At 57.9% G+C, this 123,532-nt stretch overlaps 2 protein-coding genes and 1 long non-coding RNA gene across 6 annotated transcripts in view; 2 read left to right on the forward strand and 1 right to left on the reverse strand.

The window, feature by feature from the left end:
- Nucleotides 1-1,507, forward strand: part of LOC309867685 — a 1,887-nt gene extending 380 nt beyond the window's left edge. Inside the window, exons 1-2 of the long non-coding RNA XR_014313308.1 lie at nucleotides 1-37; nucleotides 281-1,507. The exon at nucleotides 1-37 is cut by the window's left edge and continues 380 nt beyond it. This is a non-coding gene — a long non-coding RNA (uncharacterized lncRNA). The remainder of the gene's footprint in view (nucleotides 38-280) is intronic.
- A 46,741-nt stretch (nucleotides 1,508-48,248) lies between these two features.
- On the forward strand, nucleotides 48,249-94,751 carry CTXND1 (cortexin domain containing 1). 4 transcript variants are annotated; one of them, XM_082734391.1, is made up of 4 exons: nucleotides 48,249-48,450; nucleotides 85,506-85,653; nucleotides 86,777-87,013; nucleotides 91,807-94,751. In XM_082734391.1, the coding sequence occupies exon 3, from the start codon at nucleotides 86,833-86,835 to the stop codon at nucleotides 87,010-87,012; it is 180 nt and encodes a 59-aa protein (XP_082590517.1). In that variant the 5' UTR covers nucleotides 48,249-48,450; nucleotides 85,506-85,653; nucleotides 86,777-86,832; the 3' UTR covers nucleotide 87,013; nucleotides 91,807-94,751. The 4 variants fall into 4 exon arrangements, 3 of the variants coding, with proteins under 3 accessions (XP_082590517.1, XP_082590516.1, XP_082590518.1); XR_014312738.1 differs by lacking the exon at nucleotides 86,777-87,013; XM_082734390.1 differs by having other exon boundaries at nucleotides 86,777-94,751.
- Nucleotides 94,752-98,022: 3,271 nt separating this feature from the next.
- On the reverse strand, nucleotides 98,023-121,500 carry FAH (fumarylacetoacetate hydrolase). Its single transcript, XM_082734342.1, has 14 exons — nucleotides 121,321-121,500; nucleotides 117,048-117,158; nucleotides 116,304-116,425; nucleotides 115,792-115,841; nucleotides 113,435-113,525; nucleotides 111,558-111,655; nucleotides 111,395-111,447; nucleotides 109,301-109,400; nucleotides 108,504-108,634; nucleotides 107,235-107,310; nucleotides 105,848-105,894; nucleotides 104,000-104,101; nucleotides 103,189-103,306; nucleotides 98,023-98,229 (listed from the first exon to the last, which is right to left on the reverse strand). Exons 1-14 carry the CDS (start codon nucleotides 121,399-121,401, stop codon nucleotides 98,150-98,152), a joined length of 1,260 nt encoding a protein of 419 aa, XP_082590468.1. The 5' UTR covers nucleotides 121,402-121,500; the 3' UTR covers nucleotides 98,023-98,149.
- Nucleotides 121,501-123,532: the final 2,032 nt, after the last annotated feature.

Consider the following 123,532-nt stretch of genomic DNA (forward strand, 5'->3'; position numbering starts at 1 on the left):
ACCGGCCGCGGACAACTTTCCTACTCCCACCTGCTCCGTGGGGAGTCACCTCCCCTTGTCCTGAGAGGTGCCCGGCTCAGAGCTCCTGCTCACATGGCCTCTCCCTGCCTGTTTCCCCATCTGTAAAACGGGTATAGAGTCCGCTCTGTGGGGTGTCATCAGGGCTAACCGTTAATACGTTGATATTAACCCGAGACCTCCAGCGCCATGTGACGTCTTCACTATAATCCAAAAGCCTTCGTCACCGGCGACCCCTCCTCCCAAATCCGCCCCGTCCCAGCAGGTCCTCCTGTGGCCCAGTGGCGGCCGGGCTCCCCCCAGCCGGCGCGGAGACCCTGCCTCCTGTCTCGTGCTCACACCCCACCTCCGGCCCCTCAGTCACGACTCCTGTCGTGACCGCCGTCCGTGCTCCAGGCCACCAGCACGCGTCACCTGCACCGCCACAAGTCCCCTTCCCGCCTCCCGGCCTTCATCACAGCCTCTTCGTGACAAGCAGAGGGACACTTCCAAGTTAAAAGTAGTCTCATGGGCCCAGTCTGTCACCTTCCCAGGGGCAGGAGCCGTCATCCTCACACCACCCCAAATCCTGCCTGTCTGGCCCCAGACCGCCGCGCCGCCCCTGTGCTCCCTCTCTTGCTTGCTCTGCCTCCCCCATCCGGGCCCCAAATGCCCCCTGACCCCCGCCCAGCACAGAAGGCCCCTGGCACCCCACAGTGCCACAGGGTCCCAGCCCCTCGCGGCTCTGGCCCCCAGCACGCCCTCCTGCAAAGCGGCCCCCCGCCTCGCCACCCCGTGTTGTTTTCCTCTTCTCTCTGGACCCAGCGTTTGCTGCTCGTCTTGCGCACGAGGCCGGCAGGGCGTGAGGGCAGCGCTCGCGTCCTGTTCTCTGGTCTGCCTGTAACTCCCAACTAAAGCCCTAACACACGGCAGGGGCGGAGGGACCCCGACTCCCGCGCGGGGAGCGCTAGCTGCCATCACCAGTAGGAGTCGCAGGTGCATCTTGGGTTTCCCGGGGAGCGGGGAATGCCCTTGCTCCTGACTCACAGACTGTCCCTCACTGAGTGGGCAGCGCATCGGCAGCCTGAACCTCCACTCCCCGGCCTTGTGAGGAAGTTTGGGGGTCCCGCTTCGCAGGTGCAGGAATGCTAGGCAGACGTCCAATTCCCGCCCGGCCCAGGGCTCCGGTGATGGGACGGGAGGCACACCTTGCAGCCCCAGATCCGTGCTCCACCCCCCCACGCCCTGGAGGCGGCTCGGGGCTCTCCCTTCTCAGGATGCCTGGGCTCCCTGCAGCACACGTTTGAGGGAAGGCTCGATGCATCCCCCAGGCTGGCAGCCCGAGTCCCAGAAAGTCGGGGGTGGGGGTGGGGGTACAGTGGAAAGTTTCCTAAGGGGGAACCAAGATGAAGAGCTTATACCATGAGCAAGGGCCGTCCTCTGGTTTATGACGTCTCTGGGTCTGGAATATCAGTAGAAATTAGGATCCAATTAAAGATTTCCACTATGATCGCTCAGCATTAAGTGATTTTTGTATTGAAGCCCACCAGCTTCTCTCCGATATTAACACGGGGTTAAAAACGTGCCGTGTTTTCCATCTGGGGATGTCACTGTGGCCTCACGGCCCCTCCACTACTTGCTTCTGGTATTAGAATAGGTCATTGTATTAATTATTTTATTTATTTATATCCATATGATATTGCGTTAATTAAAGATATTTAATTAAATATAATTTTGCTTCTGACCATGATAGTTGTATCACTCAGTTTCACAAAACCTGAAACTCGTTGTCGGTGGGATCGCCGTTTTGCTGTACGTGGACTGGAGCTACTCACAGAGCGGTCAGAAGTGAAGCCCGTTCAGAGAAAGAGAAAGGTGATTTTCAGGTATATTTGCTCGTCAGCTCTCAAACAGCACCTGCACGTTGTCTGAGAGTTTTAGTTTTATGAATTAGTTGGGTAACGATATCAGTTTGATATTTTAATATTTCTGCCTGTTTTCCTTCGATAAGGGACCATTTCAGCATTACAAAATTCTCTGCATTTTTTTAAGGTTTACCTTGTCCACCTAACCGTGTCGGAATCTCTCCTGTCCGCTTGGAATCTTACTAGAAGTATCTTTGTTTCCTTCACGCTATCAAATGCAGGCTAGGACGGCGCGACTTCTCAACTCTGTCGTGAGCAGCGTCTGCTCCCTGTTTGCTATGTGTGCTACCGTGTACGGCAACCACAGTTTGTTGTTTTTTAAAAAATTACATCACAGAGTACAAAGGATGATGTGGTATAGGTAGGTTTAAATGCTTTCAACATGATGTCACAGTTTACTGTGCAGAATGATATACAGTTTAGGGGCGCCTGGGTGGCTCAGTGGGTTAAGCCTCTGCCTTCGACTTAGGTCATGATCTCAGGGTCCTGGGATCGAGCCCCGCATCGAGCTCTCTGCTCAGCGGGGAGCCTGCTTCCTCCTCTCTCTCTGCCTGCTTCTCTGCTTACTTGTGATCTCTGTCCAATAATTTTTTTAAAAAATCTTAAAAAAAGAATGATATACAGTTTATGTGGGTATGTTTAATTTTAACAGAAGGAAATGTTAATTTCAATGTGGGTTAGCATCCAGTGCACATAGATCTACGGAGAACGACTAAAGCACACTCTGGAGAATCCCCGCACACTGCCTCAGAGTCAGACGCCCCCGGCAGGAATAGCTATAAAGGCTGCAGAGAGGTTGGGTACAATCGACAAATTCATTTTCACTAATAAATGCGGATTCTCACGCCCTTTGAAGAAGGGCTGGTTTTACCATCAACACACATATCCCCACAGGAAAGGATGGTTTCCTGTTTTCTTTCCATTTTGTTTTTTAAGTAAATTGTTTCATGTACTGCAGCTCACGTTTGCCCTTCACTTTTGGACTTGAACTGGTTCGCCATCGGACGTCTATTAATGGCAATGAAGAATGCTCTGTTCACTGTTGCTCTATGACAAATCACCCCAACTTAGTCGCATCCAAGAAAAAAGAAACTCTGTTACGCTTACAGACTCTGCGGGTCAGACGTTTGGAAAAGGCACAGCAAGCCTTGCTGCTCTCTGGCCCCTGCTAACCGCTGGCTGGAAGAGCTGGCTGGGGGGACCCTCTCTGCTTCACTCGCTCTGGGGTGGGCTGGGCTGGCCATGGGTGGGATGCCTGGGGGGAGGCTTCTCGTGAGGTTTGGGGGGTGTTGGGTTATGAGACAGAACATCCGGGGAGCACAGCTTCAGAAAATGAGCTTTCCAAGGAAACCAGGAGGAAGCTGCTGGCCTTTTCTGACTTGGCCATGGAAGTCACACCTGTCACTTCTGCCCTAATGGACTGGCTACAAGCAAATTCTAAAGCTGTCCCAGAGTCAAGGGGAGCGAGCCGCCCCCTCACAGCCAGAGGCGTGGGGAGGAATTCGTGCCACAAAGAATAAATATCACTTTTTTTTTTTAAAGTAGGCTCCATGTCCAGTGGGGAGCCCAGCACAGGACTTGAACTCACGACCCTGAGATCAAGACGTGAGCTGAGATCAAGAGTCAGACACGTAATTGACTGAGCCACCCAGGAACCCCAACAAATAGACCTTGGAAGAAAGTTTGACTCACAATGGCAAACTCACTAAAGATGTTTGAGATCTTCTAGAAAAGGACTGAAATCTTTCTTGGAAAATATAAGGTCACCCTTGGTAAACGGAGAATTAGATCATGTTCCTGAATGGAAAAATTTCAGTTACTTAAAGATGACAGTTTTTCCAAAATTAATCTACAAACTCAATGCTGTGCCGATCTGAAGCCCAGAAGAACTCCTTGGGGACCTAAGAAGCTGACTCCTGTGTATAAGTGAGAAAAACAAAAGACCAAAAGACGCTAGGAAAATGTTACCAAAAAACAAAAACAACAACAACAAAAAAAACGTTTGAGGGGCGCCTGGGTGGCTCAGTGGGTTAAGCCTCTGCCTTTGGCTTGGGTCATGATCTCAGGGTCCTGGGATTGAGCCCCGCATCGGGCTCTCTGCTCGGCGGGGAACCTGCTTCCTCCTCTCTCTCTGCCTGCTTCTCTGACTACTTGTGATCTCTCTGTCAAATAAATAAATAAAATCTTTAAAAAAACAAACAAACAAACAAACAAACAAACCCCTTTGATTTGCCCAACTAGAAGTCAACGTTTTTTAAAGCTGTAATAACTAAGAAGTAAGATTGGCAGAGGAATAGACAAAGGAAACAGAAGAGAAAGCTGACGCACGCAGGACGGACAGTCTACTCTATGGTATGGGGGTCGGTACCCGGCGGGGGTGGGGAGCAGACAGGGATTGATGTATTGATGGTGGGATTACTGGCTATCCCGTTATCTTCTCCATCTCACTCCATACTCAAAGATCACCTCCAGTTGGGTTGAAAACGAATAACATGAAAAGCAAACAAACAACAAAAAAAAAGGACACAAATACAGAAGAATATGCTCGCATCCCTGGAATGACCAAGGCTTTTTTGCTTTGTTTTGTTTTGGTTTTTGAGAAGACCAGAAAGTGTAAACCTTTAAGGAAGATTCTGATAAATTTGATTGTATTAAAACTTTAGCCCCATCACAGCCCTCCAGGAGCAAAAAAAAAAAAAAAAAAGAAAGAAAGAAAGAAAAAGAAAATCCTGAAATCTATGAGTAAATATTCCTATCTGTGTAACTAACCAAGGGTAAGTATCGAGACTCTATGAGAGCATTCTTACTCATCAATCAGATTAAAAACATCAACCCAATAAAAATAATGGATAAATAGTGTAAGAAGCATTTTATGGAAGAAAAAGGAGTTCCATCAACATGAAAATATTCTGAACATCTCTAATTATCAGTGACACATATGTTTTTGAAATATTGTGTTACTGTTTTATACCTATCATATTAAAAAAGATTTTGAAGTTTGACAATCCCAGGTCTTAGGTGGAAGTATGATTTAGTAAGACCACTTGAAGACCGTCTGATGATATCTGTACCAGGGTAACATCTGGAATAAGTGATGGGTAAGCCTGTTCCTCCCTTCCTTTCTTCCTTCCTTCCTAAGATTTCATCCATTTATTTGACAGAGAGGGAGAATGAGAGAACACAAGCAGGGAGAGCAGCAGAGGGAGAGGGAGAAACAGGGAGTCCGATGCGGGGCTCCATCTCAGGACCCAGGATCATGACCTGAGCCAAAGGCAGATGCTTAACTGATTGAGCCACCCGGGTGCCCCAAACCTGTCTTTTCCAAAACGGGAAAGAGCCATGGGGAATGCAGGCGCTCTCTTGGGCAGAGGAGTCTTAGGTGAGAAAGGGAACGGGAAGCAGGGAAGTGTAGCACCTTTAGAAGATCCACACCCGCACGCTGGCCCGAAGGACTTTCCTCCCCAACAAACAGTTAGAAGCGCAGTGCTCCGCGATTGTTTATCGGGTCAGAATGTGTCGTTCAGGACAACATGAGCATCTTGTCTGCCCAGATCTATTTGCCACGTAAGTCCCTAATCAGACTCTGGTCGGTCCCTGTGTGTCCCCGGTGACCTCTGTTCCATGTTAGTCCGTCTGTCTGTCTGTCTGTGTCTGAGCCAGCAGGACAGGAGTCAGACTAGGAACATGAGCGTGTCGCCGAAACAGTATTGTTATTTTGTCACTCGTGGTCATTCCGTCTCTCATGGGGAGCCTCGGAGCTGACAGGACGCGGAGAAGGGCTGTCCACAGAAGGACAAGAACTGTCGGGCTTGGGGACCCGGAGATGAACGCAATTCCCAGAGGCTCAGCCTGTGGAAAGAAATGTGTGTTTCTGTTCGTAAACAGAATTATTTTGTTCATACACTTATTCTCATCATTTAAGGTAAACCCATTTATTTGAATGCACAGCCCATGGACACGATTCAGACTCAAACAGCGTAAATTCGAGGTCGAATGCCCTCCTCCGCTCTTTGTCCGGGTTCTCCAGAGGAGCGGGAACTAGTGGGACACAAACTAGACACTGGACACTACTGGGAGGAGCCTGCTCACGTGGTCATGGAGCTGAGAAGTCCCAGTCCGCAAGCCGCAGCCGGGGTCCCGGGAAGGCCAGTGGTTGGCTCCGGTCCAAGTCCGAGGAGAAGCAAGAGATTGAGTCGGGATCGGAGGCAGGAGCCGACCGGGATCCCAGCTGGACGACAGGTGGGCAGGGAAAGGGGGGGGGGTCTCTCTTACTCAGCCTTTTGTTAGTTAGTGCATGAGGGCCACCCAGGGTGGGGGAGGCCAACCTGCTCTCCCCGGGCAACCCCCTCACGGGTCACTGTCATCCGGAAACGGCCTCCCAGCCGCACCGAGAGAGTGTGGAACCCCACATCTGGGTGCCCCACGTCCCAGTCAAGGGGGCACATAAGGTTAATCACTGCAGCTCCCAGTCCACTCCCCGGAGGACATCCAGGAGAGACGCTCCTATGCGCGCCACCCAAGGACGCACGCCGGTTCCTCCTTATTCCTCTTCCTTCCAGAACGGAATCGCACCGCGCACGCGTCTACACCGAGCCTCCCTCACTTAGCGAAATAGCAAGGAGACCTTCCCATGCAAACACGTGAAGACGCCCTCGACCCGTCTCGCGGCTGCCTTGTACTCTACTCGCCGTCGACACCGTGTGTCACCAACCTCTTTGACCGCTGTCAGCCTGCCGGGAGCCGCGCTCTGCATTTCTGGGGTTATGGGGGAGGCTGAGCTCCTGCCCAGCCAATCACCCTCTTTTTTTTTTTTGTAAATTGTTTCTATCTTTTGCCCATTTACTAAAACCTACGTTTTGCTTTGTCAAAGCGACATACGCACTCAGTTGGAAGGTAAATCGGCTGAGTCCGCAGGGCTTGCTGAGGAAAACAGAAGTTCCGTCCCCACGTGATTTTTCCCGCTTCTAGATGCCGGCTACTCCCAACGCCTTTGTGGGCTTCTCTCCTCAACCACCTCCATCTCCAAGTACTAGAGCAGTGCGCTGGCGAAAGAGAGTCCTTCAACACACGGGGCTGGGAAGGTGAGACCTCCACACGCAGAAGAGTGTATGTGCTGCCGAAGCGAGCACATCACACGCAGAAGAGTGAACCCAACACAGACCCCAGGCCCTTCGCAGAAGCTAGAATTTGGATTCCACACCCAAATGTAAAATACAAACAGTGAAATTCTCAGAAGACAATATAAGAAAAATGTATAAGAAAAAATCATTAAGAATATAAGTAACTTTCAGATACAACACCAAAGACACAGTCTATGAAAAAAAATACTCGGTATGCTGGACTTCACTAAAATAAAAATGTATTTTTAAAAAAACCTCTCTGTAAAAGACAATGTCAAGAGAATGAGAAGAAAAAGCCACAGACTGGGAGAAAGTATTTGCAAAAGACACATCTGATAAAGAACTGTTACCAAAATATACAAAGAGCTCTGAAGATTCAACAATAAGAGAACAAACGGCCCAATTAAAATGGGACGAAGACCTTAGCAGATCACCTCGTCGAAGAAGAAATCACAGATCCCAAATAACCCCATGACAAGATGTCAAGGATACTTTGAGATGTGGACGGAACTCGAGGGTGTTGTGCTAAGAGAAATAAGTCAGAGAAAGACAAATACCACATGATTTCACTCGTATGTGGAACTTAAGAAAACAGATGAACATAGGGGAAGGGAAGGAAAAATTTCGTCCGATGAAAACAGAAGGAGACAAACCAGAAGAGACTCTGAATCACAGGAAACACACTGAGGGTCGCTGGAGGGCGGTGGGGGATGGGGCCGTCGGGGGATGGGCACCAAGGAAGGCACGTGAGGTGATGAGCACTGGGCGTTGTCTACGACTGATGAACCGCAGACCTCCACCTCTGAAGCTGATAATAGAGTAAATGTTCATTAAATGGAATTAAATAAGAATTTAAAAAGCAGCAACAACACAGAGACACGACTACAGCCGTGTTAGTGCGGCTAAAATCCAGAGCACGGAAAACACCAAGCGCTGGTGAGGTGGTGGGACATTAGCTCGTTGGCTGCTGCGGGGAGTGCCCCGTGGTGTGGCCACGTCAGAGCACAGCCTGGCAGTCCTCGCAGACCTGAAATACCCTTACCAGCGACGTCGTCCCCACGGAAACCAGCACGTCTGGCGCACTCATCCTCCCCCAAACGTGGGAGCCGGCGACACGTCCTTCGGCAGGGAGATGGGTCATTCAGTTGTGGTGTGCGCCCAGACAATGGGATATTTCCAACACGGAAAGTATGAAGGAGCTATTGCGCCATGAAAAGACATGAAGGAGTCTTAAAAAGCTGTTGCTGAGGGGAGGGACACACACTGAAAAGGCCACATGATGTGTGGTTGCAGCTACAGGACGTTCTGGGAACCCTCGCAGATGGAGCGCCGGCCTCTGCAGCCGAGCCGCCGTGCCGAGAGCGCGTCCCGCTCTCTCCCCCTGCTGAGCCGAGTCTTGAGCCCGGGGAGTCCTGCAGACCCAGCCTCTCTCTGCAGACACAGGAGCCCGTGCAGCGGAGGGCCGCTGGCCCTGGCCCGGACCAGGAGAACCCAAACTGCCACGCGCGAAGCCCTGAGCTCAGCAAACGGTGGTGGTTTGACACATTCCATTTCGTCGCTGCTTGTGATGCAGCAGGTACGTGTGTCCACAGGCAGACCGCGAGGAACCTTTCAATCTTTTCTAAATTCAAGCGGTTCTGGAGTGTCGGACACACAGCCACAATGTAGGGCATCCAGGCGGCCGAACGGTGACTGGAGCCAGGCTATGCACAGACGAACCCACAGGGCGTGAGCTCCCCACGAAGGCGCACACATGAGTGTGTCTCTCCGCGGGGTCAGCTGTCTTTGCTCGTCTGGCAAAGTTCACTGCAATTGTACAGCAGGTTCAGGATTCCAAACGCAATGACGGTTCCCCACGGGGTGAAATGTGGCTTCTCACACAGCCCACGGAGCAGGACAGAAGACAAGCCGCACAGCAGACGAGGCAACGGAAGGGGGCAGGAGGCACCGAACCAAATGTCAAATCAGTCTCCGGCACGTGGCTGAGATGCTCTCGGCCCTGACGGCTTCTGGAGTCCACACAGGGAAGGATCCCGGTCCTGTTCGGAGACCCATCGGGCAGAGCCTGGGGGGCAGTTACCTCTCTGAAGGGGTCAGACAGAGAGGGGTCTGGTCTGCAGACTCTGACAGTTTGCTGCCCCAATCCCCCCCTTTTTAAAGGGATTTAATTGGTCCCGGGGCCCCAAAGACCTGCTCTGGTTCTGCGGGTTACCGGTTCTTGGGTGTCCGCTGACGTTGGTCCCAGCCATGACTCCCAGCCGTGGTACCCCTGCTTGCGTCACGGCTTGGCCTGGGCTCCTGCTTGACCCGAGAAGCTCCTTCTGGCTGTCGACACTGCGTGGACATGTTAGAAAGGCATTATTTCAGGTATTTCTTTATATAAACTCAATCTTCCTCAGACACTGCGCCTCCCAAGTTGATGACGATGACCCCCACGCTGTGTCAGGTGCCCCTCTCTGAGTTGGGCAGTGGTCTGTAGGGTCCAATGAGGAGCCCCGGGGCATGGGAGAGGGGCCTCAGTACACCCGAGGTCCAGCCCGCGTGGTGTCTCGAGACGGGCTGGGTGGCCTCCGCCCCCCACCGGGGTGTGGCTCCCGGCACCCTGAGCTGGGAGCCCCTCGACGGGCTTTGTTCCCAGCTACAACACACTCCATTTGCAGTGCTGGCTTAAGAGAAAACTTTCAAAGTGAAACAAGTTCCCTTGAGCCTCATGGAATGAAAAATCATGGGGACTGTGTGTATTTGACAACATTCGCTGGTAAGAGTGTATACGCCCCAAGAAATCTATACTCACGAAAGTCATTTCATGGCAAGCATGCGGGGGAACCAGGGACCCCATCCAGTGCTGGTGTGAACGGAAAATGGCAAAACCACCTCGGCAAATGGTTTGGCCCTTTATAAAATTGTTAAGCCGGCATCTGCCGTAAAACCCACCAATCGCACGGCTAAGTATTTACCCAAAATAAGTAAAAGCATAATTCTACGAAGCCCATTCATGCAGACGTTTACAGCAGCTCCATTTAGAGCCAAAAGCTGAAACGAGCCCCACACTCAGCAACAGGGGAACGGCCGCACGAATCTGCCGCATTCGTACTGTGGCCCGGTACCAGCGGTGGGAAGGCGTAAGCCCTCGGTCAGAGTCCAGACAACGAAGAGTTCGTGTTGGATAAATCCGTTTGTGAAAAATCCGGAAAATGCAAACCAATTTGTGGTGCGCGGAAAGCAAGTCAGAGGTCGCCCGGACGGTGGGAGGGAGGGGCTGAGGGTCAGGAGGAAGGAGGAATCCAAAGGCGCAAAGAAGAGCCCTTGGCGGGGGCCGTCCGTTCATGATCTTGATGGTGCGACGGTTTCACGCGTGGGCGCGTGTCAGACTCCTCTGACTCTGTGCTTGAAAACGTGCCGCTTGGTGTTAGTCAGTTGTGCGTCGCCAAAGCGGCCACAGTTTAAGTCCAATAACAAACAGTGACCCTATGCCTTTGGTGGCGCTCATGGGTCCGGCACTGTGAGTCCCAAGAAAACACACATTTGTGAAAATCACGACCGTGCCTTCTCAGCCTCTGACTGCTCTTGTTCTAGTAAATCGCCCTCGACCTCCCCCCCACCCCCGCACAGCGGTGCTTATCTGATGCGTAAACCACTAGCCTGAGCACACAGGTGGATACGCTCCGGAAGTGACTTAAAATAGCGTGGTTGGTTTCCGTAAACGAAGGCTACTTCTGATGATTAAAAATTTCTCACCATGTGTTTTACACATCTTTTAGTTTGCCGCCAAAGACAGCACAGGCCACCCCAAATATGGACATTTTCCTACTGTTTGGTTCTCCGGGCGGCTTCCCAATAGCAAATTATCTATTTATTATACCTCCAGCAAGTAAACAGAGACAAGTACGCACGGCTAAACAAAATCATAAAAACAGAGTAATTCCCTTCTGTTTTAGTTTTGTGGTTCCAGGGAACTAATTTCCAAGAAAACACTGGTGTGAGTCTGATCTCAGGTTCACCGGTGCCCGCTGAAATCCCAGGTCTCCGCGCCGATTGCTAAGCTGGGTTTTCATTTAATGTTGTTTGCACACGGCTAAAGCCTTTCTTCCTGAAATCAAAATGTAAAAGTCAGTGTATCGGTTTCAAAAGGCACATCAAGCCACATCTGCGTAATGAAAGGAGAGAGAAAGTGCACTTACGGGTTCTCCATTCACTAAATCCTAAGCAGCTTAATTAGACAATAAAGAGGCATTTGTAACGGGTGAGATGGGCTTTGCTGAGCACGGCCGCATTGGAAAGGTAATTTCTGGCTGGAACAGCACCGAGAGGTTTGAAAACCAGAGGAAACTTCCAGTCCAGTGGCTCCCCAACTCAGCCTTTGCCCTGGTATGTGCCTTTGGAGATACGGATATTAGTCCCTAAAGAGAGAGTGAAAAGACAATGCAGTACTATTTCATAAAAGTAAATGATTCAGTTTAAAGTCAAAGGTCAAACCAATACATAACACAAAATTGGGCATAAGGCACTCCTTTAGGACGTGTGCTGATGATCTCTGTCACTGGCACAGACAGATTGCCAAGACGGTCCCCAGGACCCCTACTCCTGGAGTCACACAGTGATGGGATCCCTTCCCCAGAGTGGGGGATGCACTTAGTGACCTGTTTCTGGTGAATAGAGTAGAAGAGGCAGTGACGTGTGGCTCCTCGCAGATTCAAGCGTGAACGGCCATGACGTCCCCCTTGGCCAGCACTCCTTCTCACCTCATGGAGAGGCCCGTGAGGCAAGGACCTGAGGCAGCCCTGCGAGCGTGTAGCAGACCCTGTCCCGTCCACCAGGCGGTCACGGGAGCGCAGCCAACAGCAGGATCACAGCCTTGGGAGAGACCCAGAACCCAGACACCCAGCAAAGCCCCACCGAGAGCCCCGTCCCACACAAAACAGGGTCACTGTTACTTAAGCCACAGAAAATCCTTCCTGCTGCTCTGAGCACAGCTCATCGCTTCTGTGCGTGTCGTTGTGCCAAGACAATAAATCAGAAGTGAGAAGAGGCAGGATAAACACTTTCGTTTTCAAGATAATTCTGTTTTAATTTTACACGGCGCACGATACAGAATTCAAAACAACCCGCTTGTATTTCACAGAGGAAACTGTATATTATAAATTCAGCAGACAAACGGTAGACTGGGAAAAAATTCAACTCCTAGGGAAGAGAAAAGAATCAGTTATCTGTAACGTCCAAATTAATTTCAAAAGGATAAGAATCGGCAATTAACAGAGAAGAGCCTGGTGTCCAAGAAGCCCGTGAACAGACACTCGACGTCCTCTGAAGTCTGCAAACTGCCAAATAAATAATGCATCGAGTCGGGCCCATCAGACTGACAGAATGAAAATAAACGGTAAACTCTCCCTCCGGTAAGCTTTCAGGAAGAAGAAGCTGCTGACATCTAGGATGGAAATGGGAAAGTTTTCAGACCATTGGGAGACAGTCTGGCAGGGAGTTCTTCAGTGAAAATCAAAATCACAGTCCTTGATGCTCTGATCTCTCTCCTGGGACCGGAGGGGAGAAAGGACCAAACACCCAAGACGTCATGTGCAAGGGTGTTTACTACCACAAAGAGTGACCCGACCCAGGAACCAGGGGCGTGCGTGTCTGGAAAGGAGACGGTGACAAGGCAGGACACCCTGCCCTCCTGGCAGGTGTGCGCCTAACAGGGAGCTGTGCGCCCGAGCCTGCGGACCCAGGACAGGGGGGCACGGAGGCGTGCGTGAGGCGGTCTCATCACCCAAATCAAGGCCCCCCAGTCCAAGTCTGCTTGCAGATAGGCAGCGGGACGGTAGGTCGATAGATGGACGGATGGACGGATGGATAGCAGACAGACAGATGGTAGGGGCCGGGCGTAGGAATGGAGAGAGAGGAATGGAAAACACCCATTAGGTTCTTCCCATATGCGGGGACAGGGTTAGACAGGGAGGCAGAGCAGACGGGAGAAGAGGAGGAGCAGGCGGAACAAACGGAGAACTTCAGAAAGCACTTGAAAGGGCGTCTTCGGTAAATGCAGCGTAATTGAGTGTGTGAGAGAGAGAGAGTGTGTGTGTGTGTGTGTGTGTGTAGGTGAGGAGCTGGACACAAGGATGATGACAGAGAAGGCGACGGTGGCTCTCAGGCCTGATTTCAGGGACTTGCATCCTCTGCACCTGAGGCTGTGGCAGAAGGGGGGTTCTCCCATCTGGTTGGAAGAAGGAACACGGCCTCTTTGGGGCTCCGTTCTTCCTGGGAGAAGCCCTGTGAATACTCAGGCTTCCTCTCTCCTCCAGTTGCTTCCTAGTGTTGCCTTAAAAAACACCCGGAGGCGGTGGGGTGGATAGCAGGTGCATTCCTGCCGGTTCCCAGGGTCCAAGCCACCACCTCCAGGCAGTCCTAAGCAATCCTGCGACGCGGGGTGAGGTCGGTCATACCTGTACCGCGGGGCAAAGCGAACAACAAAGGCACTGAGGACGCCTCTCTGGACTCTCTGACCGTCTAGAACGGGGCGAGCCGTGGGGCTCTCCCAGGGCTGGGCGAGCAGTTCACAGAGTTCCCAGGAAAAGGCCTTCCGGGGCTGGGCGGGCGGATTCACCGGGGGCATTCGGATCCGAAACGGTGTCAGACCGAGAGGCGGGAGCCCGCGGGGCTGAAGACTACGGAGAGACTCGTCCAAAGACCGGAAATGCGGGCCCACCTCGAGGGCCAAGAGCACAAGGAAAGATGCTCCCCCACCGCATGGCGGGGACAGACCAGGGACCCGCCGGTGCATGAGTAATGGATCCTTGTGCCACGGGCCAGGCTGAAGATGATTTCGCTTAGCTCACAATTTTTCAATCAACTCAGAGAACCGGCGGCGGAATAATTCCTGATGGCACCGCGCCTGGCAGACTGTAATATCCTCCTTGTCCTTCGAGCCTCCCAGGAGCTATTTGTTTTAGGGTAAAGATATTAAATCCATGCTTGAGGGCATCCAAGGAAGACAAACGGTCTCGGGGGAACAAACGACGCTGAAAGGAAAATTCATCTTGAATCGCCGTAACGTCGCATCTTCCAACCGTCTCCGGGGTGGGGTGACAGCCCCGTTCCGGGGAGATGCTTGTCGCTTCTGTTGGAGCGTCTGTCCTGCGTCTCCTGTTCGCGCCGGCCCTGGAGAGCGGGTTCGCGTGCGCGTCTCCCCCGGGCCCCATCCTTTGTCGCCGCGTGACGTGTCTCAGCCGCGCGTTTGCAGATCATTGATCCGGAATTGGCGAGGAAGGCGCGAGTGTGCCCTGCCCCGCCCGACGCCGAGCCCGGCCGGCTTATTTAAAGAAGGAGACGCTTTAGCTCAAGAGAATGCATCTAAGCTCTCCCTTCACGTGATTAAAAGATAAATGTCACCGTCTGAGTTCTCTTAAATTCGGTTTATTAAGCTGCAGACCACGCGCCGGGTGCATACTAATGTGTCCCCTTCGGTTTTGTTTAATATCATGAGGAATGAATGTCCTATCAGTTCACGGCCCGGGAATGAGATTAGGCGAGCTCGCTGGAAATTAAAAACGAAACAGCAGCCCGTGAATCCCTCCTATGTGGACACAAATCGTTGCTCCTGCATTTCCCATTTTCCTGCTCAACCACTTTGCGTGTATCACTCTGATTCGGAAGTCGCTGCTCTAGAAGACTGCGGCTTCTTAGCCCACAGCCTCTGGCCTGCCGTCATCTGTCACTCTGTGCCTATAGTAGCTGCCTTCCCCGGCCGTGGAAGTAGGGAGCTCCGTGGGGAGGTGCACCGTCTGGGGACATAGCTGGGCCTGTCCTTGTCGGGAGGACTTGTCTCTGGAAGGGCACGTGGTTGAGACCCACAGCGGGACACGGGTCCAACTTGCGTAACTGCCGGGTTTTTTGTGTTACTCACGCAGGGATTCATTGATGATACAGAAGACCCGCTCCCCCTGGGCTCCGTGAACTCCTAAAATGAGGACGGGTCCCTGCCTTCGAGGGCCAGAGGCCAGTGGAACTCCGTCCTGCAGGGAAGATGTCCTTTCCCGTTGCTCGGGTCCCCGTGGTTCTCTGTTCCTGCGGCGACAGAACTTCGAGAACCTTTAGTTTCCCCCTCTGCCTTCCCCTTGGGTGATGCCACCTGCCAGCCTGCCCCCGGGTGCCCTCAAGCTAGGGTACCCGCTCAAGGTCCCCCACTCCCGAGATAGTGCTGCACCCGTCGAAGGCCTCGCTACGTATCTGTTGGTTATTTCTGGGCTAGACGACGTGACTGCATGACTGCCAAGGTTCTACTCGCAGCCGGGGCATCGCACAGAGTCAGGTGACCCTGTGGTTGGAGGCGCAGCGTTCAGGTCACAGAGACCCTTGATGACAGGTGCCCGGTGCGGGTCCGGGGAGACGCTATTTAATCCGGTGGGTCAAACCCACAGCCGCAGGTGTAACAGTCGGGAAATGAGACACAGAACAGCGACACACAGCACTGGAACGCAACATTTGGGGATACGAAGAGGCTCGAAAATCTCGCACGTTGCCTAAATCAGAGTGGGTGCTTGAAACATGTATCCCGAGGGCCTTCTCAGCAGATTTCCGGAATCCCGGCTGGGCTTGCAGTGACCCACTTGGCATGGCTGTAGCTGCAGCTCTCGGTGGGAGAACGGGCCCAGGACACTGGTTTTGAGAGCACAGGCACGCAGCCAGGTGGGTTTTTACGTCGCGGGTGCGTGTCTCTGGAAGGTGCTGGGAGCTGCTGGCTGATCTCGGTCTCGGTGCAGAAACGGACGCCTCTTCCACGTTCGCCTGCGCTGCCCTTGGGACTGAGAGACTGAACCCAGCGCTCTCTTGCACAGCCGGTAAACAAGTAACCTGGAAACCTTGTTTGAATAAAGACTGAACCAGTAGAATCGTGGGTGTATTATGACTCTGTGCATGCGTGTGTGTGTGTGTGTGTGTGTACACACTAATACATACGAAACCCTGGGCCCCGCAGGAAACTGTACCATATGTTCAAGTCATCAGATCATCATTTAGAAACACAGATCTTCAACTTGATCTGAAAGTAGGGATCTGAGGAGCCACTGCCCACGCTCGGGAGTCCCTGAACAACGAGCGGCAAAGCCAAAGCAGGGACCAGGACGGCGGCAAGGCGCCTCCTCCGAAGCTGCCAGACGTGTCCCCAGAGCTGCGTCCTCTCCGACATGGGGCCAGGTAGAGCAGGGAGACCCAGCCGCGTCACAGCTCCGCAGGACGCCTCAGCTGTCCTCACAGCCGCAAGGTCTCACGGGCGGGAAACACACAGCCGTGCGCGACGGAACAACACGTGCACAATTTGAGATGTTCTAGCAGCCGGGTACCACTGGGGGAAACAATGCGACGTAGCCCAGCGTGTCAAAAGTACTAATTCAACAGGTAATCGATACGATGACTATTAAGGAGATTTTTGCATTTTACGTTTTCCATGCTGAGTCTTCAAACTCCCGGGTGAGTTTATACCGGGGACACGTCTCCGTCCGGACAAGTGCACATCCAAGAGCTCAGTTCCCCGGGGCAGGGAGCTACTCTGTTTTAGCACAGATACATTTCGTAAAGACGACCCTAAGATGTTGTGTCTTCTCGGGAAGGAGAATCTCATTTTTTCTTTCATGATTTCCTTTATCTTCTAAATTTTCCAGGATGAGCATATATTTCTTCCTAAATAATGATAAAACAGCAAGAAGCGTGTCACGGCGGCTCCTCCAGGAGCGTGTTCCGTACGTGATAATGGAGGGGGATGGGAGACCCCGCCTTGTCCGCCACAGAGATCTGGCTTTGACATTCGCTGCTCCATGATGTGGGATTTGGGGATGTGTGTGTGTGTGTGTGTGACCAGAATCGGGACCTGTGGTTCTGACTGTTCACATCTGCCATCACGGTGATACCGAAAGCCTTGAGAGCTGCGCAGGTGCCAACGGCAGAAGCCAAAATAATGTCCACAGCCTGGAATGATGGCCCGAATCTAACAGAACGAAACGTGCCCTTGAAACAAGGTACTGTGTCCTCGCGTGGAGAATTGCGGGTGTGGTAGATCAGTGAGGTCGTTCCTCAAAGGAACGGAAGGTTAGACTGACCCCAAACATAACAGCGTCAGTAGTTGGGGAGGCGTTCAAAAGTGGACGGGGTCGGGCACAGGGGGCTCAGCCCTTCGGCGTCTGCCTTCGGCTCAGGTCACGATCTCAGGGTCCCGGGATCCAGCCCCGCGTCGGACTCTGCTCAGGGGACGTCTGCGTCTCCCTGTGCCCCTCGTCCCACGTGTTCTCTCTCTCTCTCAAATACATAAATAACATCTTTTTTTCAAACAAATGGATGCTGAGGTGGTGTTCACGGAAGCAGAGGGTCCAGACCAGGGAGAAGCTGGTCTTGGGCTTCGCTCTTGGCTCGGCCGTGGGAGCGCATCACCGGGGGGAGAGATGTATCGGGGGAGGCTCCCCTGGAACGAAGCCAGCAGCGGGGACGACTAGAAGAACTGAGGGGCCGGGCCGGGGCCGGAGAGCGAGCAGAAGCGTGAGGGGCTCTTCTGCACAGAAATGCTCAGCCTCACGGGGGACGAGACGGGCGCGATGTAAGCCCGCACTGAGGCACCACGGCCAGGAGCTGGCGAGGCCGCGGGCTACGGTGTGGTGACAGAGCCCACCGTGAGCTTTCCGGGGTCCCCGTACACGGGGGGACGGAGAAAACAGCAGAGGCGCACAGACACCCAGAGCAGACCGTACTCCACAGCCCTCCCCTCGCGAGGAGTTATTCTCAGGGAATGAGAACAAACACGGAGTTATCATGTCCAGAAAGAAACGCAGTCATTTTTTCTTTTCTTGGACTTCCCACACATAATAAATCACCAGCAAAACAAAACAAAAAAAACAGAAAAAACAGCAAAAAGACCAAAAGGCACATAAAATAACATGACCATTGCAGTTTTTAAAAAATGACCTAATGCTTCTTTATGTTATTAACTTTTTTTTTTTAATCTACATATTGGTCTCTACCAGTAACAAATAATAATACGCAGTTACTTTTTTTTTTTTAAAGATTTTGTTTATTTATTTAACAGACAGAGATCACAAGTAGGCAGAGAGGCAGGCAGAGAGAGAGGAGGAAGCAGGCTCCCTGCTGAGCAGAGAGCCCGATGCGGGGCTCAGTCCCAGGACCCTGGTATCATGACCTGAGCTGAAGGCAGAGGCTTTAACCCACTGAGCCACCCAGGTGCCCCAGTAATATGCAGTTACTTTTGAGTTTTAAGACTAAATTCTGGGGGCGCCTGGGTGGCTCAGTGGGTTAAGCTGCTGCCTTCAGCTCAGGTCATGATCTCAGGGTCCTGGGATCGAGTCCCACATCGGGCTCTCTGCTCGGTAGGGAGCCTGCTTCCCTCTCTCTCTCTCTCTCTCTCTCTGCCTGCCTCTCCATCTACTTGTGATTTCTCTCTGTCAAATAAATAAATAAAATCTTTTAAAAAAAAAAAAGACTAAATTCTGCAAATTTGTAAGGTTTCAATGCAAATAGAAGATTTAAGGGATCACACCGAAAGATCGATTTGAAGTAACTCCAGTCCAAAGGCAGGCGTGTGCAGGGCGGGGGCTGTGGGCAGGGCTGTACTGGTAGTGAGCCTCCAGACACCCTCCCGCTGCCTCCAGGAACATTCTCTCTCAATCCATGTAGACAGGAGGCCAGGATCACATGTAGGGGCGCCTGTGGGGCTCAGTCAGTGAAGCCTCTGCCTTCAGCTCGGGTCGTGATCCCAGGGTCCTGGGATGGAGTCCCGCGTCGGGCTCCCTGCACTGCGGGGAGCCTGCTTCTCCCTCTGCTGCTCCCCCTGCTTGTGTTCTCTTGCTCTCTCTGTCAAGTGAATAAATATCTTAAAAAAAAAAAAAAAAACTCTTGTGGATGTTGAATACCCAGCAGTCACTGCAATGATCCTGAAGAAGTTAGAGCAACCGAAGATCTTTGCAGGGAGGATTTTATCACTGACTGTAGACCTTCCAAGTCATGGTGTCAAAACATAGCACACCAATTCTTATTTGGTTTTATGATCGGTTTTTAAGTTTTGTACAGACAATGCATCCCTTGCTGCCTTCATGGGGGGGAGGGAAGACGCTGCCCCCTCCCTGCCTCAGTGTGGCACTGGGGGGGGGGCAGAGATTGGCCAATGCCCCCCCGGCCCCCCCGGTGGGGGAGGAGGTGCGGCTCTCTACCCCGATTACGCTGCCTTTGCTCCGTCATCCGCCAATTCCACTCTTCTGCGAGAGGTCCCCGTAGCACACCTACACAACAACGTACGCGCCACATTAGTCATTGTGGCCTTAAGTTTAAAAGATTAAAAAATGACCCAAATATCCATCAGAGGAAAACTGGTGAATGGACTCGTCTCTCCTGATGAGGTCGGGGGAGGGGACTCTGTTTTCTCGCAAAATCAGAGCGTCATGAAGCTAACAACGGTGTGCAGAACAGTGCGACTGTGTGCCGCCTTCTACTTCGAGCAGAGAGGACGTGAGCTTAAATTCGTGTTTGGAGAGACAGGTCGGGAATGGATGACTGTGGGTGTGGGGGTGAGGGGACCGGGGGCTGGAGGGACGGACAGGAAAGGGAGGAGGAGGATCGAAGAAAGGGCGTCTCAGAGGGGACAGGAGGGCCCCTCACATCGGTGCAAGGCTATTCATGTCCCAGCTGCCCTCGGTGTCTCCAGGGCCTGGAGGGGGCCCCTGGAGTTAGAAGAGCCATGGCAATGGCCCTTGGCTCCCTGTCTGGAAGGAGCGCCGGGGGAAGGTGAGAGTCAATCTGAGTAGGAGTTTGGACGCTCAAGGGATGGAGCTCCAAGCTGGAGCTTTCTAGAGGGGGTGCACTAGGCTTCCCCCGCACACCGGCACCCCCAGCTCCCCGTGCCGGAAGTCAGCCCATCTGGGCTTCCTCCGTGCAAAACTTGACAAGGTCCACGTGAGCACGTGACCACTTTGCCAGAAGGCTCGCCAGCTCAGGAACGTGTCTCTGAGCGCCCTTTTCCGGCGAGTTTATAACTTCAGTGAAGAACCCGTTCTGTTGGTCTCTCTAAGTGTCTTGCCATAAGCTTGGCGAGGTCTCTGGGGACCTCCCGGAAATCAGTTCTGAGGAGCCGCGTCCCGACGCTGAAAGAGGAGGGAGGAAGTTCCTTCTCCACCTCACTTGACACCAGAAATCGCTCCTCGGGACGCGGGAGCATCAGTATTCTCCTCAGACCGGGGGCACGGGTGGGCATCCATTATGGGTAATTCACGCTGGTGTTGTCCCCCGGCCCGTCCAGCTGGCCGAGGCTAATTGCGTCTCATCTGTCCATCTGCACACGCCGCACGCGCATCCGACGTTGCCAGAAAGAGAAGCAGGCGCGCGGGGGTGGGAGACGAGCCCGTGGCAGTTCCCGCGCCCGGCTATGCCCACATGCGGCTGAAGGAAAATGCAGCATCTCGCCTCTCTGCCCGGAGGACAGAGACAGTCCTTGGACGGGAAGAGTCCAGAGGCTGCAAATTTATTATTAGAATCTTTGGAGAGTGTCCACCAGTAGGACATGCACTGAAAGTAGAGGAACCTGGTCTCCCCGCTGAGTACGGTGGCGATTTCAGAACGGTCTATTATTCAGTTCGTAGTAACTGCTCCCTTATCCTGTAAAGGAACATTTCGTTGGAATGAAAAGCACCGTGGCTTTTGCTTCTGCAATTTCTTCCAAGGGTCTTTCTTCAAATGCATGAATTTGGGGGGCAGGGGGTCACAGATATTTAGAGCACAGCGTAAGACAGCTGTAAGTTCTGACTTGCGTCTCTGCTACAGCAGAGTGGATTTGACTGGAAAGTAATGTCTATTTTTTTTTTTTTCTAGAGAAATCGTAGAGGAAGACTGTGAGAAGGGATCTCATCCTAGCAGACAAAGTAAACTGGGGGAAAGGAGCACGAGATCGTACACACAAGCCCTCTCCGTGCGTAAAATTCGATCGTATTTCTGCACCCTGGTGCTCAGAAATGAAACCGAGAAACCGCTCCGGTCACAGGAACACTAAAAAGACTCGAATACGTAGGAATACATGCGACCAAGGTACAGAGCTTGGACGCTGAAACCCACAAAGCAATGCTGAAGTGCACCGAAGGAGATTCGCATAGACGGGAAGACAATCCCCGCTGATGCCCGGAAGACCGACGGCCGTCGTTAAAATGGCCGCCCACCCCTGCATGGTCCCCGCCAAACCTCCAACTGACTTCTCTGCACACGTGGACAAGTTCATCCCTAAATGTCTACGGAATTGCAAGGGGTCCTGAGCGGCCAAAGCAGCCCTGAGGAACAAGAACAGTCCGAGGATCCGCACTTCCTAACTGTGACACTCCCCGCGGAGCTACGGCGATGGCGACAGTGCGGCACGGGCACAGAGGTCCAGATCCGCGGAACAGAGATGGGAGTCCAGAAATAAGCCTCCCGTTCACATCAGCCAGTCTTGGGCAAGCACTTTTAATGAGGAGAGGACAGTCTTTCCCACCATGTGCTGGGACCACTGCAGGTTCCCCTGCAGAAGAAGGAAGCCAGGCCTCTTCCCCGCACGAGAAACAAGTCAAAGACCTCGGTGTCAGGCTGATGTACAGCTCTGTAGCAAGATGACGCAAGCACTCTTCTTTGTGACTCAGGTTAGCAGGGGATTGCTGACTCTCATTCCCCTCTGTCATCTGTGCACACGGGTCCCCAGATATCCCCTCTTCTGGATTGCTGACTTGCTTATGGAACCGCCAACCCAACATGCCCCCGTGGAGATGCCCTGGGTCTCTCGTGCCGCACATGCCCAAACCTGAACTCAAGATCCGTGCCCACACTTTCACCTGCCCCCTCGTCTCTCTGCCCGGGGTCAGTGCCAGCCTAGGAGACCCAGCCATGAGCACATCACGTCCTCCGCCACGCACCCATCACTCTCCAGCGCTGATCCCTCTGCTTTCCGAAGCCTGGTCGATATAACTGAAAGTCACCAGAGAGATGGAGAGCATATCTAATTTACACCTGCCTGTCCCACATCCTGCACTGGCGGGGCTTGTTTTATGCAGAACATAAAAGTGGAGAAGACACGGAAATAAAGGCCGTGGCCGCGAGACCCCTATGATGAGTGACAGAGCCTTGACACCTCAAGATTGTCAAAGTGACACATGGGAATCAGATGGAGTTTAGGATAACAGAGACAGAGGAAGGTCTTTCTTCTGTCCAGCGCGCACACACACACACACTTTCCAGAAATGGAATCCTGTTGTGAAGGATATCATCACGTGTAACTATTTAAAGAAACATAGAAGCAATATTTTCCTTTTGTTCTAGAAACCATAAGACAGTGCCACCAACAGGGGAAAATAAGAAGGAAGACCAGTGAAAGAGGAGGCCTGAGCCCAGGTCTTGATGTCTTGGGACCCCCAGGTCACTTCTTCCCAGTGAGCGCCTTAGGGGGCTGGATGGTGTGGGGCAGGGGGCGGTTGCTGACACCATACGTGCAATGATGCAAAGTCATATGGAACCCAGCACTGGGGGTGGGGGGGCTTGTCATCTGGTTCCCCCGGCATCGCAGGGAAGGTGTCTCTTGGGAGGAGAGAAGCCACGGTGCCCAGCCGCTGCGTTCACATGTGGGGAGACAGGCTGCTGGGACCCCAGAGCCTACGAGCGCCTGCAGAAGGACGAAAGCGCTGGGCGGAAGGGGCGGGAGCACGGGAAGACAGCGCAGAAAACCTGGCCCGCGGTCGCACGGGGAGGACGAAGTGAACCCAAGCCTTGGGGCTTCAACATCCGTCTCTGTCGAGCGGGCACAGAGGGTGGGAGCGGGGCCAAGTGGCTCTCGGATGCTCTCCAGCACACGGGTGCAGGGACGGTCCAGCAGAAACCTCAATCCCCACTGCTCTTCCAGAAAGAATGTCCCCAGTGTCCATCACGACGGTGACCCCCGTCGCCCAGCTATGGAAAGAGCCCAGACGTCTGTCGACGGATGAACAGATAAAGATGAAGATGGATGTATCTATACATCATAATGGAATACTACGCAGCCATCCAAAAGAATAAAACTTTATCTTTTGCAATGACGCGGATGGAACTAGAGGGTATTATGCGAAGAGAAATAAGTCAGCCAGAGAAAGACAATCATCATATGATCTCCCTCATATGCGGGATTGAAGACATGAGATAGAGGATCCTAGGGGAAGGGAGGGGAAATAAAATAAGACAGAAACATAGAGGGAGAAAACCGTGAGACTTTTAAATCTAGGAACTAGACTGAGGGTTGCTGGAGGAGAGAGGGGTGGGGGATGGGGTAGCTGGGGGTTGGGCACAGAGGAGGGCATGTGACGTCGTGAGCACTGGGTGTTACATGCAACTGATGAATCACTAAACTCTACCCCTGAAACTAATAAAAAAAAAAAAAAAGGAGGGAAGGAAGGAAAAAACAGCATTAAAGAAGTTTATTCGAGACCAATACTGTCAGAGGCAGAAAGGGAGAACCAGTCAAATCTATAATGGGGGGGCGCCTGGGTGGCTCAGTGGGTTAAGCCGCTGCCTTACGGCTCAGGTCATGATCTCAGGGTCCTGGGATCGAGTCCCGCATCGGGCTCTCTGCTCAGCAGAGAGCCTGCTTCCCTCTCTCTCTCTGCCTCTCTACCTACTTGTGATCTCTCTCTCTGTCAAATAAATAAATAAAAAATCTTTTAAAAAAAAATCTACAATGGGAAGAGAATCTGTGACATGTGGTACATCCCTGAATTCTCTTGCTACTGACAAGTTTATTCTCATTTTAAAAGTAGGAGTCGAGGAATAACTCAGCGTGGCATGAAGTTAAACCGGTCCCTGGGGCCAGGAGTCCTCAGGCAGGAGGAATGATATGGGGGTTGGACAAGAATGTTCTGGAGAACTAGCCTGGTTCCCGCCCTGGGGTCTCTTGTAAATAGGCTTGGGGGGAGGCAGGTGAAGGAGGATAGCAGGTTGGGTCCCCATTACTCAGGGAGACTTGGGTGGGGAAGCCTCAGCCCTTCTCCTGACAGTCCCGGGCACTTGCGCCCCAGGACGGCCCGTCCAGACGGCTCCCAGGCCCCTGGAAGCTTCTTCAGTGTCCGTCTCTCCCTCTCTTCCTTAGATGAGGAACAGCTCTGGCAGCTCTGGCAGGTCCATCAAATTCTTTCTTTTCATCCCAGCACTGTTTTTCTTAATCACACGCATTTTATTGCATAAATCATAGGCAATTTAGAAATTTACAGGAAAGCAAACAGAAGACGAACATCATTCCTAATTCCACCGTGCAGAGAGAAGGCTCCTTCCCGTCCAATCTATCTGAATACTTTATCAATTTAATTTTTACAAAAGCGGAATAGGATTCAGCATGGGCATCGAGTTCCCTTTATACTGAAAGAGTTGTCTTGGCCATTTTTCTGGAGCAGTACGTGTCTGCGATGCAAGTTTACCGCAGTGTATATCATCAATAAACGTAGGGGCCTTTGGTGACCCGTTTCCTCCCGTGCTGACCGTTAGCTCTTCGGGCACAGCCACGAGTAGGTAAACTGCAAAGAGAGTGCTGGCTGAGATGATTTGCACAAGGACACATCTCGGTGGCCTTTTATAGACCACAGGGTCGCTGTCCAGGACGGGGTCTCCCCTCCGGCCGGCGCCTGAGATCCCGAGGCCCGAGGACTCCAGTAACGCTTGTTACCTTCAGCACCGCTGGTACCACCCTCATTCCGTTTGTGTCCAAGAACGGTGCGCGCCCTCGCCCGTCAACCACCGCCTCCACACTTCTTCGAGAACTGCTGCTTTTTCCCCAGGGAGGACGGGTGATTTCCAAATGTTCGTCCGACATGGAAAACACTGTTCTTTCATTGCACGTGCGGCAAATCCCTTTTCCCGTGGGCACTGGAATTTTTAGGTTTTGTTGTTTTGTTGTTTTAAAAGCGGCGGAAGCTGCAGGGCCGCGTGCGGTGAGGCGTTCCCATCGATCCTGCCCGCAAGCACAGCTGGGCCGGAGCCGCGGGGCCAGGGCGCCGGCGGAGGAACCCGCATTCCAGAGGCCGCCCTGCACACAGCAGCCCCTCCCCGCTGTGTCTGGGGCTTTGTTCCTAGCCCTCTTATTACTCTCACGTGTAAGTACTTCATCCGCCTGGCGTTAACTTCGGGATAAATACCCGAGGTTCCCACTTTTTATTTTTATTTAAATCTGCACATCCGTTTTTGACCCTTCCTAAGTATCCCTTATTACTATGATCAAGTTAAATGCATGTTTGAGGGGTTTTTTTTGCATTTGGGGGGGATCATCGGACTCTCAGCCTGCGTCCTTGGACTGATCATGGAAACAAGCCAACTTACAGCAGAATTCCACGGAGCCGCACTTCAGGCCCACAGCCACGTTCATTCATTTGTTCGTTCATTGATTCGGCATGTCCTTGCGCGCACCCGCTCTGTGCTGGGGACTCCGCGGCACCTGTCACCCACAGACGAACTGCCAGGAGCCCAAGGCCCGTCCGGGCGGCCCCACCAGGAAGATGCCGTCGGAGGCCCCCCATTCCCACAGCTCGTATCTGAGGCTTCAGCCGTTTCCCCCATACCCGAGCCTTTCTGCCTATCCGTTGACTTTGACCCCCTCCAAACTCCCCCTCCCCAACCTCCGGTGTGCTCTCCGGGTCGGTGAGCTTGGCTTCCGCGTGCTGGTTCCGAGATCCCGCATGCAAGTGAGCTCACGGGACGTCTGTCGTGCTCGGATCTACCTCACCAAGCATGATGCCCGGAGGTCCGTCCGTGCGGTCACACACAGCAGGATTTCATCTCCTGAGGCGGAGAAATATTCCCTTGTGTACACACCCCGCGTCTTCCTCGTGCTCCATCAGTTCACGGACACGGCTGCTTCCACATCCTGGCTGCTCCAAACAGGGCTGTAACGGACACTGGCGCGCTCAGGCCTTTCTGAGTTAGTGCTTTCATTTTTTCGGGTGAACACCTAAGATCGGTATTCCTGGATGATACAATAATTCTATTTTTTAATTTGGCGGGGAGTTCTGCACTGTTTCCCACAGTGGCCACACCCATCTGCATTCCGGCCAACAGTCAGATATTTTACTGTAAAAAATGAATATTAAAAAGAGGGGCCTGGCTCTCTGCCCTGGAGGAGCGCGTAGCTCTTGATCTCCGTCAAGGTCACGGGTTCCAGCCCACGTCGGGTGTGGAGATGACTTAAATACATGAATAAACTTTAAAAAAAAAGAACATTATTTCACCCAGTGCTACAAAGTGCCATCTTCACCATATCTCAATTTTTTAAAAAAATATTTGGTTTCTTTTCTCCCCATCTGGTTATTCCTGAACCGGACGGTTCGCACCGTCGTTGCTTTCAGCCAACACTCGGAGCACAACGCAGACGTCAGTAATTCTATTTCCTCCAATGACGTCTTGGCGTCTGTGAGCACCTCTCCTTTCCGTGAACTGAGAATCCACTTGACACGTTCGAAAATGACCTCCTCGCGTCCCCGTTAGAATCACATTCAATGTATGAATTAGTTTCCGGAGAGCCGCCGCCTTAGCGACGACCCTTCCTCGCACAGATTTTCTCTGCATTTATTCACGTCGACGTTTACGTGCCCCAGTTAAGAAAAATGCTTAAAAATAAAGACCCAGCCAGTTTCTTATTAAGTTTACTCCTAAGTAGTTTATAAATTATCTCGCGCTCTGCTCGTGGAGCCCTGGACCTTTGCCGTGTCATTATTTCGAGGACGATCGAGGCCTCGACTATTTACTTTGTGTCCACTTGTCTTGAATTCTGAAGCGATAGGGTTTCTTCCCTCAGCTTTCCAGGTAGGCACGTCTTACCCGTACGTCCGTCATACTTCCTCCTCTCTTTCCTCACGATGACACTTCCTTCCGGAACCTTCCGGAAGACGCTGCGTGGGTAGCAGTGTGTAACCACCACCTTCATTTGGCTCCCGGCTCAGAGGGACAAGCCTCTCTGGCTGGTCAGGCAACGGCGCCTCACGGGGCCCCAGAGACAGGAAGGAGCTGGGTGGAGGCTGCCTTTTTCGGGGGCCTGTGCTGCTTGAAGGAGCGCCTGGTGATGTCTTCTCAGTCTGACCCCATCTGTCCCCACGCACCCTCAGTGTCCCCACTGCGCCATCTACATGACTGTGTTCACGGGTTGGGTCCTCCTCGGGGGGTCTGCAGACCCCAGGGCATCAGACCTCCGTGGTCACCCCCCCTTCCAACCCGCGTCCCAGGGACAGCTGACCATGACCCCCTCTCCGGGCCAGCGACGCATCCTTCCCTCCTCGGTGCTCCGATCCACACGAAGGACCAGCCCCGTCCTCGGCTCCCGAAAGCGTAGCCCGCCTGCCCGCGTGCGCGCATAGCAGACTTCCCGTGAAGACGTGGGGTGCGGAGGGAAGACCCAGTAAGCCCACTGCGGGGTGTGCACGCCGCAGGGTTGACACCGGGATCTCGAAGAGGTAGGAGGACCCCCACGTGCGTCCCTGGTCACTCCCAACCACCAAAACGGGGAGACAGTCCATCCATCAGTCAACAGGTGTGCAGATGGAAGACACGTGGTAAATGCATACAATGGAATGGGATCTCACTCAGCCTTTCAAGAGACAGAAATCCTGCTCTTCGTGACAACGCGGATTCACCTGGAGGACGTCTGCTGGGTAAAATAAGGCGGGAGCCGAAGGGAAAATTCTACACAATTCCCCTTCTGCGAGGCAGCTAAACTATGAGGGGCAGACAGTAGTGGGGGGTCTGGGGGACCCTGTGCGTTCCGAGTCTGACTCTTGATTTCGGCTCAGGTCATGATCTCAGAGTCAGGAGATCTAGTCCCGCCTCAGGCTCCGTGCTGGGCGTGGAGCCTGCTGGGGATTCTCTGTCTCTCTCTCCCTCTCATTCTCTCTCTTCCTCTGCTCCCTCCTTTAAAAAAAGAAAGAAAGAAAGAAAGAAAGAAAGAAAGAAAGAAAGAAAGAAAGAAAGAAAGAAAGAAAGAAAGAAAGAAAACGCAGGAGTAGAGTCGGGTTGCCAGGGCTGGGGGGAGGCAGAAATAAAGACAAGCTAACCAAGGAGCACACAATTAGTCCTTTAGAGGAAGGAACTGTCATGTGGGCAGGGGACAGCACTGGGCTCTGCCCTTCAAAATCTGCTGAGAGGGCGGGTGGCCCGCCACATGTTCCATCCACAACATAAGTTTTTAAGAAGATGACTTCCTACGAGAGCAAACACCTGGAACTGAACATTAGCACACTCACGCTCTTTTCTCCATTAGAATCCCTCCCAGCCTCAGAAGAGCCTCCTCCCACCGCCCCAGGAGCCAGGCATCCTCAAGCACCTGTTATTTTTTTTTTATTATTATTATTTGAGTTCAACGTCGTCCCTGCTGCTGTACTGGTCAACGCTGGGGATCCTCTGAGGCTTGAGAAGCCGCGGTCCCTTTGCCTGTCTGAGGGTGCGCCCCCGCCCCCTGCTCCCTGTCTGGGTTTCTCGGGCAAGTCAAGAGAGGCACCCTCTTTTTTTTTTTTTTTAAAGACTTTTTTTTTTTAAAGATTTTATTTATTTGACAGATAGAGATCACAAGTAGGCAGAGAGAGAGAGAGGAGGAAGCAGGCTCTCCGTGAAGCGGACAGCCCAATGTGGGGCTTGATCCCAGGACCCTGGGATCATGACCCGAGCCGAAGGCAGAGGCTTTAACCCACTGAGCCACCCAGGCGCCCCGAGAGGCACCCTCTTCAGTCAGACATCAGGAACCAAATTTGGTCCTCGAGTCCCGTTTGCCGACCGAGGAACCAAGAGCTGTTTCAGCCTGGGAGGGCGGCTGCCTCCTGCCCTCGCCTGGCTCGGGGTCCCGGCAAACCTCTGCATGGGCTGCATGACCTTCTCAGGGATACAAGCCACCACATCGACTCCAGGGTGCTACTATTTACAAAAGATTTCGTGGCATGGCATGGCCGAGGCAGGTCCCCTGGTATTTGCTCTCTCTTTCCTGGTAGAGCCCTGGCGGAGTGAGCTGTGTAGGCTGAGGCTAATATTCCTCAGCCTCGGTGCATGGGCTGGGCTCGGCGGGCTCGTCCCCGGGTGTGCATTGGGGGTAGCTGATCCGATGCCTTCCCTGGGGCGGCTGGAACAGGTGGGGCTGGCGTGGCCTTTCTCTGTCCCCAAGGGAGGCTGGACCCCAGGATAGGGCAGAGGACGCTGCCAGGCCTCCAAAGGGCCGGCTGAGAAATCGCACTAGATTCTACTCATTAATACAAGCCACAGCCCAAGAGGGTCCGTCTCTTGATAAAACTGAAGAATTCCTATGCATCGGTCACCTACGATTTCCTGACAAATGACCTGGTCAGGTTTGGCTGATCCGGGGGGGATGTGGGCGGACGGCACTGGGTCCCGCTGTAGGTCCACGGGCTGGCGGGGTATTCTGCCTGGGACCAGCGGATGGGTGAGGGCTTCTCGCGCCTGGGGTGGTGGGGCACAGGAGGACTAGCAGAAAAGAGCAAGGACGTTTGAAGGTCAAACTCAGAACTGATATCTTTTTATGTCAGACAACGTACTCCTAGCCAAGACAAGTCACACGACCACCTCCAAAGTCAAGGGCGGGAGAAGGGCACCCCAACCCGGAAGAGTCATGGCACAGTTGTGGGCATGGGGAGGCGCGCTCCGGTACCCAGCTCACTCCGTTCCCCCCGACCACCGAAGAAACCAGTCCTGTTAAAATTAGGACTCTAGGAAGAGCAGAGACAAATAATAAAACATGTGATAATAAACCTATGAAAGGGGTAGTTAGGTTTAAAAAACTCCCATTAACGTGGGCATTAAATTAATGCAAACATTACGTACCCACCCCCGCAAGGAGGTTGTAGGAGGAAAAGCTGTTAAGGCTACCGCCATCTAAAAGCCCAGATTATTCCAAGAAAATAGAGTGTTGAATGGGGACAGGAGGAGAGATTTAAAGGCATATTAAATTTCTTGCTTTACTTAGGGAGAGGAGAGTTATTTTTCATTTCAGTAGAGAAACAATTTCAAATTTATGTTTTTTCCTTAAAGGTAATAACTAGTGTAGTCGAGCAAGACCTATAGCTTCTAAAACACGGAAGGGAAGAAGCAGCAGGAGGAAGATTCGCAGCATCACAAAGAATGATCGGGGAAAGTTGGGGAAGCGTAAGGACCTAAGCCCAGAGAGTCCCCGCAAGCGCACGCGGAGGGTGGCCCGCTCGGGGCTCAGGGCGCCAACCCCCCAGGTCCAGCACTGCCTCTCTGACCGGGTGCTGCTCTGGGGACCCCGAGGTGTCAGAGTAATGAGTCTGCAAGTTACGGACTAATTAATTCTGCAGCGAGAAAGAGGCAGAGGTGGGACCTGACGTCTCAGCCCTTACGAAAGCGCCGTTTGGAATCGCAGACTTGGGACCCTTGTACGAACTAACCCTGGGCCTGCTTCTCGGGGCGCTGTGAGGAAACAGACTCCCAGGGGCCTGGGGGCTCGTCGGTGAAGCCTCTGCCTTCGGCTCAGGCCATGATCCCGGGGTCCTGGGATTAAGTCCCACATAGGGCTCCCTGCCCAGTAGGGAGCCTGCTTCCGCCTCTACTCCCCGCTTGTGCCTTCTCCTGCTCTGTCTCTCTCTTTGTCAAATAAATAAATAAAATCTAAAAGAAAAAGGAAAACAGACTCCCAGGGCCAGTTATAAACAATGACAAATGGTAACAACCAGCCCAGCTCCGGTGTTAACGCGAGACCTTCTCCATCCCTGGGTCCCGTGTACTTTACATCACGGAGACTTCCCGAGGGTCCCCTCTGGCCCATCTGCCAGCCCCCAGCCCCAGTAAACTCCAAATTCCCGGAAGGCAGGGTCACCGATGACTGTATTCGTTCACTGTTGCATCTCCAGACGCAGACACGGAGCCTGGCCCGTGACAGGCACCAGACGCGTGTGTGTGTGGGCTCCATGGACGACCTTGCCTGGTGGGGACAGGGGAGAGGAAGACATTCTCCAACCAGCAGGGGGTTGGAAGTGGGAGACGGGCTCCAGAGCAGAGGTGGGGGGCCAGGAGCAGGAGGAGGACACTCAGCCCCTCCTGTGGGGCAGGAGAGCAGAGCACGTGGGTGCCCTGCAGGTTGGTGTTTGCAAGGGGAGGCTGTCCCCGGGAAGCTCCGTATGACCTTCAGAATAATACTTGGACCTCAGCATCCGCAAGTGACATGGGACTCGGGTCCCCAGCGGTCGGAGGACCGCAGTCCGGAGGGACTCACCCGTCCCACTGAGCACGCGCACAAGGACTCCCGCGGACGCACACGCGTCTGGGAGTCCAGCGCCGAGCGTGTCCCCCGCTTGCCCCCACCCCAGCCGCAGGTCACACTCCACAAGGCCTCACGGGACGAGTTAAGACAGGGCATCGCTCTGTGCCAAACCCCTCCTCCCCCTGCCAGGACGAGAGACTGCGGGCCCTGTTTGTGCGCGGAGGTGAGAGCGCGGCCTGGGGCCCCCGCCGGGACCCCCGGGGCTGCCGCGGCCCACGGAGCAGGGAACGGCGGGAGAGGCTGGAGTCGCGTCGGGTCCCGGAACCTGAGACTTGAAACAACGGGGCCCATATGGGCAGGAAATTATTTTTTAAATGGCTGAAATGTCTAATTTCCATAACCTGCATTTCTCATTCACATTTGCGCGCGGGGGCGTTGGATGAGCCCGGGAAGAGTTGGCGACTCATTCAGGAAAGGCGCTCAGGCCTCCCGCTGAGAAGGGTTCCACCCAGGCGTCCAATAAAATATTTTTTATTTATTTATTTATTTATTTATTTATTTATTTTTAAAGATTTTATTTATTTGTCAGAGAGAGAGAGAGAGAGCTAGCGAGCACAGGCAGACAGAATGGCAGGCAGAGGCAGAGGGAGAAGCAGGCTCCCTGCCGAGCAAGGAGTCAGATGTGGGACTCGATCCTAGGACGCTGGGATCATGACCTGAGCCGAAGGCAGCTGCTTAACCAACTGAGCCACCCAGGCGTCCAATAAAATATTTTTTAAAAAGAGTTTTGCTTCCTGGCGCATCACAGAGCTGGTTTTACTAACCAAACCTTCGGACCAACCATGTCTCCCTCTGCCCCCCGCGATGGCCTCTCCCCGTGTCTGTGGGGGGTCCTCTGCGGGTGCCGGCAGCTCCCCGCAGGCGCTGATTCCTGGGGGAGGGGAGACGGAGGAGGTGTTCGGCCTCCTTGCACCCCAGCCGCGGAGACAGTCCGACTCCCCTGCCCCCCGCCCCAGCACCAAGCCGCGTGTGTCTACTGGATCGTCTCTGGAGGAGGCAGGAAGGGCTTGCAGGGCCCCCAGCCACATGGCCTCACCGTGGGCAAAGATCACTAAAAGTAAACTTGGCCAAAACGTGACCATATACGCTCCTGCGTTTGAAAACTCACTGGAGTGACTCGCGTGTACAAAGACAAGCCTCTCCCTTCACGCTCGCTGGGGTGTCCACGGCCCGCACAGCCCCGTGCCCTGACGAAGGGGACTTCCCGGCTTGGAGCCCCTCCGCCCCTCCTGCTCCCCACGGCCGGTGGGTGGTCTCCGCAGCCGGGCAGAGCACCCCGTGCACTGGGTCAGAGGACATGCGTCGGGTTTGTGCCGCTTCCCCAGCAGCCGCGCAGATGACCGTGGGACAGAAGTGTGGCAGCCTGTGTCCCTGTGCCGTGTGCCGGACGCGGGCTCCCCAGAAGCAGACTCGGGGCAGGGGTGTGTGTGTGTGACACGTAGCAGGGGAGACTAGGCTGCGGGCCTGACGGGCCTCTGGGGCAGCAGGCTCTGGCCGGAGGGGGTCTGAGGCGCATCCCCGTGCTAGGGACAGTCCCCACGTTCCCCTGACAGACACAGAGGTGCCTTGTTACAATGTCCTCTCTCCAAGCCAAGTCCCTTCCTCAGCAAGGTGGTCTCACCCCGGCCCTCCCCGGGCGGAGGGAGAGTCTGACGGATCTTCCAGAATGTGCTCTTTGTCCCACGCTCCTTCGCCGAGGGCCAAGCCAACTCCTCGGGCCTCGGTCCCCAAGACTGGGGACAGAGCATGTCCCACGGGACACACAGGGCTTGCCTGGGCCATTGGGTAGTGGAGAGGGGTCTGGTGGGCAGCACCTCCGAAACCCCTCCAGCCCGCGGAGCATAAGGGGGTACGGAGGGAGATGAGGCCGGGGGTCAGTTCACAGCATCCGTAGGCTTAGCTGAACCCCCAGGCCTCAGGAAGGGCAGAGCCACCTCGATGTCAATGGCCTTGGCCCCGGAAGCCTGTGATCCTCTCAATGTCACTGCCATGGACATACCCTGCCTGCATGTCTCTGAGCCTCAAAGTCCCAGACGCTCCCACGGAGGGTCAGGGGTGACCAACACACCCATCCGTGGGTGGCCGGGACTGGTCGTGGACCCACAGAGCCCTGGGACGTTTCTCCAGGGAGAAGGGCCATGAGCCAGGCCACCCGCCAGACAGTGTCGATGACTGAGGGGGCAGTGATGACTCGTCTCCGGGACCACGGAGGTTGAATCAGGTTTCATTGCCCGGGAGGCCTCGCCAGCTGGGCCACGGCGGGTGGTGGGAAGCCTGAGACCAGGGAGTTACTCCGCTGCCTGAACACAGATGCCGCTAGAACCTCAGCTCAGCTTCCTGCCAATACGTGTCCTTGGTCACCGACAGAATGTCCCCCACCTCCTCCTGCTCCAAATCCACCCTCGGCATCCTGGCTGAGAGCCTCCGGCCCGGGAGGGCACGACTGTCCCGTGTCACCCGTGTGCTCAGGACGCTCCCCAGGACCCCCACATGCCCCTGTCCTCTGTGACGGTCGCCGGTCCCACCGCACACCGTGCCAGCCACACTGTCCTGCTTGCAGTTTCTGTTTGTCTCCATAGCCCTATCAAGACGGAATCCGGGGGCGCCTGGGTGGCTCAGTGGGTTAAAGTCTCTGCCTTTGGCTCAGGTCATGATCTCAGGGTCCTGGAATCGAGTCCCGCATCAGGCTCTCTGCTCAGCGGGGAGCCTGCTTCCTCCTCTCTCTCTGCCTGCCTCTCTGCCTACTTGTGATCTCTGTCTGTCAAATAAATAAATAAAATCTTAAAAAAAAAAAAAAAGACGGAATCCGCCCGCCACCGCACTCACTTTTTCTTCGAGGTATAAGATCCGGTGTTCGTGTTCACAGAGCTGCACCCACCACCGGGTTTAAGTTCCGCGCAGCCTCATGGCCCCAGAGAGATCCCAGCCCTAGCGGCAGCCACTCCCAGCTCCCCCGTGCCCCCGGCTTCTGGAAACGACTCCTCCACTCCTGCCCCCACGACTCTCCTGCTCCTGCGCTCCCTGGAGTGGAGCTCCCCGCTGCATGTCACCCCTGTGAACCACCTTGTGAGGAGCTGCCCAGGTGTTCATCGAAGTCCCTCCCGCAGTGCCAGGGCCCCCGTTTCGCCCCATCCTCCTGACCCTCCGCACCAGCTCCTTCTCCCGGGAGCCGTCCTGGTGGCTGTGGGGCCTCAGGTTTGCATTTCCCCCACGACGGATGGTGTCAAACATCTCTTCACGTGCTTATCGTCCATCTGAAATACTGTCTTCAGAGACACCTGTTGCCCATTCTTTAATGGGGTTGTTTGTCCTTTTTTTGTTGGGTTGTGAGAACTCTTTACATATTCTGGATACAAGTTCCTTATCCAGTGTAGGACTGGCAGAAAGGCCTGAAACTCTTCCTGAGAGACCGTGGCCAGCTGTGTGGCCAGCCCCCCCCACCCCCAGAGACCTGGTCCTCTCTCTGACACCTGCCGCTAACCCTGGTGTCTCTCACATGAAACAAAAGGCCTTGCAGATGGCGCTGCTGAAGAGAGTGCTGTGTTCGCCTGTCCGAGGGAAGGATGAGCTCAGACATCAGCAGAGCGTGTACGCGGGGCTGGCGAGAATGTGGCGGGCAGCTGCCGCGCTGGTCTTCTGGGGACGGTCTGGCCCGGCACAGCTCCCCACCCTCCACCCCTCACCCCGTACTGAGCCCACGGCCTGGGATGGACGGAAGGGATCGTCACATCCCAGCATCAGCGAGCGATGCCTCCGGAGGGAATGAAGGGATTAGAGCGTCAGCCTTCCAGACGGCTGCAGGTAAAACCCTCCGGGTGTGATCACCCCCGTCAAAGTAATAATAATAATAATAATAATAATAATAATAGTGTCCAGAACTCCTCGGGATACAAGCAAACACCATTCTCGAAGGCTGAAACCAGGGAGGCTGCCATCAGAACGGCCTGAGGTCACTTTGGGGACGGGGGTGGGGGGGATGGGGGGGCAGGCAGCAAACCCCTTTCTCTGGTCTCCCGTCCCTTGAAATTCCCTCCAATTAGTTCTGGGACAAAGAAAGGACACAATGGATTTCAGTGGGGTCCCGACGTGCCCCCTGCCCCCCTGCTGTGGCTCAAGCCCGGGGGGGGGGACTGGGACCGTCTCGAAGCTTCCCGCAGGAGAAAGACGAGCTCTGAGGTGCCTTCTCAGAAGGTCACATCAACCACGCGCTGAAGAGCAGAACGAGGACGGGCGCCCGCAAATAACAAAGGCCGAGGCGAGGGGCCGTGCCGGCGAGGGTGACGGGGCGGAGGGCAGTTCCGGGGCCGGGAGTCGGGTCTGTGGCGTGAGGACGCAGCGGGCCTCCCGAGCAACTCCCACATCGGCCTGGGAAACCGGCGGGACGAGGATGAGACACACGGGGAGGGGAGCGCGGAGGAGGGAGGCGGTGGGCTGGGCCCCCGAGGGCGGAGGCCGAGCCGCCCCGTGTCGGGAGAGGGGCCCGCTGGTCAGGAGGGGGACGGTGATCCCGGGGGAGGAGGACACACCAGCCAACGTGGCGCGTGTCTTGCAGGGCAGAGAATGTGGAGGTAGGGGAGGGGGGAGGGCCTGCGGGCAGACCCAACGTCTGTGTCTCCCCCAAATTCACGCGTTGCACCCCCTTTCCCAATATGGCGGGACGGAGAGGTGGGACCTTGGGGGGTGACTCGGTTCGGATGAGGTCACGAGGGGGAGCCCTGCGCTGGGGCTTGTGCCCTCACGGGAGCAGGAGGAGACAGGAAAGCTTCCTCCTTCTGGCGCGCAAGAGCGGGGCGGCGAAGGGGCGGCCTGAAGCCAGGACGAGGTCCTCCCCGACCCCCCGAGGCCTCCGTCTCGGCCTGCAGCCTGCTTCCTGTGACAGATCCGCCCGGTCTCTGGGCTCCAGCGGTGGCATTGGGGACAGCAGCCCGAGCAGCCCAGGACAGAGGCCGCGCGGCCTGAGCCGAACGCAGGCATCAGTCAGGGAGGGGAAGGGTATGTCCAGAGGCGCCCTTGGCATCCGGGGTCCCCTCGGAGTCACCTCACCCTCGGGAGCTTCGTGGGGCTCTCGGGGCCCTGTGGAGGGGAAGCCCGACTCGACAAACAGGGGAGCGAGGGCAGCCTGCGACGGCCAGCGGAGACACGTTTGAAGGCCGGGGCAGGGCGGGAGAGAGGTCGCCGGAACCCGTCCAGGAGCTGGCAACGCCCTGCCTTGGGCTCCGCTTCTTGGCTGTCCAGAATTCCGGGCTTGGCTGTTAAACTTGACTTGATTCTGCGTCTGCCTCCCCGAGTGGCCCTTAGACGCCCATCAAACAGGGACAGCCGGCGTCCCTTCTGTGGGCGCCGCGTGGGGGAACTCATCCTGCTCTCTGCCATGTGGCCTGGTGCCGTGACGGCGAGCTCCCTGCAGCCCCAGGATGTGCAGGACGTGGGGCAAGTGGGGACAGGAACGCAGCGGGGCAGAGAGGGCCTGGCACCTTCCTCGGCGCGGCCGTGCCCCAGCGGCCTCAGCGACCCTCTTGCCATTCCCAGGGATGCACTTGCCTCCTTGCCGGTCGAGGTGGTGGGACCTGAGGTCCTGCTCCACCGGCCCAGAACGTCCTTGGAAATGGTACCAGGTCCCTTTGCACCACCACCAGTGACCTTCACGGTCCCCAGGGCAGCAAAGACCATGACCCATTGCCACGTTCTTCTCCTTGGCAGCCGGCAGGATGGAGGACGGCGCCCCGGTCCGGGAGTGAGACAGACTTGACTCAGCCCTGACTCTGAGCTCGGATCACACCCAGATGGAGTTGTCACTGGGGGACGGGTTCTCGGTGGACTGGAAGGACATGGCTCCACGCCACGTGTTGGTGCTAACCCTCCCCTGCCCCTCCCCACTCCTTGCCGCAGCCCTGCTGAACCGGCAGCCGACACACACCTCTTCACGAGACCGCCGGTCCCTGACATCAGAGGGTACCATCGGGAGACGGGAGAAGCCTGGAGTCTCCCACATTGTGAATCTTGGAGCATCCGACAGTCTACTTATTAGAAGGGTAAGTCAAAAGCAAATAGGTTGTGAGGGCAAGGGTTCTAGTAACGTGTTGCAGTTTTTAAGGAAAAATCAAGGCCAATGTGGCAAAATGTCTGTATTCATTCAACGAGTGGCAGGGGCTCAGGGTCTGTGATACCAAGCTCTGTACTTGCCTGAAGATCGTTTTAAATGTTCTGATGCAGAAGGAAGAGGGTAGCGCAGTGGCAGATGACCAGGAGGGGGGTAGGCGAGCCGAGGTATGAACTAACTGCCCTTGGTGGCTGGTTGCTGTCGGGAGGTCAGGGAGGCGTGAGTCAGGCTGTAGACCAGCCATGGTGTAGACCGTAGAAATCCGCCTTTGGTACAAGGATTGAGATGAGGAACCGGGGGGAAGTGGGCATGGGAGGGCGAACCTGTGGCTCATGGAGCCTCATTACCCGCCCAACCTTGCTGCTGCTCCAAAGGCGAAGCTCGGACAACCACCTCTCAGGGGTAATGTGTCTTCGCCTCTCTTCTGAACCCTGACCGCCCCCTCCCTCCTCACTCTGGAGCTTACCCTGGCCTCACTCTTCACAGAGAAGATAGAAAGCAGCAGAAGGCGCCCTCCTCGGCATTCACAAAGTGGCCCTTCTCGGCAGCCGGGCGGCACCTTTCCTCTGACAGGATAGGGGAGGTCAGCCCTCCTCCTGGACTCGCAGCGTCCCCAGGGCTCGGGAATCGGCCGTTATCCACACCAGCCCCGCTTCTCCCTGCTGCCCTACGAGCATCCAAACCGCGCAAGTCCCTTCCCTCTGGAAAACAATCACAAGCAGTAACAAAGCCCGGCAACGGCAAAAAGCGCGTCTGCCAACCCCACGTGGCAACGGCAAAAAGCGCGTCTGCCAACCCCACGTGCCACATGCACCCCCGCCTTCTCTCCTCGCAAGTCCTCTGACCTTGGTCTGACCTCGGTCTCCCCGTCTCGTCCCCTCCTGCCCCCTCCTCGGCCAGTCTGAATCCCCTCCGTGCCCTCCGCCACCCACGTTCCCAGGAAGGTTACCCCAACCCTTGACACGGCCAAGTCCCAGGCTTGCGTTGCAGCCCTCATGGACGTGGTTTCTCGGCTTTCGATTTGGGCTTCCATCCCGGAAGGAGCTTCCCTGGGTCAGGAAGCCACTTTTTCCCAGAGGCCCCCCGCCCCCTCACACCGTCTGCGTCTGCGACTGCACTTCCCTCTTCCCAGCGGGGCCGTCCCCGTCTTGCGGGAGGTGAGAGCTGGTCGCCGCGGGTGGGTCCTCCGTCCTCCCGCCTCTGCTTTCTCCCAGGCAGTCCCAGATGCTGTACGACTTCCACTACCCACACATTTCCCGTTTCTTCGTCTGAGCTGGATTCCGCGTACCCAACCGTACTGCAAAATCTCCACTCGAACATCCCCAGACATCCCAGATTCGACACATGAAGTCCCGACCGATGATCGAGTGCCCCCCCCCAATCTGCTTCTCCCCTCGGCAAGTCCCTCACCCTCCAGCCCTACCCTGCCTCGTCCCGCGCGGCTCATCCTGAGCAACGTCCTGGACAGGCCTCTCTCCCCAGACTCCTAAAACTAGCAAACTGCCAAGTCCCGTTGGCTCTACCCCCAAACGCGGCTGGCAGTCCCCCTCCCTCTGCGTCCTGGGTCCCCACCCCGCCCTGGCCAGGCCCTGGTGGGCGTTCACGCACCTGGAGGCCTTCCCCCCACGCTACTCTAAGATGCAAATCTGACCACGTCCCTCCCTCCTGAGAACCATCCTCAGGCCAAACATCGCCTCTGAGGTCCTTCACATGTGACCTCTGCCCACCACTCTGGCCTCGGTTCCCGCCAGGCCCAGCCCTCCCCGGCTCTCTTCCGGTTCCTCCTCGGCATCCAGTTCCGTGTTACTTCAGGGACTTTGCACGTAGGCCCTCTTGGTCGGCTTCCCATTCTCCCGCCTTCCCCTCCTGCAGGGAGCCTATCCACTGCCCAGATCCACTCGGGTCTCCTCTTGCATTCATTCCCGCGCCGTGCCCTGCCCTTACCTGTCATGACACGTAACGTGATTATAACCAGATATTGTGTAAATGTCCCTTTAATGTCACCCTAACCCGCTGGATCCTGACGTGCGTGAGAGCAGGGGCCACGGCTCGCTCCCTCACGGACCGCACCACGGAAACTCAGATTCCTGCTCCACGAGTGCGGGGCGGGGGGTCACACGCACGTGCGGATGGGAAGACAAAAGAGAGAATGACATAAATACGCGTCCTCCTGCGGAGCCGTGAGCAGGACGTGGAATTGCCAGGCCCAGGATGACGGGGGAGGGAAAGAGACGAGCCGACGGGGCCTCTTCCGCGGCGAGAGGCGGCGCTCTGGGCGGCCCGGCTCTCTCGAGGCGGGCTGCCGCGGTGGGAATCACGGGGAAGGGGACCTGGGCTCTCCCCCGCCCCTGTCGAACTGACCCTTGTGGGTGACAAAGTCCTCGGCCTTACGGGATAAGACGAGAACAGATCACAGACCGAGTGACCTGAGTGAGATTTCATGTCGGTCTCTCTCCCTTCCTGTCCTGGGTCCAGACCTTCTCTCCCTGCTCTGCCTCTCTCCCCACCAGTGGTGCCGTCCGCGGGACACGGTCTGCTCCAATCGGAGCTGCCCCCATCCGGTAGATGGTGCTGAGGTTTGGAGCCGGAGCACGAGGAGCTGGGGAGACGCCCGCAGAGGCTGGAGCCGTGCCTCCTACCCAGCCCTCCGGGGAGACAGTGCCCAAGGAGTGGAGGGGCAAACGGTCCTTCTCAGAGCAGGGGTTCCTTGTGGTTCTCCTGGGGACCGCGGGTCTCTGAACAAAGAGAACCTTCAGGGAATCCTCCACCCTGACCCAACAGGTGCAGAGTCAGGAGCCCCAGAGCGAGGATCGGGACCAAGGGTCAGTGAGAACTCAGGGAGTTCCCGAAACTACACTCCACCGCCGCTTGTCTCTGCCTTCTGCGTGCCCAGGGGTCGGAGGAAGCCCCTTGAAAGCAGGCCTGTCTCAGAAGGGAAGCTGGAAGGTGGGACGAAGTCCAAGAGAGAGTCCGAAAGACCAGGTTGAGGTGGGGAGACCCACGTTCCCAAGGGAGGAGTCACTCCAGACCCGGCAAGAGTGGGACAGACAGTCCCCAGGAGCCCGCGGCTCCGCAGCGTCGCGGCTCCTGTGGGGCGTCACCAACGTGAACCCAACCTTCCCCGGAGCAGGTCCACCTCAACAGCACCTCTCGGCAGACCCCCGCCCTACACACGGTCCCCCATTCGTGCTGACAGAGGAGGTAGGGGCCCAGGCATGGGCACTCTCGGGCTGAATGGTGCAGAGCCGGGAACTCAGCCCCCACAGGGCTGATGGTGCTCGATCGCCTGCTGCAGCGAAGACGCCAGACGGTCTGGGTCAGCCACAGTCTGGGTCACAGTCTGGCTCAGCCGCAGACCACGAGCTCTGGGGCCACTTGGCCACACGCAACCACTTCAGTTTCAAGTGTGTGACCACGTGCCGGGGGAAGACAACTGGACGTGGCAGAAACTGCAGCAGACAAAGACTCAGGTGACTCGGTTTCTAGTTCGGGGACTTTGGCCTGATGTTTCCGGACTCTGGGCCTCCGTGTCCTGCATCATTTCCCACCCGCTCTGCTCGGCCCGGAAGTGGGGTAACCAGCGTGGCCGCCACATGAGAACGGGCTGTGGACACCCCCAGCTGGGCCGGCCCACAGGCCCCGCCCCTCCCCTTGAGCCTCTGCTCTCAGGACTCGGTCGCCCCTCAGCCCTCCCCAAAATGCTAAGGGGGGATGGGCTGTCGCCGACGTCTGCCCCCGCCCGCTGCCTTCCCGGCTCACCGAGAGCACGAATGAGCCCGGAGGTCCCGGCCGCGAGGAGCGGGGTGAGCGGGGGAGAAGGATGAGCTGCCCCGCAGTCGTGCCGCGTCATCTGGCAGGAGGCCGGGAGCCCGGAGCACACGCGTCAGCAGCGCCACAAGAGCCCAGAGCTCGATGCAGATGACAGCCAACAGCTGGGGATTTTCCAACAAGCTTTCCCTCAAAAGCCGCCTCGAAGCCCATCCAGGGACGGAGCGGGCAGTGCCAGGGCAGACAGGGTGCCCCGAGCACCACATGCCCAGACTCGGTGGGGAAAAGGAGGCCAGGAAGAGAGAAGGGCGGGTCCAAGGTCATGGGCAGAGCCCTGTCCAGGGCGTTCCACCCAGCCCGCCCCTGAGCCGGCCCCCTCGGGCTTTTCTGAGGGTCGTTGGGGGTCTCCTTCCTGGGTCTCCAAGGCAGTGAGCTGGGCTGGACGGGGATGTGGCCCATCAGGCAGAAGCTCCAGCTGCGCTTCCCCACAGTGGAGAACCATCCTGGGAGCCGGCGCCCCACGCCCAGCGCACGCAGCCGAGGCCACAGGCTCCCCTGCTCCACAAGCCATCCGAGCATCCGTGTCCTAAACTTGGGCCGGTCGTGAAAGACGCAGGAACTAACCAAACCAAGCCCGGCCCGCATGGACGGGCACCCCATTGGAGAGAGACCACGGACATCCCAGTAGGCGTGTGCTCTGGCCGTGGGAGTGAACTGTAGCGGAGACAGAGGCAGAGGGACAGAGTTTCTCCTTTGCCCAGAATGATCACAGAAGTTAGCTGACATTTGAGCCAAGGAAGGAGAGAGAGAGAAGCTACTCGTGTTCGGCTCTGGAGGAGAGCAGTTAGAAAGTACAGAGACGCAGGGACAGGGGTGACCGGGGATGTCGGGGCAGGAGAAGCCTGGGGGGTGGGGGGCGGGAAGGACAACGGAGAGGGACCAGCTGATCTCCTGGCACTTGTCACTCATCAAAAGACCTTGGGTTTCACGCTGAGCGAAATGGAAAACCACCGGAGATGTTCGGGCAAAGCAGGAGTCAGGTTTTAAAGGGACAGCTCCGGCCGCCGTGGGGAGGAGTGGTCCAAGGGTTCAATCACGTACTTTACAGATGGGGCAACTTCATGAAGCAGGAGTTGTACATGGAGACTCCCAGAAAGAGCCTTAAAACGGACTGCAGGATAGGGGGCGCCTGGGTGGCTCCGTGGGTTAAGCGACTTTGGCTCAGGTCCTGATCTCAGGGTCCTGGGGTCGAGCCCGGCATCGGGCTCCATGCTGGGTGTGGAGTCTGCTTGAGGTTCCCTCTGCCCCTCCTCCTCCCCCACCCCCACCCCCCGACGGACACATGCTCTCTCCCTTAAAAAAATAAATAAGTAAAAATTTTTAAAAACTGCAAGCTCGAAATGGAGTTGAAGCCCGCGGCTGACACCTCCCCACATGGGGCAAGGCTGGCCTTTGTAGGTGGGCTCCCTCGGGGGCTCAAGAGAAGGCCGTGGCGGACCCAGGAACCTGCCTGGGACTCTGACCAGCATGACCTCAAGACGCGGCCTCCCCAGCGCGGGGCTGAAAACACTCTGGGGTGCTCACGCTACCAATGGCTTAAGGACTGAAAAAATAAAAAAAAATTAAACTGGCTCTTGTACCCCGGGGTCCTCTTGCTGAATATCCCCCTGACAGAAAGTGCCCCCTGTTCAACCAGCACCCACCCCAAGCCGGGTTAGAGCCAGAGGTTCTGAAAATATTTTCCCTGAACTGTCCCTTTACGAACTTCACCCCTGAAGTAAAGGATCCCTGGACCACCAGCAGGAACTGGGGGTCAGGGAGCTATATGGCCGCTTTGTGATGCCATCAGAGATGTGCTGCAAGCCCCTGGGGACAGATTCTAGGCCCCTGGTGGCGTCCCTGGGGCACCATCTGGTGCCAATGGGGACATCTCCAAGCAGGGAAGAGAGAACAGAGGTAGGGTCGGTGCACCCCCAACTTCCGTCCCTATCACCGAGAAAGCAGGCTGCCCCGTTCGTTGGCAGCAGGGTTCAATGTCCAAGTCGGGTGCACGTGAGTGACGCTTAACTAATTCTGTTGAAATCAACCTGTTTGGAAGTTTCAAAGTGAGAAAGGAAGTTCCCCCATTACAAACTCTGACCGCAGTCGGACCCCCTTCCCCGGGCTCTGCACTGCTTTGCTCCCAGCAGACACGGAGCAGGAGCGGGTGGGCAACGTCCTCTCTTCAAGGGTTAACAGCAGGGCTGAGCCCCCGAGAGATGCTGTGCTGCGTGGCTCACATTTTATGCTGCTCTGGCCCCTGTCACAGCCCCGCGAGGACTGTCCTCTGTGCCACGATGAGGAAGACGTCCCACGCTGCGACTCGGCCACGGCGGAGTAAAAATCCGAACTCAGGGCTTGTCTGACTCCGAGCCCAGCGTTCCCTCCTGTGCCCCCCAGCGGCCCCCAGCGGCCCCTTAAACCCTTTTCCGGCATCACATGGTCCTCACGCAAGGACCGCTGGGGTCAAGATGGGTGCAGCTGTCTGCTTAGTGTTCCTGTGCCTTCTTCCTTGGAGGGGAGACGTGGCAGAACATGGCACCCCTGCCTGTGCCATCAGTGGCTGGGGTGATCGATCCCATATCTGGCTAGGACACCCCATGCGCTGGCGGTGGGGGCGGGATCCCCGCTCTGGGGGAGCTTCCTCCCCACTGACCCCGGGCCCGGCCGTGTGACTTTGCCTGGCAAAGCCCAAGGCTTGCTGTCCTCGCCTTCCCGCTGCCACTGGGACCAAAACACTCCATCCAGAAACTGCTTCTTCAGCCCCAAATGGGATTCGTGACCTGGAGCCGAGCCACAGCCTGTCCACGATGCGTGCACGGGGACGACACTTGTCCCCAGCTGAGCCGATGAAGCCCTGACTTCATCTTCAAGCTAAGGACCAAGAAAATGAATCTCTTTGGGTGACCAAAGCTGTTACGTGACGCTCAGGAGGCTGCCGTGTTTCTGCGGAGCGAGGCGCAGAGGAAGCCCGTGCCGCAGGGGAGAGGCAGGCACGGATGCCCCGAGAGGAGCAGAGGCAGGGAGGAGAGAGAAGTCTTCGACGCAATGCTCCCCGCAGCGGTGTAGGCTCGCACGCGTCTCCATCCCTTACGCGGCGCTGGTGGCCCTCCTCTGCTGGGATTCCTGGATTCTCTGACCCTTCTGGGGAATACGCCTTACTTCTCAAGCTGGCTTCGCTTGGATTTCTGTCCTCTGCAATGATAACGCTAACTTACCCATGTCATGGTGCAGCAGAGACACCGGGGCCCAGTAGGTGCACAGCAAGTCCCCGGGCTCTCCGAGTCCTTTGTGACGGCACCTAGATTTGACCGGAGAGGTCCAAGGTCCACGGCGCCGCCCCCCTCGCTCAGCTAGGGGCCAGGCAGCCGGTGCCGGAGGGACGCCTGGGATTTTCCTGGTGGAGAACTGAGTCCTCAGCCAAGATCCGAGCTCCCAGAATTCTGACGGAGAGACAATGAGCTTGGGAAAACCCTAGAACTTCAAGATCCTGAAGGACTGAATCATAAGACAGGAAGACTTTGTTTTCTGGCTCTTCTCCCCCCACCCCGGATATTTCAGTCATACACGTTCATAATTTAAAAACCTGAGTCATTTAGAAAAGTATCAAGACGAAAGTAAAATATCATCAGAACGCCCATCAGTCAGAAAGAAAGCCGGCTAATACGTCAGTGACCATTCCTCCAGGCTTCCCTCTATGCCTCTACGCAGCCATAAGTAAGTATTTTTCTATTTTACATAAGTGGGATCATACTAAACCTGATACAACAGATTCCATCAGCTGGGGCGGGGGTGGGGCTTATAAACAGCAGACATTGATTTCTCACTGCTCTGGAGGCTGAAGGTCCGAGATCAATGTGCCGGGCAAATTCTGTGTCCGGGGAAGACCAGCTTCCGGCTCACAGACGCATCCTCACGTGGCAGGAGGGTGACTGAGCTGTCCGGGGTCCCTTTCCTAAAGGCACAAATCCCACTCAGGAGGTCTCCACCCTCATGACCTGATCCCCTCCCAGAGGCCTCCCCTTCCAGTACCTTCCCATGATGGACTAGGTTTCAGCACAGGAACGTAGGGGGACACAGATATTCAGCCTGTAGCAATGTGTTTTTGGAAACTTCCTTTTTCACTTAACACTGTGCCATGAACGTTTTCTGCGCCAACACCTACAAAGCCGTGTTGTCATTTTGAGGGACCATACAGTCTCCGATCCCATGGATGAGGTCACCGCGGCATGCCGTCCCTGGAGATCCCATCAGGTACCCGGCAGAGAACAGAGCTGACCTTGCGTTCCCTGATGACCAACTACTCCGTTGAAGTCCCCGTCCCCCGCTGCCAGCTGTGGGACCTCAGGCAAGTTGCCTCCCTTCTGTCCTGTCTTCCTGTAACACGGGGACACTCACAGTACCTTCCCACTCGGGGGAAGTGGGGCGTGGGACGGGTCTGTTTTGCTTTTGTGTCTGCAAGAGGTGCTTAGACCAATGCTTGAATCACAGTAAGTTTAGTCATTACATCATTAGCCTCTCCCCCATATGGATGTTTAGGTCCTTACGGACTTCTCCCTCTTCTACATCTTTGTGCAAAGTAAAAGCATTGACTTTAAGCCTTCCGTCCACTCGTAACATTGTATCTTCAGATAAATTCATGATCGTGGATTTGTTGGGTGGATCTCTCAGCACATAGGGGCTCAGTTGCATGCTTGTCTTCAAACTGCTTTCTGGAAACACTGTGCTAACTGCCACGTTCATCAACAGTGGGAGACCACGCCTGTTTCCCCCCCAAGCCCACACCGGCACCGAACTTTCTCAGTATCTTCAAATTTGCAGTCCAGTGGGGAAAAGCATCGCTTTCTAAGTGTCTTCTCAGCAGCAGGATGGTTCTTTTGTTCGTCTTTTGGACATTAGCATTTCCAGTTGCCTGCATCTCTGTTATTCCTTGCTCTAATGGGAAGGTCATATTTTATAATGATTATAAGCAATCTTTGTGAACTTTCTACCTTCAAATGTTTCTGTAATATCAGGGATACCAGGGTACCGGTTTCCCTCCTACTCTTAGCCGCGTCCCCCTGTTAAACTTGACTCTCCTATAAATAAGGAACGGGACATACTTACACTAAAAAAAATTATTTGTTGTCTACCTGAAATTCGAATTCAACGGGTGTTTGTATTTTCATTGGCTGAACTTAGCAATCCCATGTCATATACACAGGTTTTTTTTTCAGTTTGTCACTTTTTAACTCTGCTCATGTTTCTTTTTTAAATAAAGACGTTTGTTCATGTATTTTATAATCCCAATAATCCTATTGCTGTTCTCCTTTATGGTTTCACAATATACACTAGAGAGTGTCTCACGATCCCGGCTTTGTGACAAATACTTACATCTATTTTTTGGCTTCAGTTTTTTTGCATTCGCTCTTTGATGGATTTTGGGATTTATTTTGCTCTAGAGACCCGGGTAGAAAATCGGCCCCTGCTAATCACCATCTAGTTATTGTTACTGGTTTGTTTTTTGTTTTTTGTTTTTTTGAAAATAATGTTTTTTTGACATATTCAACCATCCCATCTGCTTGAAGTGTCCCCACAAACACCACTGCTGACTGGTCTCTTCCCCCTTCTGCGCTGAACTCTTGTTGGGCCGGGAACAGGCTGTTTTCAATACCGCTGCTTTGTGAGAAGGCCGTGTGGGGGACAGAGGGCTGGTACAGATGCCGGCTCTGGAAGCAGGGTCCCTCGGGTCCCTGTTTCTCTACGGCTGACTGCATGACGTCCCTGTGACTTTTACCCTCGGGGCCTGCACTTCCTTACCTGAAAGTGGGAGCAAGACGCAGACGGCCTCACAGGGTTTCCGGGCACCCCTGGCAGGGGTGCGTGTGCTCGTGCTGGAGCAGTAAGACCGAGGGGCTCTGTGCTATTTATTAATCTCTCCATGCCTGCATGTTCTCCCATCATCTCATCCAGCCGGGCCGGTTTCCCTCCTACTCTTAGCCTCGTCCCCCTGACTGTTGTCTACACTTCACCAGAGACCTAGAATCATCACCGCAAGTCGGAAAGAAAATCCCACTTGGCATCTGAAGGAGGTTGGGCCGAATGCATCAGGACCATGTGATAGGATGATGACGTTCACTTCTTCTGGGCCATGAGTAAGGACTGTGCCCTGGTAGACTCAAGTCTCCTCTAGTCCCCCAGTCAGGAGCAGGTGCTTTGTCTTACAGACTAGACCGTATTCCCTCATCCGCCTGCGTCCCAGAGACAGCGGGATTCTCCAGCTCCTCTCCCCACTGGCTGGCGAGCCCCCAGCGCACTGCTACTGTGACACGTTCCCCTGACCGCGGGCCAGTTCCTTGGAAAGGCTACTGTTTCCATCTGCACTTTGGATTTTCCAGACGATCCATCCCATGCATTGCAAATACCGATCCCTTACCCTGCTTTCCAATTTTTAAAAAGGCAAAAAAAAAGGGGGAGGGGGAGGAGTTGGCTTTGCAAAGGCAAGATCTGAGATTTTCACACCGTTTTTCTTCCCTTGTCTGATCGCATTGACTGGACTTCTCAAACCGGCCTGGTCTCGCTTCCAACTTCGATGAAAACGTTCGTCTCGCTCTTAAGCATAATGCAGGGGGAGGCTGCGAGAGGCCCCCGCGTCCCCGCCCAGCGAACACCCAAGGCAGCGCGTTGGAGGAGCCCTAAGATCGCCCGGCTCCGCGCACCTGCCAGGGACCCGCCGCCTGCTCCCCACCTCGGGCCCCCTCCCCGCGCCCTCGCCTGGACGCCCCCCACCCCGGCGGGAGCCCGCCGACCCCCCGCGCCCCCCGACCTCCCGCCGCTGCCACCCCCTCGCCTCGACGCCCCCTCCCCGGCGGGAGCCCTCTGCCACCCCCGCGCGCTCCCGTCTGCGCCCCCAGTCCCCGCCGGCCGCCCGCTCCCGCGCCCCCTCCCCGCGCGCCGGCGCCCCGCCCCCACCTCCCCCGGCGCCCCCCGCGGGCCAAGTTTCGCCCTGCGTTTCCGCTTGAACGGCCTCCAGCTGCCTCGCCTTTAAAATGCCGGGGCGGCCGCGACTCCGCTCTCAGCCCCTGTCGGCGGCCGGGCCGGGCTCGCCGGCTCCTCCCGGGCGCTGACTCAGCCGCAGCCGCCCGCCGCCCCCGGAGCCGGGCCTGGACTGCGCCCCGCGCCCCCGCCCCGCAGCGGGCGCCCCGCCGGCCCGGGACCCGCGAGCGCACGGGACGGCTTCGCCAGGTAAGGAGCGCGGGGCTCCCCGGGACCCGCCGCAGCGGCGTCCGCGCCGCCGGCCGGGCCGTCCCCGCCGGGCCCCAAAGCCAGCCCGCCGGCCGCGAGCGCGGGTCCGCCCGCCGGGGTCCAGCCGCCGCCGCCGGAGCTGCCCGGGACCCCTCGCGCGGCCTCTGCGCCCGGGGCGCGCCGCGGTCACCAGGCAGGGCGGCCCCGGGGCGCGGAGGCGGTGGAGCCGCGGCCGGCGAGGAGGCTGCGGGCTCGGGGCTCCTGAGTCGGGAGCTCGCGCGGAGCCGGGGCGCGCCCCCCACCCCGGGACGGAGCCGCCCCTTCCTCTGCATCCGGGCCTCGGCCCTCGGTTCCGGGGTGGGGAGCCGGAGCGGGTGTGCGTGGAGCTGGATCCAAGTTACAGACGCCTTCGCGTCAAGTTCTGTGTCCCTGCTCGGGGCTGACAGTCACAGCAAACAGACATTTCTCAGTGTGGCTGATGAAGGTCACAACTGATGTAACTTCGGGGAAAAGTTCTGTTGGTGGCAGCTTTTCTGAAATGCCAGGTCTCAGTCGGATTTTGTCCCGATCTACAACGAAAAGCCTGAGGCAATCTCTCAGATCTGTCCCGGGATCCGAGTGCCGAATGCCTCCGGGAGGTGTTTTGGGGAATGTAATATGGAACCGAATTCTGTAAGAGACTCTCTGTTGCCCACTGGGAAAGTTCTGGAAGGGAAAGACTGTCAGGAAGGACCAAAGGGACGCACCTTCTCCCTAGATTCTCAGTCAGTCACGGTGTGGCTTCGGACCCAGAGAGAAGCCCCCCATGCAGGCCTGGCTGGGAACGGTTCTGCTCCCGCCCAGGTCTGCGTCAGCGCCTTCCTTCTGTGGGTCTCCCTGGGCCTCCCTGGAGCCCAGCAGAGGACCCGAGTATCCCGCTTGGCCGGGCCATGCCCTCGAACTCTTTTATGTCACGTCTGCGTCCAGGGTCCGGTACTACACCTAGGGGCTGGGGGCCTCAAGCCTGCGAATCCTTCTGCCTCCTGAAGGCTCCCTCGAGAGGAACAGTACGAACCTGACGGTGGCCCTTGCCAGCCTGCAGAAAGACATCATAGAGCCAGACATCCGAGCCTGTAAAATGTGACTTACAAACTGGATTCGGGGCCAGGTTCCATGCTGGGGCGACTCCGCAGAAGACCCACTTTGAGGACCCACTAGGAGGGAGGTTGTGCGAGCAAACGCGTATCTCTGGGAACCTGCTCTGAAACCCGTAGCTTCACATTTGTCCGGAAGAGAAATCGAGGGCCAGCTGTTCATTTCTGAAGCGTAATCTTTGCATGAATGTGCTCTTGTCCTGAACAATTAATTCCCAGTCATTTTTTTTCTGGCCGTATTTATTATTTATGAACAATACGCAGGCAACGAATGCATGAGGTATAATGGGTCTCTGAAGTCAGATGAATTTGGAAGATTGTAGAGAACTTCTGCCCGTTACATATTTAAAGTATAAATTTACATTGAGCAAGGTCATGGTGAAATAGAAGCCTTTTTTTTCAATAGGAAGAACCTTAATTAGCCTGGAAAAAAAAAAAAAAAGTAACTTGTCTGGATGTTCAGTGACTGCTTGTAAGTTGTGATGTAGAGAAAGGCTCCTCTTTCTTGTTTGTTTCCTTCCTGGGCTAATGAGCGAGGCAGCCATTCCGAGTACACTGACTTGCTAGTTAATCTTTCTCCAACAAATATTTACACAACCAGATTGCACTATCATGGCACAGACTGAAAGGCTGTCGTCCTACAGTGGTTTGTGCACGGTATCTTTGAAATTCAACAGTGCTGCCATGATTGGAGTGGAAAATAAAGTGATAGCAAGGAAAGTGTCCTTAAATTCTCCTGTCCGGCCACGCTAGAAAGAACAGTGTTTATAAAATTGACAAGGTTCCAAGACTCTGAGGCTAATACTTCCAGTAAGTTCTGGATTGAAGGAAGACCGTAATGGCTCTGAATGTTGGTGTCGAAGGCTCTGGAACGAGTCCATGTCAATGAATTGTTTAGATCACTGAGGTCCATGTGGGAACGTTAGAAGTGACGCTTTCAACTATTTTAATTGTTTGGGGAGAAAATATTCCTCAAGTGCATCCCATGTTCCTACAGTCAGAGAGCTGGCTCACGGGCATTCAGACATTTCCTGACGACTCCAAGTGGGCCCTGGCTCTGGGCTTCGTTCTCCAGGGTCTGCAGGGAAGAAGGATTCTTGAGCTCAGCACTTGCTCCCGGCTCTGCCTTGGTCAGATGACCGTGACAAGTTGCTCTAAAGCCCAGGAGGTCCAGTTTTGCAAGCGCTCGCCGTGGGCTGAGGGCTGTCAGGATGCTGCCGAGTTCCCGGGGCCGCAGTTCTTACCCTTGCTTTCCTGGGAGCAGAGAAGCAACTTCTCTGAGTAAGAAGTCTCCCAAGGTCGGCTCAGGGTAGGGGAGCTGGTATTCCTGATGGAGCTCCTGGGATTGTGAAGTCTGGGTCCTTCTCGCCTGTGCTGCCCCTGTCCGCACTCAACACCACCGAGTGCGTTCGCCCGGAGCCGTGATTACCAGTTGCGCTTGGGAGGGGGATGTGTGCAGAGGCTGCAGGCAGGGTCCCTCTCTAATCGGCTCTATCATGGCTGGCTGGTGCACGGGAGCTTCTAATTCCTTCTGAGACTCGGACTTCCCGTTTGTAAACTGAGAACCCATTTGACTTCTTGGCCGCGCTGTGGTGGGAAACATGGCTGAGGACATAGCACATAGCAGGTGTTTGATAAAGGAAGTCCCGTGAGCCGTCCCGTCCGCAGTCGGCCGCGTCTTCACTGTGGACATCAGAGCAGAGGGCAGGGTTCTCTGCGTGCTCTTGAACACGTGCCCCGATGGCTGGACATTTCTGGACGGATCCTTGCTGTGCCCCCAAGATCAAGGATGTTTCAAGTCCTTCCAGGCAGAGCCCCTTCGGGGAACTTCTTTCAAGGGAAACCTGGAAGGACACTGTCCTTGAGGGGAGGAGATGAGGTTGGGATTCCTAATCCCAGCATCCCCAGCCTGCCGCTCACCCCCGGGGCCACACGCTTCCGCGGGGCCCCCGTGGCACAGAGGGGCTTGCACACCAACGAGCTCCCCGGAGGGCACCGGCTGCGCAGCCTCACCCCTGCAGTCCGGTCCTGGCCGGACGCCGCCCAGAACAGCTCTTGCCTCTTGCTTACGGTCCAGTCTGAAAACAGTACATGTGCCTCCCTGGCCCTCTCCTCGGGGTCCACACCGTCACCTTAACCTTCAAGTGTTCACCATCCCGAAGGCAAGGACAGGTGCAGCCGGTGCGTTCCTACTCAGACTAGAGCTCCTTCCGCTTCCCTGCTGAAAACCACTAAAGACCCCCTAAAGGAGTGTGCCCTGGGGCCTCAGTAGAAGGTCTCAAGGCACACATTTCATGTTTGGTTCATAGGGCTACACTCTATTTTTATGTTCAACGTTTTAAAAAATCACGTATTTTTTAATTAAAAATTTGTGTTGTTCTACTCCATGATTTGTCTTGGCTTACTATAAAGCAAGGCAGCCCAGGGGCGCCTGGGTGGCTCAGCGGGTTAAACATCCAACTCTTGATTTTGGCCCAGGTCGGGATCTCAGGGTTGTGAGAGGGAGCCCGGCGTCTGGGTCTGTGTTGGGTGTGGAGCTCGCTTAAGATTCTCTCTCCCTCTGCCCCTCCCCAACCAGTGAAGGAAGGGGGGGAGGAAAGAGGGAGGAAGCAGGGAGGGAAGCCCAGTAGCCCTCTGAGAGGCAGTGCCCTTGGCCCCTGGGCCACACTGCTGTCCCCTCAGTGGAGGCGTGCCCCAGGCAAGGAGGCCAAGCCCTTGGCCATCGGTCTTACTTCTAAAAGATCCGCCTCCTTGTCCCTTGGCCCCATGGAACTCATGGACCCCAAAATGGCATTCCGTCCGTGTCCTTGGGATGGTGTGATGGCAGAGGTCCCCGAGCTCCCCCGGAGACTGCGACAGGCTCAGAGAGACAGGAAGTTGTGCCTCTACCCCCACGATCCAGGCCCGGGGCAGTGGGGACTGAACTGCGTTCTTTCCATGGGCATAAAGCGTGCCATGCTCGAGTGGCCACAGTGAGTTGACCAGAGGTCGCAGTCACGGTGACATCTGTTTGCCGTCCAGCGGTTGGCACCGTTGGCCGGGAAGTGGCCCGGGGACTGTTCGGCCTTTAAACCGTGCCCAGCACGCTCTGGCTCCCCTGACTTCTCCTTGGCGCGCGTGGGGCTCCCTGTGTTCTAGAAGACGGCAGATTGATGGTACCCATCTGTCACGCCTCCTTCCCTTGCCCGGAACAGCCTCTGCTCATCAATCATGAGGTTCTTTCCCACGGAGCCGGGATGGGGCCTCAGGGTCTTTCGCAACAATTGCCTGGAGTCGGCTTGTGACCTGGCTTTGAGCTGGGACTGGGGACCATGGGATGACGAGGGGACAGGTGCCGGCCTCTCACCTTTCCCCTTGGCCCCTCCGATAGCCATTGACAACGGTGCAGCTCTGACAACCGGGACACCGTATCAGCTTCCGGGTCCGCCCTAGCCCCACACCCCAGGCTGGGGGCTGACACACAGGGACGGACCTGGTGACGGCGCTGGCAGCTACACGTCCAGGATCGAGGGGTGGGCAGGGCCGGTTTCTTCTGAGCCCCCTCCTCGGTCTCTCTCTCCCATCCTCACACGTCCCTCCTTGGAGCCCATCTGTGCCCGCCTCTCTTCTCATAGGGACCCCAGTCTGCCGTATGGGGTTGGGGCTCGCCCGTCTGACTTCATGTTACCCTACTCACCTCTTTAAAAGACCCTTCTCCCAGGGGCGCCTCGGGGGCTCTGTCGGTGAAGCATCTGACTCTTGATCTCGGCTCAGGTCTCCGTCTCAGGGTCGTGAGTTCAAGCCGTGCGTCGGGCTCTAGGCTGGATGTGAGGCCGACTTAAAAAAAAAACAAACAATCAAAAACAGCAAACAACCAGGCCCGTTTGGAGAGTGTGTTCTCTAGCACAGCCACGCTCTGAGGTATGGGGTGGGGTCGAGCACCCCAGTACAGGGGGCGGGGGGACACCGTTAAGTCCGTGACAACAGCAGATGGAGAAGAACTTGAGCCTGGCCTGCTGGTTGCTGAGAGGGTGTGGTCCAGGCTGATACAGCAGTGAAGCCCCATGCCTAGAGACAGCCTGGGGACAGCTTGGGGACAGCCATAGTACCAAGTCCCTGGAAGGGACATCTATCAGTGGTTTGCCTCAGTAGTGTGGCCGTGCGGCTTCCAAGACGACCGTCCTCTCCTCCTGGAACAGTCCGTTCCCCATCCTATGAACGGATGCTTGAGAGACGCCCTTCCAGCCGTGGGCTGGACAGACGGACATCTGGACTCAACCCCCAGCGTGTGACCCAGGTCCCAGGGCGGTCACAGCGAGGGTCCCCCTTCCCTGCACCCCGGGTCAAAGGCTGCTGCATTCCTTCTTGGTGTCCACAAAAGAATAGAGAACCGTGGCCACTTTTGGTGGACTGAGCTTTGAAAATCCTGCTCTTCCCAGAGCCACATCTGCGGCAGAGCAGGGCCATTGCTGTCCGTGAATCGGGCACGCGCAGGGACAGCTGACTCTCCTAAAATTGTCTTTGTGCTCGACAACGTGTCTGATTCGGAGAACGCTCCTCAGATGCTGGAAGTCTGCATCCGTGTGGGGAGAGTGAATTTGCACAGTCTCAGGGCCAGACCGCCGCCCAGAACCGACTTCCTCCTCCTGCCGCTCGCCCCCCGACCCCCAGGACCACCCCCTTCGGAGCAGGTGTCCCCCACTGTGACTCTGAGGAGAGAGCCTCTCGCTGCTCCGAACACAGAGGCGCCCCTCTTGGAGGAGTCTCAGAAGCAGAGGTGGTGGGAGATGAGGTCTTCCCGCATGTGGCATGGGGCCGGGTGGTCAAGGATGACAGTGACCCGGGAATCAGTACCTCAGGTGGCTGGAGTCACAGGTTACGGAAGCCTGGAGATACTCTGCCGGGGGCCACGAGGGCCTCTGCCTCCGGATCTTCACTGAGCCGCTCACGGCCATGGGACCCCCGAGAACCAGCCCCCGATGCTCCGAGCTCCGTGTTCTCCCAGGCGATGGACGTCCGAGTGCTAACCCCCTAAAGCAGGGGGAGAGCTCACGGAGAATAGAGCCCGACCGGACGAGGCACCCTGAACTCGAGAGGCCGAGGCTGGGGAATAGCCAGCCCTGCCTGGAGAGAGGAGGCAGCCGGCGCACTTGCCGGGTTTAAAGGACGCCTCCCTGGAGGGCCCCGCCAGCAGGACCCTGTCCCTCCGCGGCTCAGGAGGACGCACGTTAACCCCCCGCTTCCTCCCCCACGGGCCTCCTGGGACACGAGTAGTTCATCAGTTTGCCACGAGAGTCACGACGCAGCGGCCAGAGCCTCGCCGGCCTGTCTGCGCCGGCCCTGCGGCATCACAGGAGGACACACTGTGACCCTGGGGACGGAGAGAAACCCGCTTCTGCGTGTGCTGCGATGGCATCTTTTAATGCTTCTTGTTTCCCCACCAGAAGCCCAGGATTGCTCCATTTTCCGCCAGTGCAGCGCAAGGTCCTCTCCATCCGCCTTTGATCTGTCGTGCGGTATTTTTGTCCCCTTTATTGAGAGTGGACTTTGGAATTAGAGACAGGTTGCTCCTTTGGAGGACAAAGATTTTAAGAGCTTAATAGCCAAGGGCTTTGGATTCAGGGCAAGAAGCGCCAGCCATCTATTTTTAAAGTGTCCTCCTCCCAGCAAAATATTTTTCTAATGATTCAAGTTATAGATGGACTTTGTAGAAGTTTCAAGAAATTCTGAAAAATGTTGCAGAAGGAAATGTCTCCTACCTACGACCCCAGGCACGCAACAAACCTTTCCATGCTTCCCGCAGGTTCCCGCGCTGGACCATTTCTGGGGCGGCTGCCCTGCTGCTCGTCCTCCTCAGCGGACTCCGTGGGGATGAGACCCGGTGAATCATGGTCGCGGGAACACAGGAGGCTCGGGGGCGGCCGGAGGCAGGGAGGGTGCCCAGGGCTTGGGACAGGGGGCAGGATTGACGTGATGGGGGCCAGCAGGTGGCATTTCAGGTAGAGCAGGTGGCAGAAGGGAATCAGGAAGAAGTCGAGGAGCCTCGGGGTGGTTTTAAACACGCCTGTGGTCTCCTCACCCTCACCCCGCCACGTGTGCCGTCCCCGGAGCCCCCGCCTGAGCCCGGCTGGAAGCTGCGGCCACCTCAGTGAGTGAAACGGGGCTGGAAGCGACGCTTCTGCCTTCCACATCCCAGGCTGGTCTCTCTCTGGGGACCCTCTGTGCTGCCCTGGAGTCTCCGTGCCCCGGGACAAAGCCCCACCGAGGCTCCCCACTGAGCCGTCACCCTCCAGATTCAGAAGCAGCGAGAGTGGTTTTTGAATAAATCACGAGAGCCTGCCCAGGAGCAGGGTGTGTTTCTGTCTGGAGGGGAACATGAGACCCCACAGGCAGCGGGAGGCAGGCTGGGGGCAGAGCCTAGAAGGGCCTTGATGACCAGGGCCCGACCCGCAGGTGTTCGACCAGGCTCCTCCCGAAGAAGCGATAGACTCACTCGCAGCGGCTGAAGATAGACTATCTTGTGGCTGGAGACCCGGCTCCAAACCCAAGTTCTGTTCCTTGATGCTGAAAATCAATATCCGAGAGACGAGGGAGAAAGCTTTCTGTATTCAGGGAGCTGGCCACCTGGGAAGACGGGGGACTGACGTCTCAAAGACCAACCTCCTGCCCAGGCAGAGCCGGCAGGTTTCAAAGGGGAAAGTGTGGGAAGAGGGAGGGGGGCTGCGAGCAGGGGAAGCAGGTGCCGGGGCCGTTAGTCGGGTGCCGACCTGACCCTGCACGGGCCTGACCCTGCACGGACTTGCTGGCATCCGGGCTGCTATTTGGGAAAGTCTGGGCGCTCCCCGTGCAGGCCAGTGTCTACAATCTCCAGGAGAGCAGGTGAACCTGCCGCAGACCAAGGCACTTAGTCGGGGAGCAAGGAGTGTCCGAGCTTGCGGCCGTCTGCCTTCAGCCCGCTGCAGTGCCATCAGCATCTCCACGCTCTGCACGAGACTCCGGGAGGCCAGGGCCCTCCTCACCGCCCCTGCTCTGCCCCTGGGGAAATGGAGCCACAGGTTAAGCCAACCACCCAGGCTGCCGGCGAATCAACGGGATTTGGGCTGGGATTCCGAGCCCCGCTCTCGGCCCTGAGCCTCTCTCCCTGTCCACGGAGGCCGCTAGAATTCACCTGGCGTTGTGGGGCTGCAGGTGTAGGGCCTGATCATGTGAGGACCCAGGCCTCAGGGCTCCCAGACCAGCAGCAGCAGAGCACCTGCTGGGAGCACAGCCCCCATCCCTGGGGTCACCGTCACCCGCCCTGCGGAGGGCGGCCTCATTCAGTCTGTCTGACAGCCAGAACTGCGCAAAGTACCCGCCCACCTGACTCCCTCGGCGGGGGCCCTTCTGCCCCGACTCGGAGGGTCTGCCCCAGCCTCCCCACAGGTGATCTCCCCTCTTCCTGCAGTGGAGGCCTCTCTCTACGCCGCAGGTGCTCCAGAGAGTGGGGTCTGGCTGTGCTCAGCCCTCGTCTCAGCGGCATCTGCCAGCCCAGTTCCCACGGCCCACCCTGAGCAGGCTGCCCCTCCTAATGGCTGCATTTATCGGGAATAATAAAAGGACGATCCTAACACGTGGGATTTCAACACTCCCTTCCCCAGGGGATCCCTGCTGTCCTGAACTCCGGCCTTTGCCGTAAATTCTCTGTGTCATCTGTTCCTTCGCTGGCCGGGCTCAGAGGAAAGACGACGTTAGCAGAGGACGAGAAGACGGCGTTAAGTTCAGCAGTATGCTAGACAAGGGAAGGCAGTTAATCACGGGGGGCGGGGGGCCCCTCTCGTCTCCCACAGCCTTGGTGACGGGAACAGGACACCAGCCGGGTCCCTCTGGCAGGCTTTGCGCAAAGGCACCGAGAGGTGGCCCAGGGGCAGGGATGGCGGGGCCCGTGCATGGTGGCGGACGCCCCCGGGGCCCCACTGCCTCCTGCTCCCAGCAGGTGTGATGCGTCCCGAGCCTGCAGACCCACGGCTCTGTCCACTTGTGCGGACACGTTCGTACGTGTTCACTGCTCCACCTACACCGTCCACCCCGAGAGAGGGAGGTCGCTGCCCCAGCCCGGGAAGAGGCACAAAGAACCCCAGTGACCGGCGAGCGGAGCTCTTTCTGAGACTGGACGGCATCTTCCTGGCGCTCAGCCGGGAGGCACTATGAACACGTGGGGGCAAGGAGAGACACTTCTGTACTTGACGAGAAAAAAGAAAAAAACTTGACAATAACGCTAAACCCCCTACCACTGGGCACTACCCGCCTTGCCTGATTGAACAGCTCTGGCCTTGGGTGCCGGGCATTTGCCACAGCTGCCGTCCCCCATTCCAGGGACTCTGCCAGGACAATGTGCCACCCACCCCCAGCCCCCATCACTCACCCCCGAGTGGCTACACAGGCCTCCTTTCAAGGCTTCTCCAGAAAGCTTGCCGACATGACAGCGGGCACAGGGGATCGCCTGGCTGGTCACGCGTCTTGGTACCGTCCTTGGACAGGGCTGACCTTGCACCCAGCAGGCCGGGCTTGCTCACCCCAGTCCCAGCCACCAGCCGCAGAGGCCGCTCTCGAGGCTCCCGGGGCCCGGCCTCATTGCCGTGCTGACCTGTAGCCATCCGGGCGGTGAGGCCAGGGAGCAGGGCAGGTGCGGTCGGCCCAGCCTCCTTCCTGAGGAGGGGGCGGTGGTGGAGGCAAATCCAAGGATTGGCAGGTGGGGACATGGATCATGTGACCGCAGATCGATGGGGCCAAGGCTCTTGACCTCCCCGTGTAGCCCGGGGACACGCGCTGGGACAGCACAATCAGTTGTGAGCACAGGCAGGCAGGTGACAGGGTGCGTGGGGAGGAACCAGGGGAACGACCCCCACGACCATCGGGGGTGGGGCACTGGCCGCCGACCCCGTGGCACCCTCCAAGCAGAGAGGGCGGCACTGGGTTCCCGGCTCTCACTGCCTCGCGGGAGCCGAAATGCCCAGTTGCACCTAACGGCTGCCAGGGGCCAAGCTTGAAAAATTAAAACAAAATCAAACTGGAAGTCAGTCTGTCAGCCAAAGGGAACATACCTGCCCAAGGCTGCCGGAGGACCCCGCGTCGTGAGCTCCAGAGGAGACGCTGCCGCGGCATCACTGTGTGGTGGCCTGGGAGGCCTGCTGGGAACACAGTCTGCCCCAGGGTTCTGAGGAGGATGAGCCAGAGGAGCCGCCCTGCCGGCCCCAGATTGCGGGGACCTGAGACCGTCTTCTACTCTGACTTCTCCCCCAGGCTCACAGGAGCCCCCCGCGGGCCCCGAGAGTTCCTTCAGGCTTCGCAGGAGCCCCGGGTGCCCCCACATCCAAGCCCGAAGACAAGGAGTGCAGGACGTCTCGGGGCCTAGAGCCACTTTGGGGCCTCTCCCTGCCTCCTGCTTCTCCGCAGAGGGGACAGGCCCTCTTCAGAGTGACCACGATGCAGTCAGAGCACTCCGTCTGCTGGGGGTGGAGGGGCTGGGCTGGTGCCGAGGACGGCATCTGGCCTGGGGGGTTGGGGTGCCCGCGGTGTCTCCCCCTGTGCAGGTCTGTTCAGCGCCCCCGCCCGCTCCAGGACGGAAGTCTGTCCTCACCGCACGTCCATGAACACCCACGTCCACAGGCAGAGACGCGGAGGCAACGGGGGCGGGTCCCTGCCTTCAAGGGGGGAAGAGGAGGGGGACGTGGGCTCCCAGCGGCCGTGTTTGAGCACAGCACACGCTTGGCACCGAGGGTGACAACCCGATAGGGGGTCTTCAGATCCGAGGGGGTGACGTCTGAGCTTGACCCGAAGGGTTTCCTAAGAGGAGTGGGCTCTCCCGGCAGAGGGTCTGCGTGAACAAAGGCCTGGAAGTGGGAAAAACCTCCGTAATGTCTTTGAGAAACAGGGAGACAACGGGAGCATAACGCATAACACAGGAAGGGGAGGGGAGGGGAGGGGCAGGAGGGCAGGGGAAGGGGGGGGGACGGAGGGGAGAGGCGGGAGGGAGGGAGCAGAGGTTGACCCGTCTCCCTGGGGAGCCCAGGGCCTTGGGGAGTCTCCTCTGAAGACAGGAATGTGTTTCCGGCTAACCCCACCCCCACCACCCCAAATCCACTCCAGGCCCTGGGTGGGGGGCAGGGGGCTACACGAGGGAGGCTTTCTCAGAAGCCCTCCCTGTGGACTGCTCCTGCCCGGGCCACTGGGAAGTGGGGCCCAGGGGCTGGGCTGCCCAGCGAGGACGGGTCCGCGCCCACCTGCCGTCCTCACCTCGGTTGCTGTTTCTGAAGCAGGGGTGCGTGACTTCCGTCCCAAGGCCTCGGCGAGGACGCGGCGAGCGCGCGCTGGGGGGCACCATGCCAGGGTAAAGGTCCTGGGCCCGGCAGCTGACGTTTGCCGTGTTTGGGTACTTCTCCCTCCGGGGGTCTCGTCTCCCCAGCAGGACGCCCTCGGGGCCTGGCACCAAGCAGGACAGAAAGGCAAAGGAAGCTGGCTCTCCCGGGACCTCTCATGTCCCAGGAGGTCCCAGTGCCTTGATTTCTGATCCCCACGCCGCCTGCTTCGGAGCAGACGAGTCCCTCCTCAACGGCCGCTTGCTTGCGCTTCTGTTCCTCGTGCGCTTTTTGTTCCGCTCAAACGTGACATTTGCCGCTGATTTGTGCGTCTTGTACAAAGTGTCTCCAATAAGCAGAAGCATTGTAAAGAGCTCCAATCAACGCATCGGGGAACAAATTGGCGTCTAAAATCCCGTCCCCTTAACAGATGTCTGGGTCTTCCAGAAGGCAGTCTTCGCGGGGGAACCTTGACGGCGCACAGCCATCCGGAGTGGATCTCGTCGCGTCGCCGGGAGAGTCTTGCATCGGGACGGGCGGCGGGTGTTGGCGGGGAGTGTGACCCTCAGCGGACGGGCGGCTCTGTCCCACCGCAGAGGCTCACGGGTCAGCTTATGATGGGGTCCGAGCCGCGTCCACCTGGGTCGTCCGGCGGAACAGGCACAGCGCGAGGAAGGTCTAGAGATGGAGAAACTAGTCCCCTCAGGGGGTGAGGGACAGGGCCAGACCCAAGCTTTGGGGCCCAAAGTGGGAAGCCTCCTTAACAAAGTGATACAAAATCATGAAAACAAAATGTGTCTTGTGAGGTCCGCCTGGTCCCCGTAACTGTCCGTGTAGCACGTCGGACCGTCAGGACGCCAGTCAGACGCGCACCGAGGATGGGGCTGGACGTCTTCTGGCCGACGGGGCGGGGAGGTGGGGGGAGGGGCTGAAAGACGAGCCTGCCTTTCACTAGCGAACCGAGGGCCTGACCGTGAGCCTCCAAGCGTATGAGGGCAATAAAGCGCATTCTTTTTTTTTTTTAGATTTTTTTTTTTTTTTAAGATTTTACTTATTTGAGAGCGAGCTGGACGTGGGACTCGATCCCAGGACCCCAGGATCGTGACCCGAGCTGAAGGCAGACGCTTCACCGACTGGACCCCCCAGGCGCCCCCGGTAGAATGAATTCTGAAGATCGGGAGCCAACAAGCCCGACAGACGTAGGTCTGAATCTTTCCTACGACCCGGCAGCCGGTGAAGCCCTCACTGCGGTCTGCGCCGAGACTAGTAGACGGTTGTGCGCTAACCACCTGGGATTCAGACAAAACTGGACACTAGAGATCTGTGCGTAGCCTCTCCGTGCAGAAGCCGCTGTGGCCTGCGGAACCGCCCCCTGAATCCAATCTAGATGTACTCCTGACTGAACTTTGTCTTGGCCAGGTCCCGGCCGGTGCCGGCCTCCAAGGCCTCCCACCTGGAGGGGGAGCGAGCCCAAGGGGGGGGGTCCCAGAGGAGCGGCTGGGCTTCGTGATTGATACCCATGCGGCTAACATCTGCAAAGCGCGCACTGTCGGAGCGCTCGCCTCTTACGGTCGTGGGAAGAAACTCACAATGAGGGGCCCTGAAACTCGAGCTCCTTTCGTTTTATGGTAAATACACCTCTGATGTGGGACCCAGAAGGTCTGGGAAGGCTTCCTGGAGGAAGTGGCAGGTGAGCCAGGCCTAAGAGACTTTGGTCAACGAGGGTGGGCCCTTTGAGTACAGTGGACAAAGGCCGGGGTGAGTCAGGAGCAGTGGGGAGTCGCGGCTGGGCTGTAGGGGCTCACAGAGCGGGGGAGGCCGGGAGGCCAGGGTGGGCCGGGTCAAGGTGGTGATGAATGCCGGGTTGAAGGGCTGGGGACTAACATGGTCGTTTGGGATGGTTAGTCTGGCCGTGGGCCCCGGACAAAGAGGGGGACAGTGGGAGACATGGGGGCCTGGGTGCAGAGTGCTCGGGCCTGCGGAGAACCCAGAAGGACCGAGCTCCATGGGGGAGGGGGTCGGAGGGACAGGCTCCAGGGCTGGGATGCGGGAGAGGCACGTCGACGGTCAGGGACAGCTCTGAGGCCGTGTGCTGTCCCCAGGTCATGGCTCAGATCCTGAACGGGCGTCACTTGAAGGAGAAGGCCCGATGAGAGCAAATACGTGGAGGGCAGGCTGGGAGGCAGCTGAGCTGCGTCTTGGAGCACCGTCCCTGGGAGCAGCACACGTGTCCCATGGAGCGCCGGCCGGGATGGTCTCGGGGCTCCACGGGCCTGCGCTCCCGCAGCCGACACCCCGCTCTGCCGACACCACGGGCGCGAGGAGACGTGCCCGAGTTCCGGGGCACCGCACGGCGCGCACTGCCGGCTCTCGGATGATTGTCACCGTTTGTTTCAACTATTTGCAAATGCTGAAACCACGCTTGTCTCGTGGGCCCCACGAGAAAAGGCAGTAGGCGGTGGTCAGCCGGCGTTCCCGCACCTGTGGGAGCCCAGTGGGCACATCCCAGAAGGGCCAGGGCGGAGGGGGCTTCCCACGCAGCTGGACCCCAACCCTGTTCCGTACGACACTTTCTGGAACCGTCGCGCTAAGAGTGTGAATCTCCGGGATTCGGAATGGTTCCCAGCTGCTCCTCTAAGTGTCCTCCTGCCCCTGATGCGTATGCTGAAATCCTAACTCCCAGGGGAGGGTGTGAGGCGGTAGGGTCCCTGCATGGAGTCAGTGCCCTGATAGGACCCCACAGAGCTCCCTCGTGGCTTCCGACACATGAGGACGCCGGCGGTCTGCACCCCGGAACAGGGCCCTCGCTGGCACCCTGACCTCGGGTCCTCACCGCCACCCTATGGGGCCCCATTCTGCAGACAAGCAAGCTGAGGTTGGGAAGGTTGAGCCGTTGGCTGCAGGCCATCAGCGTGGAGGGGGCTGGCTGTGTGGGCAGCGCTGGGGGCTGGGGAGGGTCTGAGCCGCAGAGCTCCGCGGTAGTGACCCTGCGGGGCCAGGAGCGGCCTCCCCGGATATCCCGGTGCAGATCCCAGTGCAAGACTGGTCCTCGGCCGTGAGGTCTGGCTAAACTGGGAAACTGTCTCTTGGCTACTCCCGCAGCCCTCCCAGGGGGCGCTGCTGGGACGCCGAGCCCTCCAGCACGATTCCGGAGCCCTGCACAGGGCTCTACAGGGCCAGCTGGGCAGTGGTGGGGTGGGGGTTGGGAGGAAGGTTTGCGGCGCTCTAGATAAACCAGCACAGGGCCCCTTCCCCTGCCTCGCTGCCTCGCTGTGGCCCTCTGGAGAAGAGCAGGTGTGGGGCAAGGGGAAGACTGTGGTCGCCCAGCACAGAGAGGTCGTTAGACCGTCTCAGCCGCACACAGCGCCGGAGGGGCAGAGCATTACCCTGGCTCTGGGGCTGCCCCTCGGCCTGCTGCTCTCAGCACGTCCCTGCTCCCGCCTCGTTGGCGAGGACCCCAGTCAAGAAGCAGGTTCGAGTTCAGACCGACCCCGGGTGACCCACACTGTGGGACTTCCGGGGGCTGGGAGACCATCCGTGCAGGGTTGTGACCAGGGGGACGTTTTGACAGGTGGTTCACCGAGACCCCTTCTAAGGAGCACGGCCGAAGGGCGGGGCCGCAGCTTTCTTCCCAGAGGCACAGCAGGAGGCCGTCTCCGCGCCTCTTCTCCTGCCCCAGTTCTCAGGCACCTGACCCTCATCTGGCCTCTAACTCAGCACATGGCTTTGTTTACAAAAACGTCCGGTGATTTCTCATCCCTGATCTCAGAGGAGCAGCCTCCCGCCTGTCAAGTCTCCAGAATGTGACCCTCCCCTCCGGAGGTCTGCCGAGGCACTGGGGTGACAAAGCCGGGGGTTCCTTGTCATCTGTGTTCGGCATGGTGCCCTGCCCACAAGGACCGAGCCCTCCAGGACAGTCTGCTCCTTCCGCGGCCGAGGACATCAGGTTTGCGCCGGGCTCAAGGTCACTCAGCGTCTCTACGGCAGGCCGGCTCCTGCTTGCAGGGACACTCTTTTCCGCTGTCTCTGGGGATGAAGGAGGTAGCACGAAACCCTGCAGTGGGGACCCCATTCCTGAGCACTTGCAGAACCCACAGCCGGCCCTGTGGGTCCCTGCCCAGCGTCTTCGCTTCTGCAGCCCAGTCCCGCAGCTTGGAGCAGCACAGCCTCTGCGGCTGCCTGCCTTGGAGGGACCATTAATTTCAGGGAGACTCATCGGTCTCGAGGACAGCCAAGCCTGTCCCTTGCAGCTCTCCCCTGCTGCTGTGAGTTACTGTGGGGGAAGCAAGCACGTGGGGCTCCCCCGAGCCCCGTGTAGCTGCAGATGCAGCTCCCAGCCCTCTGATCTCCCTTTGGGTGGAGGGCAGTGTCCCCAGGGGACTCGTCATTTGTGGGGCGGCCCCCTGTCAGAGGACACCAAGTCCTACTGCGTCATTGGCCGTGTTCTGGGGAAGCCGGCACCGAGAGCCAGGTGGAGGTTTGTGGGCCAAAGACAGGAGCATCTCGTCCTTCTGCGGACAGCTTGGGGGACCGAGCCCTGGGGAGGGAAGCCATCAAAACAGAAAGAAATGCAATAGCCAGTTCTTCCACTGCCTGCTTACTCGGTGTCCGATGCTGGGCGTCTACTACGGGCCTCCGTCTTTGTTCTTTCTCAGATCCGGGAGGTGCGTGGGGACGGGACTACCCTGTGTTAAAGATACGGAGGCTGAAATTCTGTCGCTCGTGTGGTGTCACATGGCGGAGCACGGTGGGAGCCTGGACACTGTGTCCCAGGACGTGCACTCCAGCACGTCCAGCTCTCCAGCCCTCCGGACGAGCGAGCTTTCTGATTTCACCTGGGCGGGCGCTGGGCAGCACGGGTGCCTGTGTCGTGGAAGGAGCTTCCTGCTGAGGCTTCTGGGTTGTATTTGGGGGAGCAAGGGGGCGCAGGGAGCAGGCGCGGGTCCAGGGAATCCTGTGCCGGAGGCAGCTGCGAGGGCTTTCACAGGCTGGGAAGGCGGCTGGACAGAGTTGCCCACATGCCCTCCCCAGACTGCATTCCACTGTTTGAAGAGGGTTGATTCTTTCCATGTAAAAACTCTGCTAGAGGCTCCTTGCCCCTGGTTTAGCAAAATGTGGAAGGTCAGTCATTACATTGGGGCACGAATGGAACTGTCATCAAATTAGAAACATTAGCTCCGTTTCCTGGAAATGTCTCTGGCCACCTGTCTGGAGGAGAACAAGCAAAGGAGAGCCTGGGACCCCTCCTAGATCTAGGGAGGGGGCGGGACCCAGGAGCCAGTCCCCGCCCCTCCTGCTCCCGTAGCCCCGCCCACGAGCCCCATCTTTCCCGCCACCATCTCAGCTCCCGGCCCGGGCACCTGGCTGCTGGCCAACTGTGCGTCTGGGCCTTTGATATCACGGTCAGATTTCACCATTCCTCCAGCCTGGCGTTCCCACGCCCACCCCGCCCCTGTCCCTCCAGACAGAGGAACCCGTGCTCCCCAGCACCGCCGCGGATCCCATGCCCAGGTCCCACTGCGGTCCCAAAACTCCACAGCATCCCATGCCTGACTGACTGGGAAGCCACGTAGCTCGGTAACCATGGCAACCACACGGTTCCTGCTTCCCCGATGCCATGAATGGAAACCCTTTTCCAAAATTCAAATTGCACACAGGTATCCGCAGCTGCCGCTCTCCTCGTGCACAGAACTTTCTCTTGTAAGGTGGGGAATACTTTTACAAAGCGAGTGGGCCTTTCTCGTTCCTGTTCCTGGGTGTGTGACCTTCACCTCATTCATCCTAATCCCCGATCTGCCCGGCAGGAGATTAGAATGCTACAGGAAGCAGGCGGCAAGAAAGGCCATACTACTATTCAGGTCCTGACAATCAAAAATATGATTATGCAGCAGAATAATAGCCTTGCAACTCAGGCTATTTTCTTGAGAAGAGATTTTCCAAATTCCCTTATTTCCTTTTTTATTCAGCATATCACAAACCGACTTGGAGGTGTTGGCACAGGAATCTCTCCCACGGAGCTTGGCCTCTGTCCTTACTGCATTCAACAAGGTAGCACTGGCCCAGGGGAAGGAAAAACAAGGCAGGATGAAAACGGCAGAGGGTGGTGAGAAAGAGAAAAGGCAGTGAGATGCGTGTCTTCCCATTTTTCTTCTAGCTGAGGCCTGAAGGAGCAAAGTGCTTCAGACCCATTGAAGGGACAGTGCGGTCTGGGGTCCTTGCCCCTTAGGGATGAGAGAGCTTTGCTGGAGACTGTGTGGCAGACCTGGGGCAGTAGGGCTCAGACAATCACACAGTGATAACCGGTAACTAGGCAAACACTGAAAACTACCCGCGGGTCACAGATGAAATCACAATGTAACTGAGAGACTGCGTTGAACTGCGGGTTGCAGCTAACACAGTGCTAAAGGGAGGGGGTAGCTCTCAGCGCATCGGTGAGGAAAGAAGGCGGGTCCAGCATCAGCCATGTGTGCTGCCAACAGAACCAACCAGAAAAAGAAAGGCAAGTTAAACCCAAAGAAAACCAAAGGGAAAGAAGAGTCAAAGTGAGGGTAGAAATCAATTCAATCGAAAGTAAACACACAATCGAGCTGAGAGTTAGATTTTTGCAAGTATCGATGAAACCTATGAACTAGTAAAGAAAAGGAAAGAAAAGGAATGCAGATCGCCAACATCAGCAATTAGAAGACTGCATCACTTCAGATTCTTGGACATTAAAAACGGTCGGGGAGCAGCACCCACAACTTGATGGGGCCAGTTGGACCGTTTAGATGGAACGTGCACATTTCTTTAAAACCTCCGTTCCCCAGAAGCCGTGGCCTCTGAGATCCAGGGAGGGGAGGCTCTGCCCTCTGAGGCTCCTGGCTTTCTCTGTAGCCCATGAGCCAGGCCCGTGGCGGGGACACAAGGGCGCAGGTGCTGCAGCCAGGAGAGCAGGTGAGAAGCCGTGTCAGTCACAGAACCAAAAGCAAACCCCGAGGCACACAGTCCCCAGCCTGTGCCAAGGAGCGCCACGGGGTGTACAGAACAGCAGACCAGTGACCTTGCCCTGGAGACCAGGGCACGGGGGCCTCCGGCGCACCCGCGGGCGTCTTCCCCAGGACCCGGGGCACACCACCCATGTACACAACGTGTTTTCCCTCGGATTGCCTCATGGTGCTGTGATAAATCACTGGGTCAGATAAATGCCAAACCATATGTAACATTCAGAAAAAGATGACTTAAATCACAGGTAAAATAAAGACCCTGCGTTTTCTCTGCACGTCAGCGCCCCCGCGGGAATGATTGTCCATTTTGTTGTCTGGTTCCCAAGGGGACCACAGAAGTGTCCACGTATGATTTTCAGAAAGTTGGAATCTCAACTCTCATGAAAACACGTGGAGTGAACAGAGAGTTCTTTAATCCATGAACGACGGGACCATCGCCGTGGAAATCCAGCTCTAAGAGAGTGGGAAAAGGGACTCCCTTTTCAAGAAAGCCCTTGAGAGAGATGGCTCATTGACACGGGAATTCTCGGTGTTCTATAGAGCAACGAAACTGTCACCTTGGGGGTGGCCTTTGCTGCCGGACAAAGTTCCCTGCCCTGCCGTCGGGAAGGAATAATATGAATTATTACTGGTTTCCTGCCAAGGCCTCTCAGCCCACCATGTGGAAGGAGAAAGGAGAAGGGTTGTATTTTGGAAGCTTATTTGAGCCTCAGCGGAATGGTCTTGCCTTGAGATACAAATGCAAGAGAAACTATAAAGTCTGTGTAGGTATCACTCGTGTTTTTGTGCCCCTAACCTTCTCCCCCGATCAACCGAAAGCACACGACAACGGGACTGCAAACAGAATGGCCCGTTCAGCTTCTGACTTTGTTCGCCAAGTCGATACAGAATCCCTGGGGAGCAGAGGACGCCCTCACACCCTCTGATTTCCATTAGACTGTCGAGGTCACACAGTTCTTCCGTCCTATGGACAGGAAGGTCCCGCAGCCTCGTGTGCAGCCAGGGGCCAGGGCTGGAGGCCCCAGGACGGAAAGGGACTGTGAGGGAGAGCAGGGCTTCGCAGAATAGCCGGCGGGTTTCCCGTCTACATTTCTAATCTGTCCCGGACCCAGCCGTGGTCTTGTGCATGATCCGTGCTCAGCACGGACCGCGTGACTCAACCGTCTGCGTGCCGTTCTGAGGAGAGTCTGTTATCACCTTTGGATGTCACTGCAATGTCACCTCGCTATGAACGTTTCCTAGCACGGCCTCTGAACGCCGTGCTTCTCCCGGCGTGAACCGGAAATTTCAAGGGCGGGCGTGGAGCACGCGTGCAGAGGAAGCAGCGAACCGGATGGTCCCTCTGGCCCAGGTGACTTTGGGAAGGAGAAAGGGGACAAGGAGGCTGAGCGTGTCCGGGGACGGGCTCTCGGGTCCCAGCCTGTCCTCACCTCAGCCTAGGGGCTCTCAGAGCGCACGGCTACACATCAGGGGCTCGGGAACACTGACCCAGGAGCTCACTGCTGGGGGTGACCTGAGGGAAGAGGCAGGACCCCACCGTGAGCCCACCCGTGGTCGGCACATGCAGGACAAGTGGCGCAGAGGGGGCAGGACGACAGGCTCCCACTTCCCGCCGTCTATGCACCCAGACATCCCACGTGTCCCCAGACATGAACAGGACAAGGACAAAGGTCCAGCATCGGGAGAGAGGGGTTCCGCGGACAGACTCCTGGAAACAGGCAGAGGGCCGGCAGTCATCCTTTGGGGAACAGAAGCCGGGGAGGATCCTGAGGACCGTCGGGGCCGACCGCCAGGGACGTCTGCCAGGGGAGGCGGGAGCAGGCGCGCCTTCACCTCCGGGACCCAGGAACCGGCCACCGGCATCATCCCTGGGGGCTGGGAAGTGGGACACAAACGCTGAACCTCGAAGCAGACGTTTTAACGTCGAAGGACGCTGTGGATTTACTTCCATCCGTCAGATCGGTGTCCAAAAAAGACATTTTTTTCTTGAAAACTTTTTTCTTTCATTCCTTCATTTATTCAGCTGTGATTAATGTAGTCGAATTAGTGTGAAGCGTGTGCTGTAATGATTTAGCAATTCTATACCTAACAACGTGTTAAATGACATCATTCAGTTTACTTTTCTCGGTAATTACGCCTAGATTTCCCATGAAAACCTCAAGCGACCTCGAAGTCAGCGCCCCTCCCAGAGCAGTTCTCTTTTTTGGAAAAATACATTCTGCAACAGGGATGACATCAACGCACCGAAGTGTCGGTAAACCCAGGCAGAATAAAAATTTTAATGCTGATCGATTTAGAAGATAAGTGTGAAACAGCGGAAAGTGGGAGCCGTGGTACAGGTAACCAATGCGGGGCCCCTCCTGCTTCCGGGGCGGGAGCCTCTGCAGGACACTGCATCTGCCCCAAGAAGCAGAAGCACGTTTCCTCTACACGTCCAGGTTACCGTTTTTGTTTTGTTTTTGTAACATTAAGGAAGAAGCTGAAATTTAAAAGTCAGGGGAAACGTGTAGGAAAAGATGGACTGCACAAAACAGAGGTAAACTTTTTGAAGATTTTACTTCTTTATTTTTGAGAGAGAGAGAGACAGAGAGAGCGCGCACAACAGGGGGGGAGGCCGGCAGAGGGAGAAGAAGCAGGCTCCCTGCTGAGCAGAGAGCCCGACGTGGGGCTCGATCCCAGGACCCTGAGATCATGATCTGAGCCGAAGGCAGAGGCTTTAACCCCCTGAGCCCCCCAGGCGCCCAACAACCATATTCCAACCTTCTTTTTGCCTTCACTGGAGGTGTTCACTTGTTTCCCGCTAAAACATTCTTCCATCCTACCCCAAACACACTCTTAAGACCTTGAGAGCATTGGGCATTGGAGAACCAACAAAGGGAGTTCAAGGTCTCTACCCTGAGCCCCGCACGGAGCTTCTGCTAATGCAGGACGTCTCCCCGAATCCTGCTGGAGTGGCTACAGTTGGGGACTTGTTTCCCATCTTACCCTGTTGGGGGGGGAGGAGGAGGGTTAATCTGCATCAGTCTCCGCCCCGACCATCCCTGCCCTGCGAGCCCCCTCCCGCCCCGGCACCAAGTGGACTCTGCTCCTACAGCAGCTGGCTCAGGGGCCAAACCAGGGCAGCGGTGGAAGGACCCATCAGCCACCAACCCAGACGCACCAGCTCCTCCATCCTCCGTCCCAACACCACGAGCAGTTAGAAGACATGGTCTTTAAATTAAAAAAAGAAAGAAAGAAAGAAAGAAAAGAAAAGGCAGTGAGGGAACAGGAGGAAGAATGAAACGTTAGTGGATGTCCTCAGGAAGCCTGATTTATGAAGCAAAAGTACCACTTCATAACGGAAGAGCAAGCTACTCTGACCTGAGGACAGTATGAGAAGCGGAGAATGTCTTTGAAATTCAAAGGACGCTAGACAAACCAGAAGGGTTAACAGGGGCCGTGAGGAACGGGGTCAACCCGGCTGGAAACCAGGTCACCAATGGAAAAGACCCCCAGAGCGACCTTCGGGGTCACTAGTGTGGAGCAAGCGATCACCTGCCGGACCACCAGAGGCGCGGAGGACAGGGCCCCGAAGTCAGTATCCACATAATAAAACCATGAAGGTAGAGTCCAGAGGATGTGGAAAGGAAAAAAGTAGGAAAAAATTTCTCAGAGCTGAAGAAAGGCTTGAACTTGAACTTGAGAGAGTAAATCTTCAAAGTCCTCATCACAAGAAAAAAATTCTGCAGCTCTGTCTCATGACAGATGCTCCGCTCGACAATTTGTGGTGACCGTTTTGCTATAGACAGACACCGGATCTCTGTTCTACACTCAGTAAAAATGTTTTCTTACTTTAAAAAAAAAAAAGTGCCCAACTCAAGGAAAAGAATATGGAAAAAAAAGACACACTCGTTAATAATCTTTTTGTAGAACCTTTCAAATGTTAGGAACAAAGGTTAAATCCTATAAAACTTCCGGATCAGAAATTAGCATATTTGTTGCCAACAATGGAAAGAAAAATTAGATGTCTCACTTCTTTGTTTTTTTAAATGGGCTCCATGCCCCGTGTGGAGCCCATCATGGGGCTTGAACTCACCACCTCGACCCCAAGACCTGAGCTGAGATCAAGGGTTGGGCACTTAACTGAGCCACCGAGGCGTCTCGAGGTGCCCCGAGGTGCCTCATTTCTAACATTAAGTGCTACAATGTCAGACCGTAATCAAGCAGTGTCTTTAAAGTTCTGAGAAAGGACCCCCTTAAGCCTAGAAATCTGCGTTCAGCAAAACAACAGTCTGGGAAAGGCAAAAGACAGTTATTTGAGACATGCAGGAAACTTCAGTCGGCGCTCAGAGGAAATGAAGCCTCAGAGAACTAGAGCTCTGCCGCGTGCGCGGTCGGGACACGCAATGCTGTGAAGACGCCGATGGTCTCCCGTGGACCCCGATGGGCCCGGTCCGGGGCGAAATCCCGGCGGGTGTATTTCTTCTGTGCAAATCGATGAGCTGATTCCAACATTTACGCACGCAGGAACAGAACCAGGAAAATCCGAGACAATCTTGAGAACACGTTAGGAGAACGGACCCCAGCAGATTTCAAGACTCACGCTACAGCTGGCACGGAGAAAACGGTGTTGGTAAAAAGAAAAGACGAGGGTTTTTCTTAGACAACAGGCCAGAGGAGCGCCGGTACGGGCTGTCCTGGCCATCGACGGCTGTGTAATGGACCACCCCGATCTTGGCTTAAAACAGTAAACGTATATTTTGTTCACGCAGATGGGGGTTACGTGGGGGCAACTAACAGCTAGTCAGGGGCTCTCAGTGGCCGAAGGCAGGTGGTGGCTGGGGCTGGGGTCCACGGGAAGCCGTCCTCGCCCACACGTGGGGCGCCGGAGCTGGGGAGGCCGTGCTGACCGGGCAGGACCCCCAGGGGTCTCCCGCGCCCTCCCCAGGGCACCATCTCCCTGAAACCTGAAAGAGGCTGTGTTTTCTGGCCACAATGCAATGAAGCTAAAAATTAATACATTTTTAAAAATAAATAAAAATTTCTAACTATCTAATCATTTTCGAGAAATCACATTTCCAGACAACCTTTAAATCAAAATAAAAACCAGAGACCACGTAAAAATCGATAGCAGTCAGGAAAACGATCTATAAAATCCACGAACCATAACACATTTTTCCAGGCACGCAGCAAAAAATCGTATTCAAAAAATCCAGAGCTTTAAAAATTATCGTTATATTTCACAAGAAAGATTGGAAATGAATGTATCAAACTGTCGTCTTGTGAAGCTAAAAAAAGATCAACAAAAACTAAAAAAAGAGAACAAGGTAAGATAAAGGTGAAATCAGACCTAGAAATCCCATCATTTTTATGATGAAAGATTGGATATATTCCCTTTGAAATAAGGAACAAGACAAGGGCGCCCACGGTCCCCCCCCCCCCATAGTTGGCCATTTTGCTCACGATAAATTCGACAGGAAGAGGAAAAGCAATCGTGTGCAAACAAAGACACTGTTCCTGGCAGACGCTGATTTTCTTTCTTTCTTTCTTTCTTTCTTTCTTTCTTTTTTTTGTTTGTTTTAAAGACTTTATTTATTATTTTAGCAAGAGAGAAAGCGGGAGGAGGACCAGACAGAGAGTGACAAGAGGGCTCTGAGCTGAGCACGGAGCCCGAGGCGGGGCTCGATCCCACGACCCTGAGATCATGACCTGAGCTGTAATCAAGAGTCCGGCGCTTCACCGACTGAGCCCCCCGGGCGCCCTGACTGATTTTCTAAACAGAAGTCAAACGCATTATTAACAGAGCTCGGGAAGTCGGTGGGGTTTAAAATTCATATATAAAAAGTCTCTGCCGTTCATTTATGCAGAAGACAGCCAAACAGAAAATGCAAACAGGAACGCTATCGCAAACCACAGAGAACCAGGACTAGACAGACAGACAGACAGACAGCAGCCACAGGAAGGGAAGAGTGACGAGGGCACTGAAATGTAAAACCCTAAACAAGAATAAGTAAGATTCTTTGAACAAATTAATGGACAAACCTCAAACTAGGGGGAAATTTTCTGAAGCACGAGACCAGGGAAGCGATGATTCTTAGAACAGGATGAAGTCCAAACAACAAACATGGATGAGACCCAAGACCCACAGGAAATAGAGCCCAGTGCAGGGTACGGACACCTGTTCCTACAGTAAGAATACAAGAACGGGGCACGGGCCTTTGTTAAAATATGTAATTGACTCTGTTTTGTTTATTTTTGAAAAAAGGTAAGGAACGTGGCAAAACGTCAATATTGGTTAAAGCTGGGCAGTACAGACATTCGTTCTAGTCTTTCTCTCATTTTCGGAGGGTGACCTGTTTCACATAAAATAGCGACAGGGAGAAATGCCACAGTTGGTAATGACTTAAAAAGGTAAAATATGCGTGAGGAGGGTAATGCATTGGGAAGCAGGAGGAATCACACAGTTGATCTGCAGCGTCAGTGATTGTTAAATACCAGCAAAGTGGAGACATTGTGGAAGTTCTAACCAAGAGATAACACAGCTAAGTAATGCATACAATAAGAAATTAGCATAGGGGCGCCTGGGTGGCTCAGTGGGTTAAAGCCTCCGCTTTAGGCTCAGGTCATGATCTCAGGGTCCTGGGATCGAGCCCAGCATCGGGCTCTCTGCTCATTGGGGAGCCTGCTTCCCTGTCTCTCTGCCTGCCTCTCTGCCTACTTGTGATCTCTGTCAAATAAATAAATAAAATATTTTTTTAAAAAGAAATGAGCAAATAATTGCAACTAAGAATGACACACAAAATAATAAGAGAATATTGTATACACTTTTGTGTCACTGGAGTTCAGAATGTACATAATAGGAACAATTTCTAAAAAAAAAAAATAATAAATTTCCCAAATTGCTGTAAGAAGAGGTAGAATATCTGAAAACACTCTCATTGAACAGTGTTGTTCATCTCCCGTTTCCCTGCAAAATGACCCCGGTCACGGGCTGAGTTCAAAACCCTTCTAAAAGGAGTGCCTGGTTGTCTCAGTGGGTTAAAGCCTCTGCCTTTGGCTCAGGTCATGATCTCAGGGTCCTGGGATCGAGCCCCGCATCGGGCTCCCTGCTCCGCGGGGAGCCTGCTTCCTCCTCTCTCTCTGCTGCCTCTGCCTGTGCTCTTTCTCTCTTGCAAATAAATAAATAATAAAAAACTTAAGGACTAGATAATTCGTCTTCCTTGAGCCACTAAAGAGCACAGAATCACAAAGAAATCCCCCCAATGTGTGCTTAGAAGTCAGCACAACCTTGATGCAAAAGAATGTAACAGGACGGCACACGCGAAGGCGTCAGCGGGTCTCGTCTTACTCCGTAATGGTTGTAATCGCCCCAGATGAAACATTCACATTCAGATCCAGCCGTGTGTTAAAAGGGAAGTCGGCGAGTAGGATTTGTCCCAGGAAACGGATCTGGAGCAACGGGAAGGTGTCGGTTGGGAGACGGAGGAGGAGACACAGGTTCGCCTTGGGAAATCCGGAATCCACGAGCATCCTGGGATTCGTAAAAATGACTCATTTTGTCACGTGTTTACTGTGTGTCGGGCCCCGCGTTAGCAGCCGCGTGTGCTTTCTCCAATCCCGACAAGGACGTTTCGAGCCCCGTATCCTCATGCCCCCTTCTCCGTAGGAGGTACTAACGCTGAGAGACGGTAAGCCCTTTGTCCCGGCGACAGAGAAGACGCCCGCAGCTTGGTTAAGATTCTTCACCAGAAACCGGCAGCCAACGTCGTCGTCGTCGGACGAGGCTTCCAACCCACTGCCCATGTGGGTCTCCCCCAGACCCCATCCTTGGCAGTCTGGTCTCATTTCCTGCGCTTTCCCCAGCTCCCCGAGGAGCTGTGCTACATGCAGCCCAGCTTATCACTGGCACGACCAAAACACAAGATGAGCTTTCTCCCCCGTGTCCTGGCCTCGGAGCCCAGCTTCTGCCCCTGGAAGCAGCTCAAGGACGCCAGAGAGCCCAGTCGGAGGTAGCATGATGACGTCAAGGCCCTCGCTGCCTCCACAAGTCGAGGGCTCGCGTCCCCTACGAGGACCCTGGATCCCACTTGCCTCGCCGAGCTTCAGGCTTCCTAATTCTGAATACAGGCTCTGGACTGAGGGACCTCTGAAACCCTCGCTTCTGATTCCGTATGAAGACGGAAGATCCAAGCCCAGGCTCCAGTGAGGGAGGGGTCTGCCGTCAGCCCCCCACCCCCACCCCGCCGGAGGACACGTGCGAGCTGGCCAGAAAGGGAATGTGAGTGTGTCCATCGTGGCTGGGACCAAACGAAGTGCGTTCTTCGGAAAAGACCTCTCCTCCCTGGCTCTCAGAACTGCGGGCTTAGGTCCGTTCACCCTTCAGACACAGGAAATCGATCTGTGCAGCTTGCAAAGGGGACGTGCACTAATTTGGAGGAAATACTATGAAAAGAAAAGTGTCCCTTTTTGCCACACGCCTAACATATGCCAAGACAGCAGACATATGCTCCGTGCGGTTGGCTGGAGCCCCAGCCTGGGGGAAGCAGGGTACAGCCTTCGGTTTCCCAATGATACAGACATTTACAAATGTCGTGTGGGTTCTGTCGCAGGGTAGTCGAAAGGGGGAAGTCAGCGTTTCTTCCTGGGACACGCACTGCTGATGAGCAAACCCAGGGAGATGTCTGGGAGAGGCTGGCGTCCTGGCCAGGAGCCCGGGAGCCTCCGGAAGGGAAACGGATGGGGACTCTATCCCGCGCCCCGTAACTACCTCCCTGTAAGATACAATTAAACCTGCTTCAGTAGATCCCGGTTTCCCTAAATGATGCCCAGAGGAAGGAAGGAGGAACGAAGCCCCTGAAACAAAAGCCTCATGGGGACAAGGGCATTAGGCTTGGGGGCAGGACCCTGCCCGGAGTTGGGTTCTCTTGAGAGAGGAGCGGCTCCAAACCCTGACGTTCAGGGAGCCCAGGTCAGTCCCGGTCCGGTCATCCCGGAGGCCGGCTCCTGCCCCGGGGCATGGCCCACCTGTGGGGGTGTCTAGGAACTCCTGGCAGAGCACTGAGGAATGCAGGGAAAGTCCTCTGAACGACACGGAGGGGAACAGTCACCACGGACACTGGAGTAGACGCGCTGTGTCCACCGGCTGCCCCCTTGGTCATAAATAAGCACCTTGGGGACTTCGGAATCACAAGAAACACACGCCAAGGAGAGGGTCCCGGAGCTGGAGCTGGGAAGTATCCACAGGACATGTGTCGTCTGGTGGCCCCTGCCTACGTGGCGAGGACGGATGCGTGCCAGGGAAGGAGCAGCGTGATGGTGCCCGCCAGGCTGCCCCCGGCTCTCCGGCCAGGAGTAGGTCCTCCCATCCAGGGGACCTCCAGGGCTCGCCGTGACGGTCGCGCTGGACCCCGCTCGGCTGCCGGACACCAGACCAGCTCACGCCAAGTCGACGCTCTCCACAAGCCTTCCCGGACGCCGTGTTCGGGCTTCCGGTCACACTCTGGGTCCGATGTGACCGTTCACAATCGAGAAAACGTATCATTGAATTTTGTATGTACTTTCTTAGCTTTGGGTTTTTAAAATGAATCGGCGGAATCTCACAGAGCCCCGCCTGGACTCTGTTAATCGATTTCTTTCCTCCCCGGGGCCGCGTCCCTGTCCTTGTTCCTGAAGATGATGCCCGCCCTTTTCTCTCTCTTCCTGGAATGAACCCACCAGGCGTTTGTCCAAGCTCAGACTATTCCAGAGAACCTTTGTTCATGATTTACTTTTAACTCTGCTGGTTTTCCGTTCTTGGGTATTATCCATTTTTGCCCTTAATTTTACTGATCGCATCTTCTGGATTTTCTCGCTGCTGCGAGTGTCTCCGTGGGTTCCGCGTCGCTGTATTTCGTTGTGTTCAGTCGTGAAAAGTACACGTTTGCCCCGGAGGACGGGGGACAGCTGCCGCGCACCTCACCCCAGAACTCTCAATAGGCGGCATTCTCATTAGAATGATTTTCTAAATGTGCCGTAACTGCAGCTTAAATTTTTAATGAACTCGGTTATTTATTTTTCATGCGTTTTTTTAAAAAAATCAAGTGGCTTGTGGTTGGTTTGTTTGCTTAATTTGTTGTGGTCAGAGAATACAGCCTATAAAATTTCCACCTTTAAAAACATGCAGACAGTTTTCCTTGTAAATTTATATTAAGTCCATTTCGTCCATGCCCCGTGAACGTGTGAAAATAATGTGTATTCCCTGAAGGCAGGGAAAAGGTCCACTCGGCTTCTCAATCACACCCTCCAGATATTCCGTGTCGTTCTCCCGGTGCCGGCTTTCAGTGATCAGACACACACCCGTTCCTTCCCCATCAACAGTAAAGTAGTATTTACCGACGTTGCCCAAACAATGTAAAAAATACATCGTGTTCTGATTTCCTTCCACCGCTACCCTACTCCTTTTCATTGAACTACTGTGGAATTCTGGCTGCACGTTGTATTTTTAAAGCCTTTGTGTTTTCATAACTTCTATTTCAGATTTCAACGTTTGCGTTGTTTTGTATTTGTCCTGATTGTGCTGTAGACGATTGCCTTATTGGTCTTCTCCTCCGCCTGTCTTCCTCCCCCCAATCCCTCCCTCTGATCATTTCACAGTGGCCGCGATGACTTTCCAAGCAATCGTATTTTGCTTGAAGGGCTTGTGGTTGACCTGCATTCATCTCGGAGTTTCTGTATTTGAGGGATACAGAAGTTTCCCTTCAATATTTCCTGGAAGCCTGGGAATGTGGGGGCATCCGAGGGGCACGGGATGTGGACGGGCCTGGACTCCCCCTCCTCCCAGGGGTCTGGGGTGTCGTGGGCTAGCGTGGCGGGGTGGGGGACTCACAGTGGAAGGCACAGACCGGGTCACCGAGGGGCGGCTACCAGAGTCTGTTGTCACCTGTGGGGACAAGCGGTGAGACCCCAGGCCCGGCTGGGGCAGGGAGTAAGGGGCACAGGAAGCCAAGGGGCCTCACCCCGGCCCAGCACACGTCAGGTGGCCTGGAGTCCACGTCCACGTTTGCACACGGGAGCCACGGGCAGAGCATGTGACGGGGAACACAGTGGTGGATCAGCCGAGGGGGCTCCATAAGCAACCTCAGTCCAGGCAGCCTCAGGTCCATACCTGGGGAGATCAGAGAAGAGGCAGGCTCTGAGCTGGCCAGGCATCGGCCAAGGCCTCCGAGCGTGCTGTGTCCAAGGGAAGGATGGGGCCCCGGGGAGAATGGCTCTTTCAGGGACCCCGAGGACACCCCCAAGGACCCACGTTCGTGGCTGCGTCTCCCAGGCCCGGGCGCCGGGCTGCATGGGACAGGGTCGTCAGGCTGCTCCCGCCAGCAAACGGCACACCCAGGGCCGGAACCCACATCCACAATCTCCGGAGTCCGGGCTTCCTCCTGACGCTGCCGTGCCTTCCAGTACGGAGGACGTTGTGGACGCTCCCTCCTCTTGTTGGAGCCCGTTCCTCCAGCACCCCTCCTGCCACCGTCCAGTGGGTGCCCTGCCTTCTGGAAGTGATGGTGCTTGTTCGAGGTGTTTCCTCCCGGGGAGGGATTTTACGAGGACCAGAAGTTCACCAAGGTCACCTCCAAGAACAGATCTTCTCGCGTAAGGACAGGAAGCAGCCTTGCCCGGTGCCCCTCGCCGTGCCTCCTGGGGTCTCCACCGACGCTGCTGCTCCAACCTCAGGCTGCTGGTGTGCGGCGGTCCGCAGGCTCGGCAGTCCGCAGAGCACCAGGGCCCCGGCCTCGGCCTCCCCAGCAGAGCACCCCGTGTCTTTGCACCGTGTCCCCGCCCCCGTCCCCGGCTCTGCCGCCTTGTCCCCCTGCGTCAGTGCCCCATTCTGGCTGTTGGATCCCTTTTAAGGAAACTTCTTTTCCTGCCGGTCTGCCACTGAGTCACTCCCCGTCTGCCGGCCAGACGGCATGTTCTTGGCTTGCCCTTGGTTGGTTTGTCTCTGTTTCTCCGATCCTGGAGAAAGAAAGCAAACAGCCTGATGCCTTTCAGAGATGGGACGTGAGCGTCCACACTGGCTTCTCCTTGCCTGTGTACCCGGCGGCCGCAGACCGAGGTGGTTTGTCCTCAGCCAGCCTCCTGCTCCTTCATTGGAACCCAGAGGCATGGGCTTCTCTGGTTCTGGAGGTCGGAAGCGGGGAGCAGCACGGTGTTGGCAAGGCCCTTCCTTCTGGTGACTGCAGGAGAGAGCTTGCTCTGACCTCCGGGCCTCCCACGGTCCCCTTCCTCCCCCACCGAGCCGTGCCTCCGCCCCACCCCCCGCCTGGCGCTCACAACACAGCCGCTGCTGTTCCACGTGGCCCTCGGCCTGAAAACCCAGGCGCGCGGCCCCATCGCAAGATCCGTAACTCCATCACCTTGAGAAGCTCCTTTTGCTCTGCACGATACCGTCCTCAGGTTCGAAAGCTTCCCTGTGGGTTTCTTGTATGTGTGTGTGCGGGGGGGGGGGTCATTCTTCACCCTCCCCCAGCCCCCTCTCTGGCCTCCAAAGTTCCTGCCTCTCCTCTACACCACCAGCCCAGAGGCCCAAGTCCCATCTGAGTTGTCTAAACTAGGCACTGTTGACCTCTACATGTGCTCCATCCTGGGCAAAATCCCTCTCCGCCTGTGGGGACCGGAAAAAAGATGTTACCTGCTCGAAAAATACAGCGGAGGGACAGGCATAGCGTAACAGTTACGCACTTTCCCCTTCAAAGGAGGAAACATGAAAGAAACAGGGCGTGGGTCCCAAGCAATTCCTAAACTGCACCGGGAAACCTCCCTCAGTTTCCAGGCCTGGGGCCGGTCTGTGGCTCAAGGCTCCGCCCGCTGCGTCCACCTCCACCCACTGCCCAGGCTGAGGCTGTGTCCTGAGAGTCGGCCTCTGTGTTCCTGAAGGACGGGGACATGTTCACAGCGACAGTCCCCACCAGCCTGTTTCCTGCGTGCGGAGACTCGGCAGCGGCGAGCCCCTCTCTTGGTGGACGTGTCGCCTCGCCTGTTGCCCGGACGGTGCTGCTCCCGGGCCGCTCTGCTCCGGGCGGGTCTCCAGAGCTCCGAGACACGTCCGCATCGCAGGACATCGCGTCCCAGCTGCGACAGCCCGTGAGTGCCTTCCCCTCCCTGCCTCTCCCGGGCCCTGGAAGGCGTCGCGGTCTCGGTCACCTCTGCTCGCTGGCCAGCTGCTAATTGCGCCGACGAAGAGTGAGGCCACCGAGAGGGGTCCCACAGGACAGTGTGGCGGGTGTGAGGCCGAGACACTGCCCACCGTTTCCGCCCCGAGCAAACGCCCTCTGGGGCAGGCATCGGGTGGGTTCACAACGGCTGTGCTGCTATTTATAGCTGCGGCCGACAAGGGTGCGGGACCCGCTCTGGCCTTTGTCCTGTGAGTGACTTTACCGTGTCCACACAACCCGTTGTCCAGCCCCATGGTAACAAGCGGCACGCTTTTTCGGTCACCTCGTCTTCTTACTCGCGGTGTCTGGAGGGCCACGGCCAAGCTCTGGTCCTCGTCTCGACATTCACTGTGCACCCATGAGGGACAGGCCAGCCCTAGCTCCAGAGTGGCCCTGCGCCACTCTGAAGGGTCAGACTCGGACCCTTCTCCCGGGAAACTCGCACGTTGCCGCGAACTGACCTGTGTCCCCGCCGACTTCATCGGTTGAAGTCCCGAGAGCCGGGGTGATCGTATTCAGAGAGAGGGCTGTTAGGAGGTCAGATGAAGTCATAGGGTCAGGGTCTTACTCTGCTGAGACTGGTGGCCTTATACGAAGAAGAGGAGGGCGTGATGTCTCCCTCCTGGCTTGCTCGCACGCTGAGGCAAGGTCACGGTGAGACGGGGACCGTGTGCACACCAGGAAGAGACCCTGTGCTGGGTGTTAACCCGAGACTTCCAGCCTCCAGAACTCCGGGAGGCGGGAGGACATCCGGATGCCGCAGCCACCCCTCGCAGCCTGGGACACACTTAGGGACAGAAAAAAAAAAACCCGTCAGCTCCGAAAGTGGGGACCTGAGCAGCGCCCCCAGCCCGGAGCAGGGCCCCCAGCCCCTGCATCTGCACGCCCTTCTGGCCGGTTCTCCCCAAAGTCCCCCTGAGGCACTGGTTCCCGGGCCCTGTGTGTGGACTGTGGCTTTGGGCAGGACTTCTCTCCGCTGGGATCCGATCCGCTACCCCTCAGCCCTACAACTGTGCTCCGGGGAGTGTGCCAGGTTCCCTGAGGGTTGTTCACCACCCAGCACCCCTGACTCGGAGGCAAGGTCGCCTCCAGCCTCCCCAGGAAGTGGCCGGTGGGGCCCCCAGCTTGGCCACTGCGGCAGGAGAGCTCCGAGATGCAAGATGCCGCATGCCCCCGCCCCCCACCGAGCAGGTCTCCGGGAAGCCCCGCCCCTCCCCAGGGACGGCAGCTAAGGTCTGTGTCGCAGTGTCTCCTGGGTGTCGTGTCCTTGCTCTGCAGCAGAGCTGGACGGCCCCGTGCCTGCCCGCTAATTAAGGTTAATGAGACTCTCCATCTGGAGGGCGGAAAGGCGAATCTGTTTTTTTGAGTCCACATCCTTGGCATCCCTCCCGGCCGGAAGGATCCAGAAAACACGGACGGTCTTCTTCTGGGGCCCGTGCCAAGGTTATAGAGCCCAATCCTGGCCCCAGACCAGACAGGGGGAGTCAGGTGGCAATTTTGCTGAGGTCTGACCTCTACCGGCTCTGCAGGAATCCGTAATAACTTAGGGCAGACCCTGCGCCTGGGATTTCTGAGTCTGTGCCCGTGAAGCCAGACTGTGTCCTGCTGTGACGGTCTGGCACATTCGTCCTTCCCCGAGAGCCACCGACAACCATGACACACCAGCGCCACGAGGCCCGTGTGGCCCAGGCTCCGCTCTGCTGTTGCTCTGAGATCCGCAGCAAACTCCTTCTCCCTCCTCCCAGTCTCTGTCTGCGAGGCGCAGGTGTTTCCAAAGTATGGCTCCCGGGACCCTCGGATCCGCACGGACGCCAGAGAGGAAGCTACTCGCCACGCTTGGAATCACCTGCAGGAGCGGGTCTCGACCTAGCAGGGCGCAGGGCACTAACCCCTCACCCCAACACGTGCATGTGTACGTACGGATATTTCAAAGTTCTCTTTATTTTATTTTATTTTAAAATGTATTTATTTATTTTGGAGAGTGACCGTGAGCGGGAAGAGAGCAGGAGACAAGCTCTCAAGCAGACCGTGCTGAGCAGGGAGCCCGACTCACGGCTCCATCCCGGGACCCTGAGAAACCGCTCTGAGCCAACGGCTCAGATGCTTAACGGACTGAGCCCCCCAGGCGCCCCAGAGCTGGAACTTTTTTAAAGGATCCAGTGGAAATTATACAACTGGGAAGTGTGATTTAAGTGGAAATTGGAATCGACAGATTAGCAGCTCATTGCACAGAGCGGGCGCGGAGATTACTGGGCGGCAGCCACTTCCAAGGAAAGCACTCAGACCACAGCATGGAAAGGAAAAAAAATACAGAAATAAAGATTCACAGACGAATCAACTCAACCAGAAGGTCTGCGTGCGTTTGGAGAGCCAGAAAGAGCAAAGAGAGAGAATGGGACAGGCGCGTGCTTCAAGAGGGGAAGAGCCCAACGTCTGCAAAACTCACGGGACGGGAAGCGAGACTCAAGGAGGAGAACGCAGAGAGAACCGCACCCCACGGCCAGGCTCGTCTGCGGGAGAAGCAAAGATGAAGAGGAAGTCTGCAGGGCGGTCCGAGAAAAAGGCGCATTTCCTTCAAAGAAGCCAACAGGTGAGGCTGAAAGACCCTGGATCCGCACCCAAGAAGCAGACACCAAGCCTCCACTGGATGCAAATTGCAAGAGGTTTATTGGTTACACAGGCGCCTGTGGACGCATCAGCCTTTGTGGGCTGAGCGCCCCGGGCTAAGTTGGGGAGCAGATTATATAGAGCAAGGTTGGGGTGGCGGGAGGCGAGTTTACAGAAGCAGATGCTTGGTTACAGGGATCTGATTGGTTCACCTAAATCAAGCATTGTCAGGCACTGTAACGGTTTGTTCTGGCGGGAAGCGGTGGCAGAAGTGGCATGCATGGTTACAGGAGTCTAATTGATCAATTTGATTCAGGCATGATTGGGCGTTGGGGTCAGGGCGTTCTGGTGGTTCCTTGGGACAGCACTCTGGAAAGTCCCGGGACATTTCGTTTCTCATTTGTCTCTCCTTCTGACAGACCGGGTGACCACAGACAATGTGTTGCCATCAGGCTATGGGGACAATAGGTTGCTAAAACAAACCTTACCAAGGAGGAAGGGGGTCTTTCAAGGCCTCAGGGAATATTACTCCCACGAGCCCTTCCTTCCCAAAAGTCGTGCTGGAGAACCCGTGAGCTCGCAGGAAAACCCCAGCGGCTGGACCAGTGGGGATTGAATGGGTCCAACGGGAAAACCGAGGCTAAAACAACATACAGAGGCCATGGGCTCTCACCGCGGGAAAATGACGGAACCGGCGGAAAGGTGAAGACCGGGGGGAAAGGCAGAAATTAGAGTGAGCTCCCTCGATTCCTCGTCTGCGCTGACGATTCGAATTACAGAAACAGAAATGCATCTAAAAGAACGAAGAACCCCTCAGAGAGCTCATTCTAGTGACTCAAACTTGGTGGGGGAGGAGAGAGAACTAGGAGAAGGAATCAGGGAAAAAGAAACAATGACAAACGGAAGAAAATAAAAATCAGATGAACAAGTACAATTCACAGACTGATCTCAACCCTCTGCCTCCAAGGCCAGAAAGGAGACCCCAAAGCCAAGAGAAAAATAGATAAAAGATGTAAACTGACTTTTTTCCTTCACAAAAACGAAACACCAAAGAATCTTGAGATGTTTAACTTCCTTCGTGAACAGAAATGAAACAGGAACGTGCTCCCAAGCGTTACACAGGCACACGCTCTTGCCGGGTCCCAGCAATGGCCCTTGAGATCCGAGCATCTCGCCGGTGAGCTTTACTTTTCAGAAAGCTTTAAGCGGGTATTGGTTCCTAACTACTGACGTGGACCCCGAGATGTCTTCAGTGATGCGTGCTAACCCCTGCCTCCTTCTCTCACCGGCGTCCGAGACACGAGGATGGAGAGACCAACCCGATGAAGTGAAATAAACACAGCAGAGTGTCAACCGTGGTAGAGCCGGGGGCCGGGGGGCTCTATGTCCGTTCACTCTGTAGTTTTCTCAGATTCAGGAAAAAATATCTCTGGATCACCTTTCCCCCCCAAATTGGCAAAAACGGAAAAACTTGTGTTTTCAAGGTGGCAGGACCGTAGGAGACGCTGACGTAGGCACAGACTTGGGGAGAGAGGAATTCTGGTTGGAATTCGAATGGCCGTCCCTCAGGGAGGGCAGTTGTGCCCGACAGAATGTAGGTTGCGGTGTCGTCGGACGTGTGCGGAGCGACACGAATGCCACCGCTGCCTGATAAACAACAGAGGAGAAATCGCCCAGACGTCTACCCAACCCAAGAACGGCAAAGTGTGCTCTAACATGCCCAAGCAAGAGACGTGACACGGGTGCGAACAAGAAACAGGCAACCCTCGTCGTGTTGAGGCGCAGTCCTCTCCCAGGTCAGGTATGTGAAAAGTAAGACGGGGACAGTTTCTGTGACAGACTCACAGTTGTGCAAATAACAGATAAAGATCTCCATGCGCACGGAGCAGACCTTCAGATCAGAAGGCGCTCGGACCTGGGGCCGTCTCCCCCCAGAGGAGCGGGGCTGGAGGAAGCTTCCACTGTTTCTCCTCGTGGTTTTTGAATTTTGAACTGTGCACAAGCATTCTTTGTACAAAAATGTTAAATTTAGGCCTTGGGGCGCCTGGGGGGCTCAGTCAGTTAAGCCTCTGCCTTCGGCTGAGGCCATGATCTCAGGGTCCTGCATCCGGCTCTTTGCTCAGCAGGGAGCCTGCTTCCCCCTCTCTTTCTGCCCTGCCCCCTGCTCCTGTTCTGACTCTCAAAGAGATAAAATCTTAAAAAAAAAATTTAGTCCTCAAAAAACTAAAAATAGAATAGCATGGACCCAGCCATTGGGCGTTAGGATTGAAGCAGCTCTCGCAGACGTATCTACACACTCACAGTCTCGGTGGCACGGACAGACAGACCAGACGCGGCGCACACGTGCCCGGGAACACTACTCAGCCCAAACGGGAAGAGCTCCCGACACCGGCTACAACCTGGACGGACCCGGGGGACACCGCGCCCCGCGAAGTAAGCCGGTCACCGAGGGACAGATACTGCAGGAGTCCACTCGCGTGAGGTCCCCAGAGGAGTCCGGTTCATAGAAGCGGGAAGGAGGTGGGGGGCCAGGGCCCGGCTGTTGAATGGGGACCGAGTTTCAGTTTTGCAGGACCAAGAGCTCGGGGGCGGACGCCGGGGACGGCTGCCCGGCAGTGTGGGTGTCCTTAGGGAGGCTGACGCGGGCAGCAACGGGGGCGGCGGCAAAGTTCCTGTCACGCGTCTTTACAAGAATAAAATAAGACGCTATGGTTTGTAAAGGAAGGAAGGAAAGAATAAAGCGTCCGGGCCCTACCGCCATGCCTGGGGAGGAGCCCCCGTTCTTCCCGCCCGGTCGAAGCTGGGGCTGGGTGTCTTGGGAAGTAACCGCCTCGGTCTGTCGTCTCGTTTCAGCGGCCGCCTGCACAGGTGCCTGCGCTCGGACTGGGAGGCTCTTAGCGACGGTGACATCCGGCCTCTGGCCTGCCCCCCGGGAGCAGCCTGACCCAGAGTGGGAGCCGCCCGGTGGCCCTTATGACGTGCTGACCACTCCCAGCGGCAGGTCAGTGCCCCCTGGGGAGGGGCGGGAGAGATCAGAGCGAGGGGACAGCGCGGTCGCTGGTGGTCACGGATATGCCAGGACCGGCTCACCCAAGGCTTGCTGCGGTGTCCTCCTGAGGACCCAGGTGGGGTGGGGGGCACAGAGCCCACCGGCCTCCACCCGCGGAGGGAGAGGCCTGCGGAGCTGGTGGCGCCTCACTCCCGTCTGGACCTCGGTCGTCCCATTGATAAGAGGGGCCCATGGCTAACCGGAGACTAGCCCCAGATGCGAAGGGACAAATACAGCTCCAGGGCTGGGAAGGTCCAGGGGGACGGGGAGGACGGTCACGAGCCGGGGGGGGGGGGTGCGGCAGCGGCCCTCGTCCTGGTGCAGGCGGCTTCCCGCTCCACGCAGAGCCCTTCCCCACCTGCGGGCCAGGAGCCACGCCGGCCACACTGCTGCCGCCTCCCCACCCCCGCGGACTGGCACCTGCGTGCTGTCACCGCCCTCTGCGGGGAGGCGCAGGGGGGTCCGTGGGGTCACCATGTGGTCTTACACCCGGGACTGCGGGGCAAGGCCTTGCCGGGCGAAGATGGGGTCCCCGCGGCTGCACAAACCCATCTTCCCCTCACACCTGTGCTTTCCAAACCCTGTGGCGGGGGCTTAGCAGACGCCCCCGGGGAGGCCCCGAGGTCTCCGTGGGGGGGAGGGGATGCAGACCATCCTTCCCCAACCGCAGTGTCCCCACTGCCCGTCCCCACCCACCGCTCCAGTCCGGCTTCTGCTGTCTCCCGAATCTACTCCTGACGGAATCTGGTGAACGCTCTGCCGTCACCCGGGGGGAGGCTTGGCGGAGTTGAAAGCATCCTGAGACCGTCCTTCCTGAGGCTCTGGGGCAGGTGGAGGCCAAGTGCGGGAGCTCCATCCCTAGGAGGCCTCCGCCTGCCCCAGCCCCGCCCCCGCTGGCACCCCTCCCTCACCTTCCCCCCCCCATGCCCCCAAGACACAGGCTGGGGGTCCCACGTGGCTCAGGGCAGGGTCCCTCAGGAGGGGCTGGGCCCCACGCTGTCCCCCAGGAGCCTGTGTCCCCACCCCAGGCGGGGGTGTGGCCCTGCCTCCCCACCCCAGGCCTGGCTCTCTGCAGGGGTGGAAAATGGTACCAGTCAACCCGGAGCCGGAGGAGCCCGCCGCCGCCCCGACATGGAGGAGCCCACGCCTGAGCCCGTCCACGTGGATGTGGACAAGGGGCTGACCCTGGCCTGCTTCGTCTTCCTCTGCCTCTTCCTCGTGGTGATGATCATTCGCTGTGCCAAGGTCATCATGGACCCCTACAGCGCCATCCCCACGTCCACCTGGGAGGAGCAGCACCTGGACGACTGAGGTGGGCTGGGGCGGGGCGGGGCGGGGCCTCCGTGTCCCCCAGCCACCGGCCAGCCTGCCCGCAGAGCCGAGGATGCTCCCCCGACTCCGGGCATCACAGTCAGGGGCCGTGGGGGCTCCGCCGTGGGCTGGCCCGGAGATGAGAGCCCTGGGCCCGGAGTCAGGAGGCCGGTCCGCGCTGGGCAGTCCCTGTGGGATGATGGGGGGGTCCCCTTCCCCGGCTCCTGTGCACCTTCAGGGACTGGGCCCAGGGCAGAACCCCTCCGTCACAGGACAGTGCTCTTGTGCTGAGGACGCCGTCTGCCCTTAAAATGCAAAGCAGCACAAGCAGGGCCCGCAGCTCCCCGCACAGACAGCACGGACATCCCGAGCCCGCAGCAGGGGGTGTCGACGGAGGACAGAAGGAGCCACACCCAACCCTCACACAAGGCACAAGCCTGCTTCCCGGCTGCGTTTTTTAAACTAAGACATAGAGGGGGTCTGTCTTCCCGTCATCAATGAAATGTGCATTTTGGGGATTGGGGAACATACAGAAAAGGAAGGAGAGGGAGAAAAAGACAGAACCCCCACCCCCCGGAAGCCGCCGTTTTGACCCATCTCCCCCAGACTTTTCTTACGCGTCTCCTTTTAAAGGTCACCTTAGTCCCATACGCGCGACGTGGCACCACTTGGTCGTAGGGCCCAGACGCTCTCCGGTCCCGTCACGTCCCGTCACCTCAGTGGGCAGGGAGGCTCTATCGGTGCCGCCCTCGGCCGCAGGCTTCGGTGGGGTCGGTGACGTCCCCGCACACGACCTTCTTCCACGCGGTACCGTCTCGGACGCGCGCACGCTGTGGGGGGAGCCCTGGACCAGGGGCCCTGGGTCTCGTCCTCAGTCACCCAAAGTCGGTGTGACCATGAGCGAGTCCCACCCCCTGTGCCGGCCTCTGTCCCCTCACATCACCAGGGGCGGGGGTGGGAGAGGAGAACCTGGCCCTCTTGGTTTTGTGCGAGGCTCCTGCGGCTGAAGGACAGGAGGCTGGTGGGGGCCAGGGACAGGTTGCTGATAGTGACTGTTCTGGGGCCTCCCCCTCCCCCATCACCTCTGTCTGTGATCTTGAGCAAGAACGCAGGCCCCCAGCGCAGGTCCCACATCCCAGCTCCCCTGCATGCCGCTGTGCCGCCCCAAATAACTCACTCAGCCTCTCTGAGCCCCAGCTCCCTCCTCCATAGCTCGAGGGAACCACGTCTACCTCACAAGGTTGTTAGGTTGTTGTGAGGACGGAAGAAAGGAGACATCGGTGTCCTTCCTTGACTCCACCCCCCTGGGAGAAGTCAGGGGTCTGAGCCCCTCCCCCTCCCAGCAGAGCCCGGAACCCCAGGATGTTCCTCAACCTCCCAGGACCCCTTCCTGGGCCAGCTCTCCCAGCCAGGACCCCTGGTCAGAGGGATGCTCACAGCAACCTCTCCTAGCACCTGACCTCAAGGGATAGGGTGCCTGTCCCTTTACACCACTGTCATCTGTTGAACCACACAGCGTACCCCTCGCTCCGAGGCATGACCTGCCCTCCCCATCAGGAGAGACCTGCACCTGTGAAGAAGGGCCACGCTCCCTTCCCGCCCCTGCGTCCCAGCCCTGGGTCCCACCCCAACCCGGGCACCGGGACAACAGGTTTCCAAAGCACTATCACCACTCAGTGACCCTACACGTGAGCAAGGCCACAGCTGTTTAGGCACATTCCAGGCCCTGTGGGTCCAGCGGTCCCCCCCACCGCACACACAAGCACACACCCACTCTGTGGGAGGCACAAAGGGGCGGCTGGCAAGGGCAGCGGACCGCGATGCACTGGACTCTGGAGGAAGGACGGATCTAGAGCAACGACCCTGGGCATCGCCTCAGGCCCAGCAGCAGCCTTGGCTCTGCAGCCTACCTCAGAGACCCCCAGCACTGCTGTGAAAACCCGGCGGTGTGGGTTACCGTGGGAATCAGCAGTAGCTCGAGGTCCGTTAGTGACAGATCCCAAGAACGGGAGGGGAGACCTCTCCCGGAGATACTCTGGGGTCCTCTGGAGGGAAGGACGTGCCCAGGGTCACATCGGCAGTGGTGAGGAGTTCGCGGCAAATCCAGGATCCTGGGCCCCATCCCGACCTCCAGGGTCCCGGTCTCGGGGGACGGCGCCCGGGGAAGCTGCCGGGGAGAGCCACCAAGCGGCGGGTGAGTGTCCTGGCGTTTGAGAACCACGGCTCTGGGGGTCCCGGGGTCCCACTTCATTCTTTTCCACACTTAGATTTGCTGATATTTCTCTGGACTTTTTTCTTTTTTTCTTTTTGGTGGCAAGGGGAAATAACATTTCAGGAAAGATGCAAAATAAAAAAAATCACCCCCCCACCCGAGCCTCTAGCGGAACAGGGATTTCCACGGTGTACGCACGCGCTCCCTTCTAATCCTTGTCCAAATGCAAGATATATTTTTTATAAACGTCATCGGTCACATCACGGAGAGCCACAGCCCCTCCTGGCATCACATCGTGCGCGTTTCTGCCACCCCTGGCTGTTGGGCATCTGAGCGGCCACGGGACGTGCCGTCCGGCGTGTACGTTCTCCATACCCCCGTGATGACTCGAGGCTTTTGTCTTCCCCCTTACATGTGCACCACGAGACCAAAGAAGGGTGGAGACAGATAGGACGGACGCTGGGTGTGGACTCAGACAGTGGGGAGAGACTCTTACACCCCAGCCCGTCGGCCTGAGACACACGTAGCCTCTGATCGCGTGAAAGGGCGTGGGGAGCTTCTGTGGCAGCTCTCCGGGGCTCGGGATGGAGGGGTGGGCTTCTGTTCAGTTCCTGGCGGGCCAGGTGTGGTGCGGGGCTGTGGACGGAGGGAGAAACTGTCCATCGAAAGAAATGAACAGAATTTTTGAAGCCTGGAAGCCGGCAGAGAAGCAGTGGGAGGATTCAGTGAGAACGGTCTGCCCCAGTCCAAGCCTCCAGGGAAAAGACAACCAGAAAGTCCCTGCTGCAGAGAAAGGACGGAGGACATTCCAGACGGTAGTGTCCGGTGGCCGCTCCGGGCTGCCGTCCGCACTGTGCTTGGCTCAGCCCCCTGGCTCCCTCCAGACCCTCAGGAGAGTCAGCTCCCCGTTCCTTCCACAGCGGTGTGGCATCTGGGGACAACAGCGGCATCTGGGCGCCGGGCCGTGGGAGGGAATGCGGACTGGAAAGGGACAGGTGGGCAGCCCACGCAGGCCGGCAGTCGAGGGCGGCCCCCGAGAACGCCCCCCAGACGGGCCGATGGGAGAAACAGGACACGCGCCTCACCGGCCTGGAGTATCAATTCCCATCGTCTCTTATTGTTTCCAACCAGTTGCTCAAATGTCGACCAAGGTTTTGTCGAACTGAAAAGACCCACGTCTCCCTCGCCCATGACACTGTCCCCGAACTCCAGGGGCCAGCTCCCGAGGATGCTTCCAAAGGCCAGCCGGAGAGAACTCCATGGCCGCTGCGTCCACGGCTGGGGTTCCGCGTCCCACGGTCTCCTGTTGAAGAGCGGGCGGCCACCCGGGAAGGCGGACGAGGTGCACGGACTCTGCATGGGCTTCTCCGGCCCTGTCTGCTGAGAGGCGCCCTCCCCCGGTCCCCACCAGCATCTCCAGCCATTCGGTCCAAGCACAGGTTGTCTGCGTCCAATGGGGCCGACGGCCCCCACTACCCCGGGCCTGCCCCCAGATCCTCGTGTCCTCGATGGCCCCCAGCCAAGGCTCTCCCTCCCTCCTGTGGAGCTTCTCTCCAGGACCTGAGCCGGTCGGCCTCCTAGCAGAACAGGGAAGGCTCGCCCAAAGCGTTCCTTGCTTTGAGGGCGTCCCCAAAGGGTACTAAGGGGCCAAGCAGGCCCAAGGGAAACAACACGACTTGGAAAAGTGGCCCACGGTGGGAGACGGCGGCCTCTCTGGACCCAGCAGGACGGTAGCAGTGGAAGAGGACTCACCCACGGGGGCCGCGGCCACAGGGAGAGGACAGAACTCCTGCCCAGACCTCAGCCCAGCAGGGACCACATTGGGTCCCCCATCGGCTGAAACAACAGATCCCCATAGTCGGGGGAACCTGGGCAGAGCGGTTCGGCTGTCAGCATTCTGGGGCGAACCAGACGTGACCAGGACAAGCGGCCCCATCAGCACTCAGTACGGGTCCGTGAACTTCGGTTGGATGGGAACAAGTGTATACGCGCCCCGCACAGGGCAGACATCAAGGTCTGTCACTCAGCATGTGTCTGGTGGAGGGGGACCGTGCCGGTGCAGTCCCGCTCCCAGCTGGGCTGAGCCACCTCCAGGTCAGTAAATGAACAATTCCTACACGGCACGGCCGCCAGCACCCTCCCTTCCGTGGCCGGCCACCAGCCCAGCTCGACGACCACCACGTCGTTCCTCCGCACCCACGCCACATCCCCACCACCCACCAGCATTCCCGTGGCTGCCGGAGTACTTTCCCCGGCGGAATGTCCCGTTCTTGGTGTTCTGTCTTCACTGGGCTGCCGGTTTCTACCACCCACAAAGAACACGAAGAGTGTTTCAAGGCCTCCCCTGCTCAGAGAGAACAGGAGCCCTGGGACAGTGTCACCCCAGCTACGGTCTCAGGATGGGTAACATCGGCATCACCGGGGCGTGTGGGATGAGTCAGAAGGGGCCCCCCAGGGAACCTCTGGGTTCCAGAACAAGTCCCCCTGCTCCCCGCCCCCACTGCAAAGCAGCACCCCACTTCCCACTGGCCCTTGGAACAGATCAGTCTGACCGTGCAGTCATCCCCTCCTCTGCCCCCCAGGTCAGGAAGAGGAAGACGCAGGGACCACACGGAGAGCCCCCGCGGCACGCCGGTCACAAACGAGCTCTTTGGCGGAAGGTCATGTTGCTGAGACGCACGAGATGAATGAAACCCTGCACGTGCTGCGGACGCGGGCGCGGCAAGTCCGCAGCCGGAACGTGGAGCTCGCCCGCCTCCCTCCGTGACAGAAGGGGTCCCGGGGACATCAGCCCACCTCCAAGCAGCTGGCCGGTTCCCACAGCCCGCTCCTGGGGAATGGGGTCCCACCGGGGCCGAACGTGAGCCTCGCTCATCGGCAGGTTGCAGATCTAGAAATGACGGCAACAGAGGAGGCTTAGTGGGGGACAGCCCCGCTGCCGAGCCCCTAAACGGCACCGTCCGTCCACTGTGGTCGCTGTGTTCCCGCCACTGAGCAAGCACCAGGTGGGTGAGGGGAGGGCCGACCTCCGCGGCTGATTGCTGAGAGCCTTCCGCAGCGTGGGTGTCTTCTGGTGGGCACTCTGTTGGCACATGAATGTCTCTGTTCAAGACCCGTTCAAAGACGTGCTTCCACATGCGTCTCCCAGGATGGCCCTGAAACCTCTTTTCCAGAACCTTCCACAGCTGGGCTCCCGGGTTCTCCTGCCGGGGTGGTTAGAAGGTTGCACCATACCCCTGTCGGCCACAGACCCTCCCTGCAGCACGTGGCCCCTCCCAGCCCGTGGGACCCCATCATCACGTGGCACTGACCTCTGGGAACCTCATCCCTCACCACTGTCCCCGCCCCGAGCGAGAGCTGTCCCAGCACCCGTCCCCTCACTCACGCTTTCCTAATGTCTTTGCCATGGCATCGGCCTCAGGTTCCCCTGGAGAGGCTGGTTTTGGGCGTGACTGACCCAGGCATGGCCTCACTCCAGCGTCCCACCTCCCTGAGCCGCAGACCCCTCACCTGGCTCCGCTCCCGGGAAAGTGCAGACGTCCTCTCCGACGGTCCTTCGTGCATGCAGAGGATACCCAAGGGGGACTTCGTTTAGGGACCATTTCCAGAAGCGTAGGCAGGCTTAAGAGAGCCAGCAAGGGACAGAGAATAACCCAGGTTCGATGCCGACCAGAAGCCACCACCAGCCCTTGCTTGGGGGAGGGGCGGGGGGCCCGCAGGAGCTGTGAGCCACGGCTAGAGGGACTCAGCGGGACGCACCTCTCCAAACAGCCCAGAAGGGAGGGGTGAGGAGACGAGGAGGCCCAGCTTCCGTCCCTTCCGCATCCCACGCTCTGCCTGAGCCTCCGCCGCCCTGTCTCAGCCAGCAGCCCGAGGCCGTGGGCCTGGGCGCCATCATCCCCAGAGGTCAGCCCCTCGCCCGCGGGGCACAGCAGGGCAGGGAAGGATGGAGAAGAGATCTGGGGAGGTGAACGGAGCGTCACCAGCGGCGTCGGCCCTTGGAGTTCTTCCCTGACAACAGATGTGAGGCTTGGCCCAGCAGGGCACGGTGTTCTCACTGAACATTCGGGAAGGAGGAGGCAGCAGCCGTCCTCACTGCCCCCTGGGCTTCTCGTGCAGTTTCGTCCTCTCCCTGTCTGTCTCGCTCTCCAGCCGGCTGCCCCAAAGCCAGGGCACCCTGGCTGAGTGCTGCTCTACTGCTTTCTCCATAGTCCAGAGGGACCACGGGACCAGGAACCCTGCAGCCCAACCACACAGGGAAGTGGCTGGTCACTACCCCCCCCACCCCGATCATCCCGCCCGATATGAGAAGCCAGCCCCGGCACGCAGCAGTTACCCGAGAAGGGGGCTCCCTCAGCAGGGCTGTGGGGACATCCCAGGACCGGTCGAGCACTTCTCGGATCTGAGAGACGAGCCTGGCGTGGCGCTCACAGCCACGAAGCAGGGGGCTTGGTGAGACAGAGCCGCCCACACTTAGGAGTGGCTCCCGGGAGACAGGGCTTGGCACACAAACTAGCGGTCAAGGGCAAAGTTCCAACCCCCATACCATAATCTGCTGGCCAGAGATTAGGGCCGCCTCAAGGCTCCACGTTCCAGAGCCTGTCTCAGCCCCCCACTCAGGTGTGTGGAAAGTCAAGTGTCTTCGTTGCACAAAAAATATCAGAAACCACGTGGGGCTCAGAGGGGGAGGCAGGGCAGCCGTGCTGCTCTCGATCCTGGGTAAGGGCGCCCTTTCTCGGGGTGCATGCTTCAGGGGGCCCAGCATGCTACAGACAGACACGCACACATTCAGAGTGTGTCCCCTCTGTCCCTCGAGGGTCTGCCTGCACACCCCGTGCCCCTCCCTTGAGTGACGCTGGCCGGGCCCCAGGCACAGCCTCTCCCCATGCCTGCACGCCGTCCAAAGAAACTGGCCTGAGTGCCGCGCAGCTCTGTGGTGGGTCGCGGCCACCGTGGGAGGGGGCCCTGTCCCCAGGTGCAGGGAGGCGGGGCAGTGGTGGAGAGAAAGTGAGCAAAGGCGAGACGGTGGTCGGCTGCGTCAACACTCCCAGCACGAACACCGCCGCGTCAGGCCCACACCAGGGCCCTTCCCAGATGCGCCCACCATCATTTCCTGGTCTCTGTCCAACTCGTGCTTCCAAGACACAGAGTAGCCTTGTAGTCAGGACAGCAGCAGGGGCGATCAGGACACATTTTGCAACACTAACGGGTTCGGACTCATTTGTATATGTCGAGCCTCCTCTCAGCACACGAAGAGTGTTACTAAGTATTCCCTGTGGCCACTAGACAAACACCGAATGCTAGGCTAGCAAATCGTGTTATTTTTACGGAAAGTATGTAAAACATTTAATGAAGTTTTTTAAAAATAAATTTAAACATTTCAGCTTGATTTAGATAACTTTGATATGCGATGTTAATGTTCTTCAATTATAATTTGTACCTTGCCTTTAACTCTAAGGGAGATTTTGAATCTTATCAAAGAAAAATGACTGAAAAGTGCATATAAAATAAATTTAATTTTGCAACTTTGAACACTAGTTTCTTGAGACTGCTCACATTTTGCACATTTTGAGTATAATTCACTTTACTTTCTCGTCATGTCATCTCTCAGTAAAACCCGAGTTATGTCAAAAGCTTGGTTATGACAAAATAATTAGCTGTTCTAATGAAATTAAGGCAAGAACGATACGTTTTAAATTTTAAAATTTTATTCAAAACTATTTTTAGAACTCACAAATTTGTAGGTCTCTCATGCTCTTTCCAAACTGTCCCCCAGCTCTGCTCACGCGCAGTGACAGGACTGCTCCGCTGCCAGGAGGCCGGCCGGACAGTCCGAGGGCTGCAAGGGGGGGTCGGGGTGGCCCAGAGGCGGGGATCAAGAGGACCCCCGTCGTGACGGGCACAGGGGAGGTAGGCCAGCGCTGGGTCTCTATGCTCTACACCCGAAACTGACAGAACCCCGTGTGTTCATGAGTGAACCCTTGTGTGTAACCTTCAGTTACACAAAGAAAACCAAGCAAACTGCTGTGGTTGATGTCACGCCGGTTTTCAATCCCACAAACACCACAGACGGTTTTGCAACTACTTCTGTGTCGTTATGAAAACATGCCACGTCGAGGCAGGAGCTCAGGAGGACTTCTATTTCACACCTCTTAAATACGGAGGCAGAAGTGGGTCTCCGGGTGTCTCCGGGTTGGGGCAGATGTGGGAATCAGACGTAGCCCGCCCCTGTGATCTCCCAGAGGCTTGTCCGTTCATTAAGCAGACAGATGCTGAGCTGGGCAGGCCCTGTGCGAGCTCGTGGGGAAGCTTCCCCGAGCGGCAGCTCACTGCCCTCAGGAGCTCAGCCTCTGCAGAAGGCAGGCATGGCTCGAATGATCAGAATACACCAGTCAGCGACACGAGACGCTCCATCCCGATCCTGCTGCAGGGACGGACCCTCTGCTCCAGCTGCTGGCTCAGTCTCAGAATAATCCTGGCCCCAGTCTTGGTCTCTGAGAGCACGAGAAACCAAACCCAACAAACCGAACAGCAGACTCTGCCAGGAAGCCCTGCCTGCTGCCACCTCCCTCAGGTCAGCGGCCCCTCTGAGCCCTTCCTGCCTCTCCCCAGACCTGGGGGTCCTGCCAAGGGGACAGGAAAAGGCAGATAAAGGAGATAGAGTCGTGCTTTGGAAGGCAACCCTGTCTCGGTAATTTTTCCCAACGGTGTTAAAAATACATGCTTCCAAACTAAAGAAAGAAAAACATAACCACTTTTGAGATCCATTTTGTGTCCAGAATCTTTGAGATAAAATCAATAAGGTACCTGAAATCCTAAAGCTCCCTTGTCCCCAAAAATTCGGTCTTGGCCCAAGGCTAGCCTCATCCTTGGACCAGCCCCTAGATCTGCCAACCCCATCCACAGGTTCAAAAAGCCTTTAGTTCATGCCAGACCTTTGTTAAAGAAAGAATATTTGGCCATTTGAGCGATACAGGATTGCCACTGAAATCAGCCAAGATTGGAGACTCTGGCCCAGGGCTCAGCTGCGCGAGCAGGTCCAAGCGTGCGGACTCCCAGCCTGCAGGCTCTAGAGACGCCAGTGCCCCCCGCCCCCCAGTATCCATTCTTCTCTTCTTTAGCCACGGAGCTTAGTTTTAACTGAAGAAACAATGCATTCAGCTCAAAGATTGCTTCCCCAGACTTCCTTGCAATGAGGTGTGGTCTCGTGACTAAGTTCTTGCCCAAGAAATAGGATGAGAAGTGTGGTGTGGAACTCATCGCAGAGAGAGGGAGGCTGCTTAAACTGACATAACTCAGCCAGAAGGGGATGTTCTATCTGCCCCCACCCCCACCCTCCGCCTCTTGATTTCCTTCCTCTGCCAGCCTGGAATGTGGGCACAGTGGGTGGAGCTCCAGCAGCCTCTGGTACCACGAGGCAGCCTTGAGGATGAAAATCACATGCTGAGGACAGGCATTGTGGGCTCTCCAGGACACTGTGTTGCCATAAAATCCAGACTTCCCGGCCCTGAATGCTTTCAAGGGAGAAACACCAGCCCTTTGATGTTCCTAGAAGCGACACACACACTCCATCCTCCGGACTTTGCTTGACTAGCTCCTCGGCCTGGAGCATTCTCTCTGCAGATAGCCATCCAGCTGGCTCCCTCCCTCCCTCTGGCTGCCTGGCAGGAAAGCACTGAGAACCTGAGACTTAAGCCTCCCTTGACCACCTGCTTATGACAACAGCCACACCCCCCAGTGTCCCAGAGACTCACTGCTACCTCACACGCGGTCTGTCTTCCTTGTCCCTCTGCTTACGGTCTGTCTCTCTCCTACTGGAAAGGCCCCCTACAAGGCTGAGGGTGGGTGGTTCTGTGCTCTGCTGCATCTCTTGTGCCTAGAACAGTGCTCGACACAGAGGGGGCTCCCGACAAAGATTTCAGGAACGAATGGATGGCATGATCTGACAGACAGCCTCTGAACGCCCAGCCCCACTCCCTGCTCTGCCGTGAGGTCCGTCATCTCAAGAGAAGTCATCGTGGACCAGGAACCCAGCTGGGTCTGGGGCTGCCTTTCTGCCATGGGTAGGGCTCACTCTCCTGATTCTCGTGGGCTTACAAGGGAAGCAAAGCGAGCCACCAGCCCCTTTTCTGGTCTGAGTTTGGGCGTGTGTGTCCACAACCTGGGGGCTCTGCCCAAGGCTTATAATGTGCTGAGACAGCCACAGAGCCCGTGGACCAAGTCCTTACCTCACGTACCCTCATGAGGGAGTCCCCAAGGAATACTGGGTTTATGGGGTGCTCTGACGACTTCAGGTGTCGACCTGGCTGGGCCATGTTTGGTCCAACATTGGTCTAGATGTTGCTACGGAGGCGTTTTTCAGGTGAGATTAGCATTTGAGTGAGTGGACTTTTGAGTAAAACTCTCCATAATGTGGGTGGGCCTCATCTAATCAGTTGAAGGCCTTGTGAGGAAAAAGGCCCGATCTCCCCAGAGCAGCAGGGAATTCTGCTCCACACCACCTTCAAAGTCTTCACTAGGTCTCCAGCCTCCTGGCCCACCCTGCAAATTGTGGATTTGTCAGCCTCCACAATCACACGAGCCACATCTCTGTACACATAGGTATCCTCTCGTTTGTTTCTCCCAGAACCCTAACTAGTGCAGGCGCCACTCTCTTCCGCGCCCCAGCGGACGTGTGATGGGAAGGACAAGGATGCGCATCACTCAAGAATGAGGAAACAGAATAGTGTCTCTCAGGAGCCCCCTGGAGCAGATCAAGGGCACGAGTGACGCTCACACACCACGACGGCACAGGCACAGAGTGGGAAGGCCGAGCACACGGGCTTTATTCACCCCTGCACGAAGCACCAGGCCCACAGCCCCACGGACGGCCGCAGATGCCCAGACAGGGTGGGGAGCTCCTCACGTCCAGCAACGCAGAGACGGTCACGCGGGCGAGAGGGCAGGCAGCACTTTTCCGGCACACTGGCCAAAGCCGATGCGGTACCCGTTCCCCTGGCAGTGTCCTGGGACGGAGAAGGACAGGGTTAGCTACGAGGCTGCCGGGCTCGGGGGGAGCACAGCCCGAGCCCAGTCCGCTGGGCCCAACGCAGGAACGACAAACACATATTTTCAACAGAAGAACCACCGTCCCCAGAAGCCGAGCAGAGCCACGGGGGAACTGAGAGGCACTCCAGGCACGGCCTGCCATCAGGGGCCCTCAGAAGCACGGGCTTCGCAGCTTTCCTGTGGGGCCACCCCTCCCCCAAGGGGGCTTGGGTTCAAAGCCCCGGTCTGCGAATGCACCAGAGGCCACACTGCCTGAGTCCCACAGACGCCTGAGGTTCAACCGACGTGGGCTTCAGCCTCCGATCCCACTTCTACAGGAGGAGGGAAAGGCTGTAGGAGGGGCATCTGGAGAGCGGGGAGGCCCGGCTAAATGGGAGTTAGAGGGCGCGGTGTGCGCGGTTCCGAGAGGCCAGTGTGGAGGAGCCGGGAGCATCTGAGCTGGGATTGGAAGGGCCGGTAAGAGCTCACCACCGCGGGGACAGTGCTGCGCGGCACAGAGCCCCAGGCCGAGGGCGCGTGAGCTGCCGCGTGGGCCCCAGAGAGGCTGCCTACAGGGAGCCTGATAAAGACTCTGAGCCTGATTCTGAGGCCACTGCAGCTCACGGAGCAGTTTCCAGCAAGACATGACAGTACAGCTGTGTTTTAAAGGGACCCCGGGGGCAGCCCCAGAGAGAAGGCAGATGGAAACGCCCAGACTTAGGACGGTCAGGCCTCGGCCCAGGCCACTCAGTCTGCATCGCCTCCCCCCCAGGCCCTGGGCCTCCCGGAGGCCAGAGCAGGTGAGGGGGTGGCGCCAGGGGCTCCCGCAGGGGCTGGCCATGACCTTGAGTCACACCAACCCACCGCCAGACACCCCCACCTGCTGGAGAGAGGCTCCGAGTCTGGGGCTGTGCCTTCTGGTGCCTGGTTGGGATACGAGGAGACAAGGGTCCAGCACCCATGAGAAAACATAAACATCAAAGCGACCAAGTCAGAACGGCAGCCTCTTCCGAGGGCCTTCCTCCCGGCGAGCCGCAGGAACTGACGCCCATCCTCCTCCCTGACTCGGTCCATCACGCGGCCCCTGCCCTGGTCCCACGAGGGCACCACCCACCTCCTGGACACAGACCATGACTCCATCGTCTCCCTTCCCCACCAGCCGTCCCCGTGGGCAAGGCCGGCCACACCCTCCCACCGCACACTGCACAGCAGGTGGCCGAGATGGGTTCCCCCCGACAGTGCTGCTGACGGCGTGGGCCGGGTGTCCCCACTAGTGAGGCTGGCTGTGCATGCCGGGACGCTCAGCGGCATCTCAGACTCCTGCTCATGACAACCAAGGTTATCTGCGGACCTGCGGGATGTCCCGAGGGCAGAGCTGTCCTGGCTGAGCCCACGGGGCCAGAGGACAAAAGGAGCCACACCTAGCCTGGGAGGGACCCCAGAGCGTCCACAAGCCCCCAGGATGCTGCTCCTGGGTCTAGAGAGGAGAAGCTGGGACAGGTGTGTCCATGCAGGGGTAGAGGGACCCGAGAGGTCAGAGCCAGCTCCCCTGCCTCTCCCCTGCCACCACCAACTCTGAGAGCGAAGGTGAAAGCATTACCCCCCACCTTCTCTGGAAGGGCTGGACCTCCCCAGCCCTCCCTGGACACTGAGCTGCGGCCCACTCCCTGCTCCATCCCACCAATGGGGGTACAAATCCATGATGCAGCCCAGTCCCCCAGCTTCCCAGAAGGCCGCTCCTGCCGGCACACACTGTCCCCGACAGCAGAGCCCGGGGGGCGTGGGACCAGCCTCAGGGAGCAGCGCCGGGCCTGAAACTAGGGGTTTCTCTGCCACCGGAGCGTCAGGAGGGCCCAACCACATCACGGCACAGAACCAAACCAGAGGAAACGACCTCGGAAAGCAGATGGGGGAGGGTCGCGACCTTTGCGGAGGGCGACAGTGGTGGGCTTTGTGTCCCAAGGCCATTGGCTGCATTCTGGGACGGCCACCTGCACACCGTGTGGCTCTGGTCCAAGTCCTTGACCGCCCGGGACCTCCAAGGGCTTCTCTGTAAACCAGAATAACGGCACCGCGGGAGCCCCGGTGGCGATGCGTGTGGGGAACACGCGGCTCCTGGCCCACGGCCCGCGCCTCGTAAACCACCGCGCTGCTGTGTTCCTCGTGCAGCTCTGCGTCTGACGTCAAGATTGCCCCCAAGAGCGTCGGGCTCAGGATGGGGCTGATTCCACACGTCACGTTCTCCTTCTCTGTGTCCCTGGGGAAATGGTCCAAGGTAACAGATACCAGGGAAGAGTCTGTATCAACACCGGAAGAAAGGAGATCCTGCAGGGATGGGGCTCTGCGGGCCAGGGGACACAGGGGGAAGAACAGCGGGGCACGGTCCATGGACGGGGGAGGCCTCCTCGCCCAAAAGTGGGCCACGGAGGGAGCACGAGGATGGACACCGTCTGCGGGGCTCACGGGGGCTGGGGGAGCCGCGGAGCAAGAGCGGAGAGCAAACAGACGCACAGCCTGAGCTGCGGGGCTGCGAGGGAGTGGTGTGGCTGCACCGATGGGGGCTGAGACCCTCCCACAGCCACATGGGCCCCTGGCTGGTGCCGCTGCCTGATGGCTGGTGGGGGCCCCGGGGCAGGGACAGGGAGCTGAAGCTGCCATCCCCTCCTCTCCCATTCCAACTCCCTCCCCACCCAGAACTCCAGAAAACGCTTCGGGCTTGGTGCTCTAGCCCCTAAAGGAGGACCGAGGGCCTGCAATGGGTCCAGAAGCATCAAAGAAACCCTGGAGATAAGACTGGCCGCAGACAGGACCGTGGCCACAGAGAGGTCCACGGCCACGGAGAGGACCGGTGCTGCACCCCAGCTTCCCGCCAGCAAGCAACCCGCCGGCTGTCAACCTGAGCTCTTTGCTCTATAACCCGGGGCAAGGAGTCCTGGGCCGGGGGCTCCCGTGAGTGTAAGACGGAGTCCGGGCGGCGTGCACGCTACGACAGGGTTGGCCCCGGCAGGTTCTCAGCAAACCTCCGCGGAGCTGGAGTCCGGCCGTGACGGGGGCCGTGGGGACGGTGAGGCCCGAGCTCTGCCTGCACCTTCTCTACCAGCTCCGCATTGCTTACTCAAGCGACAGCGCACAACTCCCGCTGTGCGTCCGCACACAGTCAGCCTGCAGAGAACCGCGGGGCTGCTGCCGGCTCTCGCAGCACTGTGCAATCGGCTGACCGATGACCCCGAAGAACTCGGCTCTGGAGCCCGGACCGCCCCTCACACCACACTTTCTGCAGGCGTGAGTAAGTTAGGGTCCTGGATGTGGGGATGACCCCGGCGGGCCCTAAAGGCCATCACGAGCGCGTCACCGAGACGGGAGCCGCGGAAGAATCCGGGTGAGGATGGATGGAGAGGGTGGAGGGATGTGGCCGCAGGGGGACACCGGGAGCCACCAGCAGGCGGCTGAGGCCGGAGCGGGTCCTCCCCGAGAGCCACTAGAAGGAGGGTGCCCTGCCAACACTTGGGTTTCAGACTTCTGCCCCCCGGAACTGGGAGAGAGTGAATTTCTGGTGTTTTAAGCCAGCGGGTGTGTGGCCATCTGTGACAGCAGCCCAAGGAAGGAGTCCAGGCTGCTAGTCCAGCCGGGACACACACATACACAATTAACCAGAATCCGGTGTCCTAAAGGTACAACCCGGGCTGAGCGAGATGGGAGCCCACGGGCACGCAGGTGTCCGATGGGGCTCCCCCAAGGGCAGGGCAGCATCAGAGGGGCAGCAGGTGCACACCGGAAGCAAGAGGCCCCAGGGAGCCAGGAGGCGGCCCGGAGCAGACGGGGGACGGGAGCGCAGACCTGAGGCTGGTGTCCAGCGGCAGGACAGACGCAGCGGCCGGACACACGCCGGCAGTCCCGGCACGGAGAGGTGGCTTGGGGCGGGCAGCTGCACAGAGGGGGCGTGAGGCCTTGAAAGGCCGCTCAGCACCCTGTACCCACAGAAGGGGGTCAAGAGGCAGCCCACAGAAGAGACAGCGGCCCGAGGACGGGGCCAAGGAAGTAGGGCGACAATGTGGCACTCGGCATGCGAGCACGGGCACTGGGTGTGCCCACGGATCCGCACGCGAGCGTTCTCAAACACGGGTCCGGAGAGACGCGCGATGCTGAGAAGGGAAGCAAGGGCTTCGGAGTGCGTGAGGGTCCCGACGAGCACTGCCGCAAGGGGACCTCCGTCCCAGCACCTACTGGCAGCGAGGCCCCCGGCACGCGATTGAACCCTGCCGGGGGCTCCCGAAGACCAGACCCTGCATCTGCCTTACTCATGACTGGACCCCAGAAGGGGCCTCACAGCAGGTGTGCGAGAACGAAGGAACAGGGGCACCTGGGGGCTCCGTCATTCAACATCTGCCTGCGGCCCAGGTCATGATCTCCGGGTCCTGGGATCCAGTCCCGCACGGGGCTCTCTGCTCGGTGGGGAGCCTGCTTCCTCCTCTGACCCTCCTCCCTCTCATGATCTCTGTCTCCAACAGACACATGAAATCTTATAAAATGTCCATAAATAAAGACGAGGCAGCAGACTCCAGGAGGGTCAAGGACCTGGTGAGGGTCACACTGCCGGTGGGACCTGGGGTGCACTCGGGACAGAGGGCGCTGCGGGTCATCGCGGGGCCTTCCCCTCGAGTGATAACATCTGGCAGGCAGAGCGTCCTAGCTCAGCCCAGTCACAGGACACGGGGTCCTGGCATGGCAAAGCCCAGAACCCCGCGGGGGCCTGCCACTGCTCCCCAGTTCTGCTCCGGAGGAAGGGAGGCAGAGTGGGACTGCCGGGGTCTTTCCGGTCCCAGGATCTGAGGTTTAAAGTCCCCAGTGCCCCGGGGCTGGGGGGAAGGTCACGAGAAGCAGACGTGGCCTGGGAAAGCCAGAGAGGGGATGAGATCGGACGGAGGGGCCGTCCTCACCAGTTATGATGACTTCGTCGCCGTCCAGTAGAAACTTCCTGGTGTGTCCGTCCCCCAGGTCAATGGCCTTTGTTCCCCTCCACGACAGCTCCAGCAGGGACCCGAAGCTCTCCGGCTCCTTCGTCGCAGCAAGGGGAGGGAAGCCTCACATGTACTTACATCTCGGTGAGCGTGTCGGGGGCAGAGCGGACTCCTGGCAAAGCCGAGGAGCCCCGGGCAGGGACAGGGTGCTGTGCCCCTCAAAGACCCTGCCTCGGTGGGACCTCTGCCCCGTGCCCTGCTGGCATTGTTCGGAACTCGGGCAGCACTGGAACAGGGTGCCCAGGCCTCTGCCCACCCCGGGGGCTGCAGTGAGTGAACCCGACGCCCTCCCACTGGGAAGAGATTTCCCATTGACCCGAGGGCTGCGGTCAGGACCCGGTAGGAAGCGACAGGCACAGGCACCATCCCCTAAGGTTCTATGACTCTTCCACGGGCTCATGGTGGCACGGGGGGTCCAGGGCAATCACAGAGGGGCCATCTCATCCTGGGAGGGTGCATATGAGCCAGTGATGGCCAGACGCCACGGCCACTCCCTGACTCCCCCATGTGTCACTCGGTCCCCCAAGCAGAGGAGACAATGTCTCTAGGTCTGCACCTGGCAAGGAAACCCCTCATGCACCGCACCCCGAATGAAGCTGTAGAAGGAGGAGTTGTAAGATGCGGCCCAGGGGTTGGGAGGAAGCTCCTTCTGCAGGACGTGCTCAGGGCCTCAGATCTGTGTGCAGAGTAGGCTGTCTACACGAGCAGCGCCCAAGGCTCAGAGACTCACCGGCCCGCTGATGGTTCCAGAAGCCAGCAGGTCCCCAGGGCGCAGGTTGCAGCCGTTGACGGTGTGGTGGGTCAGCTGCTGGAGCATTGTCCAATACATGTGCTGTGGGCAGGGACACAGGGACAGGGAGGTGGCTCACCCCAGTCTCCTGGTTGGCAGTTGCACAGTCACCCATGACAGACGGCCTCCCCTGGGCTCTCTCCCGGTGCCCCAACCAGCTCACCCCGGTCATTCACAACAACCACGAGCTGTCCTCCCGGTGTCCCCCCTCCCCTCGATCCTGGCTGTGCTCTGGCCTCAGCAACCCTGCTCCCTCAGGCATCCCCAGCCGGTCTTCTCCAAGAAGGCCGACCTTCTCCCTGCTCAGATGCTCAGTCTACAACCTGCCCATCTGCCTGCTGCCCTGTGAATACCCTGGGGTCCCGAGCTGGCGTGCTTTCAAACCTCAACAAGCAGAGGCTTCTCTGCCTACCCCCACCCCCATACTCCGTGTCTACCCTGTCTCCCTGGCTCTGAAGCCCAGAGCCAGCAGGATGTCAGGCGGGCCTGGGAACGAAGGAACAAGAAGGGGGCTCCGCCTGGGGAAGGGGGCCGAGGACCACGGGGCCATCCAGACGCTCAGAGGCAGTGCCCGCCCACGCTTCTCCGCGCCCACAGCCGCTGAGATCTGCCGCTCCTGGAACCACACGTCCAGATGCAGGAGAACTTGGAATGGGCTCTTGCCCCCTGATGTCTGAGCTGCCTAAGGAGCCCAGAACAAGGCCCCGTTAGAAGGGAGACTACAGGAGGTGGGACTCTGTTGCTCGGAGAATGCTCACTGTTCGGAAAACACATGAAAAGGTGCCCAGCTGTGTGACTCCCTAGCGAGACGCAAACGCCTCGCTCAGGGCTTGGAGCAGCTCGAGGGCCAAGGTGCAGGGCAGCCCCACCGGGCAGGACGAGCCGCGAATGGCCGCCGGGAGAGGACGGGCTGCGGGGGGTGTGCGGGCTGCCTCGAGCTCCTGGGGACCACGTCTGAGTGGAGACACCTATGGGCTGTGCGAGCCAGAGGCGGCGCTCCTGGACACACCCCACCGGAAAGTGCCCGCGCACCCATTTCTGTCCTGGATTGTTCCCAGGGAGTCTGTCCTCGCCCCAGAGGAAAACAACGCGTGTGTCCACCAAGCATGGAGCGGAGAACCGGTGCTGGGCTGTCTCCAGAGACAGAAAGTCCGGTGGACCTACAATAACGGACCACAGCAGACGGCAGCGCCTCGAGGACCAGCCGCCCGGCCCAACCGCACGGCCACAACTCGGGAGCAAGGGAAGCCGGAGGGAAGAGAGCGCACGCTGTACCCTCCGATTCCATAAAACTGAACAGCAGACTGAGTTCATGGTCCCCTTGTGGGGGGAGGGGGTGAGAGGACATGACTGGAGGTGGGGGGGGCCGTGGAGGGCCTGCAAATCTCCCGTTCCCCAGCCCGGTGCTGGCCATGCAGGGATGCTGACTCTGAATTTCTAGGTTTTCCTGCGTGTGAGTTCCGCTTTGATGAGAAGCTCGGCTAAAGCAGATGGAAGTCGCTCGGATCAATCCGTTCCCCACCAGGACAGAAGAAGCCCATGGACCCTTACATGAACATCGATCACTCCCCCAAGGAAATCACCAGTCATGTCCACATGGCCTGCATCTGGAGGGGTCTCCGTGGCCTCGTGGTCTCTTTGGAAAGGAATAGGGCCACAGAAGCTCCAGCCCCATGCACTGAGCCATCACCATATCCGAGCATGGAAGCAAGCCTCCAGTTCCTTCCCGGGAGGACGACCCCACCTCCCACCCTTCCAAGAAGGGGTCAGCCCGGCTTCAAAGCTCACCTTAAAATTGGACTTGCACACCGTGGCTGCCCGGCTCATTCCTTCTCCTGTTGGAAACACAAGCAGTGTCAACAAGGGGACGTGACTCCTTGGATCAGGGAGGGGGACCACTTGTAAGGTAAGCGGTTCTGTGGCCCGTGAAACAGGCAGCTCACAGCACATCGGAGCGGGGACCTGCCCGGAGGCGAGCGCCGGGACACCGTGTGCAGGTCGGAGCCTGTCTGCCTCTCCCCAAGACGGGCAGCGCCAAGCTCACGATGTACGTCAGCAGGATTTATGAACCAGGCCGGGACCCCAGGCCATTAGCCGTGCTCACACCTAGAAAACCCTTTACTCCCTCAGAAACCTTGGCCCTGGCTTCCCCTTCGAGACTGCACAGAACAGGTGTGCTCTTTGGCCGAGGTCAGGTCAGGGTCCCCATGCCTACCCTGGGCCAAACCTGTCACCCAGATCCCAGCTGGGGCCGTGAGAACACCACATTCAGGATTGCGGCAGGGACGGCGTCTTGGAAGCCATCCCTGAGCTCAGTCCTCCCCCTCTAGATCTTTCTCTGTCTCTGGACACCACACCTCCTTGATAATCATCCCGTCCCCCACTGGGCATTCCCCTGGATGTTTCTAGGCAGACAGATGAGCCTAAGACAGAAATGGGCCCCAGAGAGGGTCGGTGGGTTGGAAGAGACCAGCCTAGATCCAAGGACACCAGGTTTTCCTCTCAGCCTGGCCAGTAGCCCCCGAAATGACTTGGGGTGAATCCCTTGTCCTCTCTGAGCCTCATCTTCCCGCAGTGTAACATGAAAGGACAGATGGCACCCTGGGGCGGACAGACTCAGCCATGACCCGCAGAGGCAGAGCCCCAGAGCGGAGCAGGGGCGGGGCGGGGCGGGCCCGAGCCACGGCCTGCAGAGCCCCACACCTGCCACTAATGTTCTACGAAGAGCCTCCAGGGCACGCAGGCCCCACCTGCGAGGCTTTGGGAGCCGACCGAGGGTGGGGTGTGGGGGACCACTGGGTGTGGGGGACCACTGTGGGGCCCCAGAGAGCAGGGCTGGGCTTTCCAACAGGCCTGGGATGGAGCGTGGGGCATGCGCAGAGGCTGGGCGGGTCCTGTCTGGCGGGCGGCGAGAGGACTCAGGCAGAGGCGGGAGGACCCGGACTCCGTGCCGTCTGGCAGCGACAGGCTGCTGATGCCCTGTGGGCCCCTGTGGTGTCCTCTGAGCACGGGGTGCCCCACCGCTCTCCTCCCTTTGCAGGACCCCCTGCAGCAAGTGCTGCCCTCTCCCTGCACCGTCCCCGCCCCCCAGGGGCTCAGGAGCGATTAGGCAATGGCACACGGCCACCTGAGCCCACCGCGGCCTTGGACACACCACCCGACTCCATGGCAGTACCTTTCAGGGCGACGGAGAGGCTGATGTCGAACGTGTAGGGCTGGTCGTGGCGCAGATACGGGAGGGGCTTGGGGTCCTATGAGGGCCGAGCACAGTACAGGGGCTGCTGACAGATGGTGCCGGCCTGGGGGGCCCCCACAGTGTACCAGCACCTGCTCCCCCAGCACAGGGCCCCCCCAGACCCCCAGGTAGGAGACCCCCACACAGCAGGGACCAGGGTGGTCTCACAGTCCAGGCTCAGGAAAGAAGCCAGGGGAGGACCACCCACAGCTCAAGGGCACAGGGGTCAGACCAGAACTGTCCCCAGAAAGCCCGGGAGCAGGCCCTGTGGAGGCAGCCCCACGGCCAGGCCACGGAGTCCACACGGCCGCCCACGCACCACAGTGTCCCCGGACGCGCAACGCACGAGTAATCTGGGGTGACTGTAACAGTTACGGGTTTCTTTTTATGATTAACTGGCTGGCTAGTGACACAGGCAGGGATACAAAGCAAAAACAAACAAAAAACCCTTCCTTTTCTAAACACATTACTTGAGTTTGAAAACGGGACCTGCTTTAAAAGAAAACTTCGAATAAGTAACAGGCCCCGTGGAGACCGTGTTGGGCAGGGCCGGCTCCCAGGAAGGTGGACAGGAGAGGGGCAGGAGGGATGCAGCGGGGGCCGCGGGGGGGCTGCTTCAGGAGGAATCAGCTCGCAGGGGGACTCCAAGCTCTGAGCACAACAGATGTCAGTGCGGCGCCCCAGGAGGGAGTTGCGGGGGCAGCACAGGGCTGAGAGCATCCGGGCCTCGGGGAGACATGGGAGGCAGGGGACAGAGTGCGGGGAGGGGCGGGGGGCTGCCAAGTGTCCAGGGGGGAGAGGTCACAAGGCGGGAGGCCTGGAAAGTGGGGCTGAGACCAGGCTGGCTCCAGGCTGCACTCTACAAGTTGGGCTCCAGGGGGCGCCACCGCACAGAGAGGAATTTGGCGAAGTCGTGCAAGGTGGCGGCGTGGGCAGGACCCCTTCTCTCCCTGCCTGCTGGCCTCTGAGGACTCCGAAGGGTGTCGAATTCTGTGTTTTCCCCCAAGAGCTGTGCGGGGAGCGGGGAAAGCCCAGGCAGGATGCTTGGTGCCAGGCCTGCCTGGGGTCACAGCAAGGGGTCCCCCAGCACGTGGGCCCACGGGGGGCTCCGAGCTTGGCTGCAGATGCCCACAGTGTGGACGGCTGGTGGGCAAGCAGCCGGCGAGGCAGAGGCCCCGCGGGGTAGCTTCCCGCAGAGCCCTCACCTACCTGCTCCGGGTTGGGCACGACGAACGGCATGAGGGCCTCCATGGGCACCACCCACGGGGAGATGGTGGTTCCAAAACTCTTCCCGAGGAATGGCCCAAGAGGGACATACTCCCACTTCTGAATGTCCCGAGCTGCAGAAGAAGGGCCGAGCAGGGCCCCAAGGCTCTGTCCTCCCTCCACCGAGGAGCACCGGACAGAGCCCGACCCCAGCCAGGCTGCCCAGGACCATGGGGACCACGGGCAACAGCGTTCAGGGCCAAGGACAAAGGTCCTTTGAGGTCACTGCGCCGGATTACAGCAAAGAGAAGGAGCAGGCAGGCATCCCCCCAGGAAGGGGCTGGAAGCTCATCCTTCCCCGGGGGTGAGGGGGTGGGAGGGAGGCGGGGACTCAGACACTCGGCACAGGGGTCAGGAGCCGCTGCGACGGTGAGCTGCTTTAGTCTGAAATCTCTGCCCAGCGACTAACTATAGTTAGTCTGAGCCCCAACCCATCCCTGTGAACGGGGGCACACAGGGCTGCAGCACCCAGTGGGGGGTGGGCACAGAGGTGCTCGAAAATGTCAGTTTTGTCTCCAGGTAGCTTCCAGGAACACCAGAGATCAGAGCAGGGCGGTGACTGGCCCGGGACTCAGAGCAGAGATGTCTGCGTGACCCCTGAGCCACGCTCCCAACCTCTGGCCAGCACCAGACCCCGAAACCATCCACAGCTGCTGAGCCACGGCCAGCACCCAGACTTCAGCCAGAGCAGGGCACGCACAGGGAGCCTGGCCTCAGGACGCGCCCTCCCCAGTAATTACCACTCCAGTCGTTCATAAGGACCATCCCAAAAATGTGCTCATGGGCCCTGGAAATGGGGATCGGCTCTCCAAAGTTGTTCCCAGGGCCTACAAAGAAAGCCTGACACGGGGGAGAAGTTGATCAGTGGGGGCACTGGCCTGGAGGGCGGAGTCAGGCGTCTCCAAGCCGGGCCAGGGACCAGGACTGCCCCCGGGGACCCAGGTAGGCTATGAATCCGTTGCATTTCTAAGTCACGGATGTGCCTGAGCGGACGGCGAGTCACCCTGGGAGAGTGGGGACCACCCACGGCCTCCTGACCGCTCTGGACCCTGTGACTGCCTCCCTCCCCCACCCCCAGCAAGCCCCCGGCCGCTGTGCCCCTTCCCCTGCACGTCTGCACCCACCCCCCACGCTGCCGTTCAGCTACGACGTGAACCAACATGCATTTCTGCATCACAGCTACACCGGGCTTATGGGGGACAGAAATCCCGGGGTGTATAATCGTGTCACAAAAGATCAGAAGCCGGCCTCCATAACGCAGCCAGGAGGGCCAGAGAGGGCATCCCCCACGGCCCCCACCCCGCCACCCTCCCCCTCTGCAGAGGCGAACCCAACACGGTGCTGGGAAACCAGCAGAAGCCGGAGACCCCATCACAGGGAGAAACGCGGAAAACAGTGGGCAGACACACACAGAACCGGCTGTGACACTCCAAGACCTGTCCGTTTGATTTGTTCTGTGACAGTGTTTCAACACAGCAAATCTTTCAATCGAGATTCAAAAATTTAAAAAACCAGGGGCACCGATTTCTGCAGAATCTTAGCACCACCGAGAGTGGGTCGTCCGTGCTCCCCACCCTGCACCGTCTCCGCACATTGCTCGGCCTGGTGTCCACCGCCAACAGGACCAACACAGGCGGGGCGGCGGCCTGCAGGCCCCCTCAGACCCACCCTGTTCCCCCCTGCCTCTCTGGCGCCACCAGGCTGGCCCACTCCTCTCGGGGTCCGCAGGGCACCCTTGCCGCAGGAAGCAGGGGGCTGGCTGGGAAGGCCTTGCTGTAGGGAAGTGCCCACGCATTCCTGCCTCTGGGTGGAACCCATGGAGAATCACAGGGCAGGACCGGAGGGACAGGGATCCAGCTTGCCTCCAGCCAGCCCTGGCTTCCCACGGCCCCACCCGGCGGCCCCACAACCCCTCCTCCTCCACCTGCTGTCTCGGACACTCACAGGTCCCCAGGACGCCACCTGAAACCACAGGTGCCGACGGTGGGAAGGTGGGAATTCCCTGCCGCCCACCTGCCTGCGCGTGCCCCCACGGGGCTCCGCTCCTGCCCTCTCGCTGCCCACAGAGCTGCGCCAGAGTCTTCCCGCCCGGTCCAGCTCCTCCCCTGTCACTGTCTTCGTCCCCCCGCCGTGGGGACTTCCCAGAGTTCAGCGCCCCTGGTAGAGTGCCCAGCCCTGCAGTGTGGGGGGTGCTCGGGGACGCATGCCAGCGTCCGGGGGCGGAGGCGACGGTAGGTGCCGCCCTGCGGGGCGTGAGCCCTGGGGAGAGCGTGCGGAGGGTGCTCGGAGGCTCTCCGTGTTGTTTCTTACAACTGAGTGTCATTCTACAAGTGTCTCAAACAAAAAGCTTAATTTAGAACCTGCAGGCCTGAAACAGCCACGGTCCTGACATTACGTGGGCCCGAGCTCCACTGCCGGGTGGGTGGGGCCGGGGGGAGCTGGGTGGGGCAGCCCCGTCGCACAGAGTCCGTCCATACAGAACACACACAGCTGGGACGAGCAGGTGCAGACGCCTGGCTCCTGCGGAAATACAGGGCCTGCCTCGGCCAATCACTCCCTAACCCTGCTCCCCCGTGTCTCTGTCAAAGGGCACCTTGTCCATCGTCCGCTGGTGACTCCGGAACAGAACGCCGGAGCACCGCCCAGCGCTCTGATTCCCTCACTCGGGGCGTCTCCGCCCGAGAGCCCTGCGACTCTGTGGGGACTGCGGGGGACGTGGCCGGTCACCCCTTCGCAAGTTCACGAACACGAAGGCAGGGGAAGGAGCCCGGGCGGCCCTCCCGGGGAGCGCGGCGGCGGTGGGACACCCACACGGAGACCGAGGCCCGGCTTACCATCTCCAGCTCCAAGTCCAAGAGCCTGCAGGCGCCGTAGACGGGCGGCTTAGCTGGAAGGGTGGCAGGAGAGAGAGGCTGTGGTGGGGGCCGGGCCCATGGAACCGGCCACGTGGGCACACGGAGCGGACACCAGTGAGGCCCGGGCGCTGGGTCCACTTACAGTCGTCGGGTCTCATCTGGCCCATGGGCCTGCGGATCGGGGTGCCGGACACCACGACGGAGGAGGCGCGGCCGTGGTAGCCCACGGGAATGTGCAGCCTGACGGGGGGGGGGGGGCGACCGTTACACGCCACAGAAGAGATTTCGACAGTTTCCAGAATCAGAAACAAAAAGGAGTGCACACACATACACGTGGTTCCAAAGCCCAAAGGCCGCCCCAAGCATCCATCCACGGGCCAAGGGGTAAGCACAGTGTGGTCTACACACGCCGTGCACAGGGACCACCGTGAGCACAAACGCTGGAGGAGGGGCTGGCCCCCGCCCTGACTCAGGGGAGCCGCGGCGACACCGCGCTGCCGGCTCGGAAAGGCTGGCACGAGTCTGCTTCAGAGCCATCGCAGAGAGCGGTGCACCCAGAGCCGGGGAGGGGCCGGCAAGCTAGTGCTTCACGGGGACTCAGCTGTCCCAGATGAGAAAGTTCTGGAGGTCAGCTGCAGCCTCCCAGAGCTGGAGAAGCAAGGGCACAGACTGTCCCCTGAGGGCTCTGAAGGGAGCACAGCCTGGCCAGAACCTCAGCCCCAGGCCGGCCCCCAGAGCCCCGAGGGCTCCATGTCTGTCGTCCGAAGCCACCGGTTTAGCGCAGTCGTGCGGCTGTCCAGGAAGCAGAACCAGGACCACAGGACAGAACCACGCGGACAGGGACATTCCAGGTGGGCTGCACGTCTAAACCTGTGCCATATAAGGCTCCAGGAGGTGCACAGAGCAAAGCAGACTATCTCCCAAGTCCTTGGGCTGGATAAAGACTCAGGACGGCAGGAAAGTGAATGTCATTTAAAAAGATGTGGGGAAAGACAGCCAAGTAAGAGGATGCCACGCCGGGAGGAAGGATTTACCCTGCTCCACAGTGAAGGGTCCGTGTCTATGACCTGCAGAACATTCCTCCAGACTAATGAGAGAGCAGGGACTGCACCGAGAGGCGGGCAGGGAGAAGGCCAGAACGTGTGGGAGAGTATGGAAAACCGGCAAGAGTTTGGCCCCTGGGGGAAGGGAGTCAGAGGGTGGGCGCACCCACACCCCGCGTGGTAAAGGACACGTGCAGAGAGTGAGAAGGGCATAGCCGTGGGCCGCCTCACCTCCGACACCGGAGAGAGGCCCGTTCGCTCCCACCTGCGGGCGGACACGGCCCGGCTGCCCCACTCGGCCCGGAGCCTGTACCCCAGAGCCCGGTGTGCCCCAGACTCGCCCGCCCTGCTCTGCGGCCTTGGCCTCGCTGCTGCACATCTCTGGGTCATTAACCTGCTGTCTCTGTCCCTCGGCCTCCCTCATCTCGATTCCGAGGGACGTCCCCCACCACCCCAGGGGACAACACAGCATCTGGCTCCCTGTTCCCAGTGGGGCATGGCCTTGACCTGGGAGTCAAAAGCCGCCCCTGGCCCCGTCTGTCCTCGGGCAAGCGCACCCTCCTCAGCCTGCTTTTGCCCCACGAAACGGGGCTAATGGTGGGCCCAGCCTCGGAGACCCCAGCAGCCCCCGTGCAGATCCCAGAAATGAACTCGGCTCACGCTATGGGCTGACCACACTTTGGCAAAGAGCACGGGTGCGCCTGAGGCACGGAGAAAGCTAGGATGCGAGGCGTGCCCATAGAGCCGTAATCCACGGCTTACGAAGGAAGGAGCCTAGAAGGGCCACACATGCTTGGGGACGGACCTCCGGCCCCTGTTCTCTGGATGAAGGGGCCTGGAGGACAGAGGGGCGGTCCCTCTGAGGTGGGACGTGGTGGGTCCCCCACCCCACCCTGGTTTCTTGACCCTGGGAAAACGGGCTGCTGGAAGGGGAAAGGCCGGCTGTGCGCTGGGTGCGCCCCGGGCCCCGACACACCAGTTAGGCATCAGCGCGTTCTCCTTGCCGCGGAACATGATCCCCACGTTGGTGGCGTGCTGCCGGGACGAGTAGAAGTCCGTGTAGTCACCTGCAGGGGAGACACGAGAGGTCCCCAGGGTGGCCGGCTGCCCGGCACAGGGAGGGTCGGGCTCAGAGACGGGACCACCAGGCGTCTGGGCCACGCCAGGTCCCGGGAGCACACCCCAGCCGCGCAGTCCAAAGCCCGGCTCCAGATGCCGCACAATGGGCCTCACTCACGGTTTGTTCTGAACCACGAGGAGCAAGGAGCCAAGACTGAAAGAGACCACGGACACCCTCCCCCTCCCGGGGCTTCCCGCCTCACCGCTCCCGGCCCAGGGCTCTGCTCCCCACGCCTCTGCTTGAGCTGCACCTGCTCCCTGTTTGTCTGGGCCCAAACCCTAGCAACACTGTGAGGACCTTTCCCTCACTCCTTCTGGCTGGACTGATCCAGGAGGGAGAGGAGGAGGAGGGGGAGGAGGGGAGGGAGGAGGGAGTGGGGGGGGGACAAGGAAAGGAGGAAGAGGGGGAGGGGGAGGAGGAGGACACAGGTTCTATGGCCCGGAGGGGGAGAAGGGGGCGCACTGCCTTCACAGTCCGACCCCAGAGGTAACAGCCGAGGAATTCTTGGGAAGAAGAAATCCGTAACCAAAACCAAGAAAGGTCACACCCAGGCCCCACCCCACAGGGCACGAAATGACCAAATAAAGTGCACTATCATGGTGGGCGTCCGGCTGGCTGGGGGAGGGTACGCCTATGACTCTTGATCTCAGGGCTGTGAGTTCAAGCCCCACGTTGGGGGGTAGAGATTACTTAAAAATAGAATCTTTGGTAAATAAATACATAGATAAGTACTGATCCTGATCCCGATCCCAGCCCTAAAGGGACGTGCTCCCTTTGCCCCCGCGGGCGTCACCGCGGCCCTCGGCAGACATTCCAACAGTAATCCTTCAAAACGCTGTGAGACGGCGTCTTCTGAACCATGACAAGGGACGGCCGCATGTCCCTGCGCCCACTCGGGAGGAACTCAGGGCTGCGCACTCCGCCGTGAGACCCCACCCAGGGCCCTGGCAGGAGCCCAGCACACAGCAGTCCCGAGGGGGTCCTCGCAGAGCTCCCACTGCCTGTCTGTCTTCAGTAGCTGGTGTACGTCCACATCCTGATCGCGGGCGGGGGGCTGGCAAAGGTGGCGGACAGGAAGACGCCCCACCCTCCCGGGACAGGCACGCGATTCCAGAGGCCCCGCCGGAGTCGTGTGCACGATGCCGCTGAACGGTTCACTCCAACGTCACCCAGCTGGTAACTTGTGTGTTACATGTATTCTACCCCAATTCAAACCCATTTCTGTAAGACCGCCTTAACGAAACGCTCGTTTCTCCTTAACAAAAAGTAAAGGCTCCAGGAGACACAGGGAAGGAGTTCGGGTGATGCTGGGATGGACAGGAAGGCTCATGCGCAGCGTGAGGCCGTCCCCGTGAAGCCTCTAGGAGAGGTGGCACTAGAGAGACGGCGGGCGCCTGGCATGGGCGCAGGGTCGAGGGGCTGGTGTCTCAGGAGCGGGCGGGGGCCGGGCTGCAGCCGTCCCGCAGGCCCCGTCCTCACGGGGAGCGGGGACTTGCCCCCACAGGAGCTGCCCAAAGGAGCAACACAGGCAGCAGGAGGAGGAGAGCCCTTGGAAGGTAGCGGCGGCTGCGGAGTCAGGCGAGGCGGGCGGCTTGACCCGTGCACTGTGCTCTGCCCCTTCAGCTGCTTTAACCCACACACCCTAGGATGGGGTAGGGCCTGACGCACGGACCCGTCCTTCGAAGGACATTCCCCACCAGGAAGGCCCGCCGGACGCTGTGCGAGGACGCAGGCTGCAGAGACAAACGGGGCAGGCACAGCACAAGGCCTGCCGCAGCCCCGCAGTGCTGGGTTCCCGAAGCCCGGAACAGGGGCACCAGCACCCAGCGGGTGCAGGGCCTCCCTCTGCTTCAGCTAAGGGAGTCTGCACAAGGGCAACTGGCCCACTGAAACCTCCACCAGACCCCCTGCCGGGGGCTCCGCCGGGGGTTCTACAGGACCCTCTTTCCTCAAACCCCCGACTCAGACTCACAGATGAGCTGGGAGCATGTCCTGTGGCTTCGAGGACAGAGCGATTTGCTGTCAAGGGAGCCAGTGCTAACTCAAATTCCGGCAGCCGGCAACCCCCCACGAGGGCTCTGGCTTTCAGACTAGCCTGGGTCCGTGAAGGGCATGGGGTAGAGCCCTGGACCCCGCCCCATTCCCACCCCCGCCAGGCAGCCCTCCAGCCATCCTGGTCCCCTGAGCGGCTCCCGTGCAGGGACCCTACGTACCTATGGCGGCCGGCAGGTGCATCACAGCTGAAGCCTGGGCAGTGAACGCCCTGTAACACAGAATCGGGGCCTTCAAGGTCAAGTGCGAGAATCAGGGCCTTCAAGGTCAAGCGCAAAAGGAGAAGGGGGGTCCCTGCTCTGGCCGTCCACCGCAGGCTCGGACCGAACCAGCCCGGGAATCCTGCTCTTGGTCTCTGGCGAGCACCCCCGGCTGGCCAGGGTCCGAGCAGGCTGCAGCAGGCCTCCTGGGGAGGGCCTGGGCCCGTGAGAGCCACGATGCCTCCTCTCTAGAAAACAAGCCAAATTACTCCTTCTCTGAGAGCCACGCATGGACGCGGAAGGTGCTGATGCAGGAGTGGGCCAGACCCAGCCGGGACCCTCCAGTCCAGGCACGTGGGGCCTCCCAGTGGGCCCAGAGCCCCACCGCCAGCCTGCAGCGGTGGCTCACAATGGCCGTGACCGCACTGTCCCCTCCTCCCCACCTGCCCACGTCACATCCGCGTGCCCCTCACCGTCTCCGAAGCTCCGTGTCGTCCCGGAGCCTGGCGTGGCTGGCGGACAGCAGGTTCTGCAAGAACGCTCTCGCCTCCTTCCAGGCAGCCTGACCCAGGCCCATGAAGCTGTTGAGGGTGGGCTGCACGGGGACAGAGAGGGTGGACGGCCCATGGGGGGGGCTGGGAGAGGGGCTGGCCACCTTCGGGGCCCTCACGCAGGACTTTCTCTCTGGCCCCGGGGGGACGTGTCCCCCGCCACCCCTGGTTTGCACACGATTGGCAAAGCCTTGGAGCCACAGTGCTGGGTGCTGCCAGGGACCACCGAAGGGGGCTGTGTTCCTGTCCCAGAAGCATACCCTCCATCTGCGGGGGCTCCGTCCCCACGCACCCCACCCCCTACGCGGGGCAGTTCTCAGCCCTGGCGCCGTGAGAGCAGCGGCACCATGGTCTCGGGGCTCCGATCCTAGTAGCCACGTGACACGGGAGAATCGTGGCTTATTTCCAATGAAAGCCCCACCAGGTACCGAGGATCTGGTCCTGCGCCAGAGGGACGGGAGACGTGTGTGGAGCTTTCCGCACATGGGACATGCTCGATCAACACTGTCCTCCTTCCCGACCCATGGAACGGATGGACGTCACAGCACCTGACCATTTCCATGGCCGTAAAGTCATGTCCACCCCACAGGGCCGTGGACTTGAGACTGACTCCCGGCTGGTGCCGTCTGTAACAAACGCAGCCGACACGCCGCTTCAGTGTCCTACCTGATCGAAGACATCCTGGTGTCTGGAGAGGACAGGCCCCGTGAAGAGGTGCTTAATGACACTGAGGTCCAGGATCTGGTCGCCAATGGCCACACCGATCCTTGGCCTTGGCTGGAAGGGAGACGTTTGGTCAGCGCTGGGGAAGGCCTTGGCAGGCATGATTCTTTACCCGAAAAATCTGGCTAGTCAGGAGCCCATGGGGCCCCCCTCTAGATGGCCCTCTAAGGAGAGGGACTGAGGAACTGGGTCCTTAGCGCCTGGGTCCCAACTCCCTTTGTCTCCCAGTGGACTGAACTGCCCCAGGGATCTCTGCCCGGGCAGAACCGGTGACCCTCTCTGCTTCCAGGACAAGGAAAGAATCTATGATCACTGAATGGGAAATAAATCCAACATCCCTTGGAGAGGGGTTAGGTGCAAGAGGCCTAGTCCACGCCCCTTACAGAGGCAAGTCCCCAGGGAAGTTCCTCGGGTACTGCTTGAATGCCTCTGGTGATGAGGAGCTCACCACCTCACTGAGCAGCAGGATTATTTCCCGGGATTAACTGAGGCCCTCCCTCAGGGGAATTTCTTTGCACAGCAGAGCAGAGTGTCCCAGGCACAGGGCTGAGGGCCAGGAGCTTGGATAAAAGAGGCCTGCTCTGGCTCAAATGGGACGGAGTCAGATCATGAGGGGCCACAAAGCCAAGCTGCTGAGAACATGTGGGCCCCGACATAAAATCCAGCTGCATCTCTGACTCCTGGCCCTTGCTCCTGAGCTTTGCTGGTCAACAAGGAACCAGAGACCCAAGCACCGCTGAGCTCCCAGCTCTCCCAGGTGGCCAGTTCTGCCATTTCAGCTCCAGAGAGCCTAGAGGTGGGATGACAGGCTGGCCTTCTCCTCACTGGCCGCTCATTTCAGCAGGATTCGAGGAGGTGGCCATCTCCTGGTACCCGTTGGGCCCTGGGACTGGGGCAGACAACAGCCACACAATGACCCAGCCCTGCCTGGGGGCCTGGCTACTCCTTCCAGGCGGCACTTCTGACTCCTCGGGCCCCAGCCTCCCCCTTCGGCAGATGGCAACGCACATGATGGATGAGCTCCTGGACCCCAGTGGCCACGCTCTGTGGGGTGTGCACGGCAGACCCTGGAGCCATGTTCTGACCTTGGCCCCAGGCCCATTGAAGGTAGGAAGGAGCCAACGCGAGAGCAACCTCCGACACCGGGTGACAAGCGCGGGGCCAGCTTCCCCGGCTGTAAGCCGAGCCCAGAGCGCCCTCGTGTGCCCCTGACCTGAGGACAGGGGTCAGTCTACTTTAAATGCCAGGGAAAGGGGCACCTGGCTAGCTTCGTCGGTAGAGCTTGTGACTCTTGATCTCGGGGTTGTGAGTTCGATACCCACGTTGGGTGTGGAGATTGCTTAAAAAGGAAATCTTAAAAAATAAAAACTAAAAACAAAAAAATGCAGAGAGTTGAACTCTTTAGTGCTGGATGGGAAGTGGCTCCTGGCCAGGATCCAGGACCTGAGTCCCCACCGCTCTGTCACTCACCATACTGTCCTTTGGGACGAGTCCCTAGTCCTCTCAGGGCCCAGGGTCCCCTGCCTCATGTGAGGGAGACAGATTGGGAAGAGAGAGCCCACGGGTCTGACTGCGAGAGAAAGCACATGCATTGCCTCCAGATTCTCTGCCACAGACCACGTTCAGAGGAAAGCTTTACCCCACGCCCAGGCTGATGAAGACAGAAAAGCACAGGGTTGGGAAACTCTCCCACGTGGGGTCCAGCCCCAGTTCTGCTTCTTACTGGCTGTGAGACCTGCAGCAGGGCTCTTTCCCGTTCAGAGCCTCAGTGTCCCCAGTGTCCCCATGAAATGTGGACAGTAACGGAATGGCAGGTTTGCTGTGGGAGTTCAATTCATGTCTGTAAATCTCTTATCTCGAGGCCACAGGGCCGACATCCATTCAGATAAAAACAGTTAGGAAGCTTCACCTCCACACCAGGAGGACACAAAGGTCACTCAAGTACCGAGGACAGGGGAAGGATGGGTGCCAACTGTCCAGAAGCAAAGGCATGGGCTATAGGTTTGGATGGGGGGGCAGCAGGGAGCCGGATCAGAGAGGCGACACTGAGGCTGAGTCCTGAAGAGGGGGAGGGAATTAGACCCGCACAGGGTAGAAGGAAAAGTATTCCAGACAGAAGGGACAATCCCTGCTAAGGTCCCGAGGCAGCAAGATGCTCTTAGAATGTTCCAGGAACTGAATGGCAGCCAGTGTGCCTGGGGCCAGCAGAGGGCCAGCAGGCAGAGGCAGGGCCAGACTACAGGGAGTCCAACCACTCGGCCATGGGCTGCAGACCACCAGGGGCGGCGTCCCCATAGCCAAGGCCATCATTCCCACCTTCACAGACAAAGCCTCCTGCGTTCTACCAAAACCTAAGCACCCTGAGATGGCGGGAGGGTGTCTTGTGTCTGTGATCCCCGACCCCCTCCCAGAGTCTGGCCCAGAGTTGGGGTTCTCAGGTGTTCCCTGAATGAGAGAATGAATGCAGGAATGACAGGAGCCTTGACGAGCAGACCAGTCTGGAGAGGCAGCCGCAACCCTGCCAAGCCCACCAAGGGCAGGACAGCTTCAGGCGGTCTGCCCCAGGAGGACGCCCTGAGCCTTCCAGAATGCCCGAGGGGCAGCGTGCTTTTCAGAGGCCATGGGAAGGGACTCTGTCTCCAGCCTCTTCAGTGGCTGTCCTTGCACATTCTAACTGGCCAACAGCAGGGGCTCAGGTCCAAAGGCCACCAGCCACCCTCCAAGGGGCGTTCATCCCGGTCATCCCAGGGTCATCCCGGAGTCCTTCGGAGTCATCTGCCCTAGAGCTTGGAACGAGTGTGGTTGGCTAACATGGGTCAAGGGTTAACCTGCCTCATTGTATTCCTGTCCCTCCAGGGGACCAAGAGTTAACTTTCTGGGCCTTGCAATGTTTGCTCAGTCCTGGCCATTGTGAAACCACACATGGCCTCTTGTAGGCCATGCATTTGCTGCACACAGGCCCACAGAAGGCCCGTCACTTGGGGTCAAAGGTCTGCACTGGCGGAAGGGGCAGACTGCCAGCAGCTTCACTTAGCAAATATTTCCTGAACACTGCTGGGAGCTGGCAGATTCTGGGCTTCTGTGGTTTACAGAGCAAAACATACCGTGAATAAATTCAAGGGAACCTGCTGTCCCTCCATAGGGACCTTCTTGCAGATTTGCCAATAAACCCCTAGTTTTCAAAGATTTCTTTCTACCAATCCGACCACACTAACTAAGTGGAAGCTCCTTCTTCTGTCCATAAGGCTCCTTTTGATCAGCAAGGGAATGCCCGGGAGTCCACCCTCGAGCTCAAAGAATTCTAGCTGGAGGGAGATTAACTTGACATCTTCTAGCTCAAGGCCAGCAAAGGACTCATCAGTCTAAGCTACTAAAAATGCTGAGGACCTCAACATTTTCCCAATCCTAGTTTAAGGGTGTAACCTGCGAGATGAACAGTGGCCATAACACAGTGTCTCAGGGGACAGTTAACAAACCGACATGACTCTGGAGGAAGCAGTAAGACCAGGGGCTTCGACTGCTCAGCAGCACTAATCAGGCATTGGGGCACCTGTAAGGCCCAGTCGGTTAAGCATCTGCCTTCAGCTCATTGAGCCCCACAGCAGGCTCCCTGATCAGCCGGTCCTCTGCTTCTCCCTCTCCCCCTGCTCCTCCCTCAACGCCCCCCCGCCCCCCCACCCCCGCCTCGATCTCCTGCTCGTGCTCGCTGCTCTCTCTCTCCCTCTCTCAAAAAAATTAAAATCTTAAAACAACCCTACAAAACAACAACTGCACTTGCTCTGCTAGCCTGGGAGAGCCAGCGGCAGGTTCATTCCGCATTTAATCCCTGCACACGCCCGCACAAACTGAGGCCCAGAGGCTCAATGATGTGCCCATCCAGAAAGTTACCAGGACCCACATACGGACGCACATACGCTGGGCGCCAGAGGCTCCTCCAGAGACCGCCCCAAAGCCTCCACCCGCCCCCTCTCACTCCCTCCTGCCCTCAGTGACCTCGGGCAAGGGGCTGCCTCCGCGGGGCGCGTCCATCAGGGGAACCACGGCCCTTCCCCACCCCGTGACTTCGGGGCCCTCCGCGGGGCGCGTCCAGCAGAGAAACCAGAGACCCGCGTCCTGCCTGCTGGGCACTGGCCACAGGTTTCCCGGACCGGGGCGAGGGTCCCAGCGGAGGCGGCACCCTCCCGTCCCCGCCCGGAGGCCGAGTGCGGGAGCTCACGTTGCCTGGGGTGGAAAAGACGCCGTAAGGCAGGTTGTGGATGGGGAAGTCCGAGTCCTCGGCCACCGCGACGAAGGACATGCTGGTCAGTAGTGAGCAGGGTCTCCGGCTGCACTCAGCTGGGTCAGGTGGGATCGCGCCCCGGGGCTTCTGCTCTAGACCCCAGGCCCCGCCCCCGAGGCTCCTCCCCCAAGGGCTCCGCCCCCGCGGCTCCACTGCGGTCCCGCCCCCTCGACTCCCTGGCTCCACCCCCATCCCGCCCTCGTGGCACCAAGGCTCCACCCCTGGCTCTCCTCCCTGGGCTTCATGACTCCACCCCCGGCCCCGCCCCGTGCCTCCACCCCTGGCCCCACCCCGCCCCCCGCAGCTCCACGCTCCGCCCCCGACCCCGACCCCCGCCCCGTCCCCGCGGCTCCACCTCCCGCCCCCGACGCTCCGCTCCGTCGCTCCCCCTGAGCCCCCGCCACCCGCCCAGGTCCCGCTTCTGCCGCGACCCGGGGGCACCGCAGCTCCCCTCTGGGGAACGCTCCCGGGTCCTCGCCGCCCCGCACAGTCTTCCCCGCAGAGCCCCGGCCCCCCGGGGACACACGTCCAGCTGCGGGCCCTAGGCCCCACGACAGCATCCCCCAACCTGGCACTGGCGGCTCCGCCCCGGGTGACCCCAGCCCGGCACACACCCCACCCCCCTTCCGCCTGGGCTCCGCGAAGTCCCGTGGGCGGCCGGGACTCGGTGAACGCCCCGCCCCGGGCTGGGACAGTCCAGCCGGCGTCCCGCGGACCCGGCAGCTGCGACACTCCCGCTCCGGGCCGCAGGGACCGGCGTGCCTCTGGAAGGCTGAACCTAGTGCGAGCTAAGGCTCAAGTGTAACTCACCTGCTATTTCACGTTCTGACGTCAAAATGACGCCGACAAGCTGACCTCGGACAAGCCACTTAAGCGCCTTCTGCCACGCGGGCTTTGTCCTCCGCAGGACAGTGTGGATGTCCATGGCTCCTGCTCCTTCCAGTGGATCTGAGAAGTGGCGCCCGGCACACAGGACACAGGTGCTTGTGTTGCAGAAAGGACGGGAGAGAGAGACACAGACGACAGCGGAGTCACATCCCCACCCTCTGTCCAGGGCCGGCCGTCACAGCCCAGCGGATGCGGATGGCAGGCAGGCCTCCGATGGAAACGCGGTGCTTAGGCCTGAGCAAGCTCAACTCTGTCCTCATCAGTTTGCTCTTCTGCACAACAGAGGGCGAGAATCGTGCCCACTCTGGGGACCCGAGGATGGTGCAGTTAGGCTGGCCCGAGTTCATCCCCAGTCAAGAATTTTGCCCTCCAGGGACGTCCAACCAGATTGTTAGCCACTCCTTTGTTCCCGAGTTTTGCTTTTCATTATGAAGAAGACCAGCCGAAGAGGAGAGAACACTACTATAAAAGCATCACTGACTGAAAACACATAATATAAATGTAAATTTCTTAGAAGATAATAGAAGAAATAATAAAATTATTTTTTAAAGAGTTAAAATTTGTTAAAAGTTAGAATTAGAGAAATATCGGTTGCACAATACTTATCAGTGCACAAAGTGGTATTTAAAACACTGGCTTTGGGTTGATTTGCCTTGGAATTTTTACATTAGTCAAAAGCTAATGAATTAATAGAAAAAGAGTCACGCACCCCTGCATTCACGGCAGCATTGTTTACACTGGCCAAGACAGGCAACCAAGCCAAGCGCCCATCCACACATGAATGGATAAAGATGTGCTGCCCACACACACACACACACACACACACGGGAATATGACTCAGTCATAAAAAAGTAAAAAAGAAGGAGACTGCCATTCACGAGTACCCTGATGGACCTCGAGGGCGTTCTGCTAAGTGAAGTCAGTCAGACAGAGACAGATACCATATGATTTCACGCCTATGGAATCTAAGAAAACAAAATGAGAGCAGACTCAGGAACACAGAGAACAAACAGGTGGTGGTCAGAGGCAGGTGGGGGCAGGGAGGCGGAGGACATAGGTGAAGGAGACAAAGGGTACAAGCTTCCAGTTTTAAAGGAAAAAAGTCGCAGGGACGAAAAGCGAAGCACAGGGGATGTGGTCACTAATACTGCAGTCACCGTGGTGGCCGGTGGCGACCCCACTTACCTCGGTGAGCACGTGAGAATTATATAGGAATTATATAGAGCATAACATATATGAATATACATATAGTAGTATGTAT

The sequence above is a fragment of the Mustela nivalis genome (assembly GCF_964662115.1).
Source record: "Mustela nivalis genome assembly, chromosome: 6".
Taxonomy (NCBI): Eukaryota; Metazoa; Chordata; class Mammalia; order Carnivora; family Mustelidae; genus Mustela; species Mustela nivalis.

Excerpts from the sequence above, each read along its gene's own strand:
- CTXND1 (XM_082734390.1), top strand. The coding sequence starts at position 86,833 with ATGGAGGAGCCCACGCCTGAGCCCGTCCACGTGGATGTGGACAAGGGG.
- FAH (XM_082734342.1), bottom strand. The coding sequence starts at position 121,401 with ATGTCCTTCGTCGCGGTGGCCGAGGACTCGGACTTCCCCATCCACAAC. Across the intron at positions 111,656-113,434 it reads AACGCGCTGATGCCTAACTG|GCTGCACATTCCCGTGGGCT; the intron begins GTGTGTCGGGGC and ends CCCCCCCGTCAG. Across the intron at positions 111,448-111,557 it reads CCAGATGAGACCCGACGACT|CTAAGCCGCCCGTCTACGGC; the intron begins GTAAGTGGACCC and ends CCACCCTTCCAG.